This window comes from Mchenga conophoros, linkage group LG12 (assembly GCF_057382185.1).
Source record: "Mchenga conophoros isolate Kocher_MC1m ecotype Shallow Benthic linkage group LG12, M_conophoros_male_GT1.1, whole genome shotgun sequence".
Lineage (NCBI taxonomy): Eukaryota > Metazoa > Chordata > Actinopteri > Cichliformes > Cichlidae > Mchenga > Mchenga conophoros.
In genome coordinates this window covers 37087736-37231914 of record NC_140537.1, presented here as the reverse complement: position 1 = coordinate 37231914, position 144179 = coordinate 37087736, and the positions used below count along the sequence as shown (strand labels likewise).

Sequence of the window (144179 nt, the reverse complement as noted above, 5' to 3'; positions counted from 1 at the left end):
TGGGCCTACAATATGTGGACAGTGCTGGACAGAAGGTTTTCATTACTCTGTTAAAGTCACACTGAAGTGAAATCTTCGATCATACAGGACATGCGTTTGATGAATTAAGCCCCAGATTAGCTGAAATGTACAAATCAAATCGTGTTTGTGGATAAATACTGAGATTTAAACCTGAAAGCTCCAGCACAGCTCCTCTGGTTTTACCTTTGAAGTCAATTTTTTATTTAATGGTTGGGTGATCCCAAGGGTTTGGGTAATGTAAATAACATAAATGCACCTAATCAATAAGAAAAAGGAAAAGATGCAGGTGCAGCAGTCTGAGCAGTTTTCCCCTCCACCAGCTTTTCCAAGCGTCTGCCCTGTTTCCCCCCGCTGCACATGCCCCAAACCCCTCACATATTGGGGGTCGAGGTGTCTTAACTCGTACTCGGCTTCTTGTCCCGCCTCTAAAATCTGTTATTAATCATTTGATTTAATCAATTAATTGTCTGATTCCTTCAACAAATAAGCACATAAACTTTCCAGTCCCAAAAAGTTGATTGTGTTTATCTGGACGTTGGGACGTCCTTACCTGGATGATTGAGCGTGAAACACATGAAACGTTCAGTTTTGGCTTTTGTTATTGTCTCCTGTATTTAATCCTAACCTTTATGTCCTCTTGTTTTGAGTTAGTGTATCATTACTCCAGTGACTAGTTTCCTTTTGTTTCTTGGTTATGTTTAGTTGTGCCTTGTTCCTCTCTGTGTCGTGTCCTCAGTCTTCCTTCAGTCCTTGGAGATTCATTTTGCTTTTTTGGTTTGTTTGCTCTGCACCGTGTTTGTGTTCCTGTTGCCTCCTTGTTCCTTGGATAACTTTGCCCTTGTGTTTCTGGACTAATATTTCTTTGGACTTTTTAAATTTGATTCTTGCTTGCTTTTGTTTTTTAACTCTGCCCGTTGCTTCCTGTATTTCTGTCATATGTGAATCACAACACTAGTGGAGTTTCTTTTGAACCACCTCATGTCACTTCCTAAAATGTTTTATTCCTGCTACGGTACCTCAGAAAGAAATTTGGCCTGTTTAGTTCACATATCTGGTGTATGTCTACTGTAAGACCATTAACGACTGATGGTGTCTGAGTCGTGTATATGTGATCTGAGTTACAGCAGAAGCTGATTTCCAATCCTCTGCTGTGTTAGGGTCCCTGGGTCGTTGACCCAGTGTTTTGTGTTTTTGGTTCTTTGATTTTGTTATTTCATTATATTCTAGCTTTGCTTTATGGGTTTTAGGATCATTCTTAGTTTAGGTTCTCTGGGTGGGGTTGGTTAGAGTTTTAGTGTTCTGGTTTTCTGTCTGTGTTCCATAGTTGCTGTCTTCCCTGTCTGCTGTATCCCCACATCCAGTCAGTGTTTGTGTCTGCCCTGGTCCCACGTCTCTGTTCCCTCTGTAGTGCCTGCATGTGAGTCTGTGTTATGTGTTTCCTGTTTTACTTTGAAGGTCTCTGTCTTATCTCAGTGTGTTCAGTTTACGCTTCTTTGGTCTCGTCAGTTCTGATTTGTCCCAGCTGTGTTTCCCTCCTGTTACTCATTCCCTGATTGCTCCCTCTGTGTATTTAAGCCCTGTGTTTCTCTGTGTCGCGATCTACCGTTTATTTTGCTGTGTGTTTTGCCAGTCCACCGGTGTTAGTTTATTTTCAGTTTTTCCCAGTTATGTTATGTTTACGTTCAGCATTAAAGCTGTTTTGGTTTAAGTTTGTCTCCGGAGTCTGCATCTTGGGTCCTATTCCTGTTTGCACACAGCCGTCACCTAACATGCTGACATTTCAGACTCCAAATCTTAGTTTATAATCAGAAGAGGAAATGACTTTCCTTAAAGTCCTCTGCCAACATTGATTCTACAGTTTTAACAAATACTCATACCTCGTGCACGTATGGTATCAATTTCAAACTCCTACGTCGTTTCGTTCTCAAGTTATGAGAATCACAAACTTGTGGGTCAAAGCTGCCCACCCGCCCGGCAGGGTGACGACAGTACCCCATCAGCCTTTTAACCGAGAACATTTTCTGCATTAACCTTCTGTTCTCTGCAGAAGGTCAGAAAACTTGAAAAGTGTCTCTCCAAGTGTCTTTAATGTTTTGCTTTTTTCTGCCCATCGATTCAAAACCAAACACCTGTTTAAAAGGATCCAAAACCACGAACGTTCCCAGAACTAGGAGACAAAAACAAGTTCTTGGAAGTGTTTCTTTAAAATTATACTGTTATCAAAATAGTGTCTGTTAATCTTGTTTTAATCACTAGCACACCGTCACTCTCACACTGTGCGAATGTACCAGTTTGTGCTTAAAATAACTTCAAACAACTGGAGCTTAAATACCTGGAAATAAGATTTTCTTGATACCAAAAATCCCGTGGAAAACTAAGTGGAGCGGAACAGTTTGAACATCACGCTGAAAAGCGACTCTTCCCTATGGGTGGAAAACTGACGCTTTTTTCTGCTTCCCAGCTCTTTTTTTTGATTTGTCTAAAAACAGTTTGGGTTCTGAGGAAATGTGTGTGACTTCTGGAAAATGATGTGTGCTATTAAAACCTGGATTTTATGGTATAAACCATTACACATATCTGTTTTGATAACATTTTACTCACGGAGATACATTCTGATGAAATTCTGATGACTTCATGAGGTGATTCCATGAGGGCAGCAACGATAAAGAGGAATCAGAGCACTCGCCTTTATTTTCTTTTAAATCTTATTATTTCACATTATTTTCCAAGTTAAGGATGGAAAAGGAAATTATCTCACCCACAGCTGACCAAAGAGAATCCAAGTCATGAAACCAGCGTAGTAAAGAATCATCATCTCTGCCAGTAAATCCTTCAGCTCAAAGGTATCTGGAGCCGAGTTTGACCTGATCTCAGTTGGAGGCCTGGGGTCAGTTTGACTCTCTGCCAGTCCTGCCAGATAAATATGCTTTGTGCTTCCAGAATCTCTTCAACATAAAGAGATCTCTCACTGCTCCATGAATCTCGAAATCTGTTCTCCATCTTAACTACGTTACATTCTGCTGGATCAAACACGCTTCCTTGTGCACGCTGCTGCATTAATAAATCAAATCAGATTAAAAGCAGCTAAACCAGCTGTGATGTCCTCACTCAGAAATGACAGAAAGGGTTTAGAAAACAGAGATTTTGACAAAGTTGCCAAGACAAAAATTAATTTAAAGCTTTTAATGCTTTAAAGCTGTTAAAAGAAACATTGCATTAAGCCGTGCAAGCATCAGTGACATGACTTCATGTCAGAAATCAAAATTATGAGGTTGAATAAAATCAAAAATTAACTTTAAAATAAAGGAACACATCCTGTTAGGCCTTATGTGGGCCTGGAGAACAGTTGACTGGTGAGTAGTTGTTGGAAGTTGCTCACAGTTGCTGCGAAATCGGTCAGTGACTGTCAGTGTTTTATCCCAGAGCAGTTGGTGAGTGGTTGCTGGCAGTTGCCAGATAAAATTGGTTGCCAGGTACACACTAAAAACCTTAGTGTGAATCGAAAACCTTGGTCACCAGCAGATTGCTGCTGTCACCAATAGTTTACATGAAGGATGCCAATATGTCTGCAAATACTTGCCAACTGCTGAACTTTTACTCTGAAGGGACTCTCAGGACAGCGTCCCTTCAGAGTAAAAGTTTCACCTGTTGGAACATGTTGTTTGCAGCAATAGTTTTACCAAAGCAATCACAGGAAGGTTTACGAGGCAGCATCTTCTTCTAGAAACAGACACCACCACTTACCAACTGATAGGCAATACACATGTCCCCTAGCAACCATGGTTGCCAAGGGGTTGTTGACCAGTCACTAGCCCTGTGTGCCCGTGGCTTTATGAAATGATTTACTTAAGCTGTACAGCTTGTGTGAACACTGGTTTGGCACACCTCATCCCTGACTTTCCAGTCCAAAAACCTCTCTATGAGTCTGATGCAGCACATCAACATTGTTTCCTTTACCAAATGAAACTCTAACTGCTTGTAATCAGATGCAGTTCAGAAAGCACCACCTCAGTCTGAAGGGGGATTACACCATGGATTTGCTGCAGATGACACAATCACTCACGCACTTAAATCTCACGAATTATTCAAATTCTGTCTAACAAGATGATATTTGCCGCTTTTTGGTGACTCGGTGTGACCTGGTCGCTTAGAAAAAGATTAAAAATGGAAAACAAATGTGAGACAACACCGCGGGAGGTGGAGGGACAAAAGAAAGCAGGTCTCACACAGTCCCTGCCAGATACCGAGTGCTAATGGAAGCAGGAAACGCATATTAATGTTAATACTTTATACGCAAATATTTCTGTGCTCTCCCACCGGCTTGTGTTACTCAACGCTCAGAAGACGAAAGCCAAGCGCTTCTCATGTTTCTGACCACAACAAACCCTTTTCTCGTGCACGTCCAGCTTCGGGCAAACTGTGCAGGGAGGGGAGTTAGCTGTGATTGGCTAATACCTCAGCCTGTTGCTCCCCAGGGATGACTTCACTGAGGTGAACTACATGGACGATTCTTCTTGCGAGAGTGCCTTCACGTGCTTTTTGTTTTGCAGCCAACGTCCTCGTGTTTGTGGAAAACAGGAGGCGATGGGGGGCAATGAGCAGCTGGAGCAGAGGCGGCCGTGGGGACTTTCCATGAAATTGGCTACTTTCAGACTTGTTTCCATGAGACAAAGCATTTCTTTTTACAGTGGAAAAATTGCCAAACTTGTGTTGCTATTCCAAACACTATGTGTCATATTAGATGAGGCCACTATGCTGACTGTGGAGCTGGTAGCGTGAAAGGAACTTGCTCACCTGTGAAGGTTATTTTTAAAACTGCTTTATGGCTGCAGGTCTTTATGGGGGGAAATAATTTAAACATGCAAAATTGACAGACAAACAAACAAACAAACAAAAAATAGGAATTCCAAGTGAATCACTGAATAAGCCCTGATATTGCTGCATGTTTACTAGTTGAATTCACCGTATCATTAGGAAGCATAATGGTGCAAATCAAAGTGACAACAGATGAACTGGAGGAGCAACAACAAGACAACCCTTTAAAGGAGATGGTTTGTGGTGGCCACAGACCATTGCTCTCCGTATCCGAGTGATTGTTCTCCAGTTTTGCTTTTTGGCAGTGAATTCTTGTCACTGTTAATAATGCGAAATGTAATCAACAAAAAAATAAACATGGCCACCAATCTGCTAGTTTTTGGGTATTTTGAATTTAGCTAATGCTAAAAAGCTAATGCTAGCAAGCTTGGTTAACAAGCTGCATTTATAAACTGTGCAAATAGCAGACTAACAAACCACAGAATAAATTCTGAACTGAAGTACAAATCCTCTTGATGGTTTGCAATATATAAAACTTGTCAGATTATTTACTTAAAATGCTCCAAAATAATACACCAGCACAGCCGGGGTTAGGGGACCAATGCTTAGCTACAGATTCCTACATCGGGAGAACTGTCAATCAAAGCAGCCGCGCCTGTCTCAAGCTTCAGATGGAGACTTGTTTGTTTTTTTTACTGCATTATAAATTTTGAATCCATAAACCTTTCCTTTAAGTGAAATCTATCACACATTACGTATCTGTATTAGCCTCTTTATTGTCATGAATGAGGAAATATATCCAGTGTTGCTAACCTCTACTACAAACATTTATCCCCAACGATGGCCAGAGATTAGATGGTATTCTGAAAAGGTGATTTAAATTGAGACCCGGTTAAACAGTGAATGACTGGACTCTCCAGCACACGCTGAAATAATTCATTCAAAGCATCAGGGAGCTGAATCAAAGAAACACTGACACTTCCCATATAACTTAATGCTGAGCTGGAGGGGAAAAACAGATCTGTGGTTGGAGAGCGAGTGGAGTGACCCAACCTGGTCAAGTGTAACTGAGAAGGCCATGTCTGGTAACCCCAGGTGCACCAGAGGAGTTAAATGATGTGAGGAAATAAGCAATAACTGCAGAGCGTGTGTGTGTACTTTTACAAAAGCGGTGTCAGGGTCGATAAGTGTCCCGCGGTGGCAGCGAACAGCTGGAAACAGACGATCTCTGACTCTGAGAGCAAGACTTGTTTCATATGCAGCTGGTTAAAGAAGCAAGGACTTTAACATTTCAGCACAAGCTAGTGCTAAGTGCAGACAGTGTGGCTGTTTGAAAATCAAACATGAGATAATGAAGAGCCGAAGCTGCAGATGCTGTGTAAAAGTGAATGTTTTTATAGTGTTGTTATACAGTTTCCTACATGTTTCTGCCAAAAGACTCTTGGCAGCCTGAGAGCTGTGTGGTAAGAAGTTTAGATTGACTGGGGACACTTTTGTGACTCTTTTACTTTAATGTCTGCGCCTTGAGCACCCCCATAGGATCCAATTAGGAGGTGCATTGGACTCCTGAGCTGCATCCCCAAGTTAAAAAAGTGCAGCTTGATCCCTTAATAAACATTTTTGCCATACAGAATACATTATTAGTCTTATTAGAGTTCATGAAAATGCCACCAATAACCACCAAAATTTTACATGCTGCAGTTTTCCACAAAGGAGGAAGAGCTGTTCTTGATTTATCAAAACTCTTTAGAGACTTACAGAGGAAGCACGAACACAATTAGCTTAATACTGTATATGTTTGCCTTAAAATCACTGGGTGTCATTAACAGGCCGCACAAACAGATCTGGGCATAAACCGCCTGAACCAACATTTCACACACAAATCTGCTAATCATCAAAATTTACTTCCATGAATTTTCTCGTAGTCGGCCGCTGCCCATGAGTACAAACCAACAACGAAGGACAAAATGTAGACACACAACTTTAAACTACTGTTACTTACTAGCATGATTATTAATTATGAAGCTGATTGATCTTTGGTTGTTTTTTACAGTTTTCCCAAACACCATCAGCCAGAATTAGAATTAAATACTTACCAGTAAGACATTAAATTGGATATGAAGAATACAAAATACTAACTGAAAAGGTTGAAATTGGCATCATTGTATGGTTGTCATCACTTACAGTCTCATGTCCTGGTACTCTCCAGGAGAAACTGGAAATTTTTCCTGAATTTCTCATCTCATGCTAACAGATCAGATTATCTGGCACATCTTCTTTTCCCCGTCTCATCCGTCTGTGGAAACACTTCAGCCTCAGACACTAAAGGCTCAGTCGGACTTTCTCCTGCTTTTGTCTTGAAACATCGTCAGCACTTTCATGACTTCAACAAAACATGCTTACATTAGTGAATAAGGCCCGATGTTTGAGTGTTGCTATCAGAGATTCCCAAACCAAGACTAGATCCAAAGCCAATCATGCCATTTTTTTCCATGGTTACCAACGCTGGTACAGACGGTGTGATGGTCAAGTCCCACAAACGCTCCCAGACTGGATGATTCTGACAAATGTTATAGTTAACCATTCTGCAGGGAAACAACCACAACAAGAACTCAGATTTCTCTTAAAATCAGGCGAAATAAAGCAAATTCTTTTTGCTAAATGTAACCGTGGGACAGTGAGAGTCTGTCCCACGGTTACATTTGCAGCTTTGGAGGGGCTGCAGCTCATGTATTCTGTGTCCTGGCCCTATAATAAGTCTGGGCTTATATACATGTTACACTTAACTGTCTGCTGGTCCAGAGATGAGTGCTGTACTGATTTGGTATCCACTGAGCCAAACCAACAGGAAGTCCCTTTTCTTATTTGATCACTAATATGCTGCAATGATGTTGAGAAATCTGTAACTGATCTTTGATACAGTGTAGTATAGTTAATGATCACGATAACAATGAGCGACATTAAGCATTTTTCTCAGTCTCATTTCAAACGTGTGTTCAAAAAACAACCAAAAAACACCTTCTGTAATATCAAATGGCAGAGAAAGAACCAAATGCTTTGCTGATTATGTGGAAATGTTTGTGAGAATGAATGATGGATCTGTGAGGAGAGTGAGACGCGTCAGCTGAGAAGCCCACGCAGACACTACGGTTTCATCCGATACTCATGAAACTGGTGAAATCATTGCTGGAATTGTTCCTCTTGAAACTCTATTTCATGTTTCACACGGTTTCCCAGGCGGAGACGGACCTGAAAGAGTCCCACACTCAACAGTGCTGTTAAAACTGAAACAAGTGAACTGAATCTCCGAATAAAACGCTTTCTGTGTTTGGACCGGAATAAGTGAGATCCTCTTAATAAAGTGTAAAGTTACCGCACACCAGTCAGCCATGACGGCGGTTGACAGTCAGATGGTGGAAGTAAAGAAATTTTCTCAGAGTGTCTCTGGTGGTGTAGCAGGAACAATCTGCATTTAATGAGCTGGGAGGAAGCCGGAGTTTAGCTTTCCAAAGCGAGAGCAGCAGGAATGGATTCATCAGTGAAAGCATACATGCAGCAGCATTTCACTGCTACTGCAAAGACAGCATTCAAACACACATAGACACTGAAATGATGTTTTTAATCATATTAAAAAGGAAAAGCTGGGACTAGTTTTCTTAGTTTGAATTCACCTTTTCTCATTATGTCATTGAGCCAGGGTGAGCTGTACCAAATTATAGCAAAGCAGTTCCTTTATCTGCAGGTCTTTATGCAAAATATGACCTGGAGAAGGAAATGACCACAATAAACCCAATAAATAAACCTGAACTCATACAGAAAATGATTACAAGTTATTAAAGTCAAAACTTTATTTTTCACAAATAGAATATCAAGTAAATGTTACATTAACTATTTAACTTCTGGAATACAGAATAAAGTTTTTAAAAAATGGAGTCATGAATAAATAAAGATCAAAGTGTTTGCACTGAACGTGACGTGAACACATTTCCCAACACGATCTGGTGCTCAGAGTAAGAACACACCGCCTGACATTCGACTCGCAGCCCCCTGGTGTTAAATTATGCCAAACGATGTCTTGATTTTCCCACTGTTACATTTTCTATTCTATTTTAATTTCCATACTCTTGAACTCACACCGGGAATGTATTCCTGCAGACTGAGTAATGATTTTGGGAAATGCAGTCAGGTCTCGGGAGGCAGCCGTAAAACTTTGCTCCCTGGATCCACTCGAAAGATGGAATAATCAAAACCTCCAGCTTTCTTTGATCTACAAAAACATCTCTCTCCGTATTACCAACCCCACTGTAACATACTCAGATCAGTAAAACTGAGCAAAGGTCCTCCAAAAGGAAATGTGAAATTGGAACATGAGCCCTTACTCTGCTAAAACACAATATTACACTTTCATTTGATGACTTCTTAAGTGGGGAAACCATAGAGACAGAATAACTCAATATGAAGACACCGTTTATGAGCGCTGATGTCATTGTGCAGAAAGTCGTATTGCATATTGGTAAAAGCTTTCACGTTGGGAATAAAACACGAGATTAGCACTGATCTTTTTATCCAGAGTCAAAGCATGTGAAGAACCTCTGAGTGGCTCCAGGCAGGTTTTTATATCCAAAGACGCTGCTTAAAGCAGAGTTACCGCTCCAGATACTGACCGCAATCATTTTCACAAGCTTCACAAGGCTTTCCGACGTTACCATAATGAGGGATTTTATTTTGTTTTTAAACTGTTAATAATGATGTAAAGCTATGAAACTGCCAGATATTAAAAATGTGTCTATTATTATAAGGATGGATCTGCAGCAGTGACCACAGCTGAACATCTGTTCATTAAAGCTGTGCGAGTCATTAGATTGCATGAGAGGACAAATCCCAAAACAAGTGTACAAGAGACGCAAATGTGTCGTCCAAGTTTTTCCCAGTTAGTTCAAAAGAAAACATCATCTAGTGCACAGAATATGAACTACAGTTTGACAGAGCCACAGCAGAACGATGATTTCAAAACTAAAGAAACGTGAGAAAATGTAACTCTAGAACATACAATAGGACCAAATGACAAACCGACAGATTTCAGTTGGAACCGACTGAGGCTCCACGACACAAGTGCAGACATACTGACTGCTGCTTTGTTACACGACCACTGTTTCTGCACGGTAGCAGGCGGAGCCCGAGTTCAACTGTAAAAATACCAACCTTCAAAATGAGTTTAGCAACTTTTTTCCTGCAAGTTAAGATTGTGATTTGAAAAATGAGATAATTAATGTTCAGTTGTTGGTGTAACTGGTAAGCTGGGAGCACCTATTAAAACACCAGTGATCAAGTCAGCTAAGTAACTACCAGCTTCTGATCATCTTACTGTCATAATTCTAATGTATGTAATATATATGTATGTGTCAGTATGAGCCAAACTTAAGTGAACTTTGCATGAACATCATCACACACGCAGTCATTATTCACACATATGTATTAAAATAAATTTTCTTCTGCTTATCCGAGGCCGGGTCACAGGGGGCAGCCTAAGCAGGGAAGCCCAGACCACCTCCTCCCTCATCCACCTCCTCCATCCTATCTGTGGAAACATCGAGGCGCTCCCAGGTTAAGATATATCATTTCTCTAGCATGTTCTCCCCATAGACAAGTTTTAAACTGTCAGTTTAAAAAAATACTGATTATTAATCCCAGTTCTTTGGATTTTATGTTATTATGTTCGTTTCATCCCCCTGTGATGTAATCTGCTCAGCGTACGTCGCCCATATTTAACTTAACTGGAATTTTGGTCGACTCACTGATAATCAGTACAATACTAATCTTTGCTTATTGCTGTTCACCAGAATTCTATTCAGTCCACTTTTTTCCATATAACTGAATCACGGTTATTTTAAGGGACTTTATATTGTAAGGCAAGGACCCTATAACTATCCAGAGAAAACAACAGCTAGACAACCCCCTATAAGCAAGCAGTGGCAACAGTGGGAGGGGAAACACCCTGTAGTGCAACCTAGGTCTTGGCTGAAGACTAGAGGAGGCCGTGCTTTTGCCGCAGCCAAATTATGGAATACTCTTCCTCTTGGCATCTGATTCTATTCAATCTTTTAAATCACGTCTAAAAATGCACTTTTTTTTAACTCAGCATTCGAGGCTAATTAGGGTGATTTTCATCTGGCTCTGCATTTACATACATGCAATTATTTTATATGTGTAACTTATATTTTATATTTGTTGTCTGAACTGAAGAAGCTTCTTGAGGTGAAACGTCTTCAAGCAATTTAAAGAAGTCCAGACGCTTTTCTTTCTAAGCTCCTGAGACTCTATTTTATATTGTGATTTTATCTGTATTGGTATTACTGGAAAGCACTTTGGCCTTTAAATGTGCTATACAAATAAATTTGATATGATATGTTAACAGGAAGACACCGGGACAGGGAGGGGCAACCATCTGTTACGCCGCCTAGTGAGTGTTCGATTATTTGCTTCTTGGGCTGAACCACAGAAAAAGACAACTCGCCTGTAGAAAACCAGGAATCAAATGCAGCACTGAGAAAAAACTAAAAAAAGGTTTGTGTGTGTGTGTGTAGTCATGTGACCATGGTATTAATAGACACAGGAAACATTTGGCAGATGTGTCGCAGGGAGACAGTGTGTACTTTCCCCCCTGCAGATGGAAAAAACATAGGAAGCAATTAAAAGCTCGAGGTCATGTGCCTTCTCACCCTGACACTTCAGGAGCAGGAGGATGCCTGCTAAAAAGATAAAGCTTCTCTTTCTTGAGCTTCTATTACAAAGAGACTCCTCCACCCTGCTCCACCCTGCTCCACCCTCCTTAGTGCACGGCTATTTATTTGCTTACACAGCTTTCCCAAACCTCATTCAGCCTCTAAAGGTCAATAACCACACAACACCTGTCTCAGGCCACACTAATCGGAACAACGTCTGTTTTTCTGTTTGTGGACAACAAGAGCGCACACACACACACACACACACACACACACACACACACACACACACACACACACACACACACAAAGCTGCCTGCTTTTGCGCAGTATTTATGGTGAGACGAGGTGGGCAGACATGTGGGAACCCAACACCACATTTACATCCAATTGCTGTGCAATGATGAAGTGGTCCATTTGGTTCAGATTGACTGTTTGTCCACGGCAGGCTTTGTTCTGTAGGCCTGCAGATCCATCATGTGCAGGAGTCGGTGGGACGTCTGAACGCAGCCCCTCGTCGTGACGCACGTGATGATATTTATCAGCTAAAACCGACCCGATCGTCCCAAACAGAAGGCGTTTGGTTGGATTTCTTTGTTTGTTATACACTGAGCTTGGATTTATAATGTGGTCTAATATGATCCGAACCTGTATTTTAATGATCTCATAAGCTGCAGCTGGAGCCCATGTGTGGCTGTCTGCTGTCCTTTTTGTGGAAAATAAGTAAATAAAAAGTGTGTAATAAATGCATAGTTAAAAAAGCACTGTATTCAGATTGAAGCTATTCCACCTGCTCTCAGTGCTTCTCATTTATTTTCCTTACAGCTAGAGAGAGAGAGAGAGAGACGGGTGAAAATTAAAGCAGTGAGGAGAAACATCTGTCCGATATGAAACAAAAACAGTGATCAATCTTCAGATGTTGCATTCAGAGCAAATAACAAAAACCTGTTTTGTTGTTCGTACCTTTATCATTTTTATTTTTCTGTAAGGCACCCAACGCCAGCAAAGTCTGCCAGGCACCAAGAAGCATAATGACATCTAAATCAACAGGACTCAGCAACTGCAGTTTGTTTTAACTTGTGCCTGCTCCGGGTTTTACTGCCAGACAGATTTTGGCTGTGGTCTTCCCTCTGCCGAGGCCTACAATCCGCACCAAATGTTTCACATTACCCAGTGTGAAAACCCTCCTATTCCTCAGATTCTTTTTTACTGGTCCATGCATCCATGGAAACTTGATATTTCATATTTCATTCTGGTTTGTGGATGTCATTGCAAGTGGACGCCGGTTCACATGCAACCGCCCGACCGCTGCCTTTGATCGGCCTGACCGCGACTAATTGCGGACGGTGAACAAATGAAAGAAATATCGGGAGATTTCATGGGAATTGCCACCACGGCCCGCGCTGCCCGGTGCTGCTGTTAGCAGTTAAAATAACCTGTGACTACTTAGTTTGTTTCCTTTTACAGTTCAACAGAGATAATTTTGATCAAGCGGAAGTCACGGAAGCGTTTGCGGCTTAGAGGAATTCTGGGATTTAAAGTTTTCACCGTCACACCGAAGCCGTAGCTCTTCATTCACATTCCCAGCACATGGAAACATAACACTTGCACTGCTTTTAAAAGCCTTGAGCACAAGTCAGAGCACCTCCTTCACATGTCCTGTTTGAGTCTGTAATAAACTGCGTATAGAAACACAACACCACAACCACAAAATCCCCACATGTTCTCAAAAGGTATTCACGATAGAGAGCTGAATTGTTCTGGCAAACAAAATTCATTCCTCGCATAAAATATCAAGGGAAAGATGTAGAAAAAATTTAAAGCAGCATAAATGTTCCAAATGTTTAAGAGTGGCCGGCGGATCCCGAGGGGCTCATTCGCTCTCTGTTCCTCGTACAGGATGTAACTTTGCAAGCTGGTTTTCATTCAGGCTCCAACAAACCAACAGCTCACTCTCTTAGCGTTTATCTCCGCTGAGATTTGCGTGCAAGTGTCTTCCTTTTTGCTTTTCCTGGTTTTTTTTAAATGCATTAAACCGTTTTCCTGCTGCTTTGGTGCACAAACATGTCGATAGGTCTAAGGTATGTGTTCGACCACGTAGCACGTTGACCTGCGCGGCTTCAGGGAGTGTTGGTAAAAAGGCGGCCGATTTTCCGGTTAGGAGGGCAGGTTAGCCACGGTCTCAGCAGCAGGTGACTGGAATGAGGTCATGATTTGGTCATGGGAGGGGGGACGGCAGCCCCCTTTGTGTGTGTCTGTGTGTGTGTGTCTGTGTTGAAACCTCTGAACAACTGCTGTGAGGAGACATCAGAGGGCCGAGCTACGCTGCTTTTCTCCACCGTTCAAGGTGTCGTTTCACACCGCCGAGCCCAGCCGCTGTGGAATCCTCCGGATTGATTTGCTTATCCATGAAAGAGATGGACTGCTACTACGAGCCCCCGGAGATAACACGGGAGGAGCACCGTACACACCAAGGAGGAAGACTCTGAGCTGCCTGTGTAGCATTTACACCACTTTATCTCACACCCCTGACTTTCCATAAAAGGTTATTTGCAGAAACTGACCTCCTAGAGTCCTGTGACATTTGCCATTAAGCTTGCACGAGTAAAGCTTTTCCATGTGCTGCTTTAAACAACTGCTGCCACTCAAATAACTTAATAACATCCACATTTCAACCCTGACCACCCTTTACTTGCAAAGATTCTTTTTTCTTTTAAAGTTACTTTGCTCTGTGGTTGGGTTTTACTCCACCTGTTATGATTTCTTTTTCAATCTCGTGATCCTGCAGTATTCTTATGACCGTCTGCTGAAAGCTGCTGCTGGTGTTAATGAGACCAACGGTGCTAAAGAGCAGGAGACGCAGAGGAAGCTGAACGGTTTATGCTCACTGTGTCATGGAGCGTTCAGGTTCAGATGCTCAGTGTTTAAATTTTACATAAAATTGAAAAAGAAATGTAAAATCACCATGTTATATGTTTATGTTATATTTCTGACATTTTACACATAACTATAAAATTATTACAATAAAAATATATGCAAAGTAGATTTTTCCTTAGTAGAAATTCATGGAGGGATGGCTGGAACATTGTGACCATCATCACTGTAAATGTTGTTTTTCTTCATTTATTTTATAACTTCTGAAAAAAAATTCAATGCAAAAACATTTAAATTCCAGAAATTCAACTCAATATCTGTTCGGCTATATTTTTGCATTATTCAAAGCAATGATTCAAAGGATGGTTTGCAGCTGACTCCTGTGTGTAGTTTCAGGATGCTGTGTGTGTTTAACAGCTACAGTTTCTGGCTTCACTTTGCAAACCGTCACGAGCGCTCTGTCCACGCCCCTGCTGACACAGGGCCCACTGAGCGTTGTGACAGTTTTGCAGAAATAAGCTTTTAGCTGCGATTCAGGAACCACGTGTCCACTCGGTGTGACAGCATCAGGTTGCTGAGAGAAAGGGAACAATGTGCAGTTACACACAGACAGATTCAATCTGGTTAAACATCACAATACAGCCAATAGCTAAGAGCATAATTATAAAGTAAATTAAACTGAATTTCAATGGGTTTTTTTTATTGTACACTACAATTTACGAATAAATGCTAATAAAAATAGATGCAATAGAATAACGGACTAACAAGTCAGATTTATGCAAGAAACAAAGAAACAATTACAGTGTAAGTAAATTTAAAACTAATTTAAAGCACAGCATAAGTAAAAAAAGGAAAACTCGTGATACAGAATGAATATTAATTAAGAATTTAAAATAACAAAGGTGTAAAAAGGCAAGTTTCAGTCCCTCCATAGTTTGGTACATGCTCTGAAGAGTGCACAGTATTGTGACATAAGACAGAGAAATATTGTTTTTACATATAGTTAATTACACACTGCTTAAAATTATTTATGCCGTGCTTAAATTTACTTACAGCACAATTTGTGACTTCCCTATAAAATACCTGATTTCTGCTGAAATACCAGGAAATTATGCGGTACTTAAAATGACTTAAATGTGCAGTGTAATTATTTCTTTGTTCCACAGATTTTGAAACGTCCACACTGCACAGGCTGTCCAAATGTCAGCATATCAATGGATGTGGCTGCACCAGCTGCTGTCTGAATGCATAAATATGGGATGAAAATTAAGTAGTTGGTGCTCGTCATCACATCTCGTGTCTCTCGTTTTTAGTGAATCGTGTGTTCGGCAGCAGATCTCCGGGCCGCTCTCTGACTTCGCCGGGCACCAAATCAGCTTGGCATGCTGCAGCAAGCCTTCTGTAAGACATTGTCTTCAGTGAGGTATCGCCTTTCACTCTTTTCCTTTCTATGCCATTTGCTGTGCGGGGGTAACAAAGCGGCGTAAATCTCTCGAACTACCTGTTTGATAGTCGTCCAGAGGCGCCTGATCGCCACTGCCAAGTTGGGGAGGGGGGGGTCGGTTACTGCTGGGAGCCTGAATCTCATTTGAGCTCGTAATGATGGTTAAAACAAAAGCCAGTGTAAGGAGAGACGGGAGTGTAATTAGCAAGAAGTCCAGTCTGTAAATACTCAGCGGCTTCAGCCTGTTATGCGATATGATTCATGGAGTGTGTTGAAGAAGAGTGAGTGTGAAATTTCCTCTGCTTGGCGTTCTCGGCCTTCAGATCCGACAAGATGAATGAGCTTGATGAGCTCTTCGGTTTCCGTCTCAGCCTCCTCGCATTTGGCCTTCACGGTTTCTTTCCTCCCTCGCTGTGGAGCCACTTTACAGGAGCCATGAGAAATGCCGCCATCAAAGAATGACTTTGTTAGGATATTACAAGCTGATGTGAAAGTAAGAGAGGGGAAGAGAGAGAAAAGAAAGAAAACACTGGTAATGGATCATAAGTTACACTTTTAATGGAACAACGTGATTTGATCCGGGTGTCAGCTCTTTCTAACTGATCGGAGCGAGGAGGGCCGCGAGGTTTCCTCGGGCTGTTTGTGCTTCAGATGATGTAAAAAGTGAGAAGGAGGAGGACAGTTTAGCCCCAAACAATTAGTCTCTGCAGACCAGCGAGCCTGCACAGTGCCAAAGGCCTGCCAGAATGAGAAAGTCAGATGTTCCTCAAAGCAAATGTCGAGTCAGATTGACTCATTTGTGGATCGCGTTCAAATGTGAACGTATCTGTCTGGGACGAGCTCCGACTCCATAAAAGCCGTCCCTCGTGTCTCCCCAGTATCTAATTGTATCTAACAGGAAATGAATACTTGATTCACCACCAGCTTAAAGAGGCAGAACTAATCAATCCCAGAGAGCCAACAAAAGCATTTTATGCAAAATTACTGATGAAAAACGAGCTTCTTAAAGATACAGGGACCCTGCGCCGCTCCAGAATCGGAATCAGACAGACTAATTATACATTCATAAGCCATAACTTACAGTTCAGCATAAAAATAATAATTAATCAAAATTTAAGAATCAACAATAATGCATGATATTCCATAATTCTTATACAGAACATGGGATGTTTTTCATGACCTCACTCTAAAGTCAATGTTTTTAAGGTTTGGACTTGACCCTCCTGTTATGTTGGTTTCCAGGAACACCAATCATTCCTGGGTCAATTTGACCCGGGGCGTGTTTCCTCATCCAAAAGTGTCAGACACACTGGCATTGATTATTTTACAATTTTCTTTTATAATTTAGATTTTTTTCGTTTTCTGTAGTGATGCAGATGACATGTGACATCTCTTCTGTTCTGGGTCAGTCTGACCCGCAACATAGAAACATCTATGATTTATGGCTTTCATTATTTACTGTTGAGTTTCCTTCAGTTTATTGTTCACCATGTCTGAATATTTTTTTTGGCACAAGCTACATTCTTTAATTTAGCTCATCTACTCAGTCCAGTTCTTAAGTGATGATGTATGAACCCTGCTTGCAGGTCCAAACCAGGGTTTTAATAGTTTTGCAATTTTCATTAGTTTTTATTTTTATTTAGTTTTGACTTCAGATTTTCAATTTTATATCAGTTTTAATTAGTTTTTACCAATTGTTTGCTAGTTTAGTTTAGTTTTTATTTTTTGAAAATCATTTCCATTAACGAAAATGTTTTTTCACTTCTAGTTTTCGTTATTTCGTTAGTTTTCGTTAACGATAATAACCTTGGTCCAAACTGAGTTTATTAAGGCTGTTGTGTTTTTAACATGTTTTTATGTTTTGTATCTTGTTCTGTCTGAACAACAACTGTGTGATTTAGCCCTGTGATGGACTGGAAGCCTGACGAGGGCGTCTGATGCCTCTTTATGTAGGCTGGGATAGGCTTCAGACTCTCTGCAACTCTTGTACGATGAGACAGTAAGAAAAAGAATGGACAGATGGATGGAACGTAATTTTCACATACGCATCGTAAATTATTATTTTTTCAACTTAAAGCTCATTTTTCAAAAATGGTGAGGCCTTACTGTAGCGAAACCATCCCTGAGAAGGGTATCATAACCTCCTGAAGCGAAGAACAAAACATCAGGCGGCTCAAGAAGAGTCCCAGCAAGTGCAGCCGCCACATACCACATTTTAACAAGTATCTTACCACACTCACGCTGTAACCAAGTCAAACCATATGGACTGGGGAGAAGGGCGGGTGCACGGCCCAGCAGAGGTGTCCCATCTCAGGATCAAGTCATAAGTCATGTTGAAATACCTCAGAAGACAACAACATGTGGACAATTACCATCCTGGAGGTGGAAAACAGAAAACAGACAGAGAGCTAACAGAGAGATAAGAGCTTTTTGTTTTCATGGAATAAGTGAAACAGCAGAAAGTTGTTTTAATGACTGAACTTCCTCTTTTTCCTTGTTTTATTTCCTGTTTTGTTCCTTTAAGGTTGTTAAATTTCAGCCTACATGGCACGCTCACATTTATTTTGAACAAACCTGTTGCAGCTTGTCATTAAACACTGAAGTTTACACTGAGTGATGATGACTTCACTGATGTCAGGACGCTGAGCAGAAGGAGCTACACTGCGTGGTGAGGACTGCACAGCGTGTGGAGGGGTTGGAGCACCCACACCTAAAAGATGTTTACACCAACGGTCCGAGGAAGGAGGCCAGCAACATCATTTAGTCACCCTCTGTTTGAACTTTAGCCATCAGGCAAACAGCACAGATCTGTAGCACAGCGTTTTGCCTCCATCACCTCACCACAACCACCCATACACTCATCATATCATCATCATCATCACTCTATGTAATCATTCCTTCGGAAGTAAAAATATTTTTATAATCTGTCTGTTTATTATTGTTATTATTAATTGTTCTGATGGGTGTAGCAGACATGCTAGTCTAAATTTAGTTGTTCTTGTATAATGATAATAAAGTTTATTGTTTTGTATTCTATTAATAAAGTTGCTAAAGTTAATCTTCTCATTTGTGATTGCACACATGACAGACTGACAGCAGCTCATGAATTATTGGATTATTTCTTTTTTATGAAGGTTTATAAACTTTATCAGTAACAAACTATAACTAAAATAAAAGTTGGATATAAGCATTAGAAAATCACTTGTTGGTTCTGCTGATCTTTGCATGTTAATGTTAGCATTAATGCTACTTTGCTGACTTTTTGAAACCCAGAGTGATCGTGTTTGGAAGTGAGGGACTAAGCTAATAGCTAGGTTAGCGTGCTAGCATGCTAGGTGTGTGCAGACATGCATGCCTGCTAATTAGTGTAACAGTGAAAGTAACAGATAAAGAAGATGCTGAAATGGGTTGGAAGTTCTGTCAGAAAAGCCGTGGTATTTGTCAGATACAGACGAGAGGTTCAGGGACTCTGACAGAGGTGGGCTTCAGCTCCCAGCACACACCACGCCCCTGAAAAGGGAAGAGGGATCGAGGTAGAGGGAATTCATCTGTCTTTTGCACCAGGCCGTGAATGTGCTTTTTAATCCTATGAAGTTGGGTATTTTAACATGTGAGTGTATGGGGACTGACTCACTGTTGGTGCCAGCCTCAAGTGGACACTAGAGGAACTGCAGTTTTTGGTACTTCCAAACCGCAAAAGTAGTAAAGCTCTGTGATTTGCCCTTGGCTGTTTATTTTGGCTTTCACTCGACATTTGGTTGGTGTGGTTTGGCTTACACCCCCCATCATCTTAGTGGTGGGTGAGGCCACGTGGCGGCCCTTTGCTGCGTATCTTCCCGTTCTCTTTGTCCTCAGTTTCAGGTCCATCTTCATTGCTAAACTATCCAATAGAGGCAAAGAAATACTAATAAAAAATACTTATGACATTGCGCCCAATAATGAAAAAGTGCAAATGAGGAGAACACGACACAAAATGCACAGCTTTATCTCTAAAATGCTAAGCTTAACATTAAATAATACCCTACTCTAACGTCTTTTGGACAAACGTTCTCACGTTGCTAATGGAGATAAATAATTAGTCGTCTGCTGTGACAGGTCAGCGCTGTGAGCAGGCCGGTGAAAAATTGGGCCACTGCTGACAGCTCCAGTTAAAAGTATCTGTGGCACAAAGTAAAACATGACCTTTGTTTAAAATTGCCCAAAAATTCCTCCTCCAGAGACATGCAAAACGTTTTAGTTCTACACAGCATGTGCACATAATGATCAGCCACCTGGCCCCGCTAAGTTTTTTTTTCTATGTGGGAATTTCAGACTAATTCAGCCAGGAATGTCAGATGGCTTCTCAAGATGATGCACCTGATACTAAAAAGAGCTCCAGTACAAGATGGATAGCTCCCCGGAGAGAGCTGCTCTTCTTTCCACCCTAGAAGCTTCGGCCTTTATTTTTCCACCAGCAGAGGTGCTTTGACTTAACCCTAACCCTTTATGTCATTTAAATTTTGAAGAGGAGAGCTGGCTGGGATAAATCTCACATTATCTGCAAACTTGCTAAAGCTACAAAGTAGACAGCGCATACCAAAAAACCCCTCTCGCTTTTTGTGGGCCCTGAAGATGACGGGCTGAGGCTGAGGCAAGGTTGCGCTCAGTGGGGGACCAGGAATATAGCCGAGGTCTGGAGGGGTGGGTGGACTTTGTAGCAGGAACTTCAGAGAAGGTGGGACACCTCAGGATCAGGTCGATTACAGCTTGCGTGCCCGTGTCCAGGTTTATGACGGCGTTCCGCTGGAACAGATCTTTGTTGGACGGAGGGGCGAGGCAGGTGTTTCCCCCCGCTCTGCTCCTCCCTCATCACCAGGTCATATAACTCAATGACACACACACACACACACACACACACACACACACACACACACACACGAGGATGAGCCGCCAGCTTTCTTTTCTTTTAAACTAGAGCCTCACTTTCCTTCTGTTTAACCTTTGACCCCAGTGAAACAGTTCACAGCTTAGAGACACTTCTTAACACCAACATGCCCCCCCACTGTGGGAAGTCCTGACACACGGGAACACTTATTATCATCATTTTCTTCCTCTGATTAGTTTTGGTGCCTGAAACAACTGTGGCCGAATAAAAATGAAGTTTTGTTTTTTGTTCTTTTTTTAAATAATAAATCCTGGACATAAAAATTGAATAAGATCAAAAATTAAATTTTAATGGTTTAAATTATTTTTTAAAAAAAATGTAAGTACAGTCAAAAGATTTATGTCCTAAACGCTGACTTTAAGTAATTTGATTACATGTAAATTTTCCATTTCCATTTAATCAAAACATTAAATCTGGTGAAAGGAAGGTTATTAGACTGGTTCATCAAACATACATCTTTTATTATTTTAACTGTCCTGGTTACATTTTACTCAAATGTATGACTTTTTAAGTATAGTAGTTTTTCATTAAGACTAGTTAAAACAATTGAAGTGAATGAAGCGCTTTAGCTGCACTTCCACATTTCAAGTTGTCAGCTTTGCTCGTCCTCTTGTATGACGACAGGATATTAGAATCGAAGCTTGTGTGAATTTTCTACTTTTAAAATAAAATTAAATCTGTGAATTCATCTGAAAATCGCACAGAGGAGGTTATGTGATTTTAATTTGCAGCAGCACTCAAAGTAAAAGTGAACATTGTGCATCATAAATGTTAAACTCAGACAATAAAGTTTTCTTATTGTTTTCAGAGGAATATTGGAAATGATTCCAGATCCAGAGATTCAGGTTTTGCATGTTTTGAAGGGAATTTTCAGCCTCGAACTGTAAGCTGAACGCCAAAGACGACCTGCTACATGAAGCATTAGCATGGTGATGTCCCACTACCATGCTTACGTTTTTATGCTTGTAAAAGTCGTTTTGTTTATTTAACATCTGTTTGATATCTTTTGTTGGACTTTTCAATTCAATTCAATTTTATTTATACAGCGCCAAATCACAACAAAAGTCGCCTCAAGACGCTTTATATTGTACAGTAGATACAGAGAAAAGCCCAACAATTATATGACCCCCTATGAGCAGCACTTTGGTGACAGTGGGAAGGAAAAACTCCCTTTTAACAGGAAGAAACCTCCAGCAGAACCAGGCTCAGGGAGGGGCGGGGCCATCTGCTGCGATTGGTTGGGGTGAGAGAAGGAAGACAGGATAAAGACATGCTGTGGAAGAGACAGAGGTTAATAACAGATATGATTCAATGCAGAGAGGTTTTCACACAAAGTACATGAAAGCTGTTCTCTATACCAGTACCAGCTGTAGCTACATTACCTGTCCACAGTTTTAGCATGTTAGCATACATGATGGAGAGGCTGTCACTGTGGCTAAAATGTTTTTGGGATTGTTTCATTTCTATTACACAGAATTTGAGTTTTCACCTGAGAATGTTAAGCCCAGGTTGAGCATTTGTCCACACATAGGACTCAGTTCTGCTTCCATGCGCCATCTTTGTTTACTCTTTCCCACCCAGGCTTCTAGACTTCTGATTCGCCAACATTTCTACATGGTTAGGAATATATCGCCACCTGCTGGTTTGGCACGTTCCTAGCAGCGTTTTTCTTCATTTTTGCGTCTACGTGTGGACGGGATTTAAAAAAAAAAAAGAAAACAGAAAATCTCCATTTTCAAAAATACCCGTGTACGTGTGGACGTAGCCTTACAGTGCTTAAAAAATCTTTAATTTAACAATAATATTTTTGAAAATATGAATCTCTTTTCAAACTGCAAGATGTATATAATCTGGAGTTTGCATTATAGTCAGAAGGTAATGGGTAACAGTGCGAAGTATCAAAGCAAGTGTAAAAGCTGAACAGTTTGACCAGTGACATTGAGCAGCAGTCGACAGCAGGACTGGCCCTCGAATCCCTGGAGGCCTTTGACTTGACAGCTGCCTTTATTCAGTGTTGTAATGGCCTGTTGCACCACTGTGCTCTGCTTGCAGAGAATAAAAAAAGCAAATTTTAATTAATTGTAAAGCACAATTTAATCTCATTAATTAGTTTTGCTTGTGTTTGTGTGTCAGAGGAGGAGGGGTCTTTTCTCTAACTCCACTGGGGTGGCCATATGGTGAGCAAAGAGTGAGCAAACCTGCACATGGCACAGTCTCCCACCGCTGCAGGAGAGCAAAAGCAACCCAACACATCAATAAAGCGTACGTCTTTCACATGCAGAAATACCAAGCTATCCGTCACACAGCAGGGGGCGGGGCCAGGTCACTGGACTCCTCTACACTTGATCTCATGTCGTCCTCCTCAGACATGTGTGCTGCCCTTCTCTCATTCTCACATCTGAATCAGGCGCTGTTAGTGCAGACTGTACATCATGTTTCATACTTTGTTTTTCTTTTTTTTAAGCGGGCTCCGAAAACCAACCCTCACTTTATCGCAGGAAAAAAAAAGCCACATCTGTAATATTTGGAAATGGAAGTGCATCAGGATGGGGCTGCTGTTAGTAAGGACACAAAGCTTCATGGTTTTCACGTGTGCACGTGTGCAAACCAGTTGTTGTCTGAACCGCTCACAGAGAGAACTCGCAGGTCTGAACCCAGAACCTGAGCAGCCGATATACGAGACTGATACAGAATGAAACTTGTCCGATTGTATTAAAATGCTTTTCAATCACCTAAATGTAAACAGTCAAATGAATATTCGCCCTCATATCTTTCGTATTCTGCAAACACTTGACGGTGTCCTGATAACGCACCTTAAAATCTCCTGTGAGAATGTCAGTGAACTTTTCCCTTTTCCTTCCAGTGTATGGAACTCCTTTCATTGCTCCAGGGATTGTTTAAAGATGACATCTTTATTTTGGGTTTCATGCTTGAAATGTTAAATCCACAGATAATCTTGTTCTTTGTGAACGCGCAAAACAAACTGAAGGAGCCTGAACTTAACTCAGCTTTGTGCTACTGTACTCTGCACTACGGGCATGCAGGTATTTGGATAATATATGATAAACGATTGCCGTAAACCACCACCAAGGCAGATATGATTGAGGTGACAAGAAGAATAGCTGACTGTGACCAAGCTGATAACAGCCCTGAACAAAAGGCCTGTTTCTGATAAAGGAGATGGCGGAGATAGATCTCTTTTTTCGGGACACACGATGCTTGATTTACACGCTTACGTGAGTAGAATAGTTTTCACCTTCTGATGGACGACCGCGATCTTTATCTGACTTCCAAACTATCCAAATGCCATCATAATATCAATTTTTTAGCACGAACAATAAACTGGTTCGTTGCGTTGCAGATGGGAAAATTCTCCCAGTCAGGGTCTTTACTTTGATCACCGCCTCAGCGAGATGCCTCCTCAGGTCTCAGATGCACCAACACCTGCGTCCATGTTGTTTAGCCATGCTCCATTGGTGGTCTGTCAACACGAGTGCTGATAGACCGCCAAGGACTAATTCAAAATAAATGACAAACCTGTGGGGCGGAAAAAATCACGTATAAAAGAGACAGTCTATGTTGTTAAAAAGGAACCTGTGAAGGAGATGTGTTGAACTGGAAACGTATGAAGGTTCATACAAATCTCTCTTAGGGATGAAAAGCATCTGCAAACATCTGCATGCAACAACATTTTTCTCAAATGAGCCTTAATCACAGCAGCATTATGGATCAAGTGCTACTGTCCTCATATCCAGATCATCAGCGTATAAATGTCTGGTGTCCTCAAACCAAGTTCTGATTAAGGCTTGTTTTGTTGATACGTTTTTACAACAATAAAACGGGTTTTTATTTGAGGTTCTATTGAATCTATTGTGGGGAAGAAGAAGCTGATCTACATTTCTACCCTCACCTGTGGTCACGAGCTGGGCCGAGCCTGAAAGAACGACGTCCCAGGCACAAGTGGGGGAAATAAGTTTCCTTCTGTGGCTGGGCTCTGAGGAGTACTCAGAGTAGATCTGCTGCTCCTCCACATCAAAAGGAGCGACTTGGGGTGGTTGGGGCATTTGATTAGGATGACTCCTGGACACCTCATAGGGGCTTTGGGCATGTTCTACCAAGCGGAGGTCTTGGGGTAGTCCCAGGACTTTGTTACAGTCGCAGTTGTGCGTTGTCTCTTTATGACAGCCTAAGTTAATGTTTAGTGATGTCACAAGTATGCACCACTGCCCTCTGCAGAGTGTGGGAGAAACATGCTGCACATGGAGGCACGGACTGAGATGGACCTCATATCTTTACCTCCCCAACTCAAAGTATCATTACGGGCTGTACGAACACGGCTCACTTCATGTATGATAAGACCGCAGTCGTTCAACCGGGCCTTGTAAGGTTGGTGAGGAGTGTGTTCATTAAAGGACAAGCCCAGTAACAGTGTGGTCATGAGTTTTTAAATGTCCTGCTGAGTGTTTCTGCCGCCTCCTCTCAACCACCGAATACAACCCACGTTACAACTAGGTGGAGAGACATCTCCAGGCTGGCTTGGGAATCACTTGGTGTCCCGCTGGATGAGCTGGAAGAGCTGGAAGAGCTGCCTGAGGTGAGAAAAGTCTGGGCTCTCTGCTAAGACTAGTGGTTCATGTTCATGGATAAGACACTTCACTAAAAGGTCTTCATAAACACGTTAGTTATTTTTCCGGCTGACCTCTTTGCGTTGTCCTTTTCAGACAAAAATGTGGGGAGGAGGGTATCAGCTGTACACCTGTGATTAACTGACTCAACTTTCTGGTAGTTACTGCTACACACAGATGAAACCAGTAAAAGCAAGATGAGTCTTCTCAAAAGGTATCATTCTGAGTCCCAACAACAACAAAAAAACGTTAGTTTAAAAAAAAGAAATTGACTTGCAAGAAGATCAATTTTAAAAAAGATGATTACCCAGTTCATTAGATGCTGAGAGAATTAGCTCTCTACTTAGCGCTGTTGTTGCTTTTATTACAAAGACAGAGAGAAGAGCAACGCTTTAAAACACACAAAAATAAATGCACGACTCGAGCCATTTGTGTGAATCATCAGAAGGGTGTGACACAGTGATTTAAACTTTCCAGATCAATAACTCATAAACGAAACACAGCGTCAACATAAATGATCCCTCGCTGGTGTCTCTGTGGGGCCAGCTGTGGGACGAGTGGCCTCCTGTGGAACCAGCTCCCAGTTTTTAGGAGACTGACGTCGTCTACTTGTAAGATCACAGGTCAAACTCGACTTTTTGATAAAGCTGGTAAAAGTGTTTGTGGATCAGATGACCCTGACCCTTAATTATGCTGCTGTAGGCTCAGGCTGCCGGGGGGCCTTCCCACGATGCACTGAGCACTTCTGCGTGTCTTTGACTTCTATGTTATTTCTGCCACAGCTGATTTGTTCTTCCCGCTCTTTTTTTCTCCTCTTTTCTGTCTCATCTTCTGTTCATCTGGAGGGAATAACGTCACTCATCCAAGAAATGTTTCCTCCCCTGAAAACGCTGTGCAACTTTGCAGGACTCGAAAATATGTTTTTGAAAAAAAAAACGTATTTATTTTTTTTACATTTTAAAATTTTTGTTTTTTTATGTGCGTGCACACAACAGACTAGTATTTTCCTTTTTTTAAAAAAACTTTGATTATTAATGTGAATCTGGTGCTTTCGTCACAACAACACAAAAATGACACAAAGATCCAACACAGTGAGGACTGGCTGCTCAGAGAGCGTCAGAGCGCCATTAGTCAGGAAAGCGCTGCAGCTGCTGGAGCATTTTAATACTGGGGAGTTTATGATCTCGCCCATTCACAAAGTGCCTCCTTCCCCAGGGGGTCATTACTGAGCTCCCGACTTCATAATGGTGCTTAACATTACCAATAAAGGGGGGATCCAGTGTCAATAAACAGAAGTGGTGATGTTTAATCGTTTCTGAGCAGAGGAGGCAGCTGACAGATTTGAATCACAGGGGGTTAATCCAGGATACACAACATGAGTTTTGGCAGATATGCACCCTTATGTGGGGAAAAGCAGTAAACAGAAAACAGCCACAGTTTATTGGGCGTTTAACCCTTGGAAACCTGCAGGACAACGAGCTGCTATCTGCTCATGTCTCCCTGCTAATCAAAGCAGGTGAAGCATCTCTGAGAGCTCCTTCCAAAGGTTCAGCGTTTCAACTTGTATCACTTTGGCTTGATTTGCATCGCTTCTAAAATAACACCTGATCGTATTTGCCTTCTGGGCTCATGAGCGTGACTTGTTGATGTTCCCCCGGGCTGTTGTTATTTGTCACGTCAAAAAGTCAGTTGGGCTTTCCAACTGCCGAGATGTAATCTCTGTCCTCCCTGCAGGGACGACGTATGCCTGAATCAAAGCGGCAGACGTCCATTGTATATTTGGCATCGCTAAATAAGCAGAGAAACATTTTAGGGCTTTATCATTAGTGTGCCAAGTCTCTGCATTCAACCATGACATATGCTGAAGTATTTTTTTGAGTACTTCGAGTGTCTGCAGTCAGCTACTTCAGTTTTTGGCAAGCTTTTCTTCTGAGCATTGTTGCCTCAATATTTCATCTATTTTTTAATTCTCCTTTTTTAAAAAAAAAGATATATAAACGTGTTTATGCATGAAATAAATTGACAGAGTGCATGTCATATTTATACAACAGCTTTTTATAAAGGGTGCCGTTTCTCTTGTCAGAATTCCTATTTGACATCAAACAAGTGTCAGGGGTGGCTGCTGTGGTCTACAGCCTACAGCCTTGCTGTGTGTGTTCTGTAAATATGCAATGGGCTCTCTGCTGCTGTTTTTCACTAACATATTGCACAATCTCTGTGCAATCACTACAACAACATGGATTTTAGCTGCAGGTAATGCGTTACATGCAAACAACCTTCTTCTGATCAAAGACACGTGAACGGTCTGCAGTGAAAAGGAAACGTAAATTCATTTGTGGATGTTATTAGCTCAGAGTTCTGAATAAGGCCAGAACTGAAAAACATCTTAATTTAAAAAAATGTGTAGCCAAAGAAATTGCAAGAAAGCAACCAATGAGTGCCCATCATGAAGCGAGCTGCATAACTCATCACATGGCACTCAAATATTCACCTGGTTCTGTGAGCAAACACACAAAATCTATTCCATTTTATCTGTTATCTGTGACACTGTTCATGTGGAAAGCAAAAGGTTGCTGGTTAGATTCCAGCCAGAGACACACATGCCCCGGTCTATAACTTCACGAAGACAATCGTGTGGGGCGACCTGCTGTGATGACCCCTTGTGGCAAGAGACGGAGCCAAAAGGAGCTCAAACCGTCCCTATAAGAAGATCCCAAGCTGCTCATTTCATTTTTATTTACTCCCTTTGCACATCATGACATGCAGGTAAGTTAGAGTTGTAATAATATCAGTTTTTTACATGAAGTCAAGACCAAAAGGATTTTGTTTGTTTGTCTGACAGGAGAACACAGAGCCTTAACCTGTTAATATGACTGAGGAATGGAGTTGCACTAAAAACTCAACAAGAATGAGCAAATCCTGCAACGATTTATCAGGAACAAGCACGATGTGTGTGAGTCAGTATCAGTGTGTGTGTTTGCTGGCCAACGTAAAGAAAGCAAAAAAGCATCTTTCACAGACAGGTGATCACAAAGGGCTGCACATATTAGAGTCAAATAAAACAGCCCGTGTCATGGCCACGCCGCCCGCACGGTCACAGCGGGAAGCAGCAGAAGCTCCAGGCGTCCTGTCCGCATCCAGGAACACAAAGAAGATAAAGCTCCACGGTGCGAGGGCCTGCGACCAACTTTCCACACCTTTTATGATCATGCATGTGGAAAAGCTTTCAACATATGCAGTGTATGAAAGTTTCAGTTTCAACTTCCTGTTTTAATCTGATAGTCCTTCGTCTCATGTTCAGTCCCCTTGTTTCATTCAGCTGTGTTCCCCGGTGTTTCACATCTCCATGATTGCCTGCCGCGTCTCCTTTGATCTTTGTTGTGCCGTGTGTTTCTTCCTCGTGTGTCTCGTCACATCGTTTTGCTCCTGCCTTGCGTTATGATTCTCAGCAACAAAACTGACTTTGAGTTTTAAACCTGACTTTCCGAGACCTAAGTTTAGGTCCAGCGCAGTTTGACACACGCACAGCGAAACCTGACAACAATAATCTGTAATGTGTGCAAAGTAACTACACGTGTTGCATAACACCACAGTTTCACTTAATGCTGCCTGTATGCTCAGGTAAGCCATGTAATAAATGAAGATATTTATCCTTTAATCTAATTTCAGGAGCCACAGGATTAATTTGTAGTTACGTGACAAAGCAATTATCCAGCACAGGTGCGACTAAGCAAATATTTACTTTGGTCCCTTCAAAGTAAACCTACATCTTATCATGCACTCTGCACCAGCTCATCAGCGCAGCATCTGTCACTGTCAAAGCAAAGCGTTTCACATATCTGCATCATTGTTGGTGTCGCACAGATGATCCCATGTTTGTGCAGTAACGCACACTAAAGCCCGCTCCGTGGCTTTGTGCTCGATCTCCCTGTAGCAAAATGTCGGAGCAGGCTGGCACTCGCTCAAAAATAAGATACAATATTGCAGTTTATCAAAGACGGAGCTATCAACAGAAAGACTCCCGTGAGGCACCTCGCCCTATAAAACAACATGAAATCAAACAGCTCGGGTGAACTCATTCAACATCATTGTTGAGATGACAGCTTATTCTTTTGGCAAGCAAGTGAAAAGGGCCTGTTACGTGCTTCTCTGACACTTTTCATTAACACCTGCACAAAAGCAACAGTGAAAGACAAGGACGAGGAGAGGCGAACCTGACCGTATCCCCACGCTCATTCATCACAGCCAAAGGTATCTGCATCATGCGTTAGAGTCAATAAAGCCGCTGAAACTGGAGCTGATTTCTTGCTAAATTCCACCATTAGTCACAGGCCCATATTTCAGGATTAGCCAATCCTAAAAGGGGTAATTGTGGCTCAAGAGGGGGCTCTTAAGTCTGTCTGAAGCTGTGTGGAGTCAGTGTTTGTTTAGGTATTATTTTTTGGGGGGGGAAATGGTGTCTTTCTGCGTCTTTATGCCTGGCTGCTGTAAAATTCCTGCGTTTGTGGCTCTTTGAGGTTTTGTGATTCCACTTTGAGGACAAAAAAAGGTTTCAAAGAGAATCCTCATCAAGAGTTATGTTTAAAAAAGTCTAATGGTTACCCTGTGAAAAAATTCAGTTGTCACATGCGAGCTGCCCAGCGTGGCCCGATCACGTTTCTCCGTTGAGGTGAGGTGCACACAAGACAATATGACGCCCGAGAGCCACTTAAGTTCCCCGCGGACATTTGATAGAAGCCTTAATCGTTATTTTGGGGCAAAGCGGGACAATGGCGCCTGCGGGAGCGTCGTCACGTCGAGCTGTTTGCATTACTACTCAAATCTGTGTCGTGCCTGTTAAATCTTTGCAACTGAGGGAAATTTTTCAGCACCCGGCTTTTCCCACAAGAGAAATCGCTGGGAAACAAGCTATTATTTGCAACCCTATCCCATTTGATTTCTCTCTGCAGTGAAAGGAAATAGTTCCCATTGAGCTTTGTGAAACAAGAAAACCATAACATTTGGTCAGTCGCTCTCGTGTGGTTTTAGAGAAAACCAAAATATCTCGTTCAGGGACAGGCTTCCACAGGCTCGCCGTGCACAGTGAACTTGGGCTGAACTGGTTGTTAATGATTATAACCCTGATATATGCGGGTACGTATTGTAAATGAGGGCACACTTAGGAAACCACAGGGGCCTTGTTATCCTTTTGCTATTTTCTCGCCGCTTAAGGAGGTCCACCTGTTCCCTCTTAAGTCACACCGTGTTACTGTTAACTCTGAGTATTTTAAAAGTAACACGAAGACATGTAGAATCAATGCTGTCAGCAAGTCTGACCAAACATCTCTGGTCCTTTTATTATTAAAATATGAGCAAATGCACAGTCAGGTTTGGACGGGTACATTTTATCAAGGAAGATTTCATTTGTTGCTTTTTGTATTTACACATCTGCAGTGTTTTTACAAAAAACCGCGGAAGAATTTAAACATGAAACTGTTTTGGCTGTTTTTCCAGAGAAGTGGAACTGTGCTGCATGTCATGTTATTGTAAGAGAAAACCTTTCAATGGAGTTGAAAGGAGAAAATATGAAAACTGAAAACATTGCATTCATGCTCACTTGGAGCTGTATTGAGCATCTGGTGAGGACTTCCCTGCAGTACAGCCTGTATTAGCTTGTTGGGAACAACTCAAGTGCAGCGGGTTGTAGTGCAATTAAAGTTTTAATCCCAAAGAAAAAACTCAGAGTTACATTTAAGTGTTCTCCTGAAAATGTGAGTGCCAAAGCACAGGTTTGAGCAGTAAAAGGAGACGGATGTTGTGATGTAATAACCAGCAGAAATGAACGGACACCCCGGTGTTTCTAATGTTTTTACTTGGTGAAACCACCACAGAAGGAAGAGCTCAGGAACAAGTCTGCCCTGCTTAACTGAAGTTACAGGAACTGGTTGCCTAATATTTTGCTTTCAGTTATTGAATGTACATTTAATACAAAGTATTTCCACATATTTGTCTTTTTTTTCTGTCATTACTGCACAGGGAAGAATGAGACGACACATGAACCGTGAACAGCGCCTACAAAGTTGAGAGCTTTTACTTTATTTGTTCCTGTGAAGTCAGATTATTTTCACATTCGTCTGTTCCTGGAAACAGAAACATTCAAAGGTTATTGTATCGCCATCAAATGCTCGAGGTCCCTGTGTGGTTCAGTGTTGGGAGGCTGCTAGTCCCATGCAGAGCTTTGCACACTCGTGCCTGCGTGTTGTACTTGTGTCCTGTAACCAAGCTCTTTGTGGTGTTTGTGAATTAGCTCCTGTAACGCTGGAAATCACACTATGCAAAGAATTTGTTTTTTTTAATTTAGTGAAACTTGTGCATTAAAATGATTTGTTCCAGGTTTTTGATCTCTTTTTGTCAGTGTTCACTTGTAAAAATCAAGCTTTTTATACTTGATTGTTACGAGCAGTGTTGGTCAAGTTACTTGAAAAAAGTAATCAGTAACTAATTACTGATTACTTCCCTCAAAAAGTAATCCTGTTACTTTACTGATTACTTATTTTCAAAAGTAATCAGTTAAAAAATTACTTTTAAAACTTGATTTACAACCTGAATAGGTGATAAAACAATAGATCTTTCATCCCAATTCTACTTTTTCTACATAATCCATCATATAAAATGTAATCAAATGAAAAAGTCTTTATTTAAAAATTGTTTTATTAGTTTTAATCGTTTAACTTTATGCATCAACCAAAAATGAAATCATATGCAACATTCTCTGACTGGAAGAAATTTGTTTAACATTTAAACCTATTTTCTGCACATTCCAGCACATAAAATAAAATTGCTTTTTTTGTTTACACTCACTCTTTCAAATAGATGCAAGTAAAACACAGCAGTGGGGCAGGCGGAGGTTTGCCCTGGTGCAGGTGCAGTGGTCATGTCAGTGGAAGGATCCGGGAGTTTCTCTGTGAATTTCAGATTCATGTGGCAGCGTACTTGGAGCTTGCTCAGAGGTTTAGGGGGTTTTCGCTGTAAAAAGAAGTTTTCCTCCCACGCAGTGAACAGCGGACGCTAATGTTTTCTAGCTTGAATTTAGTGATGCAGATTTAAGTTCCAGTACAAAGTTGTTTGTGCAGCCAAACAAATCTGTAATAAGTCCAGCAACCTTTACAGCAAATGAAATTCAAGTGATGTTTAACATCCAAAAATTCTCTTACCAAATTTACAAAGACAACAAACAGCCTCAAGCACTAGCCTCACCTCCTCCAAACTCCCAAGATCCCACTCCAGTCTTTAAGTCTGACGTCATCAGCTGTTTCTGGGTCCAAACTCTGCTTCAGGTCCCAAAGTCAAACCAACACTGAAAGCTACAAACTGTCTAAATTCTTTCATCTTTAATGAAATGATCAGCGTTGCTGCTCTAGCAGATGTAACAATTAAGTTTAACATCCAGGCATCCATGAAAACAGAATTCATGAAGGTTAACGGAGTTACAAGTTAGCAGGACATTAGCTCGCTAGCTTCCACCTAAACATGATATAGCATGTTCTGACTGAGAGATTTCTGAAAAATTCAAACGTACAGCTCTGCTATCACTTCCAACATAAATGAAGAGAGAAAACTAAACAGCAGTGACGTTTGTAGGGTTACTGAAGTTTGGCTAGCTGGTATATAATGATGTGCTACGTGATCGCTAGCGACACAGCTATGTTAGCATAACATAAACAGTGAAGCTGGAGGATGAACGCTAACTTTTTTCCACTCGATAAAAGTTAACGTGAAGGTTCCTGATAGTTAGAGACAAATACAGTCGCATGGCAGGATGCTGTAAACGGACCAAACTTCAGTCAGAAGAACAACTGAGATAATCCATCCACAATACGAGGTTAGTCATTAACATACAGCTGCATGGGCTGGGCTGTAGTTACATCTAATGTTTTAAAAACTGAGGTTTGAAACAGGCTGCCAATGAGCAGTGATTATAAAAACTGAGAGAGGCCGTCACTGATCACTGATGATTTTAGGAGCTTGTTCAAATTAAATACAAGAAGATACAAACATTAAAACATGTTAAAAACACAACAACCTGAATCAACGCAGATTAGTTTTGACCCATAAGCAGGGTTCATATGTCATCACTTAAAGACCGGATACAGTGGTCCAGACTGTTTTGGCAGTGCAAAGGTAACCCACATAATGACGAGTCAGTTTACACACAGATAAATCTATCTATTGTCGCCTCTTACAGATTAAACAAGTAATTTTTTTTTTACCTTGTTACAGATGTGCACGACAAGCTCTGATACATACTGGATAATAAGTGAAACATCTGTTTTCATAGTCTGAGTAAAAACAAGTGTCAGAGGCCAGGACTACACTGGAAAGGTCTAAATGGTTTACTGGTACTAAATTGACCAGGGGTAAATTTGTGAGTTTTGTGTCATCTGTGGATAACAGCAGTGAAAATATACCTGAGGTTATACTAACGATCTGTATGTGCTGGTTATGTTTTCCTGTACACACTCTAGCATGATGTGTCAGGACCATGAGGACAATGACACATTCTAAAACAAAAATATGCAGAATTAACATGAATGAATTACGGTGAATTTCAAGTGTTTCCCTGCAGGCTGCTTGGTTTTACTGTCAGTCTTAACACATTTTACCTTCTTTCATCAACAGGTTTCTACTGGTCACATCGTTATTCCCTCCTCTCTCTGACTGCAAATCAAATTCCTCTTGAAGACTGCAGTGGGGCTGCTACGCGCTGGCTTAGAGCCAGGCCTGTCTGCATTTCAACGATGGACTCGCACAGCAATTTGCCTGAACAAACTTATCCCAGCTGTACGGCTAAACCTCTGGAAAAGGCATCACTGCGACAATTTCAGGCATGTTTGACTTTTCAAATGGATTTTCAGAGATGTTCCTTCCTGTAGCTGCTGTTATTTGAGTCAAAATAAAAATAGAATCAAAGACGCACACCTCCTAAAGATGGCATCCAGTCCATGTGCGAGCTGTTCTTTTAAGTCAGAGTGGAAACATGTCAGGAGATGAATAGCAGGACAATAAAGGCTTTGACTGTACTACAAAATGACACCACCAATAATAACCTTACCATAATAATGGAGAGGTATAAAAACAGATGTTTTAAAAAGTGGAAAAGTCCATGAAAAGAAAAATAGATTAAAAAGCAAACATGCCTCTGATGGTCCGGACTCGTCCTTCCCGCACTGTATGAGGTTAAAAGGATCAAAATCTACTACCCATTAAAACTGAAGCATACCTCGAAAAAGTACATGAAATGTGAACCAATATAAACAGTAATATTTCAATTTATCAAATAACACCTTTAGTAAGGTGTTAGTAAACACATAAAGCATCACTCCTCCCTCAGTATGTAATATATGTAATATATAAACACAGAAACATTTTATTCCTCATTAATAAGCTCATATGTAACATGACAACATTTTTATAAGAACCAAGACCAAAGACATGCATGCACAACCCTGATATGGATAAGAGGAAGAGAAGGGATAAATGACAGATTCACCTTTTCTGTGTGCACAAACAAGGAAATATTACTTCAGGACAATCTGTGTCTTACAGCATTTATACTATAAACATCCTGAAAATTTAACAGTTTAATGTGATGGACGCTGTGAAATATTCACTGTTTTTGTTGTAATTTCATGCATGTTTATTTAAAACAAAGATACTTCAGTCGATCTAAAGTACTCAGTGAAAAATGTTCCTGTCTTAAACCCTCCCGCGAACTCTGGTGCATACATTTCAGTGTTCTGTGACTCTCGCGTGGCTTTATGCATAAATATTTGCATGTTCTTTCTCACTTTGTGCTTTGTTTCTTTTTCTGTTGTCAGGACAGCTGAGACGTGAGTCTTTACGTCTTTCATTTTCATTTGTAAATACTTTGTAAAGCTTAGCCAGTCGAGGTCATGTAAAAATGTATCGAACTAATAACTATCTGAATTTGCAATTGTAATTTTAATCAAGTGTTTAAAAACATCTCAATTAAAAAACAAACAGTTAGTTCAGCTTATAATTCTATAATCATCTACTTAGATTTTCTAAATCACACCATAATCCATTAATACCTTATATAGAAACACTGACTCTGTAAAGTATAATGACACTATCTTTAATCACATTATATATGAGCTCATTAATCAGTACTAAAAAATATCTGAGCTCTATAAAAGATGAATTAAGTTTTAAGTAATACTTTATTAGTGCTTAATAGCGTGTAATTAATATGAAGTTGTTACTAGCTGGTGTCTGGTCAGATAAGAGATTCTCTCTTCCCAATTGGTCGCAGCAGATGGCCCCGCCCCTCCCTGAGCCTGGTTCTGCTGGAGGTTTCTTCCTGTTAAAAGGGAGTTTTTCCTTCCCACTGTCACCAAAGTGCTGCTCATAGGGGGTCATATGATTGTTGGGTTTTCTCTGTATCTATTATTGTGAGTCTACCTTACAATATAAAGCGTCTTGAGGCAACTGTTGTTGTGATTTGGCGCTGTATAAATAATATTGATTACTTTGTGGTAAATTACTGCAGTATAGCTAACAGCACAGTCTAACGGCCTCTAACAGCAGCTAACTGGTTTCTGATTTCCATCACTATGAAGCTGTTTCAGGTCGTTTTTTCCCTCATACAGTATTTGAGTGAAATTTGACTCCAGACTTTGAATGACCCGTTGCATTGCCCTCCTTTTCTTCTCTTCTTCTGATTTCTTGGTGGATATACTAATGTGCTTGGGATCATTATGCTGTTGAAAGCAGCACTTGTGGTCCATCGTCAGGTTTTAGACACATGGCTTCAGAGTTCAGGATTCACAGTTTAATCGATTATTGCCTGCTGCCCAGTCGCTGATGCAGACAATAGCATGTCAGCTCATTCATTGCTGCTGTTTGGAGGTTCTTCTGTTAAAAAGCTGTCTGCAGTTTGTATCAAGTACATCTACTGTCACTCGTTCTGGTTAAACAACACACTTCAGCAGCGACACTTGAAAGCGTCACCTGTAAATCCTCTTGAGGTTCTGGTGGGGCGCTCAGCTCTGGACCACCTGAAGATAATTTTATTTAAGGGGGAACATGAGCATAAGTCCAATGTCAGAGAAACCATCATCTTTTTCTCTTTTTTGAAGGTTTCGTGCAGGTCTTCTGATATCTGCACAATAAGGTCACACATTTCAGTGGCAATTCACCTGTTGCTTCCTAGAAAAGGTGCACCTGATGTAAAATTTCACAAATATAGCACAAATATTTGATGTCAAAACAAAGACATTTCCTTCTGTTTGATTGCAAAATTTCGGTTTTGTGTGTCATAACCTCCTGAGACTCATCCTGTTCACTGTGTCCTCTGCAGTGGACAAAAAAAGTTAAACTGAAACATCCTTTTTTTCCTCGGTTCTCGGGAGAAAATGCTGCAACATTTACTGTGAAATTGTGCCTCTGTATACCAATCATATTTAACCCTGTAACACATATTTGATACATGAGTTTTTGAGACCTCTCCATCCGGTTGTAGCAAAAATGATACAAATTATAATGATACAAATCATTATTGCAAATGCAAAGTTTCAATTGTTCCATGGTTCAGGCTTCGCATGGCCAAATTTTGTCTGTAAAATGTTTTATGACCCCAAGGTTGTCATGAAAGGCCAGGGAAGCTGTTCTGTATCCAGGTGTCCAGGTGTGGCGTCTCTGTGCACCTGGGAATTATGGGAAATTGTGCCTGAAACCGAGCTAAGATAAGATTAGAAATACTTTATTTATGTCAAAAGTGGTGAAATCACCGAATAAAAGCATCCGGTTGAATCTAAAGTGGAAAAAAGTGAAGAGATTAACAAATAGAAATCTGATATGATACAATAAGAAGGTGAAATATAAAATGAATGCAGGTGTTGTCGTGTTTATATGTGTAAAGTAGACACATACAGCATCCCACTATCATCTAGCTGTGTCCTCTGTATATGCAGCTGTGGACAGAAAAAATATTTTGGTCAACGATGCACCGCACGCAGGAGCAATACGCTGAAAAGCCGAGCATCCACCCTCTGTTTTGCTTTGCCATGCTTCATTTTCTGTTTTCTGTATGCTCCAAATTGAACTCATCTTATTTTGGAGATGATTGCATCCCCTTTTGCCGACTCCAGAGTAAACATTTACTCCGAATAGGAAATAAAACTAGTTGAGTAAAGTGTACAGTACAAGCTCGCTTCTTGGAAAGGCCGCAGAGGAGCGGTGGTTTGGGTAAGAACCAATCGCTGGCTCTGCTCAGACTATCCTGTCAATAAGTCCCTTAATACCATAACAAAACACGAGGCTGACACATACGACGGGCCCGTCTGTTTGTGAACAAGTCATCACAAGATTCCCATCCAGGGTTAGAAAGTTACATACACATCAGTCCTGACACGGAGGACAAAAAAAGCCTTTTAAATGGAGGCCGGTGGGGGGATTTGTATTGTGAAAGGCATGAGAGGAGCGAGGTGTGGCACTTTGACAAGCTCTTTGTGAGCACAGGGCTCACATATTAATTGCAGCGCAGGGCGGCTGCCGTTGCTGTCAGAGAGCTTTGGTGCACAGCGCCGGGTGAAATACCACAGGCTTGAATCAAACGACTAAATACTTATCACACGTATTGTTCTCTCAAAGTGAGTGCTGAGTGTCAGGTCAATGGATGAAGGCTGATGTATCTGAAGGCAGCGTCTGATCCCATTTGTCAGAAGCACGTCTGTCATTACCTCAGTAATGAGTAAGGTCTTGAAATCTGTCAGACTGCACAGAGCTGACAAAACATACATCATCTCCTTTTTACAAACTCTGATAAGAATGGTGTGCATTACAGCAAGTGATGACCTGTATAAACACTGAATACTACAACACTGTGGAAAAAATGCACGCCTAATCAGAGGAAATTCACCGTACATTAGAGGCGGAGAAATAAGGAAAAAAGACACGAGGAAACATAAGAAACTAGAAGTGGGCAAACAAAAGAAACGTGGCTGTTTCACTGATGGAAGCAGAGTTTACATAAAGGTCAAAATCCATGAGAAAATACACCACAAAGTAGCACAATATATCAACTGTGTTAGCTTTGAACACAGCTCTTTGTCGGAGCCTCCAGGCTGACGTACGGCTGTTCAAACACAGTTGTAGGAATCATCTCAACAAAACACATCAGCTCTCTGCTGTCAAACTAAAGACACTCTTTCTCTACGCAAGTGTGGGTGAAAGGCAGGCTTGGTGATTAGCTGAAACGCAGTGATGTGAATTGATGATCTGCTATTTTTTTATATGTTTGTCACATTGAAATGTTTCAGATCATTAAACAAGTTTAAATATTAGACAAAGATATAACAGGTAAACACAAGATGCAGTTTCTAAATGAGGGAGTTTATTAAGGGGAAGAAAATCCAAACCAACGTGTCTCTGTGTGAAAAAGCAATCGCCCCCTGAACCTGATCTGTGTTTGACTTAACCCAACATCTGCAATCAAACGTCCCTGAGTTTGTGTCTATGTGTCGGCCTGCCAGTCTGTCACATAGACACAAACTCACATTCACTATTATGGGTAATTTAGAATCACCAGTTAGCCTAACTCTAATAACTGCGGGAGGAAACCAGAGAGATCCCACAGCAAACTAACCAGACTGGGGATTTGAACCCAGAATTTTCTGCGTGCTTTTGTCCTTGGCAGGTCAAACCACAATAAATAGGGAGAGTGTACAGGTGGTGTGTGTGTAGTTGTCTGCCTGTTTACATTTCTTGAATTTCTCGAGTCCAGGAAACTAACCACTCTTACTACACTCAACAAAAATATAAACGCAACACCTTTGTTACTGCTCCCATTCCCCATGGGATGGACGTAGAGACCTAAAATTCATTCCAGATACACAATATAACCATCCCTCCCAAACAGTGGTCACAAATCAGTCCAAATGTGTGGTAGTGGGCACATCTGCTATATTGAGATAATCCATCCCACCTCACAGGTGTGCCACATCAGGATGCTGATCTGACATCATGAGTAGTGCACAGGTGTACCTCAGACTGCCCACAACAAAAGGCCACCCTGGAATGTGCAGTTTTGTCTCACAGCAAAATGCCACAGATGCCACAAGCAATGAGGGAGCGTGCAATTGGCATGCTGACAGCAGGAATGTCAACCAGATCTGTCGCCCGTGCATTGAATGTTCATTTCTCAACCATAAGCCGTCTCCACAGGCGTTTCAGAGAATATGGCAGCACATCCAACCGGCCTCACAACCGCAGACCTCGTGTAACCACACCAGCCCAGGACCTCCACATCCAGCAGGTTCACCTCCAAGATCGTCTGAGACCAGCCACCCAGACAGCTGCTGGAACAATTGGTTTGCACAACCAAACAATTTCTGCACAAACTGTCAGAAACCGTCTCAGGGACGCTCAACTGCATGCCCGTCGTCCTCATCGGGGTCTTGACCTGACTCCAGCTCGTCGCCGTAACAGACTTGTGTGGGCAAATGCTCACATTCGATGGCGTCTGGCACGTTGGAGAGGTGTGCGCTTCACGGATGAATCATGGTTCACATTGTTCAGGGCAGATGGCAGCTGAGAATGTCCCAGTTCTTGCATGGCCAGCATACTCACCGGACATGTCACCCATTGAGCATGTTCGGGATGTGCTTGACCGGCGTATACGACAGCGTGTACCAGTTCCCACGAATATCCAACAACCTCGCACAGCCATTGAAGTGGAGTGGACCAACATTCCACAGGCCACAATTGACAATCTGATAGACTCCATGCGACGATGTGTTGCACTGCATGAGGCAAATGGTGGTCACACCAGATACTGACCGGTTCTGGGTCCCCAGACCCCCAATAGCGCAAAAAACTGCACATTCCAGGGTGGCCTTTTGTTGTGGGCAGTCTGAGGTACACCTGTGCACTACTCATGATGTCAGATCAGCATCCTGATGTGGCACACCTGTGAGGTGGGATGGATTATCTCAATATGGCAGATGTGCCCACTACCACACATTTGGACTGATTTGTGACCACTGTTTGGGAGGGATGGTTATATTGTGTATCTGGAATGAATTTTAGGTCTCTACGTCCATCCCATGGGGAATGGGAGCAGTAACAAAGGTGTTGTGTTTATATTTTTGTTGAGTGTAGATTGTATCATCTCAACAAGAACAAACTCAGTTGTTGAATTTCATACAGATCCTACATGATTTAATTACGTTCATAGAAACATGAAATTATTTTGTTCAAGTTACAAGTTAGACTTTTGTAAATGTGACAACAACCCAATTTCCTTGTTTTGAGTGCAGGACCAGGAAACTTTGTATAACTTTTCTGCCTTGGTCAATGACATCACAGCTGCATTTTGTATTTACTGGGTTATTTTTGTCTAATATTAAATGTGTTTGATGATGTGAAACAAGTAACAAGTGTAAGTGTGACAAATATGCAAAACACCAGGAAGTCAGGAACGGGGCAACGCTTTTTCACAGGGTGATATACAACATTTCCCTAATGTTCAAAGCACATGGCAACAGTGGGGAGGAAAAACTCCCTTTAAAGACAAAAAGCACCTTCAATAGGACCAGACTGTGACTCAACAGGAAGGAACATATAAACTATGCAGCCTCATGAACACAAAGTGAGAGACCACAGAGAGGAAAGAGCACCAGTTATTGGGGGGGGGGGGGGGGGGGGGGGGGGGGGGGGGGGGTGCTGTGTTAATGCCATAAATAAATAAAGCTTGTAATAAGCGTAATAATAATAATAACAAAGAAATTATTTACAAAATGAGAAAATGTTTAAAATAAAGTAAAAATGCTAAACCAGGATCTCCACAAACACATACACACTGAGTCACACCTTTGTGCGCTCATTGTAAACTTTCTATCCCACTGGGACAGACTGGTCTTTGCTAAAGAAAAGAAAAAAGGTCAGTAATAGTAATAATAACTTTGTATAATGTCTGTTAAGAAATCCAAGGACCAAAGAGTATAACTAAACAAAAGGATGGAGGTTAAGAGTCCCGTGATGAGAACGAGGCTTCAAAAGTAGGCAGTGCAGACGTTTGGACGGATCTAAAGAAATCACAAATCAAAAGCCTTCAGATAGAAAGAAGAGCACAACAACACCGTGATCTTAAATCTTACAGCTGACCTGATAATTTAATATGTAGTTTTTACTAGAGTAACTTTGCCTCATCCAAAGTTCAACACAGTCATTTATCTGCCTTTGTGCTGCCAACATTTTTTTGCTGTCTGCAACAAGCCTGTTTAAGCCCCTTTCTCCTCCCTTTAGACAAAGGTTCTTCTCATTGGCTGCCCCTTGCAAACACAAGGTGTGATTTATATGTTCAGAGCCGGAGCTGTGTGCCCGAGATCATCATATCAGAGGAATCTATGCTCCTTACAATAGTGTTTAAGCTGTGTGACGTCTTATTCTTGATGGTACAGAAGTGGAAAGAATAACCAAACAATCAGACATCGTTTAGACTTCATACATTTAGCGCAGGTTTCTGCAGTACTAGTATTTTAGGAATAAAAAAGGATTTTATTTAGAATATTCACACTAACCTGTGTGAGTGAAAACAAACAGAGCACGTCATTCCTCAGAGGAACCACAAAACAAACACATATGTCTTCCTGAACAGCACCGCTCAGCCCGTCTGTGCATGTGGTTAAGATGAAGTGGTCTTAACAGCTCGCAGATGCTTGCCGTGCGCTGATGGTGGGCAGGTATTCAGGGCTGACTTCATTCACTGTGACAAGTTTAAAACACATGCTGGCTTTGTAGCTTCAGCTACAACTTGAAAGGCCTGGAAACACATTTGGGTAAAATGAGCCAAACTAACCATTCTGCCCCGTTTGATCCAATTGCAGCTCGTGGTGAAAGAAGAGGACACAACTCAATTACAGGTGCCATTAACAGGCGTGGATCAGGAGCTGTTTCTGGTCTATTTGGACTTTAAAACGTTACAGGAAACGTTTTTTATTTATGTTTTTTTAACTAAATTTTGTGGATTATATTCCTGCATTTCCCCTACAGCTTTCCTGGTTTTCCTATGCAACTGTATACTTTTAGGGTCAGAGTGAATTGTCAGGATAATGATTGTTTTTTTCAGCTGGGTGCAAAAAGAAAAGCAGTGAGATGCTGTCCTACAGACCTTACGTCAGTGAGGACACTTAAATGAACATTTTGGGTTTTAAACCTATGTCTGCCATGTTTATTGTGCTGTTCTCAACCCTTGATCATCTGCTTTTATCTTCCACAGGCTTTAGGCTAACGTTCCTTTGCAGTAACACCCTTGAAATCCAGGTAGGGACAGATCTTTCCAGGAAGTGCGAGTGACAGGAAGTGTTTAAACTGTCAGGGCTCAAACTTTCCAGTTATTTATAGTCCTTCATTTATTTTATTTTTTAGAATGAGCCAATAATACTATTTCATACAGCAGCATTTCCAGATGCAGAGCTGTTTGTTTTTTATTGAAAACACTCGGGTGAAGATGCATGATTAGAAAGTACTGGTCCGTCCTCAGAGTGCATTTTCAGGTTTCATTTGGAGGATTTGATTATGCAGAAGCGCCGAGTAAAGTTGACGTTTCAACAGTTGCCCGTGCACTGACTGATTAGACATCAACATCTGTGCTCGTGTGTAATCTGTCCAAAGATATTAGCAGGGTTATCATCGTGCTGCTGCTTTGTCCGGCCCAGGCCACCAGATGTCTGGCAGGCTGTAATATTAAACAGCGTGCTTTAACAATGAATGGCAGAGCACCTGCAACAAAGGCAACTACAAAGGGGCTTCCTCTGACAGCGTTTCCTCTCTTCTCAGCCTCCTGCATGGCCCCTGCACCATCTTGGAAAAAGATCTCAGGGCCGTTGCTCCGGACCAGACGCCGGTCCCCTGAGAGCACTCAAAGGCAGCTCTCACAAATTGAGCACCGACAGGCAGAAGCTGAGGTTGCGGTGAAGGAGGAGGGCACGGTCACCTGCACGTAAATCTCTCCAAGTTCCCCTTTCATGAGACCCGCTCGAAGAGAGCAACAACAAACATGGTCAGAGGGTCGGGGATAAAGCACAGACCTGCAGCTGGACACGTTTAGGAAAATTATTTACAACAGATAATATTAGGCCGAGCTGGACACCCCTGATATCCGAGTCAGTCGCTGAACACCTGCGTTTTCCAGCAGTCTGTGAACATCCACTGTACGTGAAATTTTAAAACCAATGAGGAAGGATGGAAAACAGATGCAGGTCAAATATTCGTAACCTGACACGGTCACATGGCTGCGATGATGAGAGCGACCTGATGATTGGAGAACTGTGGATGCAACTTTAAATCAGAACAACTGAAAGTAGGCGACATCCAATAAGCATAGGTTGTACAAAAGGAGATGTCTGCTCCTATATGCAAAATACGCATTTATATATTATATATAAGCTTATTGTATTCAAGAAATATTTCATTATGCTGAAAAAATACAACACATCTTTGCAGAGTTGATTTTGTGCCGTTGTGTCTTAAAAACACACAAACTCACCAAAATCAGAAGATCATCGTTCCATGGAAAAATAATGTGATCAGCACATGAAGACACTTCTGTTATTGTCGCGATGATAATGTGACAAAACTACAACAGCAACACAGCTGAGCATAACTTAATGATGACCGACGTCCTAAACACACTCAACCTGTCACAAATGCACAATAATAAGTCCACCAATGTGCCGTGAACGTGTGGGCTCTCAACGTTAAACATAAAACAACACGACGCCTAATTAGCTGATGTTCTTTAATGCCACCTGAGAACTTCTTCATTTGTGCACCAGCCAATTAGAATCCAGGGATCGAGACACTGTTTTTCCTGTCATGTGATGACGCTTGTGTCTGCCTACTGAGCATGTGCAGTTGCTGCATGTCCCTGACTTCTCTCTGAAACTGCTCAAACACACATTGCAGTCAACAGGCCCTTATTTCACTACGCAGCCAAAGCTTTGCTGGTATTTAGTTTATTATATACATTCAAAGTTATATCAGTGCTTTATGTTTATGTTTTTTTTAAATATCAAACATTGTATATAATGTTTATATGTCAACTAGATGTTTAGCTCATTGGTAACTTCTAAATCTGCTTTACTGTCAAATAAACCTGTAAAAGATGGATGCAGCGTCCACGTCTGAAAAGTGAGGACAGCGTGGAAGAGCCACAAAGATGCATTTTTGTTAATGCCCAGCAGGAGGTAAAGAGACCTGCAGTCCAATAGAAGTCTATGGGCAGTGACCCTCAACCCTGACCTGTGAACTGTGAGTTTTTAGGCTCAGTCACACATTTTAATTCATACTGAAAAAGAAAAAAGAACTTTTCAAATGTTGGTGCCTGTGAGTGTGCAGCATCACCTCTGACCCCCCTCACACTTATTACTTATTATGATGCTGATGGGTAGTTACGCCCATCTTCATATGTCACTGCAGTGGTAACACCTGGGAGAGCAGCCACACTGATCACTGTGTTCGATTTGAATCAGTTTGTTTTTTCTCTTTGCTTTTGAGAAATGAAGAATCTTGAAACCAAAAAAGGCAAATGACATCAGACTGAACAGGCAGTCAACAAGATCTCAACAAGGTCTGGGAATCAGTTCACAGTGTGTTATCCTCTGGCTTAACAGTGTCTTCTAAATAATAAATGAACGTGGTTATAACTAGAAATAAAAAGTCAAAAATGAATAAGAGATAAAAGGAAATAACAGGATTTAAGTAAAAAGAGAAAACTTAAGAACTTCCAGCTGCTAATATCAATAATAATTTGTATGTACTGTAATACAAAGAACAAGCAGTGACACATGTAATGTGAACTGTATCACACTAAACAAGCACATTTACTGGTATCTACTCATAACAAACATGGCCGCTTTATTATTTCAGTGCTGCCTGTCTGTGCTGTTCAAACAGCCATTCCATCATCCAGCTCAGAAATAAATCAAGTACACCACAATGTAAGCATTGGTTATTCAAATGGGACTCTCAGATAACACAGAGAAAAAGCAAACAGCTCGCTGCCAAATGTGGCTCATGTAAAACTAATTATAACACAGGCTTTGTTTGCACCTGTGGAGACGCAGTGTGTGCACAAGCCTCTGATTCTGTTAGCCGCTGATGTGACGGCCAACAGGAAATTGGTACTAATAACTTTAATACTTTAATAACTTACTTTTGTCTTTGTCTACTTTCTAATTCTGGAGACATTAATAATAGCTTTGATTGAAACCTATTATTTATTTGTTTATTTGTTAAGATATTTCATAAAATGTGTGTGTGTGTGTGTGTGTGTGTGTGTGTGTGTGTGTGTGTGTGTGTGTGTGTGTGTGTGTGTGTGTGTTCTACATTTAAGGTCATATATTTTGTGGTTTATATGAATTCTTTATTGTTTCACCGTATCGTCTTTGCTGTCTTCAGGTTGGGATCTGCTTGGATTAGAGCCACCATACACGGCGTCTTTTATCTGCATATTATTTTAAGCACATTTGTCATCTTGCGTATAGACGTTTTATGTGGAATTTAAAAAATAATTGCTCGCATTTGCAATCCAAATTATTTTTCCTTTCATTTGGAATTTTCACTGAGGCCAATAACGTCCTTTGTAAGGCCATGGGAATCAGTTTTATATTTTATATCAGGGGTTGCTGATCGAAAGAGACATCTCTAAGTATTTCTGGTGTATATGAGCCTCGTAGAGCTGTGCAGGCTTTGTCTGTATAGATGAGTCAAATTAAAAGCAGCCCACATTTAAATGAAAATAAAATAAATGAGTGAATGAGCAACACTGGAAATGGTTTGCTGACTATTTATTTTTACAAGATAAATTTAAAATATAGTTGCCAGGCAAACATCTAATATTAAAATGTTTTAATCATTAATTAATCAACTATTGAACTGATTTTATTCCACTATTATTAAGTCAGCTAGTAAGTAAAATGTATAAAATAAGAGATAAAAATAAAACATATAACAATGTAAAGCAATAGAATAAAACAACAAATTAAATTAAATTAAATGAAAAACCTGTATGTATAAAAATGTCTTCAGCTGGTTTCAGTGGAGTCTGCACGACGTGAAGACAGTGGGAGTGAATTCCAGCCTTGAGTAAATGTGGCCAGCAGCAGCAGCCTCGTACCTGAAGACCTGATGTTTGAGTATGTCAGAGATAAACTGGGGCTGAGACCATGAAGGGCCCAAAAAATTCAAACTAAAATTTTCTGGCAACCAATGAAGAGAAGCCAAAACTCGAGTATATGCGATTTTCTGTTGCCGCCAGTTTAAAGTTCTGCAGTCTGAAGACCAACCAAAGCTCATTTATTAAAACATAAAAAGATAACAATAACAATAATAATCTTTCAGAATAATCAGAAACTGTATTTTATGCTGATTGGTACCAGAAACAGAAGCACCTTTCAAACCTAATTATTTACTATCAAAAATGACTAAAAGTGTTTTGCTGCTGGAAATATTTGGTATTTAAAAAGTAAAACTCTCACATGTGGTATTCTTTATTCAGTCCCATTCAACCTTTAAAGAGACTAATAAAGCAAAATAGGATATTTCAAAGAAGAGAAAATTGAAGAGCCCTTCTTTGCATTTCTACTTGAATGTTCTTTTGTTTGACCCTTTATTTAAAAACCTTTAGACTTTGAATAAATTGTCATGCCAGTGATTCCCTGAAGCCTTTTACGGAGGGTTTCAAGGTGAATGGAAGCCACAACCACTAGTCCTTTTACTGACAAATGACTGCGGCCAAGCCCTTTCCTGGCTCGGTGAATTTGAAGGGGGTGGTGGCTTTCACCACAAACTTAATTAGGTTTGTTTATTTGGGTAAGATTTACATTCAGGAACCCTGTGCACATCCTTTATAAGGACACGTAAGAAAGGGCAGAATTGTTAAGGAGGGGAAGTTAGGACAAAATGTCGTGAGCAGCTTTGTTTATCGATCTGTGGGGTGCAGGCCATTCAAATGATGGCTGGTCAGGCCTTTGAATACCTTTGAAGGTCATCAGAGTGTCACTGCTCGTGCACAGAAAGTTCACATCAAATAAAACTATTTTTTCAAAAGACTGAAATTTGAAAAATAATCATTAAATATTTGATTTTATTGCAAATCCTGTTGATTACATTTGAAAATAACCGTAAAACAGACGAGTTTTGTGCATATTTGTAGGATCTGGTGGATCTTATTTTTTATCTACTGTAAAAAATGAGAAATATAAACTTTCTAATGTGAAGCACATGCACATTTCTTCCTGTCAGCAGAAGACGGCCAAAAGGTTTTGGGTGTGTTAAAAAAAAAAAAAGCCAACAGGGCGTTAAAATAATTTACTTCCCTGAGTGGTTCTGAAAGCCTGACAGCACCAGTTTGTAGAAAGAGTCAGCCTGGAAGTGATCCCAAGGAAATATTTTGAATATATTACCATGCTGAAATAGGCTGTAATCGTTATTGATCGTTATTTTAATTCATTTGGATAAAATACACTTCATGTAAATGCTGACAAATTATGAACTGTACTATGCAGAAAAGAGTAATACTCTGAGTTTAAATAAACAATGTTCAGTAAAAACAGCTTTATCTTTTCATAATGAAAACAAAACACAGTTTCTGATATCAATAGGATGCAAATGGAGCTTTGCTTTGCTGTGCATTATTTGCATGGCTTGCCTTTAAACTCTGCTATCGTCAGACTTGCTAAGTTGGTAAATGTAAACGTGTGCTGCAGTACTCAATCACTCTGGATTTGGCGTGTTTGTTTAGAGCCCAGGCGTGCGGTTCTTCACAGGTGCTTGTGTCAAAGCAGGAGGCCGGCTCGCTGAGGCATCCGCTGGTCAGTGTCTCCATCTAGTGTTGACTCCACAGACTGCATGCAGGAGCGCTTTCCTTAAGCTGCTTTAATGTTACCACAGCAACAGTGCGCAAACACTGTGCTAAGATGTAGTCAGACTGTGACTGACAGCTGACAGCGGCATGATCTCTCATATATTGTGGAGTTTTTAGCTCAGGATGTAAAGTCCACAGAGGCAATGTTGTTGTGATTTGACACTATGTAAATAAAAATGAACTGCAGAAGGTTTTTTTTTAATAAACTACAAAAAGTAACTAACAACATAAAGAGTTCTATGAGATGAAATGTGCAACATCTGCATGTTGTTAGATTTGATTTAATCACTTAATTGATATATTTTAAAGAAGACGATGCTTCAAGGAGAGGAGAGCTGTGCTGACTCAGTGCAGCAGTTTTGTCTGATTGTGGAAAGACAAACACACAGCGATGCAGGAAATACGTACAAGTGCCACAAGATGATGTATGCTGAGACGTTTAATCTCAGTTTAGGTTTAACAATGTCAACTTACTGTTTATTGGCTTTTATGCTTTTTCCATATTTTGCACTTTTAATATACTAGCTACGCCTCACGGATCCCCTAAAAGTGTGTTATTTGTTATTTGCTATCAGGAGAATTTTTATGTTCTGTTGTATGAATGTAAATGATATCTGCATGAAAAGAGGTTGCTTGTTTATATCTTCATTAATGTAGATGTGTATTTATGGTTTTATGGAGGAAGAATAGCCAAGGCTAAGACTGATAGCATATTTTCATTAAATACAAGCAGCTAGAATACAAAGCAAAAAAGCATAATCACACTTAAAGCTTACTGAAGATACAGCAGAGAGGAGCCTCACCATGACATGGAGTGTTCAGCATAACATTTGCATATTTGTGTTGACCTTTGAAATTGAATTACTTAAGATTATAATATGATTTATTATTATTAATGGAATTTATGCTGTGCCCCTCTACAGACACCCCTCTGAATCCCTTTCTTCACATTTAAACTATAATCTACTCACACTCATATAGTACCTTTATAGTCTTACTGACCACTTTTAGACTACGAGTCAAATTCTAACCATATATTCATGTAGCACTATACAATTAAAGTATTTTATCTGCTACTATCCACATGGTGATTAAATGAAGGACTCTTATTGGTATTTTACTGTGAAATACTGACAGTAAGAAAAAACTACTCATTTATTAGGATCCTTTCAGACAGTTTCCTTTAAAAGACAATTGAATGACCCACCACTGGCCCAGAGCTCACCATCCCACGGATTCTACGTTGGATCAGGCCTTGTGTCCATAAAGTTTGCTTCTGCATGCTTTTGAAGCTCCGTGTATTAAATGTTAAAATGAATAAAACTTGAATTAAAACTTGAAACAATAAAAAAGTGAGCTTGTATTTTCCTGCTGTAGTGACTAAGAACATATAAAGGCATACATACGTTACATACATACATATTATACACACAGTGCAGTGCATATATGTACAGTCTGTATAACTAATTGCTAATTACTCTGATGTTAAACACAATTATAAAAGCAAAGTATACGTTTTTAAGTATTCATTTCTAAAGGCAGGGAGAAGAGCACTGACAGATGGACAGCATCAAATACGTTATTACAACACAAACCATGTTTGTAATAAACTTTTACATGAGCGGGATATTCGTCCAGGGTGCTGCTCTCAAAGTTACAGCGCTGGTCACAGAGCGGGCACACGCCCAGAAACAACACTGCAAGAGTGACAGCGATTCAGCCTATCACCGTTTACGGTAGGTGGGACTTCCGGTGACATTGACAAATCAGTAATGGCGACACAAGAACAACTTAAACATGACAGCAAAACAACACCGAGGGGGAGTGAACTTATGGACAGCAGTCATATTTTGAAGAAATTTTATAAAAATTTCATCTAATTATCTGCAATTTCAATCCAGCGAAAAGGTAAAACGACTAACGGTGGTTCGGTTTTGATGAATACTGAGGTGTAACTACTGTTAGGAACTGCTAACTGTCCAAACTTTCTAACACGGACGCAGTTCGCTACATGGAAACCAGAGCCAGCTAACGGGCTATGCTAGCTGACGTTAGCAGATGGCTAAGTTACCCAACGATCGAGCAAAGCGGCAGCGAAAAAACGGCCGAATTTAGGGCTTTTGTGAAACCGCGTGTCTATAAACGCGATACACAAGTTAAATTGTGCGTCTTTAAATGTTAACTAGGTCATGTCAGGTGCTCGACTTTCATCTTAACTTTGATTTTGTCTGCATATCCGTTATGGCCACCAGTTTTTTGGGGAAGCCATGATCCAATCAGAGTGGGCTCTACAGTTGATCGAGCTAACGTTACTGTAACTGTACAGGGACGGTCGGAAAACAGGCCAGCTGGTCCTCCAACAGCGTTTATCTACGTGGCGCTGATTGTTATGCATGTTTTTTGTTTTTCTTATAGGTGTTTATGACATCGCTGTGTTTTCTAACGGTGCAGATACGTTTTGCAGTCACTATGCAGCTCTATAAGTCAATCATGCTATGGCTGTTGAGACCCTGGAAATTTCTGGCTCATAGTGACACTTGTAAGCAGAACATAACGTCAGACACACGTCAGCTAATTCTTTCTATATAAAAGAATCCTTTCACGCAGCCTCGGGTTTTGTTATTCTGTGTGCAGGAGAGCTTTGCCTTTAACCCCTGTGCCCTCAAATTTTGCACCCCTTTCCACACCTTCGTGGACAAAAATGTCCACGCACAAAATCTGCCATAAAATACAGCAATAATTTTTCTGCGTGTTTTCATAAATCACCAACTTTAACCTTTTTCAAAATGAGCAAGCGTTAAATGATTTTCAGAATTTTAACCCTTTAAATCCCGGTTTAAACATTTGAACCAATGCATTTTGTTTTTACCCCCCCACACACACACAACACGAATTATTTTCCGTATAATGAATAGAATTGGGGATACGGACATGTCGAACATCAGCAACAAGTCTGATTTGAATGGATTATTATTTTTTGTGTAGTGCACATGTATAATCATAATCAGCATACTTTATTAATTCCTAGGGAAATTATGTGGGTTACAGTTGCTCCAGTACAGTAACATTAACAAAAAGACTAGACTATGTAACAATACAATATTTTAAGATATAAGAAATAAGGAATAATACACACCCAATCTGCCATAAAATCCTCATAAAGAAATACATTTTTCTGTCTTTAATTTTTCATAAATCATTAATCAACTGGACTTTCTCTCAAAGACACACATACGTCACATATTCAAAGCCTGGGTATTTCAGTTCATATTTGTTCATATTTCATATGTTCTGTTGTGTTTTCAGTGTTGTTGCAGTTTGCATAATAAATGTTCTCATTGATGAATTAGATGTTGTTTCACACACACATCCATACAAATCACTCCTGGGGCTCCCTGGTGGTCACAGGACTCCATAATACAACTGGCAAAAATACAAGAATTTCATGCATTGGTCTACTATGGGGAAATGGTTGAATATGGTGAAGTACAGTAAAAATGTCAAATATCACTGCTTTTCTTCCAAATGAAATGCTAACATTACAGAATGCATGGTTTTATACTGCAATGCAGAGAGATTAAAAAATGTTGTTTCAGTGAAAGTGATTGAGGCCTTTCTGTCCACGAAGGTGTCGAGAAGGATTACCAGGCACTACACAAAAAATACGAGTAATGAAATTAAATCAGTTTGACATGCCCAAGACTCTAATCACCACCAATGTCCTATTCCCATACTATTTATTATATGGAATCATAATCAGGTTTAACTGTTAAACAGGCATTGAATTAACTCAGTGGCTGTTTCCGACATTCTTTGATCACTGATAAACATGATTGACGTTGTTCACAAACAACAGCTAACATATTAAAATCCATTTTCGGATGGTATGTGCCTCATCTTGTTTTCATAGAATTAAAATCACATCAGTCATGTTCTTATTTTCCTCCTCTAGCTGTCTGGTACTAGGGCTGGGCGATATGGCCTAAAATCCATATCGCGGTATAATTTGAAGCACGTGCGGTAACGATATATATCATGATATATACGTTATACATTTTCTTCTGTATTTTCCACACTATAAGGACTTAAAATCCTTTAATTTTCTCAAAAATCGAGAGTGTTCCTTATGTATGAATTCTGGTTGTGCTTACTGACCTGGAACGGATTTCGGCTGCAGAAATCTGTTAAAAAATGTTTTAGTACAACTTTGGTAAGCCGCACTGCTTGATGGATTGTCAGAGCATTACGGCTGCCATAGTGAGGAGCTCCGCGGAGTAATCTGAGTCCAAAACTCCATCTGCTTCAGGTCCCAAAGTCAAACGAACACTGAGAGTTAAAAACGGTCTGAATTCTTTAATCTTTAATAAAATCATCAGCGTTGCTGTTTTATCGGGTGTAACAATTAAGTTTAACATCCATGCATCCATGAAAACAGAATTTATTAAATTTAACGGCGTTAGAAGTTAGCAGGAAGTTAGCTCGCTAGTTTCCACCTAAACATTTCATATCATGTTCTGACAGAGATTTCTGAAACTAATTCAAACGTACAGCTCTGCTACCACTTCCAACATAAATGAAGACAGGAAACTAAACAGCAGTGGCGTTTGCAGGGTTACTGAAGTTGGGGTAGCTGGTATATAATGTTGTGCTACGTGATTGCTAGCGACACAGCTATGTTAGCATAACATTAGCACAGTGAAGCTGGAGGATGAACGCCAACTTTTTTTCCCGCTCGATAAAAGTTAACGTGACGGATTCTGGTGGTCAGGATCAAATACAGTCGCATAGCAGGATGCTATACACGGGCCAAACTTCAGTCAGGAGAACAACTGAGATTATTCATCCACAATACGAGGTTAGTTATTAACATACTGCAACAACACGGGAACAGAGCAGCTGTGAGAGAATTCAACATTAATGAATCAATGTTACGGAAGTGGAGGAAGCGCAGTTTTTGGCTTTCCCCATATTTCAAAAGTGCTTCATCTCGTTGCTATGACTGTCGGCATAATTTGCAGATCATAATGGTTGTAGCCGCTGCGATGCTTTCGACCAAAACAGGCGCAGCTTGATGACATCATCAACATGCGCTATCGCAATAGAGCGGTATAGTCAAAATCTCTATCGTTGGCCAAATTTATATAGTTTCTATCATATATCGTTTATATCGCCCACCCCTATCTGCTACCTTCACAGGTATTCAGTAGATGTCCGGCCCCTCAGAGACATCAGGTGGTATGTCGCATCCTGGCCCTTCTCCTGGGGCGGGTATGTCCCCAGGGCCCATCTTGGGCCCCAGCCCTGGACCAGATCCCTCACCGAGCTCTGTTCACAGCATGATGGGCCCCAGCCCTGGACCCGGAACACCCAATGCACCTCACGGCATGCAGGGCCAGGGACAAAGTGATTACTCTCAGGACAGCATGTACTCTATGCATAAGGTACAGCGTGCAAACAGTACTACAAACTATGTCGTGATGTCATTAGTGCTAAAGGAAACTGTTAAAGTAGATATTTATATCACTCTGATGGATTCAGTTTTTTAAACCTTTTAGTATGCTCACTAATAAACCGACCAAACTAAAACAAGGAAGGGAGGAAACATTAGGAAGATATGAAATACTTTATTTATCCTTTTATATATCACATAAATATATATTAGCTTAAATGAGGGAATACGACATATCTGTTGTTTGATAAATTGATACAGACATAAATAATAAATGTGAATTTTTGCAGTACTTTTATAATCTTTTTATACTCTTGAGTTCATGCAGTGGAGGGTGGAATAGATTTTTTTGTTATGGTAATTTTTAAAGATTTTGGCAGTTTCACAGTAGAATTACTGATGTTACTTCTGCTTAGGCAGGCAGTTCATTTTGCTGCTGTAATAATCCCAACTTTGGAACTAATAAAGGCTGTCTTATTTTATCTTATCTTATTAATGTTTATTTTTGATATGATTAGAACCATCAGTGTCCTAAATTCAATCTTAAACTGGCAGGACAGTGTGTTTTTGCAGTTAACTTGTGTAGATCTGAAACATATTTTGCGTTTTCAGCCCATGGAGGGGATGAATGACAAGTCAATGGCAGAGGCAATGCACTTTGGTCACATGAAAGGTGTGGGGATGAGGTCTCTCCACAGTGGCATGGGACCTCCACAGAGTCCTATGGACCAGCACAGCCAAGGTTTGAAACCCAAGTCCTTCAGCTCTCTAAGCAGCCTGGTTTATTAACTTAACCTCATCATCCACTTGTGGTGTTAATGTTTCTCAGACATCTTCTAAATATAAGAGTTAATATTAAACAAGGAGGAAGCAGCAAGGAAATAAACAACCCAGCTGTGTATTTTCCTCTTTCTAGTGTGTTAATGATTAAATAACCTCTAAGACTCATTGGCTTTTGCTCTGATCCCGAGGTTGTGACCCAATTCTTCAAGGCTTTGATGTGTGAAACCTCCTTTCTGTCCACTTAAGGGTACATGTCTCCCCACCCATCCCCAATGGGAGTCCATGAGCACGCTTCAAGTCCCATGTCAGGAGGCGGAGGTGGACCTACACCACCACATATGCCCCCTTCCCAGTCAGGCCCTATGATGTCAATGGATCCCCAAGGAGGCATGCCCAACATGGGCCAGCAGGTGAGGGGGTCATCTGCTTTTAGTCCAGTACAGCTGCAGCAGCTCAGAGCTCAGATTCTGGCCTACAAGATTCTGGGTCGTGGGCAGCCGCTACCGGAAAACCTTCAGCTGGCTGTTCAAGGTAAAAGGAGCCTACCCACAATGCAACAGCAGCAGCAGCAACCACAACAACAGCCGCAGCCACAGGCACCAAGTGCCAGTCCTTACAACAGGCCTCCAGGTACGATACAGATTTATGTTGGTACAAATATTTTGTGAGTTTCTTTGTTGTGAAAGTCTTTGAACATTAACAAGTAAAGATAAAGAAGAATTATGATTTTGTTTTTGGTTCTTTGTTGTACCTTAATGTGAGACTGTAGTGTAGAAAGATGCCTCAGTCAAAATATAAACTGATCTAATTACATAGTTTAGTTTTAGGTTTACGTTGCTGTCAATAAATTGAGTAAAAAGCTTGAAATTGTCACTGAGCCCAGATTGAAACATTCATATTGAACCTGTTTTGTCTGACAGAACAGAGATTTGTGTGATTAATGGTGTAATGACAGAAAAGAGGCGTGAAATATTTTTCCTTTACAGTTTCAAATTGTAACGGACAAATTGTTGAACTATGAAATCTGTTATTGTGTTGAAAGGTATGCCAATGGCACCTATGGGGGGTCCCCAGTCGAGTCCCTGCCCAGCCCCGGCCATGCAAGTACTCAATCAAAGCACAGGACCCAAGCCTTGGGCCGATGGTAAGTTTGGCAGGTGTATGTGGTAAACATGGGCTCTGTGGCTGGACCGATAACACAGGAATCTGCATGTGGCTTTACAGTCAGTCCCACTTTTCATTCCGCCCAGTCTAATCCAACATGCAGTGCCCAACAGATCTTTCTGTCAAATGGCTTAAAGCAGAGAGATCCCCAAGCATTTACTAAAACTTCAGTTCAGCAGGTAAAGGTGAAGAGAATAATGGTGCAGTAGTAATATGACAGAAAGTATGACAAGAAGATGAAATATTTAGAATGAATAGTAAAACAGTCATAAATTAAAAACAGATACAGAACAAGAAAATCTCAACTTCCACTGTGGTCGATTTAAAATTGAACAAATAGAAAAATGAATCTGTCAGAAGCTCAGGGAGATCTTTCTGACAGCTAATTGCTCCCAGGTGAGGACACTGTTTCCTCTGTCATGAGCTCTGGCGTTGTGTTGGTCAGTTAACCGTGTATGAGGAACGGAAAAATTGACCTCCTGAAGCCAAAGGGGGAAAAATCCATAAGATGTGTGTAAGTGCCAGGTTGTCTGTAAACACACAGGTGCATTTACTGAATTGAGAAAACCCTGGTTGATGTGCGTGTGTTCATAACTTCCCATGTGATAATTTGGTATTTTTGAATAATTCCCAGTGCAGACATTTTTACAGACGGTATTTTTACCTAACGTATCCAGTTCGTCCCTTTGGGGTCATCACAGTGGATCCATCTCACCCTCTGCACCGTCTTCTCTCACACCAATGATCTGCTCATCCTCTCTAACTACATCTGTAAACTTTCTCTTTGGCCTGAAAACTTTCTTGTGTCTTTATAATTCTTTGTGCAGCGTATTTCCTCTCTCTCGTCTGTAGATGTTCAGACCATGTCCTCTCCAAAGATCCAAGCTGAGCTGTCCCTCTGATGTGCTCATTTCTAAATTACTTCCACCCCCATCTTTGTCTTTTATGTTAGTGTCTCCAAACCATCATAGCAGGCCACTCACATCTTGTAAACCTTCCTTTTCACTCTTGCCGCTGTCCTTCCGTCACCGATCACCCTTGACACTCGTCTCCACCCTGCTTCACTCTTCTCTTCACCTCTATTGTCCACTGTCAGTTGCTTTGAATGGTTGCCCCCAGGTATTTAAGCTCATTAAGCATAAAAAAACTCATGCAGCTTGTTGTGGTTAAAACCAAACTGAAAAAAACGAAACAATACTGACACGTTAAATTTTTAAAAACCTTTTGGTACTGAAGGAATTTGAGATTTTGGTTATGTGGGACTGGATGCAATAACCAGAAGTCTTTGCTCTCCAGGTCAGTGTGCTGAAAATCAAACCATTGCACAGAAGCAGCTCACTCCTGTTGCTAGTGGTCGCCCCTCTCCTGCACCACCTCAGGCCTCTGCTGTGCCAGCTGGGCCCATGCCGGGCAGTTCGGGGACCCCTCAGCCTCCTGGGCAGCAGGGGTCCGTAATGCTCCCGATACAGCACAAGCAGAACCGCATCACGCCTATCCAGAAGCCCCAGGGCTTGGACCCAGTGGGAATCCTGCAGGAGAGAGAATACAGGTAGACACATTCACGTATTCATCAGTGGTCTCACAATAGTGCAAAAACTTCACATCTACACAACTCATCACAATAAAGAATGAAACTGCCTGCATGAAATCAGTGGTAAAGGAAGTTTGAAGATGAATTTATGTGTCGAGGTCAAACTGCTGCACATAACAAACTGCATTGCTCTGCATATGTGACATTACATGTTTTTCACTTGAAATGAGTTTAAGTCACATATCCAAACATTGACTGTGACACGAAGACTTGCGAGCAGAGTCTGCGAGCGTTTGACGAGGGTTAAGGTTACAAGCTTTACCCGTATGAATATGATAACGTGAGAAACACTTTGTGGTGGAGCCCCTATGGCCTTTCTTAAAGGTGCCTCGCATGCTCAATCACAACTCACTGTTATCCCCGCAGGCTGCGTATTTTTCTAAAAACAAAGATTGCCGAAGGAGACGTCGGGAAGCCTCCACAGACCTTAATCTTGTTTTGGCCCTAAGGCTTGTTTTTCTCTCCATAAATTTGATGTTGTTTTGATGATCTCTTCTTCATGTTGTCTTGACCGAGCTGCATTGGTTTAGACATGATTAGAGAGAGACTTGTCCTCAGTCCACCTTGTTTGTCCAGTGAATACATTGTGAAATACTGTCCCTCTCACAGTGTTGTGGAACAGCACTGCATTATTGTCAGTGTTATGTAGTAATAAATATACTCCTGAGGCTGTTGAATAATCAAAACAACTTTAGATCTTATTGATTTAATGCAGTTTCCCCTCAGAAAGCTACCTGATGATACTACTAAATAAGTAAAGCTCACAGTGTAGCTGCACCATGGATGTGTGAAGAGGACCAGAACTCGTACTGCGGGCAACAGACCACCCAGAGATATAGGGGAAAAAACTTTCAGTAAGACTACACAAAACCTGCAGGTTTTATGGTTTAGTTGGACCCAGAGTGTCATCATCTGTGTTAACATGCACCAAAGAAGCTAAAGAAGCACTTGGAAACTAGACTTTAAGCCTGAAAGATACTTATTCAGCAAACACTCAGTATGCACCTGAGGCAATGAGACCATGTGTTGATGGAGGCTCTAATGAAGGTAACTGCAAAACAAAGCATACGTCAAAAAAGTAAGTGCCATGCTAGATTCAGATGTTGCAGATTGCTGTGAAAAGTGCAATCTGCATCCAAATCCCATCTAAATAGTGTGATAACATGAATCACATTCTATGGCCTTAACAGCTGACAGGTCTCATGGCAAATGGATATAATAATAATAATGGATATATCACCATCGTCCAAATTTCCAGTGATGTAAATACCTGACAGCATGTGGTGGCCAAATGCCTCAATAAAACACTGTATGTGTGTCCAGTGTCCTGCAGTTTAACCAAATGTCTCCGTAATGTCTCTCAGACTGCAGGCTCGGATTGCGCATCGAATCCAGGAACTGGAAAGTCTGCCAGGCTCGCTGCCTCCGGACCTCAGGACTAAAGCCACAGTGGAGCTCAAGGCTCTGCGTCTGCTCAACTTCCAGCGTCAGGTACGCGGCAGCTGCAGCGTTTCATGTTTCACGTGACTGCATCAATGTAAATGCATAACTGCAGCAGCTCGTGGGCTGGCTTGCTGCTTGCTGCTCAGGTATTCTTAGAACGGAGATGCCATTTCCACTGATTTATGTTAAAGGTACATGTACATACAGAGTTTGGACTTCTTGCTCTCAGTCAACAAAATACATTCATCCACCTAAAAATATGATTATTAATTTGTTTTCTTTAGGCTGGCTTTTATTGTTGTTTTGGTTTATCGACACTTTCAGAATTCTTAATTTCTCTTATGCAGTCGTGCTTTCCCATATGGAAAAGATGTATATAAATCTATAAATATATAAACACATATAAGATCCCTTGAAAAATTATATAATGAAACTTGTATGTTTTGGATACTTACTAAAACAATATATGAAAGTAATGAGAAAGTGGCCACTTTCATGAGTAAATCATATATGTTTTTACTATTTCTTTTCCATATGGGTTGTAATGAAGTGGACCAACCCTGTTTTTAAAGGAAGCTCATTCAATCATGCAAACGTTTAATTAGAAGTCAAATTGTTCATTTTAAGCCCTTTGATAATACAATAGTGCCTCAAGCTGCAACTTAGCACTATTTTCAACTCATACTCAATTTGTACTTTAGAGATACAGGTGAGATTAGATCACTTTAGAGTTTGATAACCCGTTGATGAATATCCCAGCTGAGGCAGGACGTCGTGGCCTGTATGAGACGAGACACGACCCTGGAGACGGCCCTCAACTCGAAGGCTTACCGGCGCAGCAAGCGGCAGACGCTGAGGGAGGCACGCATGACCGAGAAGCTGGAGAAGCAGCAGAAGCTCGAGCAGGAAAAGAAGCGCAGGCAGAAACATCAGGTGAGTCACACCAGAGTCCATGTAACAACCCACAGCACTTATTATATCATTCATCTTATTGTTGTTCTTGTAAAAACTGCAGTGCCATGGAAATCATTAAAAGTAGTGGTGCAACGGATCAAAAATCTCACGGTTCGGATCGGATCAATTTTCAGATCAGCAAAAAAAGAAAAAAGACAAAAATTGAACATTTACTTGAAGTATTTTTTGCCTGTTAAAAACATTCATCTCTAATAGTAATATTAAAAAATAAATTATGGTTCAATATAGGGCAGTACAGGGCTTTGTATCTACCACTCAATTCAATTCAATTTTATTTATAAAGCACCAAATCACAACAACAGTCGCCTCAAGGCGCTTTATATTGTAAGGTAGACCCTACAATAATACATACCGCTCACTACATCGCACTCCGCTGTGATATAATGAGCGGTCACGGTCACGTAGCTTTCCGTTGACCTGCAGCTCCACCCATTTTTAGTTGGGCAACAGAAGATGCCTGGGACAGTTCAGCCATAACTTTAATCTTTTCCTGCTCATACATGCCTGGAACGATCTTGTCACTAAAGTGGACGCGCAACGGGATATCATAGCGTGGCTCAAGCATGTTCATCGTAGTTTAAACCCCTTGTTTTGCACAACAGAATACGGCGTCCCGTCTGCAGCTAAACACCCCAGTAGCTTCTGTAATAGCTTTAGCCCGGTCAGACTGGGCAGCAAAGGGCTGCTTAAATACTGCAAACTCCTCTGCTCCTCCACTTGGACCACTAGCGCTGACCATAGCTATCGCTTGACAGACTGACCACGCGCACCATACACATACTTTTTTTCCTTCTTTTTCGGATCACGTGCGTGCCGAACCGTGGAGTGGGATCGGTTCGGATTACGGATCAACCGTGATTCGCTGCACCACTAATAAAAAGTATTCATGACAATTTTTGGTTAAAAAAACAAAACGCTACCGTCTCATTTCCTGCAGTCAAAACAAATGCAACAAAAGCAATCAGAAAACTGTCAACAGTGCGACAGCATCCAGCAGGTCCTCTGTGTGAAAGCAGGTGACAGGCTGACAGGAAGGAAAACTCAGGGTTGTGTCTGCAGTGACGGGAACAGAAACAAAAACTTGTGACTTGTTTTTCAGGAATATCTCAACAGCATCCTTCAACATGCCAAGGACTTCAAAGAGTATCACCGCTCTGTGTCCGGTAAGATGCAGAAGCTCACCAGAGCCATCGCCACCTGGCACACCAACACGGAGCGTGAGCAGAAGAAGGAGACGGAGAGAATCGAGAAGGAGAGGATGAGGAGACTCATGGTGAGGAGCGCCAAACCAAGATGAATCTTTTTGGAAGTCATGTGTTTTCATAAATGCTCAAACTAAAAGTTACGGATATACATGCTGATTATTCACTATAGTGGCTACAAGCATATCACAGCTTACAGTAAACATGTTTGCTGCCAGCAAATAAAGGATCTGGGCCTTCCTACAGCCTGCTGAGCTTGGACCAGCCTGCTGGTGCTGTTCTTATGATGCCAGTTGTTGTCACTGAGCTCAGTGTTGGCTTGACACACTTAGACATCTGTCTAAATGTTGCTCTCTGCATCTGTATAAGAAATGCCCCCAAATGCACAAAGGAGACCAAAACTGAACCTTTCAGAATTAGTATTTAATGTGGGTGATGGTCTCAGTGAGAAGCAGGATTAGACTGTCCACTCGTTTTCCGCTGTTCTCATTCTTCTCTGGTGTCTGATTATATTCCGACTCATTAAATCAGAGCTGGAGTTTGTCGATACAAACGTCCACAGTGTCGTGCTGCGGCTCTGCGTTCCTGTTTCGCACTTCTCAGCCCCCCACTCGGCTGCCAGCGCTGTTAGTGCTGCTGAGGCCTCATTACACGCATGACTGAAGAGAAGGGAAACTGTAGAAGTGTCTTATGATACAGACAGAGGAGGACTTTGTGACAGAGACAGTTCACAGATAAGGTCGCTGGTGTGCAAATACACAGTTTAGCCATTTAAAAGTCTGTCTATTAGTTTTTTAAAAATTATTGTTAGCATGTTTTGTAAAGGATCCATTTGTAATCATAATAATAATTAAAGATCCTAAAGGTTAAACTGGCAACTATATGAGTGCAGTGGAGTTAATTTATAATTCCGTCCTGTTATTATAATGGATCATTTACACTTTACCGTTACAGCAGCTCTCGTCTTTAATTTGATGTCACTTTGGCTCATCCAGGCAGAAGACGAGGAAGGGTACCGAAAACTAATCGATCAAAAGAAAGACAAGCGTCTGGCCTACTTGCTGCAGCAGACGGATGAATATGTGGCCAACCTCACCACCCTGGTGTATGAACACAAAGCTGCTCAAGCTGCCAAGGAGAAGAAGAGGAGACGGAAGAGAAAGAAGGTAGGAGGACGAAGGTCAAGTGTGTGCTCTGTGCAGCACTCAGCTTCAAGCAAACATAAACACAATAAAGTGGCTGCTGCTGTTTATCCTTATGTGTAGGATATGTGGCCTGCAGTGTCATATTCAGCTCAGGGCAGTTTGTTTGCTCTTCTCTCAGTGTTCTCAAATGCTCCTGAGTAAATGACTTCACTACAACTACACTCACTGACCACTTTGTTAAGTGCACCAGTTCAACGGTGCATTAATGCTCATGTTGCAGCGACTCGGTGTGTGCGGCCACGTAGGCCAAGACAACCTGCTGACGTTCAAACCGAGAATTAGCTCAGGGTCAAGGACAAACGGGGATTTAAGTGCCGTTGAATGTGGCGTGGTGGTTGGTATTTCTGAAATGGTCTGGAAAAGAGAAAATATCCGGTGAGCAGCAGTTCTCTGGGTGAATGCCTTGTCGATGTCAGAGGTGAATGGCCTGACTGCTTCAGGCTGATAGGACAGAAACAGTAAGACAAGTAACCACTCACTGCATACAAGGCATGCAGAAGAGCATCTCTGTGTGGGCGACAAACCTCCAAAGCAGCACAAGACCACTGGTGTAAGCTAAGAACAGGAAGCTGAGGCTCACAGGGTCGACAACAACAGGCTGGATAAATGTTACCTGGCCCGATGATTTTTGATTTCTGCTCTGATATTCAGACTGTAGGGTCAGAATTTGGAGTAAACACATCCTGCCGTGTATCAGCGAGTCAGGCTCCAAGTACCAACAGGATATTGTTTAACAAAAACACCCCAGCTATTGTGGCTGACCTCGTCCATCCCTTTGTGATAACAGTGTACCCGTCTTCTGAATCTGCTTCCAGCAGGATAACATGTCACAGAGCTGCCTTACAGTAGTTTCTTGAACATGAAGAGTTCACTTTATTTAGTGGTTCTTCACAGTAACCAGCGTCATGGATGTGCAGCAGCTCTGTGATGCTGTCGCACACAGTATGGACCAAACTCTGTGAGGACTGTTTCCAGCTCCTTGTTGAATTAAGCAGTTCAGACGGTAAAAAGGATCCATCCTGGTCCTAGCAATGTGTACCTAATAAAGTGTCATGTGAGTGTACAACAGGAACACAAAGAGCACCTCAGATTTCCCATTCCCTCTAACCTATTATTATTATTATCAGTGTTTTTCCAGCTTTGATATGAGTCAGTGTTTTGAAGAAAATGCCATCTGATTGGTTGATGTGTTATTTATGTAGAAGGTGGATGGCGATGGTGAAGGCACTAGCGCAATTGGACCCGATGGAGAGGTGAGTTACTGTTCATGTTAAATGTAAAAAGTGTTTTGTAATTTGATCTGCAGCTAACTTTGAGTTTACTGAACGCCACCTCATTGTTAGCACGATTCCCACTCTGCAGCTTACCTGCTCAGGACTGCAGACAGAGTCGGTGCTGAGATGTGACAGCAGTGGACATTTTTTGTGGAGACTAAAAGTGGCAATAAAATCACACGAGTCCTGCACTTATGTTCAACAGGTGGACACAAACATGAATGAGTGACAGTCGTACTGATGGATGTGTAAATAATCAGCTGTTAAAAATCAGGCACTTCTGTTTCAAAGACTTTTTCAGGGTTCACGTCCCCCCGATGTCGACAGATGTTCGCTCTTTGTCCTCTGAATGTGTTTAACTTTCAAAATTAGTAACGCTGATAATTATCCCTCTCGTGCATTTGCTGAGTCTTTTATTGTGACTGCTACAAAATCCAACCTACTCTGACAGAAAAAAGAACCAAATAAGGAGGCGAACAAACAAACAGTAATTATCCATTGAGAGGCAGACTGCACCCTGGGCGATTGTGCAACAGAGGCATGTTGTAAACAGTCCTCCGAAAGCAAAAAGACGTCTGTGCTGTTTGTTTGTTTGCAGTCGTAACTTTCCACACTTTTTAATCATGTTCCTCTGTGTGCTCCAGAAGCTCAGGCTGAACTTTGATGGCAGGTTTGATGAAGCTCTCATTGATGTTGTTTACCTCTAAAGGCAACTTTGGAGGTCTGAAAGTTTGGTTCATGTTGGGATTTATTAGTCTCATTTTTTCCGGTGAAAATAATTTATAAAATAATAAACAAAAGCTTTTGAATTGTCTGTAGAATTTTATGTTTTATAGCTCTTGTTTAATTGGGGTTATGGAACTAATGAAAAGTGTTTTACGTTCATGATATGCAGTCATAAAAGCAGCAGAAGCTCAGGTTACATTAGCGGTGGCTGATGAAAGTGAAGCTTTGTGGTTTATGGTTCTCGTTTCTAAATGGATTTGAAGATCTATATCATACTTTGATCAATATCAAAGTCCGCCGCTCATCTTAAAAACTTAACAGCTCATATCTTTTCAAAAAAAAGTTAAAAGACTAAAGTTTGAAGATGAGTTCAGATTTGTTTATGCATGCTGCTTCTTGTGTTTCCTCTGTCCTGTAGCCCATGGATGAAAGCAGCCAGATGAGTGAGCTGCCTGTCAAAGTGATTCAGACTGAGACCGGGAAAGTTTTGCAGGGAACCGAGGCCCCAAAATCCAGCCAGCTGGAGGCTTGGCTCGAGATGAACCCCGGGTGAGTTGCACAGCACTGTTGTCGGCTTCTGATCTCTTTGAAACGAAACCGTTGGACACTCCAAGATTCTGCTGGTGGCAGTCTTTGTGTGTTCGGCCACGGTGGCTCGTAATGCTCACACAGACTGCATTTTGTAACGCCAAGAACAAAACTTACCAAAATCAATTCCAAGAAAATTCTTTCAAGTCTAGAATTAAGCATTGCTATGCACATCAAGGTTTGTGAACGCGATGACTCGAGAACGAAGCAACATAGGAATTTCAGACAGATGCCAAATCTCAGATAAGCTTGGATCTTAGTGACCTTGGCCTCGAGGTCAGAGGTCGAGTTTCCTGAAAACCTGGCGTGTCTAATAACTTGAGAAGGAAGTCACCTCGGATTTTGACGTTGATACCAGTCTTGGCATCCTCGATATAATTCATGCATTTTTATGTAGCTGGTTTCTCAGTGGAGCAATATGTAGCTGTTCCACCTGACACTGTGTCCATGAAAACACATCAAACTACACTCGCTGTGTTCCCTCACAGGTCACAGCACACAGAGTCCACGGCTGTATCCCAATTCAGGGTCTGCAGCCTTAACGGTCCACAGGGGCCGCGCACTCAAAGACCGCTAAGGCTGGAAGTGCGAGGCTTGTGAGATGGGACGGTCTAGCCTCCGTTGCGCTGCCCAGGTTGCCTAGCAACCATGATACTAACAGCTGGAAACGTGTCATACAGCTGTGTTTGACAGAAATGAAGGGGAACATATTTTGTTCATTTGTTTGTTTCTACATGAGCTTTGATCATTCTCTGTGAGATTAAGCTCAGCTATTGAACGGCGTATATTTAAAGTAAAGGCTGTAAAACCAAGTTAGTACAAACGTCACTAACGTCACATGTCTTTGCCGACATGTGACCAACAGGAATGTTTAATGTTCTTCGTTATTAAACATTTGCACATAAATAAGTGACATAATATTCAGTACTTACTTAAAGTTTACTCTTCGGCCGCCCCTCATCCGCCGTTTTTTTTCCGGCAAAATTATCCACACCCACTGCCGCGCTATGCTTTCTGGGATATGTTGGGCCACGAAGTCTACACCGCCACATCCTTAAAATTCAGGGAAATGAAGGACGCATTTGAGGGCCGCATTTCGAGCAGCCTTCGAATTGGGACAGCCTTCGGCGCGTCGCTGTGACGTAATCGGCCTTGAAATGCGGCCTTTAAGGCTGCAGACCCTGGATTGGGATACAGCCCCTGTTATCACTAAAGCACCCGTCGTTTTCTCCGTAGCACCTCCAGGATTGCAGGTGTCGCTCTGTGCAGCAGAACCGTGAGCACGATCAGGTGGAAAAGATTCGTCATTGCCAAGAACACCAAGAGAAGAAAATCCAGTTTGACTTTACACAACTTTAAAACAAAAAGCAGCAGTTTCATCTTCAGTGAAATTATACTGATCCAGAAAAATCGTTAAAATTAAAAAACACAAAAGAGCAGGAGCTGCTGCAACAGGCAGACAGTTAACAAGGCAGAAAAAATACTGAAATAATAACATTAGCTAAAATGTTTTAGATTTTTAAATAATATTTAATAAAACTAGGAAACGTTGAAATTCTCCTTCCACACTCTGATGATATTGATAGTCTGAATATCAATATCCCTGAATCAGTGCATCTCTTTCATAGTTAAACATGTTTATAGTGTGAAACTTTTACTCGCTCTGTTTATTTATTTATAAACTCTCTTCACTATCTGGAGAGTTGTTGCTTGTTAGATAAATTCTGCTGAAGCTCGTCATTATGTTTCTGTGACGGGCACAGATGTTTTAATGAGTTTTTTTTTTGTGTTGCTTCTTTTGAAACAGGTATGAAGTGGCCCCGCGGTCAGACAGCGAGGAGAGCGGCTCAGAGTTTGAAGAGGAGGTAGAGGATTTTCTCATTAATAAACTTTATATTGCACAAGATCCACCAGGGGGCGCTGTACACTTTATTATCCACATCAAAGTTGCTTCTTTGTTCCACCTGTGCTGCTGTTATTTTATTAAGCACGCTCACAGTCATGTGTTATCAACTTTACCTTATAAGGAGGAAGATGAGGCGTCCAAAGGAGAGACAGAGGAGAAGAAGATAATCGATCCCAATGGAGATGGAGCCACTGAGGGTGCTGCCAAGAACATCATCGAGTATTGTATTTCCTTCTGTTATCTCCCATTTACTCGCCATGTGTTGCATCGGCTAGAAAGAAGCGTTCAGTTCACATACGCTGGAAGTTGAGGGTGTAGATTGTTTTTTAACAAACCTGATTTTCCCTGCAGGAGCCTCACAAATAAGCAAATAAACAAACCTCTGGCTGTCTTTGTATTGGATGTGGATTTCCAGAGGAGCTCAGACAGTTATTAGTCTGAGCTCCCGGGGTCAGGCCTCAGTTAGGCGCCATTAAATTAAATTTGTAAGCTGGTTTAGTTTGAGTTAGAATACTTTCAAATGCTCTCTGTCTCTGTCTCAAATGATCAAACACACATGCAGGTCAGCCAAGCAGGATGTGGATGATGAGTACAGTGTTCCTACTGGCCAAACCAGCTCCCAGTCTTACTACGGCGTGGCCCACGCTGTCATTGAGAGGGTGGAGAAGCAGTCGTCACTGTTGATCAATGGGATGCTCAAACAGTACCAGGTACACACACACGTATACATGTCTGCTTTTGTAGAAGCTGTCTACTCCTCCCTGTGCCTGAATCTACCAGAGGTCTCTTCCTGTTAACAGGGAGTTCCTTTTTCCACCATTGCCAGGTGCTCCTCGCAGGGCATCAGTGGATTGTTGAGTTTTTCACCCTAATGTTGTATCTTTGAGGGAACTTTTTGGTCCAAGAAATCCAACAACATGACAAGAATTTAATAAATGAGTCAAGCAAGTCTACATTGGTCACATTTGCGAATAGATCGAGGGAACATATAGAAACACTTGTTGTGAAGCTTCTGCTTTTTTCCAGCTTTGTGCCAAACAGTGTGTCAGATGTGTCCTTTATCCTAGGCTGGTCTAAAACGTCGTTCTTGCCTTTAACTGGTTCGACCTCATTTGTAAGCGCTACACTGGAACTTTGGCGTGACTGAGCAGGGCCTCCTAACTGTTCTTGGACAGCTTGTCCTGATTCTGGCTGAACAGTGTGGCCCAGTGCTGCCACCAGTAGACACGTCTAATTTGTCTTGAATGCCCTGTGAGGACTTGAGTTTCAGTTCAGTTCTACCGAGTCTGTGAAAAACATCTAAAGTGTCCAGCTGGAGCAACAGAGTAAGATGTTGAAAGTCTAATGAGATGGCAGAACGCTGCACAGAGATTTGCAGCGTCATGCAAAGATATCAACTCTTTCAGCAGCTATTTTATCTTCCATCAACAACTATGTGCAAAACAGACGTAATGTGGATTTCAGGTTAGAGAGCAATCCACCAGGAATGTCTGCTTGCATGTGGTTGAAATTGGAACTTCTTTCCAAATGAAAGTTGAGTCAGACCCTCTTTCAGCAGACCGGCTCCTTTCAAATCAGCGAGAACTGATTTGCAGAGCTAAACTTTGTCTAAATGTATGTCTGCATGTTCACACAGGAAGCCGCTCTCATCTCCCAGCCTGTCTCTAATGTGATGCGGTGCACATCCATGGGGCATTTTTAAGCACGCGTGGGATCCACCCGAGCATTTGATGTGTGATTTGAGAGGCATTAGACAAAGTCATGCAAACACTGAGCTTGCATGGGCAGTCAGCAACTTGATTGCAAACAGAAATCAATATGGCAGCTTGTTTGAGACCAAAACTAGTGCAGCAAAATGTATTTATAACAACATGGTAGCAATGAAGTATGCAGGTGCTGAATATGTTTTCATTTTAGATGAAAAAAGTCCAGTCTGAGTGCTTTCAGTAGTTTCCTGGTTACAATGAATGGGAGCAAACGTTGGCTGATCTGCAGAGAAGACCAACTTTGTATAAGGAACATTTTAGAGACTATAAAGTTCTCGTATAAGTTGCAAACTGCAACCGAGGAGCACCGCTGCTGTCAGCTTTAAGCAGAGTTTACACGACAGCTGAAGTAACAGACTGTCTGCATACAAACAGCTTTAGCTGTAATTGGATCTTCATTCTCCAACTTTGTGCTAGTCTAAAACAAAGGGTCAGTGGATGACAGTGTGTTTAACACGTAGTTTGATAAATGACTTCATTTGGCTTTTTACCCACAGAGGTTTTGATTGTGACTACAGTGACACGCGCTGGCGTTCCTTTATCTCCCCCTGGGTATTTGGACTTGATGGACTGCATCATTACTGTGTGTGTGTGTGTGTGTGTGCGTTTCATCAGTTTTTGTCAAGAAAACAGAGTCTTGTCATGCTTTCTGTTCTCATATATTCTAAATGCATTTTGCAGTCCATGCACGTCTATTTTTGTTGTAAATGTGAGTGAAACAGTCCAGCTGTCGAGTCTTGCAGCGCCGGCGCCAACTTCCTGCTGTGCTTTCAGTGCCACCAGTAACAGCTTCATAATCATCAAACGCTACCTTCAGCATGAAAACAGGCCACAGATGGCAAGAAAAAGTTCTTATAAATGAGTGCGATTTCATTTGATAAATGCGATGAATCCACACCTCAAATGTTAGATACGTTTTATATTATTGATTCATGTAAACAAGCAGCACGTTTCGTGGGAAAAAGCCTCTCAGCCTCCTAGAGGTCCGAACTAAACTTAGTACCTTGATCAGAAAACTAAACTTCCTCTTTATTTCTCTTAACCTTTAACTTAAGCCTACATGTGGGACTAATAAAGATTTATCTTAATCTTAATCAGCAAATTAGGTGATAGTTAAAATAACAGCTCGAGCCTTAAATGTATTTATGTTCTTCAGTGCAGGTAAATTAGCCTCTGCTCTCTGTGAAGATGTCCTAGTATATTTACTGAGGGCGTTGCCGCCCTCTGGACATGGAAACAAATCGGTTTCAGGTTTTCTGAATATTCCCGAGTCTGTGGGCAAAGAGCTGGTGACTGTCACAATCTTCGGTCATAGATAGAAGCTTTGTAAACAAACACATCTCCTGTTAGGCACATGAATGCGTCTTAGTCAAGCCTGTCTGCCTGTAGCGATGCAGACACCCTCATCTCGTCTTCAGCTGCAGCGTACATGACCGTGAGAGACATATTGGCAGAGATCTGGACCTGGCAGCTGGGTACAGCTAGCATTTGTTTTCTATCCAATCACGGTGCAGTCATCCTGTTTGTCTGATTTATGGTGTGCCAAATTTAAAATGAGATATGGCGCGCTGCTTGGGGAAAATTGGACATCCATTAACCGGATCAAACGTCTGCAGTGTCAGTATATATATAGCAAACCTAAATTCACAGAGACTATGCATTCAGTTGGGAATTTCTTTTCACAACCTTCATCTCTGCAATTAGCGCTGCATGTAGTGAAGTATTGTGCAGTTTATTGGTCACCTTTTCTGTTGCCACTGTCCTCCTGACCTTTCCTCAGACCGTCCTTCGCTGATTGTTTCCCCACAGAGTTATTTTTCTCCCAATGCTTTAGGATATAAAATGCTGTGGTGGCAGTAACATCAAGTTAGCCGGCAAAGCTCACAGTGAAAAATGTCAACTTAACTTCTTCTAAAGGTCTAAAGGTTTGCACGTTTACAAGTACAGAGGCAGAAGAAATGCCTTTAGATTCCATATGTTTGGCAGTTCTTTCTTTTAGGCTGTCACAGCTAAAGGCACAGCATGACATCATGGATATGTGTGTCTAGTTATGTTTAAAAACTTTAACACATGTATAATTTCTGCACTTTTCTGGATTTTTCTGGATTAAGTCTGACATGTCAGAAAAAGTCACTTGTCCCAGAATCCAAAATTCAATCAGTCAGCAATAAAAAAAAGGATCAAAGATGAGTTTCAGTGTAATCTTTTGTCGCTTTAATGTCTTTTTTTCTTCTTAATTCAACTTAATTTCACGGCGTATGTTTACCTGTCGCCATCTGCACCCCACCCGCAGTGGCTCTGTGCCCCGACAGCAGGCCCCGCCCCACAGTTTGAGAAATCAAGTGTGCTGCTCCACAGTGGGATGTTATAGAAACAAAGATTGCACCAACAAACGTACAGAGCTGGATGTTAGAAGACATTAGAAGGCCCGTAGTGCTACACAGACCATCCTCAACATGCAAGAAGCTTTTATGGGCTGCTTTAGCTTCATCACCTGATTGTTAGGACTGCCCTACGATAGGATAAACACAGTAGTGCAAGGATGCATTTACTTGACTTGTTGCAGGTGCCTGTGATTGCCTCCATATCTGCTTTTATTATTCACAGCAGCCAAGGAGAGCTCCATTATTCATGTTGGAATATAGATGATTGTAAACTCTGGACATTATTAATTGCATTGTCTTTTTAACATCTAGTTAGACGTGAATTTCTCCTTTTTCTTCGTCTTCACCGTTTTATCGTTTGTGTGTTTTGTGTGCACACAGAGCACGCTCATGCTTTCCTCTCTGTGTTTTAGATTCAGGGGCTCGAGTGGATGGTGTCCTTGTACAACAACAATCTCAACGGCATCTTGGCTGATGAAATGGGGCTCGGCAAAACCATCCAAACCATCGCCCTTATCACCTACCTGATGGAGCACAAGAGGCTCAATGGTCCCTTTGTCATCATCGTTCCTCTCTCGTTAGTACTTCTCTTCCAGTATCAATCGTGGCTCTTATCTCGCAATGTCATGACACCCTAAAATCTAACATTATTAGAGTCACCTTTGAAAAGAACTTCAAATGATAATCATTCGTGTGAAGGCTTTCTTTTTGTTCGTGTATTAGCAGCACTACACGTAAACTACCCTGAAGGTCCTTATGAGTGCTCCCTCACTCCCTTCCTGTCCTTTTAGCTATTTCCATCGGTGCCAGGAACCTGTTTAAAAGGCATAGGCTATATTTTATCAGCTTCAGCCTTGTTACATGGACTCAGCATCCATTTGAAAAAGCACAAACAGCTTTTAAGCATGACTGCACCTGGAATTAAGGGGCGCTGTAATAAGAAAAAAATGTGTGTTTTTATATCTTTCTAATAGATTTGTGCTCTCCACACGCCCCTGTAGACTCACAGTGAAATAGCCTGAGCAGTACGCGGGCTGTAATGGAAAGCAGGAGAGTTGGTGTTTGCGCAAGTGTCAGGTGTTCACATCCATCTCACTGTGATAAGTCCAAATTCATGCTTCGTAATTATTCTAACAATATCAAGTACAGTGCATACTAAACAGGGTACGAGAATACTACTGCAGATATTTTTCACTTTGCAGTGTGGAAAGGGTCCAGCTGCTCACAGCTGCATTAAAAATGCATTGTGCACGAAGGTGCTTATTGTTATTGAAGTTAAATTGGTCTTCTTAGGCCACTTCCTGTTAGTATGAGGCGGATGGAGGCACGGACAGACACTCACACATACGTCTTTCAGGTCTCGCTTCTCTTCTGAATTGTGGAGCTGCTGGTTTGCTTTGCCTGTGATAATTGAGGCAAGGTGCAGAGAAAAGTTCAGCCAATCAAATTGCATTTATTCAGATACGTCAGTGCAGCTGCTTGGCACTCAGATTGTGTTATTGAAATAACCTGAGAGAGTACGCTAGGGACGGGTGCAGCTCGTCATTCAACATTTAAACTGCAGGAGAAATGAATCATTGCTCTGAGTAATCAGAACATCTCATGTAGCCAAAGCAGTGAAGTTCATGCTAACTGCTAATGGAAGCTTGCCCTGTGGGAGAGATACCACCTGGATATGACATTACTGCTCTAGAGACTGCAGCAGGACAGAGGCATTACATCATCAATAACGTTTATGTGACCCTGCACGCCCCTCAAACCACACGGTGTTCTGGTTATGGCTTTCTTTTCTTTACTGTGCTTTCACAGTACTTTTTGGGTTTAGCACAGTCTTCGGTCCAATCAATCAGCTTGTCACCAGCTCCTGGCGTCACTAAAAAGGGAGAGACCTGATTACGCCTGCTGCAGAGCCAAAGACATCACCTCTGCCACAGTTTAGTTTTTTAACCTGCTAAAACAGCACAGGAGGATAATTAGCATGTCTGAGTGTGTTTTTGGCCCGAATAAAGATGCTGAATTTTAGTACAAGGCCGTGTGTGCATCTCATTATAGGGTCAAAGGAGCCAAATTATTTGATGGCAGTTTTAATGATGAGTAGAGAGGCTTGTATTTATTTCATGTGTGGGGCCGCTCACACAGTCCTCACGAACACTTTATAACTGTGCAACATTAAGGCTAGAAACAACCCATAATGCATTGTTGTCCATTACAAAATAATATCTGATAATGTGAATAACTGATGACTTTACGGGGTGTGGTCGAAATAAACTGTTTTCAGAATGTGGGAATATGTCCGATTACTGATCCAGCTTCATGAAGTGTGTGATTCCCCTCATTGTTTTTCACTTACAAACAGCAGGAAACCAGCGTGCTGTTGTTCAAGGGTGAAAATTCAAAGTGGTTTAAGGCTGATGAAAGTGTGCTCCTTGTGCAGAGTGCAGGAAAACACTCGGCTTTTTAATTGTTATTCCTTTTAATGTTGGTTTCTAACTGCAGGTGTTGGAAGATTAGAGTGAACAATGGTTGTGTTTTTAGAAGCAAGCCTATTTTTTAATGATTAATGAGCAGAGCACTTTTTCTTTCGAAGTGATGGAAGCTGAGCGGAGGCTTAATTCGCTGCTCAAGGCCACTGTGTGTAATGTGCTCTTGAATATGCATAGTGTGCAAATATGGAGTAAAGCCTAAAACTGTCTGTTTTTTAGCACACAGCAGTTTGTGCCAGTGTGCCACTGAGCAAGAGCTCATCTCGTCTCTGCTTTTGTGCATTTTCATGGTTTCTTTGGTTGTTTTTGTAAATGAAGTGTTGATGAATCTGTCGTCTTTGAAGACTCTGCCTTTACTGCTAAAAACATTCTGACCACATTTAAATGCTGTTTTCAGGACCTTGTCTAACTGGGTCTATGAGCTTGACAAATGGGCTCCGTCTGTGGTTAAGATTGCTTACAAGGTGAGACAAATCTCTGTTTTTTAGTCTAGTCTCTTTTTTCACATCACAGATGTTCAGATTTTCTGCTTTTTACGACAGAACGTTGTCTCTTCTTTGTCTCTCCACATATTAGGGCACCCCTGCTTTGCGTCGTGGGCTGGTGCCTCAGCTCCGCAGCGGGAAGTTCAACGTCTTGCTGACCACCTATGAATACATCATCAAAGACAAGCATATACTGGCTAAGGTGAAAAGGATCAAACCTCTTTCTTCTATCTGTAATCTGCTTCCTAACGTGAACCCTGTTGCAGCATCTCCATCACAAATATCCACAAAATGAGCGAAAGGAAATTATGGTGAGCTTCCATCCACCGCTGCTGCCGAAGCTCAAATCAGCAAAAAGTCTGGAAAAGCAACAGAACTGTGATTGTTGTTTGTTTCATGCAGTAATTTGAGAGATGTTTCCTCACTTTGCTTTTCATCTCTTCAGTTGAATAATCATGCATCGTGCATTATTCACTGACTCGCTTTTGCACTTTGTACATTTTGTTGTTTTTAATGAACAAACTTTTCATCTTCAGCTAAAATTCAGATTTTTGTTTTTCTCACTCGAGGCTTTTTAAAGGTTAAATATGTGCATCTGGCAGTAATTGTATTTTATTAACATAAAATTTTTTCAATAACACCAAGTTTTATTACTTGTGATGAACAAACCTGACTCCTGTGTGAAATGTAACTAGAACACAGGGATGTGCAAATCTTACAAAACTGTATTTTATTCACAACAAAACACAGAAAACACATCAAATGTTTAAACCGAGTGAAATAATTGTTCATTTTGTATCTGATGGCAGCAATATGTCTCCAAAACAACAGTTTGCCACTGTGCAGCATCCTCTCTTATTTTAACATCAGCCCACATCATCAAACATCTGGAGCTGAGGAGCGCAGCAGCTGGAGGAAAGCTTCCAGCCTTTTGTTGCTCCCACTCGGACTGTTTTTCAGATGTTGCTGCCATCAAAATCAAAATGAGCCAATGTTTCACCTAAAATTGTGCATTTGTTCAGTTGAAACACGTAATATGTTTTCTCTGTTCTGTTGTGAGTAAAATATGAGATCTGCAATCAGTGAATTCTGTTTTATTGACATTTTACAGCTTTTTTGTGCTCATAATACACATTATATGACGGGGGCACAAAGATTTCATCAGGTCAGATGAGAACGTGTGTCATAAACACGCTAAATAAAAGGCGGAGTCAGAAGCTTGTTTGTATTTAGAATTATTCTGCAGCCTGACGGTCGTCAAAGTGCAAAATCAAAATCCTGCAGTGACGACTGAGACACAAACTGAAATATTTAAAATGCTAATTTGCACTCGGGTTCTGTTTTGTGTCTCCTACAGATTCGCTGGAAGTACATGATCGTTGACGAGGGTCACCGCATGAAGAACCACCACTGTAAACTGACACAGGTGCTGAACACGCACTACGTGGCCCCCCGTCGGCTGCTCCTCACCGGGACTCCTCTGCAGAACAAGCTGCCCGAGCTGTGGGCCCTGCTCAACTTCCTGCTGCCCACCATCTTCAAGTGCTGCAGCACCTTCGAGCAGTGGTTTAACGCACCCTTCGCCATGACAGGAGAGAGGGTAGGTGCCAGGAGAACTACCAGTGTTTTAGTTTTAAGCTAACACTGGCTGATGCTGAAGTCTGGGTTTTGCAAATCAAGTTAATAATTAGTTTTAACCTTCGTAGATCAAATAATAATACATAATGCATTTTGTGTTGTCATGTAGTATAAATTTACAAAGGAGATATCAGAAAGAGACGAATCATTTCTGAAAGCTCTGTGATTATAGAGACTGAAGAAGTTTTACAGTTTGGCTGCTGTCGTGATCTCACTCAGGGCAGGAACCATCAGAAGGAACCTCGGGCACATAAATGGTTAATAAGTCCTTCATGTCATTTGGATCAAGGCCACTTAAAACTTTTAAAGTGATGATAAGTACAGACATTATCATTCATTATCAGAAAATGCCAAAGCTTCTGTGTAAAAACTGAAATCCTTTTAAAAACTGTATTTTCAGCCTTTTCTTCCTGCAATGGGCTGATTTTTACTGAACACAGAAATACTTCCCATTTAAAGCTGTTAAATGGAGCTGCTTTCATCTGTTCCCCTCAGCTCACTGCTTTTCTTTGCAGCAGTCACATGTTTCATTACTCCTGGCAAGGAAGCAAAGGGGGGTCATTTATATCTAAAATTTAACACGGCTTATTTAAATGCATAAGGGAGAATGTTTATATACCCACTGCATTAAGACTCTGGAAGTGTTCTGGATGTAATTCTGAGTATCCACGGGGAATTTTATTTCCTGCCCCTGGAAAGTTCAGTGAGTCTCATTTAGAAGTCTCTACATTTAGAAGCGGTTTCGACTGCTTTCGATGCTTCTGCACCGTCTTCCAGAGCGCAGTAGGCTGAACGAGCGGTAGCCAGCATGGAAGTGGTCTCTGATATCTGTCTGTGCTCAGTTTGCAGTTTCAGCAGTCATGGGACTGCGGTTTGGACAAAGGTCCCGGTTCAATGCTAGGAGAGGACACAGCCCTTTGGGGTCGTGTCATATCAAACATGTGGACACCTTTCATGTGGGAGTAGGCAAAACTTTCAAATCCCCCGTAGCAGTGCCCGCTCCCACCAAGTTCAACGTTTCATCTTTAGATTACATACAGCTCGTCTCATATTACTTTTCTAGATGCATATAATTAAAAGTTATAGATGATTTCTAAGCTGAAAAAGAAGTTTTGGTTTTACTAAAGGGAACCTGTTCTGCTCATTTCCAGCTGTACAAGCGTTGCATGATTTAGGAAAAGAATATTTAAAAGCGTATTTTTGCTTTCTTGCATTAGTAGTAGCTGTTTTAGTTCATGAAAAACAATTTGGTGCCCTGGGTGCAACAGAAGCACCGTGGCCAAACATAACAATTTTTAATTAAAAAGGCACCCTTAAGGAAAAAGTGGATTCAGGCACGCTTCTTATCATCAATTAGTTTTTAAGTGATGTGTAATAATGGCAGCAGAGTGAGTCAGTGGTTGGAAACAGGCCGGACCCTTCTGTCTGGAATTTGCATGTTCTTTGTGTGCCAGCATGGGTTTCTTCCAGGAGCTCTCGTTTATCACGCCATGCAGAACATGGCGTGATAATAACAACCTTAGTTGGCCAAGGAAACACATGCAAAAGAGCTTCTTTCTCTTAAGAGTTTAACTTCTGGGTTAAATGACGGTTTAGCTTAAAGCAGCATGTCGGCAGGTAGGAATCTCGTCACTCTGCATGAAACAAACAGCTGCGAGGCGTCGTCTCTCACTCTTTCTGACGTGTTCAGGTTGACTTAAACGAGGAGGAAACCATCTTGATCATCCGGCGTCTGCACAAAGTGCTCCGCCCGTTTCTCCTGCGCAGGCTGAAGAAAGAGGTGGAGTCTCAGCTGCCAGAGAAGGTGAGGTTAACACGACTGAACGTTGATTTAGGACGCTGCAGAGTTCTCAGTGCACCAAACCTGCACTGCTGTTTGTATGTAATGCATGTGTAAGTCGCTCCTATTGAGCTGATTTCAAGGTTACATGCAGCTGTTTTTACACTTTGAGGAACGGGATAGTCTTTGCTGACCTTGGATGCAACATTCCTGCTTTCCAAAGTAATTGAAGCTGCAGGTTTGTAAGTACTGCATCGAGCTCCTGGCCACACTGTGCCGGAGGGGTTTCAGAAAGTAATTGAAGAAAAGGAGATAAAGTAGTCTGTGTGACCTAAACACATTGTTGTCAACTTCTACGGTTGCATTGCTTAACTGTTGTGACCCAGAGCCAGACACCTTAACTGATGACAGGAAATTATCCGTAGCCTTCTTCTAACCATTCATAGTTATTAAAAAGAATGAAAGATTTTGAAGGAGATGACTTTCTAAGCTGAAGCACAACCTCACAGCTCGTTCTTTGGTATTATTTTTTATGCCTTTATTTTCATTCTCATTAGAGTATTTTGTCAGTGCTGAGCTGACTGATGGGGATTGTGGATTTGGCTCAAACAGCCTCATTATTGAAAAGACACCACTGTGCCGCTGGCGTTTCATTTAATTATTTATGTTGTCGTTCACAGGTGGAGTATGTCATAAAGTGTGACATGTCTGCCATACAGAAGGTTCTGTACCGCCACATGCAGAAAGGCATCCTCCTCACTGACGGCTCAGAGAAAGACAAGAAGGTAGATCATCAGCTCCTCGGTGGCTCCGCTGTGTCGCTTTGTTCTGTCTGTGTGTGTCGACAAAGCCTTTGGGAAGAGTCTGCAGTGATTTGCCTGCTGTTTGACATTAGAAGGACCTTGAACTTTCTTTGAGTGCACATTTGCTATGTTTGCATAATTTAATTGGATATTATAAATTTAATTTGACTCCTGAAGCTACATTTTAATTTCCAGCTTTAGTTTAATTTCTTTTAACCAAAGCACTCGCGGGAATATTCTGCCCATGATCTGTGTTCAAAACAAACTAGTCAGTGTTACCTACATCCAAGACGTTGTAAAGAAGTGTAGTGTTTTTCAATGTGCTGTCCATGGATGCGTCACGATTGTGCTCATCAATATGACCATGTAAAGGGGGGAAGAGCCCCTCTGAGAATCGCTGCCTTATCGTGGTGGAGGGTTTGTGTGTCCCAGGGATCCCAGGGGTTTTGTTGTCCGGGGGCGTCTACCCCCTGGTAGGGTCTCCCATGGCAAGTTGGTCCTGGGTGAGAGACCAGACAAAGGGCGATTCAGAAGCCCAATCAGGGGAACAGTTCATCCTGCCTGGGATGGGGTTACCGGGGCCCCGCCCTGGAGCCAGGCCCAGGGAGGGTGTCCGAGGGTGAGCGTCTGGTGGCTGGGCCTTAGTCCATGGGGCCCGGCCGGGCACAGCCCGAAAAGGGACGTGGGTCCATTCTCCTGATGGCCCACCACCCGCAGGAGGTACGTTAGGGGTCGGGTGCAACTGGGACAAGAAATGCCTCCTGAATCTGAATCTCCTTTTGACTTTATTGAGCTTCGTGACAGATTTTCATCTTCTTTTATTAACTGAAAACGCTCTAACAGCCCAGTGCACGCTGACTGTCCCCACTTATTTTAGAAGCTGAGGAAATCCTTCCTTCATGAGTTGGTAAAGACCAAACACAGAGTTCTGACGGAGTCGGCACCGCTCTGCTCCTCAGGAGGCTGCAAACACGGCTCCAAATCAATCAGAACGTGGTTCCTTAAACAAATGTTGGATCGGTCAAAACTTCGTTCACACCTTGTTTTCACTTCCCACAAGTTTTTAAAAAATAGTTAATAATTAAAATAAGGTCTTGTAGGTGATTAGTAGCATCAGCATATCCAGACTGTTTGGGTCTTTTTTACTCATTTTATCTCTCATACATTTCTGCAGGGCAAAGGTGGAGCAAAGACCTTAATGAACACCATCATGCAGCTGAAGAAGATCTGCAACCACCCGTACATGTTCCAGCACATTGAAGTGAGTGTGGGATTGTTTGCTAGAGTATTTTATGTTGATTTCAAACTGTTGCACATTTACTGGATTGTGATATTTAGGTTTCAGCTCAGAGAAGCAGATCATTGATCACATCTGTGTCCCCCTGGTTTTTACCGCTGTTCCAAGTGAGCTGTTTCACGGTGGCTTTAGAGGGGAGTCTAGGATTCACCGTACCTCAAACACCAGCATTAAACACCTGGTCCTGTTACATTTGCTACAAATTGGTTGTTTCCAAAGTTCCTAAGTGTTGGCTTGTGATGACAGTTAACGGCAACATCAGCCATATTTGTTCCACGCTGAGCTGATTCATGTTGTTGGGACATTGCCTTTAAAAGTAAAAGTAGTTCCTCAGATACCAGGAGAGCATTAAGCGTCTCGTCTTTGCTCTCGCAGGGAGTAATAGAACATATGGCTTGCGGTGTTTGCAGAAATTGATCAGGCTGGTAGACTTTGAGGCTGACGCTCATTTGAGCCCATCTGTTTGGATGCTGGGGCGGTTCTCAGATGAAACATCACAAGAGGCTGAAAACCTTAAAGGCTCATTCAAACAGACTCTCTGTAACTGCTTCAGTCTCATGATTGAAGTCCTGATAGAGTCATGTAAATGTGATCAAACAGTAAGGTTTTCATTGATGTTTAGTTCTTGTGTTTGTTAATGTTCTCAGGGCCCCACACAGAAACAGAACTGATAGATCAGCTGGTTAAAACCTGCCTGTTGTTGCAAATCTTGTGACATGTTCACAAGAAGTCATATATTTGCCGTTTATAGGACTTATTTTAATTGTCTGTGTTGCTTTGACTAGTTGATGTTCTCCATTGCAGGAATCCTTTGCTGAGCACTTGGGCTATCCGAACGGCATCATCAGTGGGTAAGTCGTACGATCAAACACCTCGTGTCCTTCACTGTTGCACTGTTACTGTTATGAAAACATAATAATACAGTGGCCAATCGATCTGTTTTGTGCTTTGAAAAACACATTTGATTTAAGGCAGTGCTGTAGATGCTCGTGCATGGGCTGAGTAAATAAGTAAAATAAAGATTTAACAGTGATTTAAGCTCATATTGATGCTCAGACATCGTTAAGCACTTAACTGCTATATTTAGTTCTGCAGAGATTCAGGATTTCCTGCCATGAACGTTTGCTTTTAATTTCATCTTTATTAATGATAAAAAATCCACACATGAAAGTGAATGATTAATATTGTTTACGTCAGTTTACATGAGTGCAGTGATAGAGCTCGTCAGTTTGTGTATAATCATTTAACTGCTAATTCAGGATGACGAGGTTTCACATGCAAGAAGCCAACCTGTCAGATAATTGCTGCATCTCTGCTGTGCTTGGCACTAATTGGCACCAGATAGCAATTATTCACAGCGGCAGTTCGCCTCAAACCCCTCGTGTGAGAATGGGTCCACGTTTAGATCACAGATTGCAGCTTTGCTTTGGAACATGCCAGAAACAGCCTGCTGTGTTGCAGGAACAGGACACGTGAACCCGACGTGAAAGACAGCGCCGATTTCATGGAAGGGGTATGCAGCGCGCTGGAGCGAGAGTCAAAGTTTGAAGTGTTAAGCTCGCCGCCTAATGCTGCTTCAGGCACGAGGATCTCTAAACCTCAGAACAGGCTTTTCCCCGCAGCACGGCGTGCAATAAATGCTCACAAAGGAAATTGCGGCCGTTTCAACTTATGTAGCGCTCGACTCCAGGTACACGACGCCCAGCTGAAAACAAGTCGAGCTGCCTGAGATTCACAGAATTTACAGAAAATGTAAAACTTTTGTGATTTATATCGTTGTCTGGACGATAAATGTCTTATATGGGAATATGAGATGTTGGTCATATCGCACAGCGCTAATTTTGTAGGATTTTCACTACAAAACATTCCAGTAAAACAGGCGTGCTTTTGTCCCATTTTTGTGGAGACAGTGAAGGTTCCACGGCGTGCAAAGAAGAGCGTAAAGTCTGAAAAGGTTAAAGCTCGAGAAGCTCTCATCGTAAATTGAAACCTTATTATTTGCAGCCTTCGTCACGCTCGTTATAAAACATATTACTGACGTTGTTTTAAATAGCATAGGTGTCACCAGTGATTCACCTCAACATACCTGAATGGGGGGTGTCCAGTGGAGTATCACCTTATTTGCTGCATGAACTGGGAACGTTCACGTTAGGTGAGGTGTTAAAGTTTTGCTCCGCTTCGGTATCTTGACCTAAAAATAGTTCACGATAAACAGAAAAGTCTTTTAGTTTAAAAAAAAGTATGATTCAAGGCAAAGAGAAAATAAAACATTATAGAAGCTACTTAATAAAAGATGCATCGTGCACATAAAACATGATGAATAATAAAAACCACTGTAGAAACTCATTTATTGAGAAGTCCTTGTTCATACCTGCTGTAAGCAGCAGCAAGCTTTTAAAAATGCGAACAGATCCTCTGTTTTTCAGAGAGAATTAACATCAGCGCCTGTGTGTTTGGGTTTAACTGATGTGTGTCATTGAAGTGCATTTCTCTTCATGGAGCTCCTGTGGTCAGTGACACGCTCATTAACAGAGCAGGATGTTTCAGTGACATACAGCAGGGAAAATAAGGATCGAACATGTCACCAATTTCCTGAGTAAATATATTTCTAAAGCTGCTTTTGAATCCACACGTGTGAAGAAATCAAACCATGGACAGAGACAGAGTTTTTAACAACACAGTCTTGGTAATATATTGAAAGAAATCCAGCTGTTTATTCTCATATTACCCATTGGAGTTGTTTAATAAACAAATCACGCTGAAGAAACAGAAAAATTAAAGTAGCTTCAAGTTCCAGGAGACAGAGGACAGATTAAAAAGCTCAGATAATGTGTGGATGTTTCATAATGTTCTTCAAAGCTTTAGTGAACATGTTTTCACAGAGATGACGTAAAAGCCCAGAGCTGCCTCAGCTGTTGTTCAGACTCTGAGTCAGGCTTTCATTGGCCAATTTGAAACCATTCACTGCTGTCACACTAGATGCCACGCAGGCTTTAAAAGTCTATTAATAAAAGTTTATGATCCATTTCTTGTTTTTACTATCTGCACTCAGGCCTGATCTGTATAGAGCATCTGGGAAGTTTGAGCTCCTCGATCGCATCCTACCGAAGCTCCAGGCCACCAACCACAGAGTGCTGCTGTTCTGCCAGATGACCACTCTCATGACAATCATGGAGGACTATTTCGGATACCGCAACTTTCAGTACTTGCGTCTTGATGGTGAGCTCACACACACATCTGTTTGAGGTGTCCTGAGCTGAGCCTGTGAATCAGGACAAAGGCAGAATCAGCATATTTTAAAGTCCTGAAAGAAGCTGAATGGAAACAGAATCAGATCCTGTCTTTGTTTTGTTGATATGCAGTGAGGGGATTAATGTTGTAGTATCTTTACCTGAGACAGTAAAGCACCTTGTGGTGAGTGCTAGAGCTGCTGGATTATTGCACTGCTCAAGAAAATGAAAGGAACCGTGGAAGTCACACATGGGACTCAATGCACGAATACTCGAGCTGAAAATCTGTACGGATGTTCTTTGTGTCTAATTTACTGAGAACAAAATGATCGACTTGATTCAAAATCACACAAAATGTCAGAGTTAAAAGCTGAAATCTCAGGCTGATCAAAGTTGCTCCCACATGCCTGGACGCACTCTCGACAACATCTGGACGGACAACCGATGAGACGGCATGTGGTGTCCTGGGGCATTAGTGAGCCACTGGGTAAACTCTGGTGCTGTTTGGTGGGTTCAGATTCACTGATAGATCCCAAAGGTTCTCGAGTCACGTCCTCGTTTCCCACACTGGAGTCTATTCCTTATCAGTCCTCACTGGGTTCTCACTGGTTCTGCTTTGAGTCACCACCATCACTAGCAGCATATCAAAAACATAACACTTAAATGCTGTGGATCAAATGTTTGTGCATGTTTGAGGTTTTCCCCTCTTTGATGTGATCAGTGTTGGGGCCATCGTTAAAAAAAGTAACTGTTGCACATATTGCACGGAACATTTTCTTAAAAGTAATGCAGTACATTACTGAATTTGTTACATTACTTTTGTGTTTCTTCTTAAAATGACATGAAACATCGTCTCATAATTACCATTTAACCATCTAGACCTATAGGTTACTGTCATACACACCAACACAATGAACGATTTTTCTCTTCGTATTTAGGTATGAACACAAACCAAAGATGGAAACCATTATAGAAAGACTTCAAAGCGATCGTCATGGTGATTCTACTTTAGAAACATGAACAGATAGAAACACAGGCTTTAGCCTGACGGCTCATCAGTTTGTTACCTGTTGAAGTTCAGGGTCTGGCTGGGAGCTGGAGTCAGCACTCTCTCAGCTTTAAGATCACTCTGGGGTCTTGGCTAGCTTAGCGTTAGCATGCTATCTGTGCAGGTGCTAGCAAAGAGCTGAAGTTGTGTTAGCAGCATGATGCAGTTGTTTCTGTCCTGGATGCAGTTTCCACTTAAATATCATGCTTCTGTCCTTTTGTGGAATAAGAGAGTAAGGTCTATACAGTGCAGAGTGAGCCACCATTTTCCTTCTCCTGCACACGAACTAGATTGAGCTGATTGTAGCACAGTAAGCGAAATCGATAGGCAAACAGATTAACAACTCCAAGGAATCAAACTTACCGGGAACTGCTTCTCTACAAGAACCGGTTGTTGATGCTCATCCCCTGGCAGGGTACCAGTGCCTGCATATGGAGGTCTAAATAACCCTCCAAAAACTTCCTCCCCAAATCACCACTGACCCACTGCCCTTCATGCTGGATGAAGGTCACGCCACGGCGTCCCCAGACTCTTTGACATCTGTCACAGGCTCAGTTTTGCATCTGTGGAGAGAATGGGGTGCTTTGCCAGACCTGCCAGTTCTCATGATGATCTCAGGTCAAATGAGTTGATCCACACAGTGCTGTCTGTGAGCACATGTCCCACTAAAGGACACTAGAGCCCCATGCCAACCTCATGAAGTTGGTTTCTGGCGGTTTGGTCCGATATGTGCATGAGTAGCGTGCTGGAGGTCACTTTGTATTGTTAGCTTGCTCTTCCTGTTTGTGTTCACACAAAGGAGCAGATACCAGTCCTGTTGCTGGGTTGATGTCCTGGTGTCTTTTCCACATTCTTCAGAATGTACTGGGAAGCACCAAAAAAACCTTCTTATAACGGCACATATCGATTTGCCACTCTTGGCGCAGTTGGACGGCCTGTGGGACTTAATTGGGCTGCGGTTATCTCACGCTACCAGCAGTGGAAAAAACAGGCAAAAAGCAGCATAGAGAAAAAAATAATTCAAGGAATAAGGAGAGGGCAGCGATCTGTGGCCACCACCTGCTAAACCATCCTCTGTTTGGGGGTCTTGTTGTTACCTGCTGTCACTGCGATTTACAACAAAGCATGAAAATCGATTCTTGATGGTTGATGCAGGATGATGTCCATGAGGTTTGCTGTTACACTGTGATGTGTTTTTGAGTCGTGGATTTTGAGCAACACTGAAATTATTAGAAGAACACTTGACTTAACTTAAAAAATGGCTTTTGAATTAAATGTGAACCAAACTAACGGTCACGGGCAGCATGTTTAGAAAGGCCAACAGTAAATGAAACGCAGCGCATTAGTCACAGTATATTTGTGGGCATTGAGCCCTTTAAATACATTATATGGTGTTTAAAGGACAACTTTCCTGCCTCTGCCATTAGGACTATTTTAATTTGTTGTAACTCAACAACAGCCAGATCCCCGCACGTGCCATCGCAAACAAAAGACGGGTTATTAGCCGCTGGGTCTGGCAGCAGAGACCCGAATCCACTGAGGAGCTGTCATTGATTGATTGATTGATTGATTTTTCCCCCGGGACTCATACTGAAACACAATAGGACGTTTAACTCGATAGCGTATCAGTCTTGATTTTAGCCTTACTGCAGATTTGTTTTTCCCAGCAGTGGAAACAAAAAGCGTTTCATCAAAAACATCACAAACGGAAAGACTGTCACAAATAGAAGTTCAATACTTTTGTCTTACTTTGTTAGATATAAAAGCACATTACACACTCCTGTGCTAAAGAACACAGTGCAGCCGGTCCTGCTTCACACCAGCTTGCAGTGACTCTGTCTTCGTCTTTTTATGCCTCCATGCTGCTTGGCTGTCCATCTGTCTCGGTGTTTGAGGTCCGTCCTCCTCACTCTGATGAAAGCACCACTCTTGCATACTTTGAGGGAAATTCTTGAAATTTAGAAAGTGTTAATTTGCATTAAAAGGAAAGGTCTGTGTTGCAGTGACTTCATGATGTCCTGCAGAAACACTTGGCTGTTATTTAAAGCAATAACCAGAATGAATCTATGGATAGCCCTTCCACTTCCCATTTATGCCCATAAGCCACCAACGGCCTCAGTGAGCTGGAACTAAACAAGCTGTTATAAGGTCAAACCACATATATAAGATACGTTTGGTCAGACGTGGATGTGAAAGGCGGTAAATCACTGATGTGATTTTTGTCTTGGCGTTTTGTGGTGAAGAGTTCTCATCAAATCATTAACAGTTTCAGTCTGCAGTTTGAAGCAGTACATCATTTTGATGCTCAGCATTTCCACTGTCTGCACAGTACAGCAAACTAAATGAAGATGTAAGCCCCTTACTCTGGACCCGTCTCTGGACTTGCCCTTTAGAGACGCCTCTGAAACAGTTTGATTGGTCTGAGATGAGGAGCAGTTTACACACGCTGGAGCAAACCAACAGGAAGAACTTCATGCAGACTTCAAACAAAGTGATGATGTTTCTTATGATGCAAACGGTTAAAAGACCTACACCATGTAGGTCTTTTAACCTTTTGTTTCTAGCCTACATCAGCAGAAACAGAACATATTAAAGGATCCCTGTTAGGAGTTAATTCCGTACCACAGATGACAGCGACATAGTTCAGTTCAGGTGATCGGACCCTTCATTATACTAAACCATAACAGGCCTGTTAATGCAGTTATGTTATTTGCCTGTGGTGTGTCACACTCTTTGAAGTTATGTGCATCTCTTTCATACACTCTCCGTTTCTCTTGAATGTCTGTTCAGCCTCATTTTGCTTTTAGAAAATGGATTATTATTCATTGTCTCACTTCCTTTTGATGTTTCTGCATTGCTGTGTGTATTTGGTTACTTTGTTTTAGGGCTGCTCAATTAATCGAATTTTAATCTAAATTACGATCTGGGCTTTCAACGATCATTAAAAATGACTGAGCCGATGATTAGCACCTCCCTTGTGCTTTACTCTCGCGCTGCTCCGTGCGGCAAATCGAGCGCACCGCTCTGCATTTCGAACACGCGTCACAACAATAAGAGGACCCGAGGGAAGCTCGGAAAGCTAAGCAGAAGTTATTTGGAGAGGAGAGTGACTGCCGTTGGTTGAAAAGAGGTAAAAAAACTTCAGTGGTGTGGAAACATTATGGTTCACGGAGTCAGACGTGGATCAAGTAGACACAGTGTGTAAACTTTGCTACGGTGTCGTAGCTGCACCACAGAGCAACACTGCAAAGTTCACTAAACATAGATGTTTACATTTTTCATTTATTTCTTATATTGCAAACATTTGCACTGTTATCAGTATTTGCACACTATTTTATATTATTTTTTGACAATCTTGAAAGTCATTATTCAATACATTGTTATTGTTAAATAAATATCGTCAAATAATCGAGATCTCAATTTCAGTGAAAATAATCGTGATTATCATTTTTGCCATAATCGAGCAGCCCTACTTTGTTTTATGTCTTTAATGCATCTAAGGATTCATTTGATAATTAATTGTATGAGATAGTAAAATAAAAATTCAAAGAATAAAAACAGATTTCGTGTTTCAGGAACCACCAAGTCCGAGGACCGAGCAGCACTGCTGAAGAAATTCAATGAGGAAGGCTCTCAGTACTTCATCTTCCTCCTGAGTACCAGAGCTGGCGGCCTCGGCCTCAACCTGCAGGCTGCTGACACTGTGGTCATCTTCGACAGTGACTGGAACCCTCACCAGGTCCATGACTACAGAGTTTGAAGTGCTCAGTATGATGTTGATCATATTTCAGGTTGTATGTCTGTGAAGGTTCTCAGTCATCCAGGTCATCGTAGTCAAAGGAGCTTGCAAAGAAAAGCGTCTGGACTTCTTTAAGTTGCTTGAAGACGTTTTACCTCTCATCCGAGAAGCTTCTTCAGTTCTAAGGTCAAATGGTGGAGAGTCCCAGATATAAACCTAGTGGGAATAACCCCCCACAGAGGGACAAAAGGACCCCTGATGATCCTCTAATCGCCTGAGCCAAGGTGTGAAACTGGGTGTGGGTCCCAATCAGCCAGAGTTTCGGGTGTGATGAGAGGTGAAACGTCTTCAAGCAACTTAAAGAAGTCCAGACGCTTTTCTTTGCAAGCTCCTTTGACCATATTTCAGGTTGTTTTGTTAAGTGTGCGTTTACCTGGATTTTATATTTCTGTGTTGTGTTGTAAAAAGATGGCTGTGCCTGTTTTCTATACAAATCCCACAGAGATCAGGTTCTTTCTCCGCTGTACCCACTGCTGCCCTCTAACCAGCCAATCAAAAGCAGGAACGTCAGTGAAAGCGTCCCTGGCCGTCAGCCAATCGTTTACAATCTAACAACGAACAAAATGATTCTGTAGCCTAGCAACAATAACAGCAACAATCTGGAAATGAGCTCACGGGCACTCGGTGGAAGAAAGCCCGTAGAAACAAGCTCTATTATAAGAACCATACATAGAGTCCTGTGCAGAAGTTTGAGGCAGGTGAGAAAAATGCTGTAAACAAAGAACGCTGCTTTTTTTTAAAGGAAGTGTTAATCATTTATTTTCATCAATGAACAAAATGCAGTGAAATCTAAATCACATCAGTCTTTGGCGGGACCGCCCTTTGCCTTCTTCTACGTACACGTGCACACAGGTTTTGAAGGAACTCAGCTGGTCGGTTGTTCCACCCACAGATGGTCCTCACATCCTGTCTCTTTATGTAACCCCAGATGCTCTGTGGGGGCCGTACCATCGCTCCCAGTACTTCTTGATCTTCTTTATGCTGAAGATAGTTCTTAATGACTTTGGCTGTATACTTGGGCTCGTTGTCCTGCTGCAGAACACATTTGGGGCCAATAAACAATCATTTATATTTCTGAAAGCGTTCTTTGTTTACAGCGTTTTTCACACCTGCCTAAAACCTTTGCACAGTGCTGTATGTTGAAGCAAACACATGAAAAAGACGCCATAATACAGTAACTGGAACAAAGAGTTCATCTTCATTTCCAAGTAGCTCTTTTTTTCCAGCTTTAGCTTGTCCAGCGCCAGCCGGGAGTTTATTAAACCTCAAATTTACAAAAAGTCAAATAATTAAGTGACTAAAATATTAAATAAATTATTTCCCTTTGCTTTCTGGCTCCAAAGGTTTCCAGTGATATGCAAACCAGATGAACTGTGCCTGGCTTCATATCTTATTGATACCCCACTACATTGATTTGTGACAGGGTTGACAACTAATCCATTTTGACTTTGGCGAGAATCATTGATTAATTTTTAAAATGGCATCGGGTTGTGAAGCAGCCCGCAGCTTGACTCCAGATGAATTTCACAGAGTGGACCGTGGGAGGCGATGGCTTTGGTATAGCGTCAGGTGCTACTGTTGAGTTTTTCCGGTGTTTTCAGGAGAGTTGGTACAGTTGGAACAGAGACGGTGCTGTTAGCCTGGCTGTCGGGCTGACAGTCATTCGTGTTGTCTCAGTGGTTCAGTAGAGTTTTTTCCAGCTTTAATGTAAAACAGCCTCCTTTATGTTGATGCAGGACCTTCAGGCTCAGGACCGGGCTCACCGCATCGGCCAGCAGAACGAGGTGCGCGTGCTTCGTCTCTGCACTGTCAACAGCGTCGAAGAGAAAATCTTGGCTGCTGCCAAATACAAACTGAACGTTGATCAGAAGGTCATCCAGGCCGGCATGTTTGACCAGAAGTCGTCGGGCCACGAGCGCCGCGTCTTTCTCCAGGCCATCTTGGAGCACGAGGAGCAGAACGAGGTAGGATCGTATTTCCATATGTTGTTGTTTGCCTCCAAGACAGCATCGTTTGGGGAAGAAGATGAGGTGTTATATTTTTTACATGACTCTTCCCTGAACATTTGGTCTTCAGTTAAATTATGCTTTGGTTTAATAGAACTACTGCAGGCTCGGATGATTCCTTTGATACGAGTTATTCATCCTTTTAATATTCCAGCACAGTTGCACAGTGCAACCGTGGCAAAAAGTTAGTCTAGAGCCCTGTTCCAGGGTTTAGTAATCGCTTTAGTTTCATTTTCTGTGGCGGCTGATTAAAATTTGTAAACCATACTTGATTTGAGCTGAACGTGAGATGATTGTGTTTCACTTGTGAAGAACACTGTCTGCTAACACCTGCCTCCTTTGCTATTTTAGGAGGAAGATGAGGTGCCTGATGATGAAACTCTGAACCAGATGATAGCCCGCAATGAGGATGAATTTGAGCTCTTCATGGTAAGATAATGACACATCATTGCAAGATTGAAAGTAAAATTGCCATTTCAATGTAAAATTGTTGAAATGACAGGTGTTACAATATTAATTCACCCAAAATAGAGAAGCTGGTTCTTTCACATCTGTAAGACAAATTGATTATAGGTTCATGTCAAGGCTGTTTGTGTGGTTAAATGTCACCTGTACTGAGGCCCGTCCCCTGCCAGATGCTGCCTTTTGCACGATAAATAAATTTAAGACCAGTTGATGCGGGGAGTGTGAATCTGGAGTGATTCAGAGGACACCCCATAGCAGTTTCACTCTTTGCTACTCATCATGGTCCTCTGTGTTGGCTCAGCGTATCACTAAGATCACATTTCTAATGTTTCTTTTTTTTTTTTAGATTCTCACCACATAAGCTCGGCCTCCTGCGATTTTCATTGGTCTCTTAACTCTTCCTAGAAGCGAGTCGAGCCACTGAGCAGCCATCTGTTTGTAAAACTTGTTATTACAGCGGGCACCAAGACAAAGACCTTCAGATAGATTCCACAGTTTAATCTGCACAAGAAAGCTGCTCTGTTTTGGTGACTGTAATCTAAGTGAAATGTAAAAATACCTTCTTCTCCTGACTTCTGCAAACTCTCATAACACAACATTACTTCCTGGCAGCTCTAAAAACTCCCTAAAAGCCTCCAGCTGATCCAAAATGCTGCAGTGAAGCTATGAATAAGGACTAAGGCTGTTTTTTCCATATTAGCCTCTCATTCAGTCGAGGGCTGGGCGACATGAAGACAATCTAATATCGCGATATTTGTTATCTGTATCGCGATACACGATATGTTTAAGTAGAAACTCAACTCGTATTCTGTCGCTCGGGTTACTGAAGTTGCCACCACTGGTGCAGTAAGCCTAAAGCATTCAGAGTTGTGTGTTTCACTCTAACCTGATGTGTGTTTCCTGTTCTTGCCGTCTAAGCGCATGGACATGGACCGGCGCAGGGAGGATGCTAGGAACCCAAAGCGTAAGCCTCGCCTAATGGAGGAGGACGAGCTGCCTTCTTGGATCATCAAAGACGACGCCGAAGTGGAGCGGCTCACCTACGAAGAGGAGGAGGAGAAGATGTTTGGTCGAGGGTCTCGCTGCCGTCGGGACGTGGACTACAGCGACACGCTGACTGAAAAACAGTGGCTGCGGGTAAAAATGTGTTTCGTTATCATGTCAGCCTCAGTCTCCACGCTGCAGCCAAGTTAGAGGGTTTGTGTTTTCCCTGCAGCTTCACCTGGAACCTCAGCAGTTAATTATACGATCATAGGTGATAAATGTGATTCACCCCGCGCCGCAGGTCACGTTTTCTGAAAATGTTGTGAATGCGATAACTCGAGAACAAAATGATGTAGGAGTTTGAAGTCTCAGTAACCTCGGCCTCAAGATTGTGACTTAGAATTTCAAATTAATACCATAGATGTGTCGACAAGAAGGCTGAGGAGTCGCACTGGCCACTGCCAGCATTTTTAGAAATACTGTAAAGCAGACAGGTAAGTTAAAAGTGCCTCACTAATGACAGTACTCTTTAATAATATATATATATATATATATATGTGTATATATATATATATATATATATATATATATATATATATATATATATATATATTAGGGGTGCAACGATACACAAAATTCACGGTTCGGTTCGGTTCGATACTTTGGTGTCATGGTTCGATATTTTTTCGATACAAAAAAATGTTCATGCATTTTTAATTTGTCATTTATTAAAATTATAAATATATATTTTAACTCAAAAGTACAGTTTTTAAATTTAACCCTAACCCTTGTGCGTGTTTTTTATTTTGACAGCGAATGCGCACCTGCGGACCACTTATGTGCAGCCCTGGTTATTTAGCTCGTCATATTGCAGCCACAGAAATTATTTTGTCCATGAAACCATAAAGCTGCACTTTCTTTTTGCCTTATAGTCTGATTTGTCATAACTTCTCCGTTTTGTGGTAAGCTTTTATTTGGCTGTCACTTCTTCACCCTGACCTGTCTTATTTGGCTCAGCAGAACTGAAATGCTTTTACACGCTCACTCACATAAGCTCAGCGATTCTCTGCGCGATCAACCTCTCACATGTTTAAGCTGCGGGAGATTTCACTTGTCATGTTTGCATAGTAAGCTAACGATTAATAAGACGATGTCAGAGGAATTGGTGCACAAATTATCATCACTCACAGATCAGTGCTGTCGCTCTCTATACACAGTTCGCACGATTGCAAAGTGAAAGCTAAAAAAACAAGCGCAAATTCAAACGCGATTTCAATATGTCACATATTGACAGTGGCTCACCGATGCCAATGACATAATTACCCAGCTACATTTCTGAAAGAATGCAAAAGCATTGACATATATTTTTCGTACAATAGCCCGACGGGCAGGGAAGAGAGATTTTTGTAGCCCGACTGGAAAGATCGCTAGCTCCGGGACGTCGGGCTAGCGATATTGCGAGCCCTGTATCTGATTGAGGAATCACTCATCTTTGGAAAAGAGAGTTTATTACAGAGAAATGGCTCTTTCCAAAATAAAAGCTATACTATCCGCTTCTTCTGGGCTATATTCTCAGCAGCATAAGGAGAATCACGTGCTAACAGCTGTCTAAATGACTCGGCTAAAGTTAGTAGCATGCTTGTTGTTTTTGTCTTTGCACTAGGATGATGTCGGCGTAAATGTGCAGTCATATTCGTTGTGTTCCCACTAGTGCTTTCAGGTTAATCTCGTTGAAATGACCTTAACGCCACAACACGGCAAATCTCCGTTAACGAGCTATCGCCGATCGCTCCGTGCATGGGGCTAGACGGCCAACACGTTAACGAGCTAACTGCGCTAACACACTAGTTCACACCCATGTAATTGAGCATTGCATGGCACATCCAACATACTGTTTTACTTTAGTCCATGACTCGCTTACCTTCAGGGTCATACGTCACATGAAAACCAAAATAATTCCAAACGCCAGATCTGAATGAGGTTCAATTTGCTTGTTGCAAGGAGAGCTTAACTTCTGTCTCGCTAGCTTGCCCTGCGCTCTTCCTTCTGACTATGCTGTCTGTGTTGAGCGCTCAGTGGATCTGCGCTGGACAGTGCAGCCTAGGCGGAGTAGTCGAACACAGATTCACTGAGCGCTCAACACAGACAGCATCGTCAGAAGGAAAATTGATAAAATAAATTACAAATGTTGTATTGTTCGATACATATGCGTACCGAACCGAAAGCACTGTATCGAACGGTTCAATATCGATACGAATATCGTTGCACCCCTAATATATATATATATATATGCAAGTAACAGTTTAACCTAAGTCTCATTATGGCTGCATGCTGTAGTTTTGCTTGATTTGATGCTAAAGGCACCGATTCACACTCAGCAAATAAAGTGTGACATGTTCCCTGGAGAGACAAACTCAGATCCGTTTTATTGACTTTAGCTCAGTTCTGTGGGAGAACGAAAATAGAAAGAAGAAAGTTTCAGGCCAAGGTGAGAATATATTGAAACACTGTCAACTGAGTTTCAGACGAACATTAATTAAAAGAAAACGACTTAAACCTTTAAGCAATATAACAAAGCTAGAGGTGTGATGATCATAGAAATCGTTTGTCAGGGAGCAAAGCATCCCCCAACTCAAATGGTTTGAGTCATATAAAATATCAACAAGTACTGAGTGGATTTCAAAATATGAACGTTGTGTACATTAACAGGCCTGTTTCCAAAGGCAGTCTTTGGCTAAACCTTTTATTCAGTTCAGTTGTATTTTATATAAATTCAGTTGAATTGATTGCAGTGAATCAAAAGAACAATTGCCTCTCTGCACTTTATGTTGTGAGGTTAAGAACCTAGAGTAACAAATCACACGGCCCTCTATGAGCACTTGGCAACAGTGGGAAGGAAGAACTTCCTTTCAACAGGAAGAAGCTTCCAAGTGAACCAGGCTGAAGGATGAGGGGAGGGAGGCAGGACAAAAGACACACTGGGTATGTAAATATTTTACAGATGAAGCTGTATGATTAAAGGGTCCAACAGCTGATGGGTATTGAATAGCGGGGTGCGACACAAAGGATGCAGTTTGGCATGGTTTTGCTTAAATAAGCAGGGTCTTCCTGAAAAAGGTTTCTGCAGTCTGGCAGCATATGTTGCTCCAAAATGATTACATAGCTTGGGCCTTCAAAAACCTCTCGCCGTGGTTTTCTGTACCTCTGTGCTTTAATACATCAAGAGCTTTTCTCCTAGATTGCTCCGAGGAAACTTAACAAATCAAACATTTTGACACTTTTCATCGACCTACAACAAGTTGTGTGGCTTTCCTTCCTGTTGTCTCGGAAAACGGACATTTTTCAGGTCACAACAGATCATCATTAAACAGTCATTAATGATACTGGGTTTCAGAGCACAGTGCATCCTGCCCAATGTGAAAACACTGTTGGTCCTACAGTGTAACAGCATGCACCACTGATAATCTCTGAATCTTTGCAACGAGAATTGTTTTTGATTGTTGAGATCCTTGCTGTAGGTTTGACCTCAGCTCCGCTGTGGCTCTTTTCACGTTTTAGGCGATTGAAGATGGAAACCTGGAGGAGATGGAGGAGGAGATCCGGCTGAAAAAGCGCAAACGCAAAAGACGTCAGGACAAGGACTCCGGCAGAGAGGACGGAGGCGCGAAGGCCAAGAAGAGACGTGGACGACCGCCAGCAGAGAAGCTGTCCCCCAACCCGCCCAAACTCACCAAGCAAATGAACGCCATCATTGATACAGTGATCAACTACAGAGACGGGTGAGATCATCCAGAGACTTGCTGCATGTTTGAGATAACGTATCATACAGTTAATATACCAGCAATTCATCTTTCCATTGTACAACCATTCAGGAAAAATAGCATCAAACAGGTGATTCACATCAAACAGGCCTTTTGGGATGAATGAAACGAGTCTAATAATTGGCTGGATGATGTATATAATAGCTGATCTGATTAGACACTCTAGTAACTCCGTGTTCAGTGTTATTTCCATAGCATATAACTTATGGAAACACGTTATAAAGTTGAGTAGAACATTAGCTAAAAGCCCTGTGGTTATAGAGGAAGGTCCAAATAGGTTCTTACCAAATGAGAGGACTTTAAATAAAGCACTGCCTTATTTTTCATTTCACACCAGCAGCATTAAAGCTGTTAAAACTTTAATTACAGTTGTACTCTCTCCATTCAGAGCGGGCCTTCTGAAACACTAGACAACCTTCTTATGCATATATTTATTTCTTCAGAGCTGTGCAGCATAATTCATTTAGCTTCGGAGCTGCAAAGAAACACAAGAATACGTGCCAGATTACATTTGGCTGTCTGAAAGATACAAATGCTTATAGGAGTGGAGCAGTGGGCTTATCCTGTGGAGACTCCGAGGAAGGAATAAAATTACTTACATAGCAAATATAGGAGGAGGACCCTCCAGTCTTGGGGTGACTGGGACTAACACCTGATTTGTAGCAGAGGAAAGTGTTCCTTTAAGTTCTTTTATCAACACATATTAAGGTTTTGTTTTTGTTGTTGTCTTTTGTTTGCAAGCGAGCGAGCTGCTGCTGTCAAACTTAAATCGATAGATTGGCCAATAGATCATCCCGTGGTCATCGATATCCAAACCAAGTCCCTCATAAAGGCAGCAGGGACGGTGGGGAAACCAACCGGAGGAAGAGCTGATTCAGCATGTGTTAAAAATCTAGCTAACGAGGAGCTCGGTGCTTGAGGAGCGTCACCCTCAGTACATGAACTGACCTGAGAAGGTTAACTTGTCGTGGTTACAGTAAAATTTACGTTTGCATGCAAAAAGGTGGCCCCGTTTGTGAGAGTGTAGCAAATAGTGGCGTGACTATCCACTGGAAAGTACAGCCTTCTCGCTGGTCGGCACGGTGAAAATGAGCAGACGTGAGGTAATGTCTGAGAAACGGGAACCTTGCATTGGTTCTTCCCAACAAGCCAAAGAAAATAAGTGTGCGTCTGATTTGTTGTGTCTGGATACTTTCTCTTTTGCCCACATGCAGAGTCACGAGCATGCATCTCCCTGTGACATCCACCCATGCATGACAGAACATATGCATTTGTGTTCACGTTGCTCTGAAGTGCACTGGCTCACTGCTCGGCTTAAGCTTTTCCAGGAAACTGCTACCTGCCGTTCCAGAAGTCGAATTCTTTCCTCTCCCTGTTGATGGTTGTTCTTCCCAGAGCATCTCAATCACGACTCTGGCGCTGCTCTCTCCACACTTGACTGGGGCAGAATTTGAAATTTCCAGTGCAGGACTTTGGATCCCTGGGTTACAGTGATGTTTCCTAATAAAACAAAGTGTGACTCCGCATTGCTTAAAGCAAATGCGGGCGGAGTTCAAGCTGTTGCTGGAATGTAATAAATGCTTATTTCCTCAGTGGAGGCAACAGCAGCATCCAGGAAACAGGTTACGGCTTGTTTGGCAACACCTGTGGTTTCCAAGTATGATGTGTCACGCACAGAACAATTGGTTTCTAAATCAATAGTTTTTCCATCAAGAAGCTTCACCGTCACATTTCCACTCCAACCCCAGCTCTTTGATGGGAGTCAGCAGTTGAGTGTGTTTCCTAAAGTCTTTGTTGCTGGGCTTGATAGGCGTCATACATCAAAGATATTAAACCCGTCCTGAACCCTCCGTCCATCCCTGTGGTTTCAGTTCACGCAGCACAGTCTGACGCACCGAGCTGCCACATTCAGGAGCCTTGAAGCTCAGCTGTTCTGCTGCTTGCGTCATTGTGACTGTTTTTGGCTGCTTTGTCGAAATAAAGTTATCCATTTATTTTCCTGATATCACACACCGGACAGCTCAAGTTAATCCAAAGTGTTTAAATGTTAATTGTGAGCCCTTTGGATTCAGGCAGCTGAGCGAGAACAGTGGAAACGCTGTCCGATGATTGATGCTGTGGAACGTCATCTCTTAGTTGCTTGTATTTCTTCCCCTTGAACTCCTAAATTAATGACTGCAGATTTGAGATTTCAGTATTTTTCTTTCTGATTAAGAGCTGGCCTGGTATAAAATGATTGATGAAGCCACAAGGAGATCCTTAAAAATAATCCCACATGTTGAAATGTTAGTGTTTCTGCCAAGTCTCTGTACACAAAAAGAAGGGAAGTCAGTGCTGGCAGAATCTAACAGATGATATCGGACATTTGAGAGAAAAATGGCGTGTGTGCTTTCTTACAAATGCAGATGAGTTGATCTTAGTGACAGGAGCAAGCTGGGTTCTCCTCATCCTCCTTATCTCTCTTTTCTATTTTCACAAACTCTGGAGAAACTGCAGGTAAAGACGCCGCCGTCGGTCTTCGTGCACACCGTTACCGCAGGCTCACTGCTGCAGCTGTGTGTTGGATATCGCTTCAGAAGACTCAACAGATCTAGTTCATAATTATTGCCTTAAATATCATCTAGCAGGAAAATAAGTGGGTATTTCAGGGTGTAAAATACTACCGAATACTTTGAGTGAAGTATTCGGTAGTAGAGGGGCCTGAAAGCAGAAAGCAATAACTCCCACAGTGATGTGGATCTTAAAATATTAATGGTGTCCTTAAATGAGACCTAAAGTAACATTTACACCCAGTTGGTCTCGTTTTATTAGAAACACTACAGCAGTCTGACCGCAGCATCCGTCCCACGAGGCTTCCTGCGCTCGCTCTTTGTTGCAGCGCTGTGATGACTGTTGGTCTGTGATAGAAAGCACTGGCAGTGTTAGTGTGCAGTAGAGTTTGACGGCATACAAACTGCTGTTTTTGTTTTTCCAGCTCTGGAAGGCAACTCAGTGAAGTGTTTGTCCAGCTTCCATCCAGGAAGGAACTCCCAGAATATTACGAACTGATCCGAAAACCCGTGGACTTCAAAAAAATCAAGGTTTGTGATCTAAGATGATCCATTCATTTGTGCAAAGGAGGGACGGGTTAGCGGGAAAGAAAGGGCTGAAAATTATAACTCCAGGTCCTTTAATAGAAGAGAATACTCAGTAAGATGAGAAACTCCTTAAATGTATTTAAAAGATCAAAGAAGTTTCTGTTTGTGGTAATCTATTAGTTTTAATTTAGTTCCAACAGTTTTTGGTATTTAACAATCAGCTCTTTTCTCTGTTGCTCGAATAGTCCGGTAAATTCACCGTCCGTGGAGCTTCGTGTCATGATGGATTTGAAAGGAAGGGCAGACGGTGAAGCTTGATGTCGATGTAGTTTAAGGTTGTGCGACCTGTGTGGATGTAGGCGTCGCTCAGTGCCGCTGTTCTGTTTTTGTCTTTCAACAGGAACGTGTGAGAAACCATAAATACAGGAACGTGGGGGACCTGGAGAAGGACGTGATGCTGCTCTGTCAAAACGCACAGACCTTCAACTTGGAGGGATCCCAGGTCAGAAACCCTGCTGTGGAACTCTCTTCATTTTCCTGCTCATCTCCGGGGCTTTGTTGGTACTCCGGGACTTCTCTTGAATAGCTTTATATATTTATATATGGTTAGAATGATTGTGTGTAGGCGGGGCCAGCTGTTTGGTCGGTGACGGGCTTTCCCCTGAGAATCTTGGCTAGACGGAGCTCGGCGTTGCTTTGATCGGCTCCTGTTCTGTCGGACTCGAGCTCGTTTGCAAACACATGGTGTTATAGCTATTAGCACTGAGCTAGCCTAAAATGAACTGTACACCCCCCCCCCCCCCCGCAGATATACGAGGACTCCATCGTTCTTCAGTCTGTTTTCAAGAGCGCCAGACAGAAGATCGCCAAGGACGATGACAGCGATGACGACAGTGAGGAGGAGGAGGACGACGACGACGATGACTCAGAGGCCGAGGGTGAGACGCACTTTATGGCTACGCGTACCAACACACACACACCAGAGACCTTTGGTTGTCTCATTGAAATTCTTCTCAGTGCAAACCCGGCGAACGCTGCTCGGGTTTTATATTCATCGCAGCGGGAGCCCCGTGCACTCCTGCTGACAGACGAAAGTGATGTTTTAGACATAGGAGCGAGTCATTATTAAGGGAGGACATTTATTGTGAAATGTTAAAAAGCATTTAAAACCACGAACTACAGCTGATGTGCAGTAATGACACCTGAGAGATTGAGTATCAACACAAATCCCTGACAGCCCTGCATTAGAAACGGCCTCCAGCATAAAAATCTACCATGTCAGCTAAACGTTCAACAAATAGTTTCGTTTCTAATATGTTTGGTTAAACAGGATGTCGTAGCTTTTATTCTCAAACATGCTGAAGGGAAGCGGTGCAAGACTGTTCACGTTTCTCCCGTGTTTCAGCCAAGTCAGTGCGGGTAAAGATCAAGCTGAGCAGGGAGGCACGCGGCCACGACAAAGGCAAGAAGAGGCAGAGCCGAGGGAAGGCCAAGCCGGTGGTCAGCGACGACGACAGCGACGAGGACCAGGATGATAATGTAGGTTGTAAAATAATTGTACTTATGTTGCCGACACAGGTGGTTCAGGTCCATCAGCAGCTGTTGGCTGGCATTAAATCTTCTGTAGAATAAAAGGATAAAAACTTGTAGTGTACTTATGTGAAACCAAATGCTTATGTAGATAATGACGTTCAGTTCGCTATATTTCCCGGTATTATCCGCCTTCTTCTTTGTAAATCGTCTGATGCAATCACACTCAAAGTCTTTGAAGACCATCTTCCAAATTCACTGTTTACTCTTATAGAGTGAGCTTCCCCTGGCTTTGGTCTCATATACCGACAGTCACAAAGCTCCGTGAAGCACCCTTTAATTCCTCGTCAGCTATCACGTCTTTTATCTGTGTTGATGTGGCGTTTGCCGCTCATTTAAAAGCCAAATCGCACATCTAAAGACCCAAAGGACCCTCAGAAGGATGCAAATGAGTCCTAAATATTTCTTAAACATGGTTTACGGAGCATGTTTGTGAAGCAGAGTGTAACAGGTGCATGTAGAAACTAGAGATGGCACGATACCACTTTTTTATGTCCGATACCCAAAATATTGCTCAGTTCAACAATGCATATCTCTTTATTTAAACTTTAGCACTGTTTAGCTGTCACCACTATCAAAATATCCATCCTGAAAGTGCGCAACATAATGCAGAACTTTAAATCTCAAAGTATTTAAAGTAACATTCATCAAAATAAAAGTGCAACATTATGCAGAATTTTAAATCTTGAAGTATTTAAAGTAAAATTCAAGTAAATAAAAGTGCAACTTTATGCAAATTTCAAAACCCCTTTGGTACTGAAAAAAGGTGCAATTTTAGCAGAGCAAACAACATTCTTGTAATAATGCAGTTGTAACTTTTTTTTCACTTTAACATGAGAGGTAGGTTCTTCTTCAGAAAGATCAACATTTCAACCTTCTCAGCTGTCAGCCTGCTTCTCCTTTCATCAATGATAATAGAGGCTGTACTGAAGAGTCTCTCACTCTCAATACTTGTGGTAGGTGCACAGAGAAATTTAGCTGCTGTAGAAACCAGAGTGGGAAATCTAAGTTTGTTGACTTGCCAGTACAGCAGTGGATTATCTGAGCGTTGAATGGTTGGCTCACTAAGGTAAGTTTGCACTTCAACGCGTGCACTTGTCGTGGCTAACTGAGGAACAGGATCTTGAGCGTTTTCCTTCAGGATTTCATCAAAAACACTTTCAAGTCTGCTTTGGCTGGAAGATTCCACCCGTGGAGTCTTCTTTGCTGGCTCCAAGACTGCTGATGTCCCCTCTGCTGGCTCTGAGGAGTTTAATGTAGTTCTCAAAAACTCCATCTTCCTCACCTCTGCCATCAAAGCATCTTTAGCTTGTTTTGAGGTTTCTACACTCGTGAAGTACCTGAAATGAAAAAAGTCCAAACTTGAATATTAAACAATCATTAAATTTATCATTAGTATCATTCAGCAGTGTGATTAAACTATCATTCTTCATTCTTGCTATTTATTCCATGCCCATTATAAAGACCTCAACATACTTTGCTGTACTACTCTGAATCAGACAATACATGTTATAATGCGCAATGGTGGTGTCCTGACTGAATGACAAGTCTATCACAACTAATCTAGAATGTCCTCACCATTTTCTGACACACTCTCTCTAATGCACTATCACTTACACACACACACACACACACACACACACACACACAAACAAAACAAGTTGATCTGTTAAAATAACATGAGTGAAGCCTTACATACCTGTCTTTATATCTTGGATCCAGCAGTGTTGCAACTGTGTATAGTGGCTCGGATTCCACGTCTCTGAAGCGTCTGTTAACTGCTTCGAGAAGAGTGCCTTTCATTTTCTTTATTCCATCGTCGGCCTCATTTTCTCGGGAGAGCACGCGCTTAAGGACGCAGACAATAGGGATGACATCAGATGCAGATGAGGATGATGCGCTTACCTCCTTTGTTAACTCCTCAAAGGGAGCTAGAGCTGTCAGGACCTTTTCCAGTAACCCCCACTGATGTGCACTAAGTGTGGCAGGCAGATCATACTCTGCAGAATATGCACACAAGGCTCGCTTCTGTTCTGTGAGGGTCTTGATCATATAATATGTGCTATTCCATCTTGTTCGCACATCTTGTATCAGACGTTTGGGTGACATGTTCAGCTCCATTTGAATGTCCTCCAAACGCGAATATGCCTGTGGTGAGTGTTTGAAGTGACCCACTATTTTTCTGCCCACTGTCACAGCATCACATACACCACGTTGTGCAAGCAGTCCCTCATTCACCACAAGTTGCAAAGTGTGCGCGAAGCATCCCAAACTTGCAACACCTAGCCGGCTCATTGCCTTTTTTATATTGCTGGCATTGTCTCGCAAAACAACGTGGACTTTATTCTTCGGAATTTTCCACGCATTTAACATTTCCTCCATAGCTGCAGCGATGGACTCTCCTGTGTGTGAACCACGAAACTCTTTGGCCTGCAACACTGCTTTTTGCATTGTAAAACTCGAGTCTATCCAGTGTACAGTCAGGCTTAGCAGGGACAACGGACAAACGTCCGAGCTCCAGATATCAGTCGTCATGCTTAACGTGGGAATTATTTCCAAACTTTCGGAGATGAACTTGCGCACCTGTTTGTACTTGCCTGGGATAGCTTCCTCCGAGATGAAATGCCGGTTTGGCAGCATGTAGCGAGGCTCTAAATGCTCAATTAAGCGTCGAAAACCATCATTTTCCACAACGGAAAGGGGCTGGTCATCAAGCACAACAAATTCAACTATTTTCTCCGTTATCAGCTTCGCTCTATTGCTTTCCGGAGGGAATTTCTCACGTCTCTGAATATTTTCCAAAAGCGTTTGTTGATATGGTACACTTTTCTGCTTAGCTTTGGAGGCCAGGCTAAATTCCGCGTACTCCTTTGCGTGGTGTTTCTGTAAGTGTTTAATCATGTTTGTGGTGTTAAAATTCCCCACACTGCTACCACCTCGCGAAACACTTGCATCGCATAAGTTGCATTCGGCAGTCTTGCTTTTTTCGTCTTTTAGTTTGAAATAAGTCCACACTGCTGACATGATGGCTCTGAGCTCTCCCACACGATAACCGCTCGATCACGTGACGCATACTGCTCTGACGTGCTAAGGTCATGACCTGGGTTATACCATGCTAGCGAGTTTTTGAGGTGCTTTTGTGATATTCACTGGATAGGATAAAAATTTTAAATTTCTCTCCGATATCCGATCCAGTAATTTACGTCAATATCGGACCGATACCGATACTGAATATCGGATCGGTCCATCTCTAGTAGAAACCACACGTTTATATTCTCCATTTATTGTGCGATACTGTGAGAACGAGGTGATGTAGGACTTTCAGTTGATACCGTAGGTGAACGTACTAAAAATCTTGAATGAGTTTGAATCCCAGTGACCTTGACTTCAAGGTCAGAGGTCAACTTTTATACCATGGGTGCATCTACTGGGAGGCCGAGGGGTGGCCCTGGCACCTCACTGCTGCCAGCTAAACCTGATTGACTTACCCTGGTCAGAAGTTTTTTTTTATTTTCATCTATCTTTTTCCATAAATAATGAAATAATAATGGATTGCATTTATATAGCGCTATTCATTCACTCTCACATTCACACACTGGGGGAGGCAGCTACAGTTGTAGCCACAGCTGCCCTGGGGCAGACTGACAGAGGCGAGGCTGCCATATCGCGCCATCGGCCCCTCTGGCCATCGGCCCCTCTGGCCATCACCAGTAGGCAAGTAGGGTAAAGTGTCTTGCCCAAGGACACAACGACCGAGACTGTCCGAGCCGGGGCTCGAACCGGCAATCATTTTCTGTTACGCCCCCCTGAGGAAGAAGAAAACATTTCACGCCCCGCCCACTCTCCCCTGTCACTATAAATAGTATCATTTGTCTATAAAATTGTTATTATAAGTACATTTCTGCATAACATTGTATCCTTATTAACATTAAAGACAGCATAAAAGAAAGAAATATAGATCAACTTAAAACAAAGACTAACAATGTTGTTTAGTCTGTAACAGAAAGGATTTAAGTACATGTACTAGTACTGCGACTCTCTAAACTACTACAGACAAAGTGCATCGATTTGCCTGAAATATAAAAACATCCTTCTTCAAACTATAAACATTTTTTGAACCATTTGATTCTGAAAAATAAAATTAAACAAAATCCATAAATACATTTAAATATATCTGCAACATTAACTGCTCAAGTAAAGTACAGATCCTAAGAACGCTGCCACCTACTGTAGCGGATGTGCAATTACACTGTATGCCGGTCCGTGTTCCCCGGCGGGGGCACTATTTGAGAAGGACCGTCTTAGTGTATTTTTCAGCGTAAGTGAGCAGCTTACCTTTGTCCAGGTGTTGCATCAGTGTTTGTATTTATGATGCTGAGTGTTTAAGTGTCTTATGTTGGCTGAGCTCGGAGCCTTCACGTTACTCCGTGAATATGAATGCAGCGATTTCATCAGCTGTGTGCCGGCCGTGGTGGGAGCACGCTCTGCCCTGACGGAGTCTGTTCAAAGGACCGCCTTGTCTGACTCGCCTCACTCCTTCACTGCTCTCCTCGTTAGCCTCAGAACAGGAAAAGATGTGAAGACCGCCCGTCCCACCTCTTTTTCCTCCGGAGAGCTTTCTTATTTCAGCGTTGTTGTGTTGCGACAGGCCGCTCTGCCTCTCGTTGCTGCTTCGCTGCATCCTCTTCCTCGTTCTTAACACTCTTCTTCTCTTTGTCTCTGCAGGATCAATCAGACAAGAGCAAAAGTGATGACGAGTGACGAAGGAGAAGCAAGGGCGCGAGGATATTGTTTACAGCACTTAGAAACAAAGGACAATATCTTCCATTGCTGTTGTTCAGGTTCATGTTCCTTAAACTTTGCTCCGTGTGTCTTCTGTGTGTGTCTGTAGGGTGTATTCTCATCTCCCACCAGCTTAGAAATGTATTACTTACAATCGATAACATACAGCAATACCAATCAGCTTATATTTCTCTTTTTAAGACAATTTTGTAGTATATTTTTTAACTACGTGCTTTAACAAAACACAAAATGTACAAAAAAGAAAAACACACATTGGTCATCCTATTTGCGCTTTTGCTTTGTTTGTAATCGCTTGCTTGCACTTTAAAAAAAACCTTCAGTATCCTGATTTTTAAAAAGTCAAGTAAAACAAAAATATGTATAATCAGTGAAATCAAAGCTAATTTGGAGAAATGGCAGTCAGTTTTTTAAGTTTTGGATTTATTGTTTTTAACGTGTGCCGTGCCAAATGTAGACAAACTGACCGTTAGCTTAACCCCTCCCACGCGCAGCGTCTGTCCAATTACAGCTAGGCTTTTTTAAGCTTGTACGAAATAAATATGAAAGTAAGTAAAAGATTTAATAGTTATCTGCCTCAGTGTGTAGATTAAACATGCTGTCAGCGTGTGCACTCCATAAAGAAGCTAACACCTGCTAACTGGCCCAGGCTGAGGTCACCTTGTTCTGTGGGGTGAGTGGACACGTGTGGAAAACTGAATCATTCGCTGGACAGCGTTTGGAACAGTCTGTGTCGCGTGTTGTAGCTCATGTGGACAAGTCCACAGTCCAGTCCAAGTCCTCAAACTGTTGAAAGCTGGGCTCACGTCTGTGTTAGCATGTAGACCACAGTCTGTGTGTCACAGATGAGTCCACAGTTACGACACTTTCTCTCAGAACTGTAAAGAATGCAGTGGAGAAACCCAAAGTTCACTTCTGCTGTTCATCGTAGAACAATCCAGTTAAATCTCATGGTTTAGTCTAGAAATGGGCAGAAGTGTCAGGCGGGGTCCTCGTGGTTCCAATGAAGGCTTTCTCTGTTTGTCGTGGACCAACGTGGGTTAGGGTTCTTTCACCTGCCCCAGGGAGGACTTGCATCTTAAAGGAGGAGAACTCCTGCAGGACTCACATTGAGGCAAACTTTTCTTGACGAGTAGCAAAAGGAGAGATGTTGATTTCATTGTGGTGCAGACAGCCCACAGCCACTTTGGCCTGGTAGAGGCGACGAGTGTGTGAACGTTGAGGTACTTCTGAGTTTCCCAGCTGCTCTGAAACTCTGGCCACTAACTGTACTTTAATCCAGAGTCTCCCTCGGGCTGCACATCAGTCTGTGGAGATGCACTTTTGTCTCTTATCTGGGACTTCCTCGAACTCAATTATCTCTTCAGCCTCTTTATCTTTCCTCACGTGCACATCCTCCCTGTTATTACCATCAGTGACTGAGGGCTCTCTGAATGTGATATGTCAGCTCAGTCTCAGTCCTGCAGCAGCGGCCGGCTCGCTGAGTAGCACAGCATACTGCTGCAACATCAGGAACAGCTGTGCGCTTCATCAAACATTCACACACACCTGATTACTTATTTACCTACAGTAACAGGACATTATATAGATCACATAGTACTAAGACAGGGCATTTTAGTCATCACAAAACAAATGTACATATTAATCAGCCTCTGAGCCTGACACTGAGGCACGCAGACCCTCACGATCAAATCTCTTTGTGTTCTGTCATTACGTTACAGTTCACACAAGGCCTGTTCTCTGCTTTCTGCTCCATCAGCCCCACCTTAAAGCTTCCTCCTGCTCTCTCCCAAAGCAGCATGTCGGCTGCTGTCCTCCACCTCCTGCTCTCCTACATCTCGCTCTTCATTAGCTACAGCTGCCTCCTTTCTTTCACCTCCCACAGAAACTGTGGAAATATGAAAACAGAGACTGTAACACTGGGCCAATTATTAGCGTGTGTTTCCTTTGGTCTGTAGGTACTCTGTTGTGCTGTTACCGTTGGTCCAGCATGTCTTTGAACCTCCTTAGGAGCGGGCTTTTTGAGTCTTTGGAACTAACAGAATTGTTTTCATTGGTTTGAACAGTCGATAAATGCTGAGCAGCTGCTGATAGATGTCTTTGTAGCTGTGTGGTGTGAGGGGTTCCCCGAACAGTCTCGTGTCACTGCCCTTACTGTTTGGCCCCGTCATCAGTTTACAACAGTGATTCACTGTTAGGTTCCCGGGGCTGCAGGGCAGAACATGCTCTACTGCATGCTGCAAACAAGCAATCTGTCCGTACTTTGAAGAAGAAAGTACTTTTAGAAGAACATGATTTGGTTGCATGTGGGCTCTGTAAGGGAAAGCCAACACATAACCACTAAACAGCAACTTACAGAGCAGTTTTGCTGTTAGCCCAGCAGTTACAGCCACACTGAGTGACTGTGACTGTTAGACTGAGTGAGTAGTGTAAATTTCACGATATGTTTAGACTGTTTGGACATTAGAAGACTAACTGCTTCCTCTGATTCTCCCTGGAGACCTGATGCCATGTTATCAGTTTGCAGAGATACAAATGGCGTTCTTACCTTCTGAAGTGCTCAGCTGTGTCCCTGCATCACCTTCATCAAACTGTTCACATGTTTAGTTAAAGATCGGCAGTTGCAGATTTTCACAGCTCACTGAGCTCAGCACCTTGTTCATGAGTAGAGCCTGCCTGCACATTGAGATATAGACTCTCTGCATCAGCTTTTTGTTTTTAAAAGGGAACATTTGTTTCTTTCAAGGTATTTAAAATCATCCTGTAGACATTTCTAAATACCTGGGATGTTATAATACTGTGATATCACCAAGGCCTCCTGTACAGAGACGCCATGTCCCTGCTGTAACTTAAATATCCAAACAAAATAAAAAGGCTCTTTAAATACCCACTAAGAACTTTTTAGATTAGCTGGCGGGAGCAGAGCTGTACTCGTGTGTCTATGCGTTCACCTCATGTCGAAGCTTTACAGTTGCAGTAACGGTAACAGGAGGGCGGGGCTTAGCAGACGGTCAGCAACGCGATTACACGATTGTGAAAGTACAGGCAGATAAAAACGTGCGTCTGTAGCTGACAGATGAACTTGACACAGCCAGAAATGTCCGACGCTTTTTTTAACCGCTTCTAGTAAGACAAATATAATCGCACATGATTAGGGAGGTGCACGTGGTTCATGTGTTCTTCCTCTGATGTTTTTAACATTTTCTGTATCACAGCGTTGTCGCATTAATTTTCTCGTTTTGTTGGAGTTATTTTCTAAGTAGAAAGCTCGTGTCAGACAGCGGGTTCACGGGGAAACATCTCACTTCGGGGAATGAAACCAGATTCTGTCGTAGCGCTAAATGTAGCGTCTGAATACATGTTACAGTCGTTTTGCAAAAAAATAGAAAATGAAATCATAAAAATCTGAAAAATAAGTGTAACAAACCGAGTCTGACGGGTTGTGACGGCCTGAATTACTACAAAGAAAACAGTATTATGAGATTAATGAGACGTGTCGGTTTGTTTCAGGTGTTCGTGTTCCTTGTGAATTAGTTCTAAACCCTCATTTTATTGTTTATGTGTTATTTGTAGCATGCAGTATACCGTGCACATGCAGATATATCATTTTTGTGTAATATGTGCTTGCCGACTCTCCGTAAGTGTGACTTCATCTTTGCTTTCTTTGCACAGTGTCTTTGTGGTTGTATCTCATAGCCCAGGGCAAATAAACATCACTGATTTCCAACACAAAGATCGCGTCTCTGCTTTTTCTTTGCCTTCTGCTGTTTGTTGTGTTTGTGTTGCCGATGTTGCCGCTCACCTTTGTTCTGACACTTTATTTCAAAAACTCGTTAAACTCCTGAAGTTCATCTGTTTTCGGTTGTAAAACTCAGTCTCTCTAATTAGGGAGAACTGCAAAAGTCATGAAATAAGAAACATCTGAATGTGCTGTTCTTCTGCACTAAAGTTAACGAGCAGCGTAACCTCAGTGGTTTCAACTGACGCAGATCATCAAATACCGTTCAACTCCCACGTAGGGATGGGTACCGGTACCGGTTCTGACATAAACGGTAGTAACCAGACCGAAAAGCAGAGCACAATTCGGTGCTTTTTTCCCCCTGAGCTGTGACACATTTTAGATTCTAGCCAATCATTTTACCTTTCCAAGGATAGTAGGCGGGGCCAGGTACGTGCGTTCTTTTAGAGCAGAGCTACAGATTAAAAATGTCCAAGGCGAAGCGGTCAAAGTCTGGCTGTACTTCACAGCAAAATATGCAAACTCAGCAGCAACAAGTGCTTTAAGCTGATACTGTGATACTGTCAAAGGAGGTAACACCTCGAATCCGATGAAGCACCTGGCGACGCATAGCGTTTTTTTTAAAAGCCCAGAAATGCGCCGTATTTGATAGCTTGCTGCGAGACCTCACACCGAGCACATCTACTGTGCGTGGGTTGCCTGTTATGAGACCCGGATTTAGCAACATCCCCCAAAAACCCGAAGAGGAGAGTCCTGGCCCCTAGCCCTGCCAGTGTAGCAGAAATGATGAGGATGATGATGCAGCAGCAGCCGTTCTTCTCTGCGTGAGTAGCTTCATGTTGTTCGTGTGTAATTTACGTTGAGTAGGCTAACCACGTTATTACATTAATGCATGTAAGGTGAACTAGCAAACACCATCATAGCTACATGCGGCTGTCTTCTTGTTTGATGGCAGATACTCCCTTCACCCTGGCCAAAAAGGCTAAAATGACCAAAGAAAAAGTGGAAAACAGTTAAACATGAGAGGTTTTTGGACAAAGTTTGTGTTTTTTCCATTGTTTAAGCACTGCTTCCAGCCAAGAGTGATACCATATATGCCCCATAGCTGCAGAAAAGGCTAACATTGTTATCTTTTTACAAAAAAACAGCTGAACATGAGAGGTTTTTGGACAAAGTTTGTGTTCTCCATTCTTTAAGCACCGACTGTCACGACCGCGCTGGCAGACGTGTGGAATTGGAGATAGGACCCAAAATGCGGCAGCTCTGGTGCAGATGAGTATTTATTTAACAACAGAAAATACAAACAGCAATGGCGTGGGTGAAGGTGAAACAGGAAAACCTAAACTGGGTAAAACTAACAAAACAAACCAGAAACGAAGATGCAGGGAGGTCCGGGGAATTACATACGGGGAGACCGAGGGGAAACAACACAGACGAACCAGCAATTACTAAGACAGAAAATACAACTTAAATACACTCAGAGAACACAGGGAGATTACACACAGGTGGGAAACACAGCTGGGAGTGATTAACCTGACGAGACCAGGGAGACAAACTGAAAACACTCACATAAGACGCAGACCTTCACAATAAAACAGGAACTTACACATGAAAGGACACAAACTAAGAAACGCAGACTAGATACAGGAACACACGGGGGGAACAGGGTAAACACTAATCAGAGGAAGAGCAGAACCAAAATCGTGAAGAGAAAAATACAAAACGCTGGGTCAAAAGGACCCAGGATCATGACACCGATAAAACCTAAACGATACCCATCCCTACTCCCACGTGATTAGGAATGTTTCAGAAGATTTTTATTTCAAAGCTTTTAATGCTGACAGGACGTACTCTGCACAAATAAAAGAAAAACCTCAAAATGTTTGCTTGTTTTTCAAAATTGCTTCAATTTATGTCACTTTGAGCTCCCAGCCTGATGGAAGGCAGGGTCCAGCAGCTGCCCCACGTCTGTTTAGCGTGAGAGGTCAAAGGCATCAGCAGTAAATAGAAAATACTTTAAAATACAACAGGAGTGTTTTTGGAGAAACAGCTGTGGCTGTGAGGGCTTAGCAGTAAACAGCTAATAGGAAACTGCATCTACAGTATTACATGAACTGAGACGTTCATGTAATACTGTAGATGCAGTTTCCTATTAGCTGTTCCTTCACAACGCTCCTCCCTTTTTTTTCTTTTTCTTTTTTGAGCTTTTGCTGCATTTTGTTATTTGTTGGTGTTTTCATAGGTTAGAATGCGTTTGACCTCTCAGGGCCACCGTAACTATACCGTACACAGATATGGAAACCTCATGTAGGAAACATGAGGTTGAACACCATCACAAAACTTGGATATGTTAACAAAAGCCCGCCCGCTCTAAAAAGTATTTATTAAAATCTGACCTTACTAAGCCACACCCCCTTTGGTGATGTCACATAAAGTTGTTACAGAAATGACTTTAAATGTTATTGTAGTGATGTAGTCGACAGGTGATCGCACAGGCCGCCTGGTTGGAGGATTGCTTTGACGGCCTGGTGAAGGTTTGCAGACAGATTACCTGTTTGAGTCCACCTGCACCGATGAGCGCAACTCACCTGTGATGGACTTGGTTCATTCCTATATGGTTTTATGCATGTGTCATTTTACAGTTAATCTCTGATTTACTACCATAGGCAACTTTGTCACTGTTTGTGCAACAATCCCCATTTGCTTCTGTCTGCATGTACTGTAGACGGCTGACTTGTTGCTAACTTTACTCCATCAGTAGCTTTGGGGACAGAAACTGACTGCGAGTGGTTGCAGGTGGTCCCGTCTCTGAAGCAATCACTTCAAAGCAACGAGAGTTCTGTGAAATCTTTGCACAAAGTTGCAATAAGTTTGGTCGTGCCACATCTATCACCATAGCTGGACTGGCCATTGGGCATACCGGGCATTTGCCCGGTGGGCCGCTGGCGATTTTTTGTTTTTATGGGCCGATGGATTTTTTTTTTTTTAGGAAGGGTATATATAATGAAAGGTGTTGGATTGGCCAATTGGTCATGATCGACTCTGGGCTGGACCAATTACAGCCGAGGAGGCTGAATGCACCCGACCCCTTGTTTAGCAATCACGTGATTTTCGCGCATTGCATGCCGGGAACTCGTGGCAAAACAATCCAAGTACCGCATCAAATGCAAGCATTTGCAGCACCGCAAAACGTTCATTCTTCGATTCCAATAAATTCTTGTTTTTTCTTTGCCGCACAAAAAAGGAATGTACAAAACAAAAGGAGAACAATGCCGGTCCGTACAAAGACAGACTCGACGAAAAGACAAAGAAAAGATACGAGGAAAAAATCAAAGGAGTGAAAGGGTCAGACCCTTACGAGCACGCAGAGTGGACAAAAGACGTTAGTGTGCTGCCCAACTTTCACCACGCTCATATTTATAATTATACGGTTCTTGGAGTGAGTGCATACACTCATGAAGTTTAGTAACTTCCGGTCACTGCAACAAGCCCAGGTACAGTTTACCGACGGATGGGTGCAGGACCTTGAAATGCACCGTGTAGAACGAAAGACCATCGTACGAACAAAGGTAAGTTTACCAGTCTCACAAATTGTCGTCATAAATACACATTCGTTAACCGTTTATTAATAGGACCTTTGAGCTCAACGGTAATTAATTAGTAGTGGAAATGATTTCTGGTAGCATTACAGAAATGTAGCAGTGACAATAATACTGTATGCTGTAATCGTACTGGACAATTAGTGATACAAAACAACTGTTTTATCCTGTGAATAAAAGTATATGTTTTTGTCAATGTACCATAATAACAGAAGCGAAACGCAATATTGTGTCAGGACAATTCACTATTTATGCACAATAAACAAAGGAGCATAGCGCGACAATTTCTGTTCAGCGCCAGACTTGCTTGTAACCTATATCACTAATTATGTTAAGAAAAATTACGTATTAACTACTACAAAACTCTGACCTTTGTGGAAATGCTTGGAGCCTACCCTGTGAGCTGGAGTGTTCTGGGACGTTATATTTGGTATATCCAGACCATCCGTCGGCTCTTACTTCGGAAACATGGCTTAAAAAAATTTCTCTTCAACGACGTAATCCGATAAAAAAAACGATCGGCTTCCCGTGGCTGTCATGCGACCGGCTGTTGCAGTTAATAATACAACAGCTTCTTGCCATTTTTTGTGTTTCTTTTTATCGCTGTGTAACTGAGTTCAATTGAAAGCCTGCGTGTGCTAGTACCTCTTGCCACAAGTTCCCAGAATCCTTTGCGGTTTTACCCCTGAATGACGTCACATTTTCAATCTTTATCCTGGTGGGCCGGTCTCTAGTCAAAATGCCCGGGCCGATTTTTTGTCCCAGTCCAGCCTTGTCTATCACAGTATTTTATATTCCTCGTACACATGTTAAGCTTATAAAAGCTGCTAATCCTGTCAGTTTGGTTGTAACAGGCTACAGATAAAAGCCGCTGGGTGCACTCTTTTACACTCATATACATTAGGAGACTTTTCCGGTCACAATATTACATCTGCCTTGAAGGTGAAAATAGGAAAAAGTGCTGAACTCTGATTAAAATCATACTGAAGTGAACAAAACCAAAATCAGGTTCCAAAAACAGCCCCGTCTTGTATTGAGGATCTCCCTCGATCGGAGCCCCTGCAGCTGGCTGTCCGCTCTTCCCGGAGCTTCGTGCTGTATTTGATGGCAGCGCTGCTGTATTGTGCAGCTCAGCCACTGGAGGGCAGACGATGAGCCGCCGTGCTACGCAGCTGGCTGGACGGCACATCAAAACAGCCCTGCTTTTTGTATCCCTGCCATTTTAAACAGAGCTTCACTAAGCCAATTCCCCCTGAAGAATGACCATCCATCGCCCTTTTTATCTGCCTCTTTGAAGTGCGGAGCTGTTGGGATAGTCTTGAGCCCAGGAAGAGAGGGGCAATTTGGATGTTAATCCTCGTCTGAGCACCAGAGATGTCAGCTGGAAAAAGTCAGGTGCTGGTGTAATTCCTGCTATTCCTCTGTAGCTTTTGTCTGAGGCTCCACCATCATCACATTCTCCAAGCAGCACACGCAGGTCCCTCCAAGCCGAATCAATTTTCCTTCCTAATGACTCATCCATAGCGATCTGAAAAGGCCAGGTGCTCTCTATTATCAGAGTCCAGCTTTTCTGGCGTTGCAGCACGTTTGCATTCAGGGCGGGAAACGGGACCGTCCATTCTAACGCTTGCACAACTTAAAAGGACGAGCGGGAAAGGGCTTTGTCTCCCTCCGGATTCCGAGGTTCACTATCAGTTTAACGCATGATCGAGGAAAAGGCTCGTTTTCCTTTGCAGTGCTGAAACCTTTTGATCTCAAAGGCTGTATCTCAGATGGGAGGACAACTAGGGCGGCATGCAAAGGTTAGAGGTACACACGGAAATCTTGGAGGCCAGGTCACGTTAGCGTTTTCACGGCCAACCAGTTTTTCTATTGATTTATTTGGAAATATCTATATCTGAAAGTGCATTTTCATTTTTTTATTAGATGACATATTAGCGTAAAAGCTGGCGGCCGGCAGCAGATCCTCACAGCTATTATACATCTGCTCACATTTAATCGTCTCGATTATGTGTGCTTCCGTGTCTTTTTGCCACGGCTCTGTGTGGCGATCTCACAAACATCAGCTGGTAACGAGCTTCTCTGCCAATCCCGAGACATCATCAGGAGTTCATAACTTCAGCAGGACCTCAGGGTCAACATCTCAAATGTCTGCGTCAGACAGGGAAGCTTCTGATTTGAGCTTAAGAGCTTCACTTTAGCGAAGTGAAGTCGTGAAGATGAGCTGGAAACAGGAAGGAGTTTTATGAAAGGCAGGATCAGAGCGACCAAGCACACCTTGGTGAGATCAGTACATCAGGATTTATTCGCTAGACATGGCAGCATTTCACTGCAGATGATGGAGAAATGGAGGATGTATGGAAGATTTATAGAGCTTCTTTCAAAAATATCTGAAAACTCAAGGACTGTGGTCACGTCTAAACTTCTGAAGCCTGCCTTTGTAAACCTGACGAAGCCTTTTGAGTCCAGCAAAGAGTCCTGGTCCTCATTTAGAAATTTCAGCCTGTTCTTTCTTGTATATTTCCAGCTCTGCTGATATACTGTTTATAAACCACAAATGAATCCACTGGAGGAAAAATTGCCAGAGGAACAAGTGAGGAGAAGAGAGATGAAGTTTCAGTCTCCAGCTGCCAAAAAGTCTGACAACTGCAACGGAGGTTTGATGAACTTCTCAGCCCACAGAAAGCTTCACAAAATGAACTTCAGCTGAATATTTATTGGAACAAAGGAGATCCTTTTATTTTCAGATCACAATCCTCGGCTCTCAGATCTGGAGTCGACCCTTCGTTACTTTCTGACAGACTGCAGAAGAACTCATTACGTCAAAGTTTAAATGAACTCCATCTGGTTGTCAGTTTGACTGGAAATCCTTTCTCTCTCCTGAACTGAGATCAGCCTCTCATCAGCGGCTCCGTGTGCACTGAGCGATCGACTGACCCGACAGGCTCTGCGTGTCTCCGATTTGATGAACGACTGATGACATTTGTGAAGCTGGAGGGTTCGTGAAGGTGTGCGGAGCAGCACATTTTAGAGATTTATCTCTAAACACTGGCTTCGTGTTAGAAACCAGACTGAATCGTGCGGCTCCTTCCAATGTGGAGGAAGAGCAGCTCTGCTCCGAGTCACTCCTGAACCTCCGAGGGAGAATCCAGACGCCCCGGTGACGACGCCTGTGTCCGCAGTGTTTTCTGGCACTGCCAGCAGCTCGTGGCCACAGGTGAGGGGAAGAATGCAGATCGATCAATAAATCGAAGGCTTTGCTTTCTCGCACAACAGAAAAAGCTCCGAAAGTTGTCGATGTCAGACAGGAAGTGTGACTGACAAAGCTAAAGTGTTGGGCTCATGGCAGAGCTGTAACCTGGTATTTGGTCTTAACCTAGACCAACAGCTGATCAACCAGGTCTTGATATTTTTACACAGGCTAAGCTACCAGCCTATAAATCTTCATCCGTTATCTTCCCAAATCACCTCTTCATGAGTTAGAAGAACAGCTTCCAAACTTCAGAGGGGCAAAAGAATAAACTACAAGTTTACAGTAACTTAATTTCTAGCTACAGCAAGGAATTACTGTACAGTCATGAGAACAAAGTCAACCCATATGCTTTCATATGAATTAGGATAAGTAGGCAGCACAGAGGTACTGATAATCAGCAGATGTTACAGAGGTGTGCGATGGTGCCTGAGTGCTACATCTTAGACTCCAAAGGCCTAATAATGAGTACGGCTTCTTCTCTCTAAGCCTGGTTAGGCTGGCACAGTAGCATCTGAACAAACTACACGTGTGTACAAACAAATCTGCCAGTCATCAATATTTCATAACTGGATTTGTTTGGTGTTGCATGTCCCACCGGGACCAGGACACGCTGGAGAGATTATATCTCTCGGCTGGCCTGGGAACGCCTTGGTGTTCCCCCAGATAAGCTGGAGGAGGTGGCCGGGGAGAGGGAGGTCTGGGCTTCTCTGCTTGGGCTGCTGCCCCCGCGACCCGGCCTCGGATAACCAGAAGACGGATGGACGTATTTGTTTGTAGTTTAGAAGCAGCTCAGTCTTTAAACTGATTATTATTATTATCGTTGTCTGCCTTACTTTTTGAATACTGTTATTAAATTATTAATTATTGATTCAGTTTCTTCAGCCAGACCGTCTCTGTGCAGCACGACAGCATTGCTGCTCTCTCCACTTCAGACTCAGGTAAACTTGTGTCCTCGTGTAGAGAAACGTAGTGCGCAGACAGCATGAGCCTGTGGACAGGAAATGAGTCTGATTCACTGACTGCACACAGTAAGAGTGGAACTGCTCCATGTGTTTGTTGTAGTTATTGTAAGACCATGTCAGTGAATGAGGCCCAATGCACTTTGCACAGAGGAGACCAGAGATGAGAATTGTGAACTTAAGTGACGGTCTGCCTCCAAGTCTCTCCTGAGCCTGGCAGATAAGCTGCGTGCTGCAAAGCTGAATTAGTTTCCTATTATCACTAATTGTTGTTAATGAATTGGTCGGTCATGTTGTCCGATGCAGTGCATTAGCCACAGAATTCAGCCATTCTGTTATTCTATGATTAAATCAGACAGCCAGTCAGTCAAAGTTTATTTTTATTGGTGGGGAAATTTACTGATGGTAACGAGTCCTGCAGCACAGTTACAGCTGCAAATGATCCTTCCTTGAGGGAATTCTCACAACAACAGTTGGGAAAATATTTCAAGTTTTTACCACCGAAGAAGAAAAATGTTTTTGTCATTTAAAAAAACCCCAAGTGCTATGGAAGAGTCGTGGGTAAATAAAACTAAAGTCCACTAACGAGACGAAATAATTTGATCCAGCTGATGACGAGATAATGACACGTCGAGTCATTCGATGCTCACGTTCTGTGCAGGAGTTCGCCTGGCCTCACCTCAGCTTGGCAGGAGAGGATAGTGGAAATCCAGCCGCACTCAATCAGCTTTCAGTGTGACGCTGAACTTTAAAGTCTGTTATTTTTCTACAGTTTCTTCTTTGTTGCTTAATGACTTTGTTAATCAGTATCTGCCTGTTTTGTGTTCTGCATTTGAATTAAAAAGAGTCTTATTGCTATTCATGGAGATAACAAAGCAGCTGTAGAATGATTGGGCGTTGATGCCACCCACCGGTTTAGAGCTTAAAATTTGAAGGACATCAGCACTTTCACTGCCACAGTGTCAGCCTTGTGTGGGAAGAGTGGCCATACTGGAACAAGAGGACGTGCTGAGTTATGATTTAAGGATTGTGAGGTGTGTCACCCATAAAGACACATATTTGCTGGTCTGTAAGCATCAGTGTAATAAAATACTGGAATTTCACTCTTGGACATGCCAAATACTTTCATATAAATATATAAACAATGTTCCAAAAACAGAAATATGATGGAGAAGTCCAGTTCAGTGACTCGAGTAGCAGAGGTGAGTCCTTACAGACAGAAACCAGCCTGGGACACCGTCATTATGGATGACCTATAAAAGAATTAAGCTGCTGTTCATACTCAAAAGGGCCAAACTCTGTAATGCTGTGAGTCTACGGGGCCAGCCTCAGGTGGTCACTGGAGGAACTGCAGCCTCCGCCTTCAGGTTCCAGCTCAGAGGTTCCTGCTTGTGTTTACCAAGTGCGTCAGTGTGGAAACAGAAGAATAGACCGAGGACACAAAGAGAGGATTGTGGATTTGATGTCATTTCCAGCACATCACTCCAAGGAAACATGCCTGTCTGCCACTGATATCCTGACTAACACTGCACTCCTCACACTGAGCAAAAGATCCAGAATCTGGATCCAATGGGGTGTTTTTTTTTTTGTCTGTAACATCCCAGCCAGTGAAATTATTGTAGATGTGCAACATTTGAACAAAGACTCAGCCTGACAGCTCTTTTTCGGGGAGGCTTAGAAAGGTCGGATCTGGTGGTTTCTTAACTAAACAATCTCCCTGAAGCAAACTGAACCAATGAGACGTTGGTCTTGGTGACCTTCAGAAGTGCCACAGTGATGATTCAAAGGAAAAAGCTCAATTCCAGCTGAATATATAGTTTCAGTAACTCGCGCATAGGGATGGGTACCGGTATCGGTTCTGTCATAAACGGTAGTAACCAGACCGAAAAGCATCGCACATTTCGGTGCTTTATTTCGGTGCTTTTTTTTTCCTGAGCTGTGATACACTTTAGATTCTAGCCAATCATTTTACCTTCCCATGGATAGTAGGCGGGGCCAGGTACGTACGTTCTTTTAGAGCAGAGCTACAGATTAAAAATGCCCAAGGCGAAGCGGTCAAAAGTCTGGCTGTACTTCACAGCAAAAGATGCAAACTCAGCAGCAACAAGTGCTTTAAGCTGATACTGTGATACTGTCAAAGGAGGTAACACCTCGAATCTGATGAAACACCTGGCGACGCGTAGCGTTTTTTTTTAAAAGCCGAGAAATGCGCCGTATTTGATAGCTTGCTGCGAGACCTCACACCGAGCACATCCACTGTGGTGCCTGTTATCGGACACTGAGTTAGCAACATCCCCCAAAAACCTACAGTCCTGGCAAATTAGGCGATGACATCATTTAGCGACTTCTAGCAACTTTTAGGACAACCAATAGCGATTTTCCTTACTGAGGAGTTGGCAACACTGAATATGAAAGGGTGTCACTATAAATCTAATGGTAATAAATATACCCTAAATCTCAAATTATCTCCACCACACAAAGATGTCCTGGTGTTTGAGTACAAGTTGTGTTTATTGTGAAAGATTATGTCTGCGTTTCTTTTATTTCCTGTCTTTCTTTCTTTCTTCTTTGCATCTTTTAGTCGTCTGTATTTTCAGTCCCACCTTTCAGCCTCACCTGCTGAATCCAGAGTCTGTTTAGTTCTTCGTGACCTAAGAGTAAAAATTCTTTCAGCTGTAACATGTGAAAAAGTTTCAAATGTCAGTAAACCAAGTGTCACCCCCACAGCTGAAACTAATGAAGCCACCAGAGAAGCTGGAAAAAGAAAAGGAAAAGCTTCAGATCCTCAGGGTGTTCCCAGGAGAGTCTCTGCAGATTCCATGTTCAACTTTTAGGACATATCGCTGCATGCTGAAAGAAAAGCAAGCTGAACAGGAAGTGAAACCACAAACTGAGACCCCGTTCATGCAGGAGCCTAAACTCACCAAGGACCTCAAGCTGTTTGATCGGTGGGACAGCTCGCTCTTCTTTTGGCAGTATTACAGAGCAGACAAACACCAAGGTTGCTTCTCTACTTCAGGTGCTTGTGTCTGTTCCTCTGCAGAGACAAAAACTCAGAGATGATTGAAACTATGATATATCGATATGCAGTATCGATGCTCATAGCTGTTCGCAGAAAAAAATCAGAGTGAAGACAAAGGAGATTTGAGCTTTAGATTGGAGCAGCTGTAAAACTGATTTTGTTGACTATCTCAGCTTCACAAACATGAGCGGTGCTCACGTAAAGGTCAGAAGAGAGTGAACCAGAATGGAGAAAAGAGACTTTCTGGAGAGTTGGGCATCAATAAGCTTTTCATCCCTATCAGCTGCATAGAAACGGCTGCAGTCACCGGGGTGGTTTAAGCTGAAATGGCAGCGATGGCAGGTGTTGTTCTTCTGCGATTCAGGCCTCGGCTGCCTTCTGTTGTTACTGACAAGGACACAGATTTCATTTTATGAACGAGCATTCGAAAGCGCTGCTGTACCTTCCCCTCCTTCCAGCATCAACGCAGAAAAAGCTTCATACAGCGAAATGTGACAACCTTCAGCAGCCGTCAGCCCACATCCATCCCTCCAGCACGGTGGGACTCGGCGGGTTAAGCAATTTTGTCTGCAGGCTTTGACATTTAGCCGGGATAAAGGAGCAGCACAATAATGTCTCAACCTGGGAAATAAGCAGTGCTGATATTGATTGTTTGCGCTGTTTCACGGATCAGTCTCAGCTGTGCATCACAGTCCCACAGTTCTTCTCACAGGTATCGTTTCTGTGTTTAACACTGGTGACGTCACTCCTCACGGATCAGAATGGGAGCACGCTTTCTTTCCTGCAGTAAAGTGACTGAAAGGACTGAACAACAGCGAGAAAAGGAAATGATGCTGTGCAAACAGACATATGAGGCAGGAAACACTGATACACCAGAGATAGCTTTTACAAATGTAATCCACTCGATAATCTTTAAAGGTCACTCTCTTTGTGTTCCCACGAAGCTGTTTGCTCTGTACTTGATAGTGTCTTTAATTTTTGTATTTGCACTCCACTTTTAAAAGTCCCATTTATACTGTAAGGCTGCTTGTCACCACAGAAGAAGACTTCAGAGGGCCAATCAGCTAATCACTTGTCTCATTATAGACATACAGATTTATTTCTCACAGGACTCTCTGCAGTTCTGTGAAACTTACTTAGTTACTTTTTAAAAACATGATGCACAACCTGAATACATGATAAAGCAACAGACCTTTCAGCCCAATTCTGCATAATCCATCATATAAAATGAAACCAAATGAAAAGTCAATTTCTAATTCTAATCGCTGAGCTTTATGCACATTGCATCAAGCAAACATTTAATTATATGCAACAGTCTCTGACTTATATTTTCTGCATATTCCCACAAATAAAATAATGTTTTGTGTTTACACTGTTTCAAATAGATGCGAGTAAAACACAACAAAATAAATAAAGTCAAAGCTTCAGCAGCTCTGAGTCCCGTCGCTCTTATGTCGCAAACAAAATCACGGTTTAGTAACACAGTGACGCAGCGTGCCTACGGGAAAGTAACAGTAATCTAATTACCTTTTTGCAATAGTAATTCCTTTACTTGTTACTTGAAAAAGTAATCAGATTACAGTAACTTGTACTGCCCATCAACCTGGGACGGTTTGTTCAGACGCAGCTGTGCAAGCTTCAGAGACGCCGTGATGTTCTTTGCAAACAGAAGTCGACCTTTCCGAACACGCCGTACTTTTTCTGATTATACTGGCGTGAACGTTGGCGTTCATCATGCTAGCTGAAGCCTGAGAGACGGAGACGTGGCGGTTTTTTCCCTCTGAGCACTGAACGATCGAAGGCTGTGAGATTGTGTCAACACAAAACCGCCAACGTTTCTTCTCTTATAGAGGCGTCTGCATGAGTCGCCACGTTGTCTGCTTTTTGTGTAAGTTACCTGTGATGCTGTAATAAAACTTTGATTTTGACTCGTGTGTTTGAGTCTGTTTTTGGCACCACAGTGTTACGAAAGGAGAACAATAACGTCTTCATCATTCTGGGGCAAAGAAACCTCGTTGACCGTGTTGTCAGACTGAACAAATATATTTAGATGTAAATTTATATGTTTAGGAATGAGTAAACAGATGATGCTGTGCTGACGTTTGTCATTTAATTAGACTCTTGGAAAGTTGTTCACTGCAAGCTGAAGAACTCAGATCAACTACCTGTAGACAGGAAACTGAAGCAGAGCCCATAATAACACTCAGAGCTGCTCCAATAAAACACAGAGCGCTCGATGCAATATTTAATTAGTAAAAGAGCTAAAATGAGGCTCAGCGTTCAGTATTTTAATTGCATTTTGTAGGAACATTTTGTCCATATCTTTGCAGCTCGTCACAGAATGGCATGTAAAGGATAAAATAAACTCTCTGAACAGCTTTGTCCTTTGTTTTCATTCATATTTCATGCTTGCTTGTGTAATTTTACCCTGTAGTTTATTTTTCCCCACGTAATTTAAAAAGTAGGACAGCACTCTTTATTTATGAACTATTTGTTCATGCACTGCACGGCTGTTTTGGACAGGCACCATCCTCACAGATAAAAGCCTGCAGTATTATCTCTGATAAATTAGCAGCTCTGCTTTATTTTGTCAAACTTTGTCTTTGGATGTTATCATACAGTTTCCAGAGTGTCCTACGGGAACGACTAGTGACGCTAAACTGGGTCATTTTAGATGAAAGTCACATGATCCTCAAAATGGAAATAGTTGCATAGTGAGAGCTGTGCATCGATGTCACGATGTTTGACCTGCCATAGCTGATCAGCTGGGACTGCATCGTTTGCTGCTCGTTATATTGATCACCAGGCATCTGTCTGCAGGTGGCGCACGATTTTTAACCACTAACAACAGCCGGCTGCTGATACACTCATTAACATTTACAACCCCTTCAGTTACTTCTTCATCTTAAAATATTGTGCAGGGAAATAAAAATCTGAGCATCTGCTGAGAAGAGCTAGTAGAATTTTAGTTTTTGGTTTTAAAGTTCATGTTGAATTAGTTTGTTTCACTTTAGGTTTCAGTGGCTTCACTGTTTGTGTTGTTGATGATCATTTGAGTGAGATTTAAGAAGTTGAGAACAGATGTTTCTATGGAAACAGCTGCATCCCAGTCACATACATGTGAAAGTCTCACACGCAAATGCATCGTGGCCTCCTCGTGCTGGTTGTATTTCACTAAAGCTACAAAGAATAAAACCGACGACTAAACATTTTTACTTTCAAAAACAGGAAGAACGGGAACGCTGCTCTGCAGCAAAGCGAGTGGACGGACTGAGAATATCTGGTGGCTGATATCTCACCTTGAAGAGAGCAGCGAGTTCAAATAGAGCTGCCAGGACAAAGAGGAGCAGAAAAAGGCCTGGCATGTGGGCATCTCTTCATTCCATCATTTGACCCTGATGTGCTCCGGAGGAATTCAACGTCTGAAAGAGAAGCGGGATTAGAGACGGCGGCCGAAGCAGGTGGCTGGCTGGTAAAAAGAGAAGATCGCGGCCTGTTGTCTCAGCAGTTGCACCTCCTGATAACATTTTCCCTGCAGCTGCTCCGCCTGGCTTTGATGTAACGAAGTTTTACAGTTTGTCAACAGAGCGGCCGCAAATTCATTATTCTTCTGTGTCAAAAACTTGGGCCTTATTTATCAGATCTGTTAATATAATTTAGTCGTATAATCAATCCCAATGGTGTACTTATACTGCATTCATAGAGGACGCTGAGCACGTCAACACACTTTGCACCTGTGACCTATGAACTCAACCTTCCATAGATTTATCACCACATGAAGCCAGCACAGACCAGATATGTTGCTATATAAGAATAAAACTGTAAGATAAGTTAAAACACACACACGTCGACTGCACAGTCCTTTGTGATATTGCACAGGATGTTCTGAGTGGTATCAGTGCACACGATGAGAGAGGTCAGTACTTTGATTACATTTGGAGAGCTTTTGTGCAGTGTGGAGGTCCGGGCCCAACATAAGCACCAGGAGGCGATGGGACATGAACACATTTCTAAACACAAACACAAACTTTGGGAGTGTGCTGCAGCTGCAGAGATGGTGGGAAAACACAAAGGTCACCATGGAGACGTCAAACTGTCTAGCAAAAGCCAGCAGGAAAACAGGTAGTGTTGAAAGTCTCGCTTAGACATGAAATCAGTTCTATTTCAAAGTTTTAATTACCTGTAAAAAACAACATCATTTTGTGACAAAGACACTTCAGCACCAGCATTGTTTGATGCTGGGATCAGAATACAATGTGCATGTGATTGTGTGACGCCCCATCATGGACGCCTCACAGCCTCCCGATAGAAAAACGGTGGGTTTGATTCTTTTTTTGGGGACTTTCTACAGCAGTTCTCTCACTTTTGTGTTGACCACACGGAGCAGTCGCCCGCTGAGAGCTTTTTCTTCTGTGTGACAAATGAAAAATGATTTTAGGGGGAGCCGTGAAATAAATCAAAGCTGTTCTGTACACATAGCTTTGCTTGACTCGTTTTACATCGTTTGCCTGGCCAGACGTCACGCGTGTAATGAAAGACAGCGTGTTGTCTGGACATCAGTCATGGAAACATGAGATTTTTAGACCAGCTTAATCTGACACTGTGAGCAGCGTTAGAGACGAATATCTCAGTCTGTCTTCATCATTGTCTTCATCTGTCATCATTTGCCTTCTGCTGCAAACTTATACACTGCATCTTTGTCCAAAATGTGAACATTGGCATCCTCGAATCTTCTGCCAACGTTCACATGTTGGACAGAGAGGACAGATGGTTTGAAAGAGGAGTGAAAGAAGCATCTATGTCCACTGTGAGCGACCATCTTTGAACAGAGGCGGGGCTTGCCACACCAACTGTCTGCCATCTATAATTCAGTTTTGAGATCCTTCCCAGACACCTGAACGCCCCCTCACATCCTGGGCCATCTGACCTCAGGAAATCATATGATAGGGTGGGGCCAGGTTTTACAATGAGCTCACCTGAAACCCTGGCTGATTGTGACCCACACCCAGTTTCACACCTTGGCTCATGTGATTAGGTAGAGGATCAATAGAGGGTCCATTGTCCCTCTCGGTGGGTCACTCCCACAGAGCTTAAATCTGGGACTCTCCACCATTTGACCTTAGAACTGAAGAAGCTTCTCGGATGAAGGTGAAACGTCTTCAAGCTACTTTTTTCTTTGCAAGCTCCTTAGACCACGATGACCTGGATGACTGAGAACCTTCACAGACGATCTTTCGTAGTGTTTTGCTCGAGTCTCAGCAGTGACAGGTTTACAGCGCACCCACAGACTGAACGTCAGATGAAGCAGTGGAGAGTCTGGGGGCTAAAGAGCCGCTTTGTGTCACAATTTTTGGATTGATGTTGTGGTATGTGTCCACGAGCAGCCTGTAATTTGGTGCAATACTTCAGACATCTGTTTTCTTGTGCATTCCTGTCAGTTTTACTTCCTGTTTGTTAGTATTGCTTGTGTACTCTCCACAGCTTTTGTTCTTCATGTATTGCTGCTGTTGTCCCAGTGTGTTTTATTTTCATTGAGCGTGACCTTCTGCCTGCTGCAAACTTATGAACTGCATGTCTGACTGAGCACCTGTTTACAGCCTGTCCTGTCTGTGTGTTTAAAGCTAAAGAAACTGAATATAAAGCAGCCATCGTTTGCTAACAGCGCGCTGCTTTAATACAAATGTAGTTTGGATTAAATATTTTATACTGTTGAGCCGAAGAGGACGGCCATCATCGTCTACAGAATCATGAGTGTGAGGGAGCGAGTGTTGTTAGAGAGAGAACCCTTCAACACTTCTAAGCTGCTCGATTAATAAATCTGAAGAGATTAACAGCCTTTAGCGCAGCCTCCTGTACACAGGGTCAGAAGTAATTTATTGGCAGCTGTGAAACAGGAAGGCCTGAAGAAAAGCCAAGAAAGGCCACAAGCAGCGAGGCAGGTCTGACAGATTGTCGTATCGATCGAACAGGAAAAGGGGGAAAGCTCATTTCTTCCAACGTGAAATATGGTGCTGCGTTTAAAGTGAAACGTGTCGCCATGTGAGGTGTCGCTGTGAGTCGCAATGTGTGAAATGAATTAATGAACAATCAGTCAGAGGAGGAAGAGCAGAGCCGTGCACAGCGGACGAGGAAGTAAAACATGTGCTTCTTTTGTGCTTCGAGACTTTTCCGATTCAAAAAGGTAAGTAAGGGAGCAGTTTGTTTTTGTGTGAAGCTGCAGAGTGATAAATGGTCTTCATTAAATTAGAGTGGGCAGCTGGGAGTCTGCCTGCCCGCTGAGTCAAACTGAATGGAGGCAGAGGTGAAGATCTATGAGCTCCGTGAATTCGCTTACAGTTGGGTGAAAGCTAAAAGGTGGCACAAGATGAATTCAACAGGTGCACCAACAGAAACCAGCCATAGAGATATTTATTCAAATCTGTTTCCTGTAACGTGTCTAGACCAGCATTATGTTCTTGCATTGGGTGACAGTCTGTTAAGACACTGATGTTTTCATGCTGAAAGGACAGAAGTCCAAAGTTTCTTCTTTTATTAGCCAATACGGTCGATGACGCTCAGCATTGGGCTCAGCTCTGGTCCCAAGAAGCTCGTTCACACATGCAGCCAAAGAGCAGCAAACAGAAGCACTCGTGCTGTCGTTCACATGGCTGATCTAAGGCCAGTAGCCACACTTATTTTAATGGTCGTTTTGTTGACGCTGCTGCGCCAATGGATAATTCTCCACACTAATAATGACCATTACTCACCAGCCCCTTGAGGCCTGGAGTGGGGAACTCCAGGCCTCAAGGGCCTGCAGGTCCTAGATCTCACCCTGGGTCAACACACCTGAGTCAGATGATGAGTTCATTATCAGGCCTCTGGAGAACTTCAAAATATGTTGAGGAGGTCCTTTAGGCATTTGAATCAGCTGTGTTGGATCAAGGACACATCTAAAAGCTGCAGGACACCGGCCCTCGAGGCCTGGAGTTGGACACCCCTGCCTTAGGCACATCTGTTAACACAAACATCTAGCCGGCTAACTCAATGGCAGCGATGCACTGGGTGGTGAAGATGACCTGCTGAGGTTCAAACCCAACATCAGAAAACCGATGGAGGTCACTTTGAATATGATGTTGTCATTCAGTATAACCTGAAACTACTGTCTGAGCCCACTGAGTCACCAGGGCCCTGTTTCAGGAAGCCGGTTTGGAAAACTCAGAGTGAAAAACGACACTCAGGGTTGAGTAACCCCGAACTGTCCAACTCGGAATATTCCGTTTCAGAAAGGCTGATAACAATTAGTTCAGTCAACGCGGAGTTGCTTTAACCCCAAGTGAAGCGTGCGCACGAGGATACATAAAGCCCTGATAAGCGGAGCACAGATTAAGCGAGTCACCATGGAGACGGAGGGAAAGAAGGCGCGGTCAATGTATTTCACAGCGCTTGAGGCCGAAATTCTGATGGCAGCATATGCCGATAACATGCAAATTCCGCGGAAAAAAAGTAACACAGCCACAGCTGCAAAAGCATGCATGGCAAAACATAGCCGACAGAGTCAATGCGTGAGTGTTAATTTAAACATTGATCGAGGGATTTCCACCCATTTAACACGTTATTTTATCATATGTTATTTTATTTGTTATTTTATACATTTTATTTTGTGACGTGATGTGAGCGCAGGTGCAACCCAACAGGCCCCAAACGTGCCTGGCAGCAAGTAAAAATGAAATATAAAAATATAGTCCAAACAGGTAAGGTGTAATTGTATTATGAGCCATAGTGCTTGGTCTGTTTGTAAATCAATTGCAGTTAGAGGCTACATTAATTTTCTTTCTGTAAGCACTTATTGAAATTATCTGAGCACATTACAAGTACATATTTGCTTACTCTGTATGCTCAAATGTGGCCCGTTATAGCCAACAGAAAAAAAAGCGGAGGCCCGAAAAACAGGTGGGGGTCCTCCACCACCACCACTCACAGAGGCTGAGCAGTTGGCCCTCAGCCAAAACAGTGGGCGCCCTGTGGCCGAAGGCATCTCTGCGGGGACATCCTCTGAGTCAATAACCCCGCAAGACACAAGTGCCTACATAGGGGGTAAATTCAAAATAATACATGATGTGCATACATCCTTTCTTCACAGTCACCTTTGCAGTGCTACTCATTCATTTGATAAACTCTTTACCATAATGGATTATTTTGTAGTGAAGTTATTTTCCGACTGATTTTGCCTTCCCTCAGTCTTGGTTGTCTTTGAGAGCATAATGACAATGAAGTGTAAGGTGCTTGGTATGTTTGTTAATTGCCATTTGGTCCCTTGTAAGTTATAAGTGACCTGTATAAACCTCATATTCTATCAGTTGATGGTGATGGTGTACTGCATCTGGTGCAGCCTCCTGTTGAGCCAGACCAACATGCAGTTGTGAGTAATACTCCACAGATTATATGAGTTTACAGTAGAACAGCAATGTTGTTTATTTCTTTACTACAGGAAAATAATGAAGAAACATTGACAGCTGTTACAGAGGAGGAAGCAACAGAGACACTTTATGAGGTTTACATCTTTTAATACTTTGTGTACAGGAAACACAGGCGACCAATAAAGCCAGTTGAACAAAAAATCTGTTTATTCTTCTTTCAACATGTTGAGGTGATGGGTCAAAAGAAATGATTGTGACATATGGTGTCTCTGACTGCGCTTCCATCTTGTATGTCCGTGGGAGGGTCAGGATGTTCATGGTTTGGATCACTGCTGATGTTTGGTTCAGAAGGACAGTGTTCTCCTCTAATTGTGGCAATGTTGTGAAGAATCACACATGCCACAATAATGTCACATGCCCTTTCTGGGGTGACCCTGAGTCTTTGCAGGCACTGGAACCGGGCCTTAAGCATTCCGATAGTCATTTCAATTCTGGCTCTTGTCCTGCAATTAGCCAGATTATATCGCTGCTGTGGGCCCGGTTCAGGGTCAGGGTAAGGGGTAAGCAAATAGGGTAAACATGGATACCCCCTATCACCAAGCAAGTAGCCAGTGAACTCTCCTAAGACAGAAGGATACACTTCAGTTCAAATGTCCCTGAAGCAATTGGTCTTTATATATTTTACAGTATTCTCAACTCACCATGTCCAAATTTTGTGCTCAGTGTACATTCACGGAATATTTGTGAGTCATGGACAGAGCCTGGCCACTTGGCTTCCACATTTGTGATAATGTTGGCAGCATCACATATGATCTTCACAGTGCAGAGAACACAAATTAGCATCCATTACTATAATGAAATAATTTGTTAGTTTGACATGCTACAGGGAACTATGTACCTGTACATTAATGCTGTGGAAAGACTTCCTGTTCACATAGTCTCCTTCATTTACTGAAGGAGCAATGATTGGAATGTGAGTGCCATCTGTACAGCCAATCACGCCTGGGAACCCTGAAAATAAATGTGCAATTTAAGTAGTAGTCCAAGTATCACCACATCATACATTAAGTTTTGGTCATCCTGATACCTGCAATTTTGTGGCATCCCTCTTTGATAAATCTTGTGGGTCTGTGACCGGGGAACACCACAGACGAGTGCAGGAGACGTTTCAGTGCAACTGTAACATTCCTGACTGCCCGACAGACGGTAGCCTTGGAAACGTGCTCAGCGTCACCAATATTATACAGAAAGCTCCCGTTTGCAAAAAACCGAAGTGCAATACAAATAATATGCAATGAACTGAGAGCATGTCCGCGATGTGTCACATGAGCAATATTAGGCCTGAGGATGTTATTCAAATAAATTATAGATTGTGCTGAGAAAACGGTAACGTTCGCACAGAAAATCATCAGGAAATGATAAAATGTCCAAACGCGCTCTGATCACTCTCTCCCGGCGGAGAGCTCTGCGGAGAATTTGGGCTTCACGATCTACTGGCTCTTCAAGGAAGTGGCACGCCATGTCCGACACTTCCTACTGTCAGGTTTCCGACAAAGGGGCGGAGACAGTCAGGGTTAGTTGTAGTAAGCCTGCTAGGGGGCAGGTTAGCTTCACGGAGTGTGTCGTCATAGTGACTCACTCAGGCTGCAGCTGAACTCGCTTTGTGAAACCGAAAACCCAGAGTTTTCGTTAACTCAGGGTATACTTACTCAGTTTTTCCACTAAACCGGCTTCCTGAAACAGGGCCCAGGACTCTACCAGACACGTTTTGAAATCACAGCAGTCGCCCCCTGCTGGCTAATAAAGTCCTTCAGGTTTAAGTTCCTTAAAAGGCAGCTTCACTACAGAACTGGAACTTGAGGATTTTCTGTGCTGTCTGTCGTGATGAGTCAGGCACAGGATCTCAGTTTGAGATAGGAGCGTTCGCCTGAAGCTGGCTGCAAAAGTGAGAAAATCGCCATCGACTGAAGATAAAGTCTGAACTGGGCTGGCTGCAGGGTCGTCAGCTGGGAGCAGCCCTTCACTCCCTCTGCCAGTCTTTTATTTACAGTCTATTACTGCAGGACGTGAAGATAGACTAAATAAATGTATAAATGGCTGCATCCAGTTTCTGTCCTGGCTGTCTGAGAGCCCATCTGCAATAATTTAGTAAAAATCAAACTGTTTGTTCTCATCCTTGGGTGCGTTCAGATCGCAGTACAGCACCCATGTTCTGTTTTTTATATTAAGTGAAAAATTGTTCCTTTCTTTGTAAAGCTACAGAATTCAGTCACCTTTATCCTCACCAGTGTTGGTCAAGTTACTTGAAAAAAGTAATCAGTAACTAATTACTGATTACTTCCCAAAAAAGTAATCTCGTTACTTTACTGATTACTCATTTTCAATTACTAATTACTTAGTTACTTAGTTACTTTTTAAAAAACACGATTTACAACCTGAAGAGGTGATAAAGCGATAGATCTTTCAGCCTAATTCTACTTCCTGCATAATCCATCATACAAAATGTAATCAAATGGAAAAGTATCTTTTTAAAACTTGTTTTATTAGTTTTAATCTTTTAACTTTATGCATCAAGCAAAAATTTAATTATATGCAACATTCTCTGACTGGAAGAAATTAGTTTAATATTTAAACCTATTTTCTGCACATTCCAGCACATAAAATAAAATATTTTTTGTGTTTACACTCAGTCTTTCAAATAGATGCAAGTAAAACACAGCAGAAAATAAATAAAGTCAAAGACTCAGCGGTCCTGTTGCTCTATTTTCACCTGTAAAGCAGGAGTGGGGTAGGCGGAGGTTTATCCTAGTGCTGTAAAAAGAAGTTTTCTTCCCACGCACAGCGGACACTAATGTTTTTGTCACTTTTTATGGAATCAAACTCAAAGTAAGGTCAGTACTTCCACACTTTAAACGCTGCACGCTCATACTCTCTCCCACACTCGATATATGATCCATTGTTGATCTGCACACAGCTGTTGTCACGAACGGCGCACTCGCTTACGTCACTGTCATGAGACATTCTCACAAAAAAAATCACGGTTTTAGTAACGCAGTAACGCAGCGTTCCTACGGGAAAGTAACGGTAATCTAATTACCGTTTTTGCAATAGTAATCCCTTACTTTACTCGTTACTTGAAAAAGTAATCGGATTACAGTAACGCGTTACTGCCCATCTCTGATCCTCACTGAGAATTGTACTCTGGAAATGTGACAAATTATAGTGCGATTGTATTTTTAGATGGCCAAGAGACTGTCACCCAGAAAAGTCTGAGTGCAGCATCCAAGACAGAACAACATGTTTAATCCATTTTTATCGCAGTCACAAAGCCATAAGTGGCTCTTTTGTGTTTGATAGCGGAGGCTGTGACACAGCAACTAGAAGGTCTCACTTTGGGAAGTAAATGGAAGCAGGTAGAGAGGTGTGCGCAGGCGGGGACAAGGTCCGTGCCACGGTCATTACCCAAAGACTTCACGAAACACTTGTGAAAGCTGAGGGACGAGAAGACTTCAGGGATTATTTTAAAGTATTTTCTTTATATTTCACTCTGATTAAAGGTTTTTTCCCCGCTGTGCTCAAGCAGATGCCAGATCAGCGCACACCCAGAAAAAAGCTAAAAGGACTTTCTGAAGCGTTCACAACAGATGAGCTGCTCATGAAAAAGGAGACAGAGGTGCATTTTGCAGCCTGCCCACACAAACCAAATATTCACCCGGCATGCAGGCAGACTATGAGCATTCCTGCAGTCCTCTGGGGTCTGCAGAAAGGAGAGCTTCACGGACATCACATGAGGACTGAAAGACGACTTTCTCAAAGCAAATTCTGCGGGAACGTCTCATAACCATCGAGTGGGTTTATTTTGAAAGACATACTAGCTATAAATAAATCCATTAGGCTTAGAGCCCAAAATGCTTAGTGTGCAGCTATGAGTTAAAGGGGGGAAATGTTGTGTTCTAGGAGAAGGCTGAACTTTAAGATGACAGCCAGGCTGGGATCTGTGGGATCAGAGCAGAGCACCAGTCTCTTGCATGTCACATGTTTTGCTCTGAGCCGTCAGAGAACCAGAAGCTTTGAGCCCAGAGGCTTCAGTTTGAAACAAACCTGAGAAACAGCAGCAAGAAAGAATTTCTCTGCATTTTAAACAGACTGCTGAAAGCCTGAAGCTTTAGCGTCAGTGTCATTAAAATCAAATGTTAGTTTAAACACTTGTGTGGTTTAATTGCTTCATTCCTGCAAGTAAGACCTGAAATCCAGATCCAGCAGCTCAGGGCACGATGGTTTTCTGTGTCACAGTCGGCCGTGCAGAGTGTTGCTTGATGTTCCGAATGAGGCAGATGGAGCTGAACATAAAGTGAGTGTTTATTGCTGAATCCACAGAAAGTTCACACTGGTCAGAAAACTCTAAGTGCTGTGATGAAACACCGAGAGGAGCACAGCTACAGAGACTGAGAGCATTTATACCAAAGGTAAGGAGGGGCGAGCCGGTGGGACACACAGCTGCAGACACTTAACCAAACGAGACAAGAAGGCGAACCTCAACAACACACGGAGAGCAACGCTTACCAAAACAAAAGAGGAAGAGACGCAGCAGAACAGAGGGCCACGACTAATGTGACACAAATGGACAAAAAAGACAAACACAGACAGAAACTAAAGCTGACGTGGACGCACAAAGGAGGCTGCGATACACAACAAACCGAGAACACGTCTTGCTATGAAACCTGGAAATATACAGAAACAGGAAATATAAAACTCAAAATAAATGACCCACAGAGAAAATCCCACAGACTCCATGGTCCCTGAATAGGCCTCAGCCCTCGTGTGACCATGGATTGCATTAGCAGAAGAATATGACCATCACCCTTGAGTGCACATGAACACTTCTGCTAGGTGGATCATAACCATGGAAAACAGTTTTCACTGTGCTGTCTTTATTTATTTAATTTTATTTACTGCATTAACTGTAAACCAGGGGTGGAGAACTCGAGGGCCGGTGTCCTGCAGGTTTTAGATCTCACCCTGAATCAGATGATGAGTTCATTACAGGCCTCTGGAGAACTTCAGGACATGTTGAGGAGGTCGTTTAGCCGTTTAAATCAGCTGTGATGGATCAAGGACACATCTAGGTTTTTTTGTTTTGTTTTGTTTTTTGGATACACATTGTAAACTCAGGCTGACCCATACTCCGGAACAGTAGGAGGCAGTAATGCTCCTTTACGTTGGTTGCCAACCGCCGTTAAACACAAAGAAGAAGAAGAAGGACACATATAAGACCTGCAGGACACCAGCCCTCGAGGCCTGGAGACATTGCTATGGCAGGAACGCCTCTTCGTTCCAGAGAATGAAGTGTGTCTGCAAATTCAGTGAATGTAAGGACAATAATCATTTTGCTTCAGCTTTACGTTTGGCCTGGGTCTGTGACTGTTTAATTTATGTTCCATAATTATCGTTATTCATGGTTTTAGTTCTCTTGATGGTTTTCTGTTCATTTATATTTGTTGTTTTTAGCTTCTAGTTTCAGACACTGTCTTCTCTGTGTTCCATGTTTCATATCTCAGGGTCAAGTCTGTGTCACTGTACATATGTCATATTTTACTTTGACAGTCTCGTGTCCTATGTCAGTGTGTTCAGTTTTGCTTCCTTTTGTCTTGTTTTGTCTGATTAGTCCCCACCTGTGTCCCCACCTGTGTCCCATCCTCTCCTGCCTGTGAATTTAAGTCCTCAGTCTTCCCCTGTCTGTTGGGTCCTCCACGCTGCTGTGTGTCGTGTGTAGTTCAATGGTGTAGCAGCGCGAGTTTCTTAGTTCTAGTTCATGTTTGGTTTGTTTCTTTAGTATTCATGCATTTTATTTTTAGTTGTTTTTTTCCAGCAATAAAACTGCCACCTTTAGGTAAGCGTTGTGTCTCTGAGTCCTGCGTTTGGGTCCGAGCCTGCCATTCAGAGCGCAACATGTGGCAGTTTCCTTGTGGTTTCTTCTAATTTTTATTGTTGTTATAAAGGAGAAGACTCACAGATGTGGTGAAATGGGACGTGCGGAGGGTTGGTGTGACAGAGGGGGATGTTAGGGACGGGGGGAGATGGAGACAGATGTTGTTGTGACCCTTAAAGAGATCGGCTGACAGAGGTAAAAGAGAATAAACATGTTTTTGGTACGATGGATCTCTGGAGACGGTGATGCTCCTACAGTTAAACCTATTCATGAATATTTTTCTCTTTAGGTGCAGGAATCAGTTGCACGTGTATTTTTTAATTGTGTCAAACTAAGTCAGTTTAATTCACGCTGGAGGCTTTGCAGTAATGGCGTTCACAGCGGTGTGTTGCAGATTTAATTAACTTAATTTTCATCCATCGGGTTTTTCATTCAAATAAGATCTAAGACGGCTACACTAAGGCTTGCTTGGTGTCAGAGCTGCTGTCGCTCTTTCATTTTAGTGACTTGATTTGATGACATAAACTACTCTGAATAATGATATCTCCTCTCCATCTGCAGCAGCCAGGAGGAACAAACAAGGAACGCTGAGACTCATTATTCTTTAATCAAAGATCAGAGCCGGAAGGGTTGTGGTGGTTACTCACACAAAAACAATCAAAATGCAAAATAACGAGCTAAAAACAAAAAAGGGGGAAGAGCAGTTAATACTGTAAAGCAGATATAATTTGAGAGACTGCACATAAACCATAACTGGGTCAGGTGTGCACTGACAACCCTCTGCTCTGAGTGTGGCAGCAAGATGATTAAAATGCAACTTCTCAGTAAGAGCACTCCTGTACCCTCATTGCACAGCTTCATATAAGGCATGCACAGCCTTAGCAGTACATTTGCTCTTGTGATTCAGCAAAACATGCAAACTAACCAGAGGCCAGCGAGCGTATTCCCACAGCTCACTAATATAGACTCTGTTATGAAAGAAAGCGAGCTCAGAGTTAGTTTCTGATCTGCTTCGCTTCAGTCTCTCCGTGCTCGTCTGACTGAAGGGAAAAGTTTGAAACCTGCTTATGAGTGAAAACACTGTTTGAATGATTAAAAGGCTGTATGTTATTATAGATAGCTATCATATATACATATCCATCAAACCCATTTCTGTCTGTGACCATGTAGCCTTGGTCTCTGTAGCTGGGGTGAAAAAACAACTATACCTCTATCAGGTGGCTTCAGATGACTGAATTCACATCTTTAGCTGATCTTCACACATGAACTCCCCCTCAGTACTTTCCAGTTGCCAGTCTTTAGCTGACCTCCCTCTAAAGTCCATTTAATAACAGCTAAGGCAAGCAAGTGGACTTCCCACGTCCTGACTCCTGCTCTGCACAGACGGCACTACTCATCAAACCAAATATGTTATGTCACTCTGGGCTAATGCACTATTCACTCACTCATCCAAATCACTGAATTGAGGTGGTCCAATCACACCTGTGGCTACAGGTGTATAAAATCAAGCACCTAGGAGTTTGTGAAAAAATTGAGCTCACTGAATTCCAGCATGATACTGTGGCAGGATGTCACCTGTGCAACAAGTCCGGACCTGAAGCTTCCTCACTACTAAATATTCAACAGACAAATGTTAGGGGTATCATTACAAAGTGGAAGTGATTGGGAATGACGGGCTGGCCACAGTCAGGATTAGCCGACAGTGCTAGCACAGGAGCTAATAACAGCTGATTTTCATGCCATGCAGCATCAGCTAATGGCTCAGAATTTCCCATCCATGCCCTAACCCAGTAAACATTTATACTTCACAAACAAATCTCATGCAACTCATTTGCATTCCTGAGGCTGCAGCACTGCTTTCCACCAGAGATAAGAGCCCTGCTTTAAAGATGTGCAGAGTGTGCATTAGCAGGCTGGCTGTGTACTGGTGGCACAAGCAGCCTTATCAGGCGGGGGACTGTGGTTTGTATCCTGTCTGCACCTTTGTGTTGTGCTCTTTTTCCTCCTACTGCTGTTTTGTTTAATTTTCACCGCCTTTTACTTTCTTTCACTCTCTCGAGTGAGGCACTAGAAACTTTGTTAGGATCATGGTTTGGTGTAAGAAAATAAGCCCCTTCACAACAGCAACACTGCATAGTTGTTAGTGAGCGAACCATCTCGCTCTCACAACCACATCAGGTGTAGCTCTCCCACAGAGGGTCCCACATTTTGATTGGCTCCAGAGTACCAAAGCCAACAGGTAGCTTCCACAGGGAGCATTATTTTGTATGAAAGAAACATAAAGGAGTTATTTTAATGAGTGAGTCTTTGTATGAAGCATCACTCTAAAGACCCAAAGCTGTGAACGTATTTGTACTGTTTGCAGGTGGAGGTGGTGAGGCTGAGACTATCTGACCTGCTTTAGCTGCCTGACGTCCGGCTCCTCGACTTCATGCTGACTTATTTAGTGTCTGATGCCTTCTCTGTTCTGTGTGGAGTCTTTGCAGCCACATGTGGAAACATCACGGTGTATATGGACATTTTCTTTGATTAAAATAGTCCCGATAAACCTGACTGAGCCTCATGCGACATGCAGTCAAACCTCAGTGGCCCTCGCATTAACTAACACAACCCCAAATCTGGCTGGTTTCCATTTTCAGGACCACAACCGCTTTTATTCAGCACAGTATGGAAGCGTTGAAGAACTGATGTTACAGCAGGGAGCCATATCTTCTCCTTTCAGCACTTAGGACGAGGGGAGAGACGATCATTATGTGATCAAAATGGACTGTCAATGGGAAGCAGCTCTAAGCTGGGATTAGTCTGATAGGACAAGATGTGCCGCTGTACAAGAGCTCCCCTAAGAAAAACACTCTGTGTTAAATTACATTTTAAGAGTGAAATAAAGCATGCATATCAAAAGGCATTTTATTATGTTATGGGCAATTTCTCAAATGGATCTTTATTACTCTTTGACTCTGCTGACGGAGGTTGAACCCAGATTCAGAGGAATCGCACTCACTGTTATTTCACACCATATTTAAACGCACAGTGTGAACTTTAGCCCTGCAGTCATCACTGGTCCCAACAAACCTTAGTCAAACTGGCCTTTTGTTCAAGGGTTTAGTTTAAAATCTGCTGGGACATACAGGAATGATGGGGAAGAGGAGGACGGGAGCTTGGACGCACCAATGACGGCATCTGTGGCCTTGTGATATGCAGCCAAACAAAAGTACTTTTGTTGCCTAAACCAACCAACCGCACAAAGGACTCTGGATCCAAACCAGCGTCTGTGGTGTGTGAGTCAGGTGCTTTATATGGTCTCCATCCACCAGACCTCCTGATCAGCTCTGACACACCAAACAGCAAACTTTTCTTTCTCAAACTCTTTCAAAAATACTTTTTACATAGTTTTACTGAATGGTGGAAACAAACCTGGAGACATATGATGGCGACTTTGTCTTGTTTTGTTAGGGTTATTTGGTTACTTCCTGTTTTACTTTGAAGGTTTGTTTTCTCATGTGTTTTTAATTGCGGTTTCACTTCCTGCTTTTGTTCTTTCCCCCTCATTTGTGATTGTCTGCTCGACACTTTTCAGTGTTTAAATGTTCCCACCTGTATCTCAGCATTGAACCTTTTCCCGTTTCTTGTGGATTCTTCTTTCAGTTTCTGTTGTTTGTTAGATTTTGTGTTTCCAGCCTTTTGGTTCAGCGAGTAAAGGCCCACGTTTTGTGGTCTCTTTTCCCCCTTTGGCTCCTTTCTCAAAATACTTGCTGTCATTAAAGCATCAACATAAATGTGTATTTGAGCATCTGTAAAGTAATACTTTGACTGTGGATGCTGCCCAATTCTGTCATTTCCACGTTGAATCCAGTCCAATAAAGGCAGAAACTGGCTGCTTTTTTTAGCGTTACACCAACAGTCTCATTTCTGTATTTCTCCTGTCTTGCGGTAAGACTACCCATCAGCCCATGCAGTGGAGTAGGAGTGAAAAGTTCAAATATTGGACTTTCCTGTGAAGGGATTACTGCCCTGTGCCAACATCAACACAAAGGGATCAGCGCAGCGAGCGAGCTCTCTGCAGCCAGCCTCAGTCGATGCGTTCTTCAGATGTAGGAGCAGCATCAGTGTGACGCTGTGATCCTCTGTGTACGCTCACTCGTACAAATCCATAAATCCTTGTCAGTGTTCCTGTTGTTGCCGTGAGTGTTTTGTTTTGTCTCTGTTTTTATCATCACGTCCGACTCTGGCTCCTCACAGGTTTGGCTTCTTAATCCTCATTTTCAAAAGCAGAAACCGCTCCCCTTTCTTATCCAAGCCTGGAACAACCTGACGAATAGTCTAATCCAAACTGCTGCTAATCACTCAAAGTTGAATATTTACAGAGGTATAAATGGTATAAACCAGGCGCAGAAAGTAAGGACATTTGTGCTCGGTTGAGCTTTTCTTTGTTGTAACAATGCTTTATGGCACTAAATCTTACCCTGTTTGAAAGCCTGTTTATTTCTCCTTAAATGGAGCCTTAGTTTTAAGGAAAACACATTTGTTGGTTGCAGCTACAGAGCTGAGTATGTCGGTTATGGCCATGAAAACTCTCTCCTCTGCCAATCAACTTATTTTGCTGTTAACTCTTGTTTGGTGTTGTTATTGGAAGTCTGAAGAAATTTAACAACTCATTACTTTAACCAACAGGAGTCTCGTTTGCATGTGGCGGAGCCGTACACCGCCACAACACCGCCAGCCTGGTCACACACGTGTGGGATGGCATCCTATTCTTCTACCAGCATTTCTCACAAGTGAGTCGGTCTGGTTGTGTTGGTCACACTGGCACGAACGGCACACCCAGGCTGAGCCCACAAGTGTTAGACGGTTGAGGTCAGGACTGCAGGCGAGCCATTCCATCCTCTCCTCTCCCGAACTCTGGCTTCTGATAAACCCGGCTCTGTGGGGGCGAGGGTTGTCGGCCCTTGAGTTCCAATGGTTGCAGAATCTCATCTTGATCTCTGTCTGCACTGAGATCAAGATGGTGCAAAACTGACTTGACAGTGAAAGGCAGTAATGACAGGCCTCGTAGCAGCCCTGTGAGAGCAGAGACTGGTTGTGTGCAGTCTGGTCTGGATTGTTTGGGTAGAGAGCCGTCAGCTATGTCATTCTGCAAACCTTGACTCCAAATCTGTAGAAGACTGCCTGTGGTTCTTAAGTTCTGACAGGGTGAGGAAATCGACTTCTTGTGGTCTCATCTTCTCAGGACGCCCACTTCCCAGCCTGTTTCTGACGTCTCCTGTTTATAAAACTTGGCCTTCAAGTTGGAGCTGGTACTACGGCTTTCTCCAAATACAACTTGAGGTTGTCCTGTGGCACAGGTGCCAAACTGTTTTATCAGCAGCTCAAAACAAGAGTCAACAGAAGAATAAGCTGTTTTTTCATTGGCAGAGAAGATCTTGGAAGTTTTAATGGGAGCAACCCAAATATTTAACTGCTGCCCAACCAACAAATGCATTTTCACCACAAATGTGGCACCATGTAAGGGGAAATAAAAAGGTTTTCAATGGTACGAGAGGTATTTACTGCCAAGAAGCATTTGTTTGGCCAAACACAGATTTCCTGACTTTTTGTGCTAAGTTTAGCTTAAAATCACAGCATGTCATGCAGGCTTAGTGCACACAAAGTGAAGCGAGTGAGGGCATTTTCCTCATCAGTAGGAAGTTAGACAGGAACAGTCATGGATTAATCGTTTATGTCAGTTATGTTGGTCCTTACACTACAGGACACAGAAAACAACACGCCTGAACACTGCAAAGGAGGAGAGAATCAGAAAGAGCCTGATAGTTAAAGGTCCTGCAATAACTGCAGATCCAGGTCTTTACAGTAAGTAGTGATAATTTAGAAATGACCAGCTCTGAAACTCTATTAGTCAATTTCCCACGTTCCTCATTACTCTCGACTTGTTCCTTTAATTGTCACTAAACTTTGTCATGTTCTTTGCTGGTTTCTCCAGTATTAATTAATCGTTTTCTGTTCAATCCTAATATGACTCTATAGATTCTTACTTCCTACTTCAGGGTTACTTCACCATTACCTACTGTTTATGTGTCCCTTAAATACGATGCTTCATTTTCCTTTATTTTTCTTGAGTCATTATGTCCCTTAGGTTGAAAGTACATTTGGAGATTCGTTTTCATTCATTTTTTCATCCTTCTGAGAAAACCATCTATGATTTTTTTGCTAGCAGGCAATCCATCTACAGCGGAACCCCGACTTACGACATTCATTCGTTCCCGACGGTCTTTCGTAAGTCGAAGCGCCCATCGCGCCTTTTGAGTGAGCGATAGGCTAATTGCTAACTGCAACAACAATACGTTGTTCAAGTGGAACAGCGAAGCGCAAGTTGTCACATGATTTGGAAGACATTGTGGGCATTGTAAGCCTTCTGGGATCAGCCAATCAGAGCCAGCGGATTTCGTATACCGGGCATTTTGCCGTAACACGGGCAGAAATATTGCCGTTAAGTGCCTTCGTAACTTGACCTTTTCGTTAAATGGGGTATTCGTAAGTCGGGGTTCCACTGTATTCTTATTTTGAAGCTTCAGTCACTACTAACCGGAGAAGATGCACAGGTGTGGAGCATAACCAGACTTTCTTTGCATTGGCTAGCTCTTCAAAACCTAAAAACCCAGTCAGACATAACAGGCATCACAATGGTAGCAACGTTGCTAACTCAGGCTTTCTGTTTCAGATAAAAGGAGCATTTGTTGCATCGTTTGCTTCTTCTGCTCGGAGCTGGGGCTGCTTCACTGGGTCCTCTGCAATGAAATCAAATGAGAATCAAAGGCTTACTCGCACTCTCACATGTGTCTGTTGCTTCTAATGATTTATTAATCCACTCTGTTAATCCACTGTCAGTTACTGATCACCAAGGTCTCAGATGGATTTAATGAGACTTATGGATTGCTTTTGTTGCTCATTTGCAGCATTTGGTAAAAAGACACCAGATACACATTTAAACAAAACATTTTTCATCATTTTCATAACCTGAAAGCTCTAAAATGTGTCCTTGTTTGCTAATAATGTTTTTCTGAGTTAGCAGTCAGTGGTTTAATCTCTTACTTTGATGTGTTTTCATGCACACAAATAACTCATTTGTACCAAACAGTCAGACAGGGCTGGACTGGGACAAAAAATCAGCCCGCGCATTTTGACTAGAGACGGCCCACCAGGTATTATATGAACAACCATAAAGCCTTTGAATGAAAACAAACGCTGTTGTCACAGTGATGTACACTGACTTGTTGGTATATGTATCAGTCTAATAAACTTAAACCTCCACCATCCTCCCTGTTCTGGTATTCTAAACGTAGACTGCTTGGTCGAGTTAACCTCCTGAACTATCTACAGCACATGGTGAAAACCTGAAATTAAGACCGAGAAGACTAGAGGTGAGACATGATCATTACTGAATACTGATGACAGATTTAGATATTGTGGCGTGTTGGGGGAACAGCTAGTTCTCTCCCATCATGCCTTGGGACATGTGCTGCTGTTTAGATGTTCTTGTTTTATTGTTTATGGTTACGTTACTTTTAACTGTTATCTTGAATGTTGTGTTTACGCCGTGGTGCAGCGTCACTGACAGTTGTTGTTTTGTAGAGAGAGTGCTGTACCATGAGTGACTTCTGTTGTGCTGTTGTTGAACCTTGAGGCACATTGTAGCCCAAGCAAGTGTTTTAATAAAGAGCTCCCCCTACCAGCTTGGGGTTGAATAACAAGCTCAATCTCTCTCTGTGAGCTTCTTTGTAAAGATTCCTCTGCATGCCACAATATATTTTCATAAACCATTCATTTGCCACATCAATAAACAGCACGGCAGGGCAAAATATTTTTTTTAACATGGCAACCTTTAAAAAGTGAAAGGAGACAGAAAGACAGGTGAAAAAGGATAAAACGTAATTGACTTTTTGATGGCATTTTACACACAGCACTGGTGCAGTATCTAGAAAATGTGGGAAAATACTGGCATCATATACAGTACTTAGTTACTTCTGAAGAAATTGTGATGGGACCCTCAAAAAAATTACTGTGCACAATAATGGATTTCTATACATTTTACATCAGATGAAAACGTTTGTTGTAAGATTCAGATAATTATTTGTTAAAAGCAAGAAATTTTAAATGAGAATAAGAAAGTATTTCTTTGTGCCCCCTTTTCCCTGTTAATGCCCTACCTGAGCCCCCTGGCAATACGAGTTATTGTAACTGACGGTAAAAAGTCAGCACAACGAAAATAAACTCCACCTAAACTTGGTTCATATCTGACCCAGAGAGACGAAGGTCATAACTTCTTACCTGAAGTTCAGTTCACCGCCTCGGGTCTCTGCTCCTCCTGCCTTTCCATCATCCACCTGCCAGCGTGTTGCATCTGCTGGCCTCCACCACTTGCTAACGTTACTGAATCTGTGGAAGCTCCGCCACAGCCACCACCAAACAACTGAGTTATTTTTACACATCTCCCTTCATCTGGCCAATCCACCACCTTTCAGTGTTTATACCGTTACAGAAAAAAACAAAAACAAAAACCCATCAGCCCATAAAAACGAAAAATCTGGCCAGTCCAGCTATGCAGTCAGAGTATTAGTACATGATTCACTCTAGGACGTCCTTGAGTTTGCACAAGTTATTTATTTACAACTAACAGGATGTGCAGCAGTCTGAGAATAACAGGAAATTATTGGAGGAAAAAAATAAGGGTACAGTGTGTCCTTTCTCCTTCATACTAAACTTTCTTTCTTAAATTATGAAATAAACTAACAAAAAACATTTTCTTTGCAAATAAACAAAACAAAAAAACCCCCAAAAATTTCAACAGGAGGACACAAATTCAGATTTTTTTGTCTACGTGTAAAAATGAATGTGAATCTATTTAAGATATTTGGGTGACTCGAGCATTAACACCTTTGTGACCACTTTTAGGAGCTACTGACTCAGCCAGAGTCATCAGATGAGTCACAGGAAACATCAGCTAATTAGTATTGAAGGAGGTGAGTAATACCAAGGAAAATGGTTTGACCTTTACCAGCAGCGAGCTTTTATAGACTCTAATTTGAGGTTTGATCAAAAGTCAGATCTATGAAAATCCAAAAGGACCAGATTAAAATTTGAGCATCTTCGTTCCAGTATCATCGTCTCAGTCATGTTGGGAGACGTTCGAGCCCTGCTGCTAGTTTTCCCAGAACTCCCTCTCTGAACCGCTTCAATTGTGCACTCTGGGATTTCATCAGGAGCTTCAAGCCATCATCATCATCTCCTTCAGACTAACCCAGATTTAGTGGAGGTGATGACAGCTGGGTCTCCAGCTGCAATCAAGGGTTTTCGGCCGTTTACAGAGGAAGAGTTCACAGTTTCCAAGCCTGAAAGCAGCGACGAGCGAAACCAGGAGCTTTTTTTTCCATTTGGAGGAATTTATCCAAATCAGAAAACGTGTGTCTGGTGGTGGTTGGCTGAACTTTCAGAGGGAACAATATGAACTGTGGTGCACGTGTAACAGAGTCATAAATAACATTGTTATAATTACACAAAATGTGTTCTAAACCCCCAAACTTCTCCTTTTATACCTGACTTTTAGGACCTCCAAGCCTGTAGTTGTGTTCATTATCAGTTAGAGCCCCTCCTCATTCTTTTCTTCTTCTTTGGTGCAATACTATAAATACAGTGTACCCCTTTTGCCTCTCCCCTTTTTCTACAATTCCCCTGTGGGAGAGGAGCTGGAGTGGGCAAATTATTTACTTGGAGGTCTTTCTTTCTTTTACCTTTTTTATCAGACACAACGCAGAATCACACCGGTGACACTTGGTGCCGCTGACCCGTCACATCGCCAATCCGCGATCCACCCCTCCTCCTTCTGCTGCCGCTGTTTTCCCGCCTCCTCTCTGCAGCTGTGTGCCAGAATCCTGTGCCCTGCGCTTTGACAGGTGGCATCTCTGTCACGTGTGAACTTAAAGGGCAAATACGTAGGTGATCATTTCTGTCACTGTTTCATATTGTTGCCTCAAATTATACAGGCACGGATTGTAATTTTTTTTTCTCTATTGATATTGGCTTTTACAGCCTGTTTTAATTGAGAGGAGAAAACAACATTTTATTTTCTATGGTGTTTTGATTCTTTGATGTTTTTTTTCTTCTCCCCACATTTCATTGTTTTGTGAAGTTTTGCATAATTGTGTGTGGGGGTTAGGCTCGTTTTTTTTTTGCTGTTGAACAGTGATATCTCACTTGGGCCAACATGTTAAGTGAGGAAACTGTGGATAGCGCTTTGCCTGATCTGTTCTCTGCGGGGAGTAATATGACCTTTGGTTTGGGGAGGGGTCATCAGATTGCTCCAAAGTTTTTTGGGAGGGGTAGGCCAGTAGTCCCGGGTATTGGTGCCGACACTGTAGACCAGCCAGTGATGCACTCACCATTAATGCCAGCAGCTAGCTCCACACCAGCTGCTTGCGAACGCCAAACACACACCCAGGCTGTCACTAGTGACATGTTGAGCAGCTTGATCACTGACTTAGCAAAGCAAATTGGGGAAAATATCACATCCTCTCTTAACTCTATGCACCAGCCAGCCCCCACCCAGCCACAGTCTCCCCAGAATGTGCCCTCGAGCTGCAATGACCAGTCCCAGCTGAAGGTTGTTGTTCAGTCAGACACCAAAGCTCCACCATACTTCAAGGGTGACAACACAGATCTATTTCCCATCGGTGAATGGGAGGACATGATGAGATGTTATCTGCACAGAATCAGCTGTGACACAGATGAAGAAATGTTTGCCATATTAATGTCTAGACTAACTGGCAAAGCCAGAGATGTGGTCAAGGTGTCACTTCGTTGCCGCCCTGAGTTGAATCGGAATGATCCTATTACTGCTGTGTTTGACATACTGAGGTCTAACTTCAGCGACTTGACATATTCCAGCCTGCCCATGAAAGATTTCTACAGTACTGTGCCACGTCCAGGTGAGAACGCCATGGATTACTGGATCCGGTTGAACAAGTCTATTGATGCTGCTGATGAGTGTCTCCGCAGGCGCGGCAAGATGGTAGAGGACCCCAGTAGTGAGGTTGTTTCGATGTTCATTAATCACTGTCCTGACCACAGTCTTACGTTGTCTTTTCAACTGAAGGCCCCTGAGGAGTGGACTGCAGCTG

At 42.2% G+C, this 144179-nt stretch overlaps 2 protein-coding genes across 2 annotated transcripts; one reads left to right on the top strand and one right to left on the bottom strand.

Annotated features, from left to right (window-relative positions):
* Positions 1 to 50128: 50128 nt before the first annotated feature.
* smarca2 (SWI/SNF related BAF chromatin remodeling complex subunit ATPase 2) lies at positions 50129 to 107847 on the top strand. Its single transcript, XM_085295592.1, has 34 exons — positions 50129 to 50260; positions 53549 to 53793; positions 54414 to 54543; positions 54831 to 55214; positions 55627 to 55728; positions 57045 to 57297; positions 58704 to 58830; positions 59542 to 59715; positions 60857 to 61030; positions 61955 to 62125; positions 63367 to 63417; positions 64583 to 64713; positions 66560 to 66617; positions 66780 to 66877; positions 67221 to 67368; positions 71222 to 71385; positions 73689 to 73755; positions 73868 to 73978; positions 75134 to 75376; positions 77105 to 77218; positions 77875 to 77979; positions 79172 to 79258; positions 80099 to 80145; positions 82347 to 82513; positions 87148 to 87311; positions 89108 to 89335; positions 89729 to 89806; positions 90761 to 90979; positions 94385 to 94605; positions 97622 to 97727; positions 98125 to 98226; positions 98533 to 98662; positions 99130 to 99263; positions 104040 to 107847. The coding sequence occupies exons 2-34, from the start codon at positions 53560 to 53562 to the stop codon at positions 104073 to 104075; spliced, it is 4758 nt and encodes a 1585-aa protein (XP_085151718.1). The 5' UTR covers positions 50129 to 50260; positions 53549 to 53559; the 3' UTR covers positions 104076 to 107847.
* On the bottom strand, positions 100066 to 101366 carry LOC146563174 (zinc finger BED domain-containing protein 4-like). The gene is made up of 3 exons (XM_085294662.1): positions 101220 to 101366; positions 101014 to 101162; positions 100066 to 100654 (listed from the first exon to the last, which is right to left on the bottom strand). The coding sequence occupies exons 1-3, from the start codon at positions 101364 to 101366 to the stop codon at positions 100138 to 100140; spliced, it is 813 nt and encodes a 270-aa protein (XP_085150788.1). The 3' UTR covers positions 100066 to 100137.
* Positions 107848 to 144179: the final 36332 nt, after the last annotated feature.

Coding starts and splice junctions, on each gene's coding strand:
- smarca2 (XM_085295592.1), top strand. CDS start 53,560: ATGTCCGGCCCCTCAGAGACATCAGGTGGTATGTCGCATCCTGGCCCT. Junction 87,312..89,107: donor GTGACTGGAACCCTCACCAG/GTCCATGACTAC, acceptor ATGTTGATGCAG/GACCTTCAGGCTCAGGACCG. Junction 97,728..98,124: donor TGGACTTCAAAAAAATCAAG/GTTTGTGATCTA, acceptor GTCTTTCAACAG/GAACGTGTGAGAAACCATAA.
- LOC146563174 (XM_085294662.1), bottom strand. CDS start 101,366: ATGATCAAGACCCTCACAGAACAGAAGCGAGCCTTGTGTGCATATTCT. Junction 101,163..101,219: donor TTGAGGAGTTAACAAAGGAG/GTAAGCGCATCA, acceptor TGCGTCCTTAAG/CGCGTGCTCTCCCGAGAAAA. Junction 100,655..101,013: donor GATCCAAGATATAAAGACAG/GTATGTAAGGCT, acceptor TTTTCATTTCAG/GTACTTCACGAGTGTAGAAA.